Source organism: Musa acuminata, chromosome BXJ1-1 (genome assembly GCF_036884655.1).
Source record: "Musa acuminata AAA Group cultivar baxijiao chromosome BXJ1-1, Cavendish_Baxijiao_AAA, whole genome shotgun sequence".
NCBI lineage: Eukaryota > Viridiplantae > Streptophyta > Magnoliopsida > Zingiberales > Musaceae > Musa > Musa acuminata.
This window is the reverse complement of record NC_088327.1, coordinates 37,481,065-37,619,538: the sequence shown is the minus strand read 5'-3', so window position 1 is coordinate 37,619,538 and position 138,474 is coordinate 37,481,065. Positions and strand designations below refer to the sequence as shown.

The window sequence follows — 138,474 nt, the reverse complement described above, 5'->3', positions numbered from 1 at the left end:
TGGAAAAGATCAGATGTATGCTTTCACAGGCCAAGCTACCCAAACGATTTTGGGATGAGGCTTTGAGGACTGCAGTTGATGTGATCAACTTATCACCATGTACAGCCCTAGATGGTGATGTTGCAGAGCATGTATGGTTAGGGAAAGATGTTTCCTACAGGCATTTGAGAGTGTTTGGTTGTCGTGCATTTGCACATGTTCCAGATAATGAGAGGTCCAAGCTAGATGGTAAGTCTAAAGAATGTATTTTTCTTGGTTACTCACATGATCAGTTTGGTTACAGGCTTTGGGATCCAGAAAAGCAGAAGGTGTTCAGGAGTAGAGATGTGGTCTTCTTTGAGGATCAAACCTTTGAGGATTTGAAGAAGAAGGCACCAGCCAAGACTTCTGTAGAAGGATTAGCAGATTGTGACCCAGTTATTCCTCCAGTATATCAGGGTGATGGGGGAGATGTGCAGGAAAATAGTGTAGAGCCTGATATTGATTTACCTGCAGGACATGTTGAGCAAGAAGAAGTAGGAGAGCAAGTTCCCGCAGAACCTCAATTGAGAAGATCTTCTAGACAACGTCAACCTTCCAGAAGATACTCTACAGATGAGTATGTGATGCTTACTGATGCAGGTGAACCAGAGAGTTACCAGGAAGCAGTTGAGAGTGAGCAGAAAGAGAAGTGGTTAGTTGCTATGCAGGAAGAGATGGATGCTCTTCAGAAGAACCACACTTATGATTTGGTGCTGCTACCAAATGGAATGAAGGCCTTGAAGAACAAGTGGGTTTTTAGGTTGAAGACTCAAGAATATTGTTCTCAACCAAAGTACAAAGTTAGATTGGTTGTGAAAGGCTTTGGTCAAAAGAAAGGTATTGACTTTGAAGAGATATTTTCTCCTGTTGTTAAAATGTCTTCTATTCGTGTTGCTCTTGGTATTGCTGCTAGCCAGGACTTGGAGGTTGAGCAGTTAGATGTGAAGACAGCTTTCCTTCATGGTGATTTGGAGGAGGAAATTTATATGGAGCAACCAGAAGGCTTCAAAGTCAAAGGTAAAGATAATTTTGTCTGCAAGTTGAAGAAGAGCTTGTATGGGCTAAAGCAAGCTCCAAGACAGTGGTACAGAAAGTTTGATTCATTTATGACAGAAAATGGATACAAAAGAACGGCTTCAGATCATTGTGTGTACATCAAATGGTTTGGTGAGAATTTTATTATTCTCTTACTTTATGTTGATGACATACTTATTCTTGGAAAAGATATGTCTAAAATTGACAGGTTGAAGAAGGAACTGAGTGAGTCTTTTGCAATGAAGGACATGGGGCCAGCAAAGCAAATACTAGGCATGCAGATTTCTCGTGACAGGAAAAATAAGAAGATTTGGTTGTCACAGGAGAAATACATCGAGAAGGTATTGGAAAGATTTAGTATGAGCAATGCTAAGCCAGTTGGTTCTCCTCTTGCAGGTCACTTCAAGTTGTGCTCAGAACAGAGTCCGTCAAGTGATGAGGAGAAGGAGAAAATGCAAAAGGTTCCTTATGCTTCAGCAGTTGGAAGTTTAATGTATGCAATGGTATGTACGAGGCCGGACATCGCATATGCAGTGGGTGTTACTAGCAGATTTCTTGCAAATCCAGGCAAAGAGCACTGGGCAACAGTGAAGTGGATTTTTAGATATCTCAGAGGGAGCTCTAAGGTTTGTTTAAGCTTTGGAGGTGGACCACCTGCGTTAACAGGTTACACAGATGCAGATATGGCAAGAGATATAGATACGAGGAAGTCTACTTCAGGTTATGTACTTACTTTTGCAGGGGGAGCAGTGTCATGGCAATCCAGGTTACAAAGGTGTATTGCTCTCTCCACCACTGAAGCAGAATATATTGCTGCTACAGAGGTATGCAAAGAAATGTTATGGATGAAAGAATTCTTACAAGAATTGGGGCTGAAACAGGAAAATTATGTGATGCATTGTGACAGCCAGAGTGCCATCCATTTGTGTAAGAACCCAATGTTTCATTCCAAGTCAAAGCATATAGATGTCAGATACCACTGGATTCGAAATGTATTTGAAGAGAAGCAGTTGCAGCTTCAGAAAATTCATACAGATGACAACGGAGCAGACATGTTGACGAAGACCTTAACAAAAGAAAGACAGGAGATATGCCGACAATTGGTCGGTATGGCTTCACAGTGAGGAGTCATGGGACAGCCTCCCTTATGGGCTGAAGGGGGAGGTTGTTGGGCTGATGGCCCATATTCAGCCCATGTGGGCTTTATCAGCCCACAGCTCACACCCCCTCTTAACCTAACCCTAATTAAGATTAGGGGGGTGTGGTGGCTGCGTTTTAGAGGCAGATTAAAGCTATAAAATGGCAGCAACGAGGCAGATCTTTGTAGCGACGAGATTCCAAAGAGAAGAAGGAGAACAAGGCAGAAGAGGAAGAGAAAGAAAGGGAAGAAGACAAGGACAATGCAGAGAGACTGTTCACAATCATCTAGCAGTGTTCTCATCTCAAGTTAGATCAAATCTACAGTAGGCTCTTGCTGTGATTACTTGGGAGGTTTTAGATATTGTGGGCAGTAACGTGATCCTTGTATCCCAGTTATTCTCTTGTGGTTGTTGCTTGGGTTTTGGGCAAGAGATTGAGATTTGTATATTCATTATTCTCATAGTGGATTATCTCTAGTTTGCCCCGTGGTTTTTACCCTTCACATTGAAGGGGTTTTCCACGTATATCTTGGTGTTCTGTTTGATTGTGTTTCCATTTTATTCCGCTGCGTATTTTGGTCTTCTAGTATTTGTTCCTATACAAAGGTTATTCCTGTTTATATCTCCATCAAGAAAGTCGACAACCAAGAATCGATTAAAAGAACCCCAAGACCAACAAAAATTTTGAACCCGAATCAAAATTTCGACGGATGAAAAACCAAGCGAAACGAAATGAAACAAGAGAAACAAAAAGAAAGGAATGAGATCACCGCAATAAAAATTGAAGGAAAGGACCCTCATAGCTGTGCCCGTTCGTGTTCGTCGGAGAGCAGTTCCGACCTTCGCAGAACGACGAGATCGCCGAGAGCCGAGAGCCAAGAGCGCGCGAGGGGAGAGATAGTTGTGATTGCAACAGAGTGGGCCCTCGAGTTATATAGATGCCACCCAACCCAAGCGTTACATTCTAAAATCGTTCCGTTATATTTACCCAATCTACGTAGCGGATAGTTTGACATCACACCGTTATATACAGCTATCATCTACGTTAAATTTTGTGTACCTTATTCTTTTAAAATTTGTATATTAAAGAAACAAGACGTGGCATTTTTTTTTTGTACGAAGCAATGTTTTTAAACTACTAAAATTATTATTAATATAATGAGATTTGATATTCTTTTATTTGTCACTAAAAAAGAAAATTTTTATTTCGGATTTTCTTTAATTTTTAAATAATATCTATAAACTGATGATATTTTTATTAATACACTAGGTTTTGAGTCTCAAATAATAATATATCTTATTTTTAATTTTTAATTTAATACAATTTTCCTTCACATAAATTATGCATCTAATTAATCCAACAAAGATCAATGAACAATTAGACAAAACTAGAAGTAAATGTTGACCATTCTCAATTTAGATGATAAATAGTTAAATGCTTGAATTATTAAGAAAAATATGACAATTAATCAGTTTTAATCATATTAATTTATTATTGTAATTCTAACCAAAATTCATTGAAATTTCATCTTAAATTGTTGGATAATCAGAGTTAGTTATTATTGTAATTCCTCTCAATATTCAATCTATCTTATCTTTGCGAACACAAATCGATATTATCTTTCTTATGAGTATAATCATAGAGTTAGTTAACTAGCCTCTCTTACCATACCAAGTAGCAAAATAAAATAATAATAATATTTTTAAAAAATAAAGAGGAGGAATTATATTGAAATATGAATTAATAAACTATAGCCATTTACAATTCTATTTATAGAGCCTAAAAAGCATCCCAAATGTCACATTTAACTAATATTATTGTAAGAGACATATCCTTTCATTAAAATATCTTTTATGCGTATCAAGATTATCTTTACATAATTTTAATTTTTAAAATATAATACTAATAAAATTATATTTATTTATAAGATAATATCATTAGAAAAACTTTTTATTTTTTTCTTTTTACCTAGAAAAGAATGACTTCAGGATTATGTAAAAGATTGAGATACTTTTCTCTCCCTTTATCAAAAGAAAATGTAAAAATATCTATAAATCAAATGCGACTATAATGATATATTAAATAATAAAATAATACTTTTAATTAATATCTTAATAAATATAGTATGAATTATTAAAAATATAATAGTACTATCAAAAAATAATCATATAGGTTGTTGTTATTAGATATCAATTTAATTTATCCTTAAGTCATTTTTGCTATTTTTGACACAATTTTGATTAAAATGTGTTATAATTGATAAAAGAGCAAAAAAATTAAATTAAATTTATAAGTTATGAAATCCATAAAGTAGATTAGAAAATATTTATAAAGAGTATAAAAGAGTTTATAAAAGGTAGAACCAAAATATATGAGATACATTATTCTTAAAATAGATTCCACTACTTCATAAATTTATAAAATTATTATAATTTTATTTAGCTAAGGTGATTGAACTCCAAATCAAAAACATTCTACATGAAACCTTTATAAATATTTTGTAGATTGTTTCAGTTTTCAAAACTTTGATAAAAATTTATTATTTTTTTTACCTTTTCATCACATTTTAACTTGATATGTCAAGAGAACTGTGTAGACTTTGCATCACTTAAAAAAAATTTCTATTATTATCTACTTAGAATACTCTTTAAAGGATCCATAATTTGTGAAAGAGATTTTGGGGGAGATAGATATAAGAGTATTATTATTAAATAAAAGTAGAAAAATATCATTTCCAGAATTCTTTATTACAAATGATCATTAAATTAAAACTAGGATGCTTTATAAAGTGATATAATAAGCACTAAAATTAGAATGTCTTATGAAAAGATATAATAAGCCATGTAGTAGTTTTTGTTGTACAAAACTGATTGCAAGCTTCTATGAGTACATTTACTCCCATTAATATATATCTTAAAAAAAAGTTTTGTGATTATTGATATTATTTTATATTACAAATAATATTATTTTTATCATAATATGAACACCTAGAAAAGAGGAAAAGAGATGATCATATGAAACTAACTAGAGCTTATCGAAGTAAGATTTTCTTTTTAGGCAAGATTTTGATTTTCTAAAATAAAATGATTGAAGGTAAAATCCATCAAACAAAATTACATATGTAGTAAAAATCATCTCACCTAAAATGGTATAAAACATGTTATGCGTACTAGTCTAAATGTGGATCGGTATGCGAATTGCTCTTGTTTTAAGTGGTCTAATCTAGATTATATATGAAAACCTTAGAATCACCATATTTCTCATTATGTTGTTGCTATTGGATGGTGCTCACTCATTAGCCATCATTTCTCTCTTTGGTACATACTTTCTTCTTATCATTCTCCTCTTCTTTCTTCATGTCTTTTCTCACTACTTTGTCTCCTCTTCCTCCTCTTTCACTGCTTTATCTTTTTCTTCATCCTCCCTCCTTTGATCCATCTTCTTTCTTCTTTCTCCTTCACTGCTTCCTCTTCTTCCTTCTTCCCAATCCAACACAAATTGATATAGGACAAAAGCATATTATTGAATTCTCTTATATTAACAACTACATAAATACCTTTATGTTCAACATGACCTCTTTTGAGTTTGGCTTCTCAAATGGATTCTCATATTATTAGATACTTCAATCACCATCATTTTGTGTTTGTCCAATGATCTTATATAGTATAAGGTTTATATATTTTATTTTCAAATATAAAATAGTTAAAAATATTAAGAAAGACAAGGTTAAACAACATAATTGTTCCATTTATTTATAGTCATTGCTTGAAATATCGGAAAGAAAATATATTAGAAAAATATATTTTCTATTAGTAACTCATTGCAAAATTACTATCATATTTGGTACATTTAGATGCTTTCTCTATTTAATAACCTTTATTACTTGAGAGGAGTTTTGTCTAAGTGGAATTAGAATACTTTGGGCGATATTAATGACAAAGTTGATATTAATAAGTTAGAGCTTCTAGATGCCATTGCTATTATCTTAAACAAGGATATTATAGAGTTGGGATCCCTTTATAATTACATTCAGACTCTTACTAGGTATGTTAACCTAAAGACTTCGGTCAAGATCAAGTTTAGATAGATTCAGAACGAGGATAGGGATATGAGATTTTATCATAATTTAATTATTGATAGATATAAGTAGAATTTCATTCATAACATTACCATTAGTGTACTTATGAACCTGAGCTTGTCTCTCATAAATTCATCTCCTTTTATTCTCAATTTTATGGTGAGGATATGAATAAGCCCTTTTTAATTTTAATTCTAAATCCCTTTAGCCTAATATGAATAGTATTCTTAATGATCAAGGTTCTGAGTTCATTAGATATTTTAACAAATATAAAATCTGTAAGTTTCTTAGGTCGTTCGACTTTAGTAAAAGTCCTAGGACTGATAGGTATACTTTTAAATTTTATCAATACAACTGACATACTAAAAAAGATTATCTTGTTAAGGCCTTTAATTAATTATATTTTCATGGCTTTTTGTTAGTTGATTAGACTAGAACCTTCTCTGTCTTCATCCCTAAATATTTCATTCCTAGAAAAATTTTATATTTTTCATCCCATTTCTCTAGGTAATGTGGTGTATAATGTTTTGTCTAAGCTTTTAGCTTCTCATATCAAATCTCTCTTGAATAATTTGTTTCGTATTGAGTAATCAGCTTTTCTTTCGAGTAGAAGTATTCATGATAATATTTTGATAGCTTAAGAAGTGGTTCATTCTACGTTTGAAATAAGGGTAAGAGTCCTTTAGTTATGTTTAAAATTGATCTTGAAAAAGAATATGACCATCTTTCTTAGGATGTCATTATTTGCATTTATATTATTTTAAATTATTTTATATAATTTATGTCTTCGATTAAAACTCATATTTCTATTTATATCTTTTCATATCTTATTAATTGTAAGGGATTAAGGTATTTCAAGCGCAATAGGGGTATCGGGGACTAATATCCCTATATCTATACATCATTGTGGCCCAAATCCTTTCTTGCCTATTTCATAAGGCTATTGATGATAAGTTGCTTACCCTATTTAAATTTAAAAATGTATATGTTTCTCTCATATTATATATGTAAATGATATTTTGACATGCTTTAGGGTGAATAAAAGATTTTGTGAAACCATTAAGGATAATCTCAAGGCTTATGAGACTCTTATGAATCAATTCATTAATCTTAGTAAATATGATTTTTTTTTTCTCGTAGCATGAGAGTTGGTAAGAGAAAGTTCCATTTTAAATATCTTAGTACTATAATCATCCCTCATAGAATTCTTAAATCGCCCTTTGATATTATGTTGAAGTCTTAATGGTAAAATTGATTCTTAGAATAGGTCTAAGTTATCCTAGGCTGGTGGGTGTTAGAATCATAATGACACTAAGAGGAGAGGGTGAATTAGTATTATAATAAATTTTAACTGATTTTAAAGGTCCATCAATAAATCCATATTGGAAATGAAATTAACCAAAAATGTGAGTAAGGGTTCTGAGTAAAGTAAATTAGTAAGTAACAATAAATTAAAATCAAGAGAAACAATACAAATCGATTTATAGTGGTTCAATCTTTCCGACTTATATTTTCTCTTGATTTCTCTTTCATCGAGGTCATTGGCTTTCACTACTGATCTTCTTTTCAACAGATGAAAATCAACTATCATTGTTATAGCTTTTATCCTTTTAATAGGCTTATGAGAGAACCTCCACACTCACTCTTTTATAATATCTCTTATCTCCTATAAGTCAGAATCACCTCCTATAACTCAGAATCACCTCTAAACTCAAAAAAAGAGACTCAAATAATATCCAAAGAGAGAGCTACAACTCTTTACCAACTTATAAATTGATGCTCCATCAACCAAACCTTAGTGAGGTATTTATAGGCCCCAAGAGGCTTAAAATATAGAGTTAAAAAATTTAAATCCCCTAAATTTTAGGGCATAGGCGGTACTATCGTTGACACATGGTAGTACTACCGTAATAACTTTTGATATTATAATTTTAGACTTTTGGACAGTACCATTATCATAATTTTTAAATTTTAAGTAATACCACCATCAATATAGGTGGTACCACTACCGGTAGCACTGATAAATAATGTTTGTGCTTATCGGTTGACTTAAGCGGTACCACCACTTGTGCCTAGCAGTACCACTACCCAAGCCAACTTAAGTCCATTGTTTTAGCCTTTTAATAGGCCTAATTTAACCTTAGTCAAAGCCCATTGGCTTTATCAACAAGTTGACATGGTTTTGGCCCAATCCTAACTTAGTTTGACCTAAAAAGATATCAAACAGAACTTTAATAATTCAACAACATATCCTGCACAATTACAAAGCTTTCAACATGTTGTATGCTATTTTGGCAAGTCGTCCAATCTTTTGATACTTTATCTGAAACTCTGGCATGTCGCCCTTTCCATCAGCATATCGCTCAATCCATCGGCATGTCAACTTTTCTACGATATCTGTTATTTTAGCATAATATCTGATTCTTCTAGCAAGATACCCAAACTTATAGCATAAAGTTCAATCATCCAACTCTATGTCTAATTTCCAACATAATACTTTTCTTAGCACAATGTTTGATTCTCCTACTTCGACAATTTGCCCTTGATGGTTCGAGTCCTTGATCAATATATTTCCTATGTCACTTCTCTCAAAAGTATATTAGTTTGTGAACTCATCAATTGATTTTATTATCAAAATATAGAATTGGATCACCCTCATTAATTTTTTTTAAATGTCACCCTTTTTCATGTTTTAAATGTCTTGATACTTAAAAAAGTGTTTCAGAATATTATATTAAGGATTTCTTATAGTAAAAATTTGATAATACTAATGGCTTTATCTAATTTCCTAGGATATTATTACGCTCCCCAAACAAGATGGTGGTTAGGGCATTCATTTGACCACTACTAGTCTTGCTCTTTAAGTGAAAAAGAGTTTCCATAGTGCTGAATTAGGAGTCCAATCTTTAGGTCAAAGTGATTACTGTTAAATGACATTATCTCCCCTTAGAAGCATGTTAATTCTTCTCTTGCTAATTGTTGTTGGAGTCTTTTTCTCTATATTTTCTCTACGAGGGTTTATCTTTCTTCATAAGTGATAGTATTTCTATTGATGTGATATATGATAACTGATTATTTGATGTCCCTCTTTTATTGAATCTAACATTTATAAATATGGATTTTAACTTTAAAAATGTCATAATTTCTAGTTTGATTTAGGGTTTGTCTTTTCAAGTACTAAACCCATTTCGATAATATATTGGAATGATACATATCGGTCTATATTGGTATATTAACACATGGTATGCTGGTGGTGTATACTAGGGGTTTGGCGAGAAAGAAAAAGAGAGAGAAATGGAAGGGCGATGTCGGAATAGAGAAGGAAGGAGAAAGGAAGAAAGAGGGAAGAAGTGGCAAAAGAAGAAGGAAGAAGACGAAAGATGATGAGGAGAAAAAGAATAGTAGTAGTGTACTTGGGAAGCTACAACATTAATAGTACTGGTGAAGCAATAATATCATCGAAGTGACAACAGTAACAACAACGATATCTTACTTAATGGCGAAGTTGTAGCGAGAACAGTGATAAAGTAGCAACAACAAGGCGGTAGCATCTTACACAAGAAGAGGGCTCGCATTTGTGATGGCGAGTTGGTGACCTCTTATGCGACAATGAAGCATGACGATAATAGTGGCAAAGCAGCAATGGCGAGGCGACAACATCTTAAAGGAGAAGAGAGCTCGCATTCGTAAGTCATAATCTCTTTTTTATAACATTAATTTGGATAGGACCTCCACTATATCTTTGATTTTTTATTAAGTTAATTAAATTGCTCAAAATGGGATGGTTTGCATATTGGCCCACATCTGGACAAGTATATATCACCCGTCCTATACCATTTTGGGTGGTACAATAAATGTTGGTTTGGTTAATAATTAATTATGGGATACATGTAAAATACTATCCTTATTTGGGTTAGTGGGAGGACCTTTGGTTACAAGGATTAGTATTCCCTTAGCCTCTATGATGATAGAAAGATATGGAAGGCACAACTATTAACTAAATTTGCTTATAGGTATTTGAGAGGTTGCTCTAGTGACACTGGTTTGAGTGAGGAGTGTTAGGTGAAGCTATAGAAGGTTCTTATCCTCCCTAAAGTTTAATTATTTTGTTGAAAATTACTTCATCATAGGCTTCTTACCATTGGGAGATTAGCTAAGATTGGTATTTGTGATTTTAAACGGCAACGTTTTTGGAACACAAATTGTTGGCATAGCTATTAAGTTTTGGTGTTATCGTAAGACAGCAATATGAGACCAACAAATAAAGATATCAAATGCTGCTCTCGAAGACAATATGAAATTCCACTTAAGCTATTCTTCATAATTCTATTCTTATAAATGTCATCAACAAAAGGTGCAATAAGACTAACTCACTCCTAATTGAAAACGAACATCTACATTTGAAAATATTTTCTAGAAAAATAACAAAATCTTGTTTAATTTTTCTTCAAGAAATTTAAATATTACCTATTTATTTTTAACTTTTAATATAGTCAAGCGGTCAAATATTACCTCCTAATTCAACACGAAATAACCAAATACTATTTACTTTTTCTTTATGAAGATTCAAATATTACCTGATTATTATGAGTTTTCAATATAATCAAGCAATCAAAATCTAATCAATAAATGAAGCCCACTAATCTATAGAGTGTTTTTGTTATTTAGTTGGCACTACTTTTCCTACATGATTGACATAACAAATGAGTACCATGGACTTGAATAATATAATGAATATCCTATGGCCTAGAGGGATACAGCTATATACATTTAAATTTCCTAAGATTTTGTAGTGGCCAAAGCCTCTTGATGTGGTAGCCATGTTTATTTTTGAATAATCTGATCATACTTGTTTGAGGCTAAGGCAGAGAGATAAGAAAATAAAACTTCACAACTTACCTATAAAGGCCATGTTCTTGTGAAAGCTCTAATGTTCTCATATAAATTCACTAACTAACTTATGACCATAAACCATAATGTCATGTTTGCAAAGCACCAGGCATGATTTCACTTGCTATAACTTGGAATGTTATGGTCATAACTTATGCAAAAGCTAAAGGTTTGATAGAAGCATATAAACATCACAAAACATGAATTATCTTTCTGCATACAGAAAGTATATAATCCCAATATGGTTGTAGAGTTAGAATAAATTACCTTTTCTATTACTAGTGGAATAGAGAGAAAGATGGGTTGATCAAGTACAAAAAGGAACTCAAGATGTTGCCCTCACTAGTCTCATTCAAAAGACTTTTAGAGATTTATGATTCACATAAAAAAATAGAAAATTATTTTCGTTTATCTAATACTGTATAGAGTGAGTAGAGTGATACCAAATTTATAGATTCATCAAGAGGATACTCAAAAGCTACATGAACTAAAATCCTAGAAATCAATTTGTACAGTACTTTCTTCTTTTAACAAAGTTCTTCCTAAGCAAAGAACAAATTGAGAATTAGAAACAAAAAGTAAAATTAAAAGTGTCTCACAGGATTTACTCATCATATTGTAATTATATTTAAGCAATAGCACCTAGCAAAAACACAGATTCAAACATGATTCATAATTTCTATCCATACTAATGTACCGAGTCTCGCTCAATACAGTATGCATACTAATAGTATGCTAGGGCATATTGCGAATATGCATAAAATGAGTTAAAATCCCTTTAAAATATCTAAAAAATAAAAAAAGTTAGAATTTGATTTTTAAGACATAAATAATTATAAATTTAGCATAGCTTTAGCAAAAATAATGTAAATTAGAAAATATTGTCATATATCTTTTTCGAGCTTTAAGGAGTAACATTGTGGTATGTTTTAGATCATCCTTCCGTTAATATTGAATAATCTAGTGGCTAAGGGGTATTGCGAAAGGCAAGGTGTTGACTATCACGAAACATTCTCACCTATAGTCAAGCTAAAATCCATCTGAATCCTATTGGCTATTGTAGCATACTATGATTATGAGATTTAGCAGATGGATTTAAAAATTGCATTCCTCAATGACAACATCGAGGAGGAGGTGTATATGATACAACTTTAGGGATTCATGTCCAAGGATTACTCAAATAAGATGGTGTGTAGGTTGGTTAGGTCCATTTATGGACTAAAGCAAGCTTCTTGAAGTTGGAATATAAGATTTGATCAAGTAATCAGATCTCATGACTTCGTGAAGAACGAAGATGAGCCTTATGTATACAAAAAGGTAAGTGGGAGCGCTATCACCTTCTTGATGTTATATGTGGATGACATCCTAATCATTGGAAATGATGTAGGAATGCTATCCATAGTAAAGATTTGGTTATCTAGATACTTCTCCATGAAGGACTTAGGGGAAGCATCCTATATCTTGGGGATTCAGATATATAGAGATAGATCCAAGAGGATGCTTGACTTGTCGTAGTCCAGATACATAGTCACAATTGTCAAAAGGTTTAACATTAAAAAGTAATAAAGTATATCTTTAAGTACTTGAGAAGGACTAATGATCTTTTACTGGTATATGGAGGTATATTGCTGCAGCAAAGGCAACAAAGGAGGGAGTTTGGATGAAGAAGTTCATCACAGATCTAGGAGTCATGCCAAGAAGCGAGGAGCCGATTCCCTTATATTGCGATAATAACGGGGCGATTACTCAAGCAAAGAAACTCAGGTCTCATCAGAAATGTTCTAAGGAGGTTCAAGCTTATTAGAAAGATCATGACCCGAGGAGATATAACAGTGGAAAGGGTTTCATCCGAAGATAATATCACAGATCCACAAACAAAGCCATTGTCTCATATTGTCTTTGAGCGTCACAAAGGTTTGATGGGGATCAGGCACATAGGTGGTTGGCTTTAGGTCAAGTGGGAGATTGCTAGTCATAGGTGTCATACAAGCCAATCATGTGAGTGATGACACTTATGACTTGGCACACAGTCTTTTTGCTTATTATTATTATTTAATATTTTATCACTATATATATATATATATATATATATATATATATATATATATATATATATATATATATATATATATAGTGATGTCTATGGATTTGTACAATGAGAATCGAATTGTGATGAGATCACGATAATAAAATCGATTCATCTTTAAACACAAACCCTAAATAATCCTGATCATATGTTACTCAAGAGGGACATCGAGATAATTAGACAGACTGGTGTGCTGTATACCCGTTTATATGATGAATGTAACTGATCTCATAGCTACTCGTATGAGGACACTAGAGACACAGGACATGTGCTAGTTCACTTATTAATCTGCTTACGGAATGCTGGATAGTTGATGATGCCTTATTGTTAGACAATGATTCAATTGTCCCAATGGTATATCTGATTCTTAGACTTGAGATACTAAGGATGTCTTGTATGAGTACCCCACTCTTTGATACCAGACTTATAGGTCTGAAAGTTTCAAATCTAGCACAACCGGTCATCGAGAGTGGTAGCCAACCGTATGAGAACTATTGAGTATTGATAGAGGATCATTCGATCTTAGTGTCATAAGAGGAATATCTCATGTGTTCTTGCTAAAAAAAATCCCTAGTCAAGGTCATTCAGATTGAGATATAAAGAGTTCTCTAGGAGAATCCGATTAGAGTGAGACTCGAGTAGAAAGCATATGAGTATAATAGCACTATGCTCGGTATATGGTCTCTAGGATATTAGATAGATGAGGGACTATAGGTATATGGTAACTAAGGGCAGATAGATCCAATAGATTGGGTTCCCCTGTATCATTTTGGTACTACGGCGTAGTGGCCTAGCACATCTGTAGTTGATGAGTCGAGTGAATTATTATGGATATAATAATTCACTAAGCTAGAAGGAGTTCTAACAGGTATGACTCATTGGGCCTAGAGGCTCACACACATATGGTAGGCGTTGCGATGAGTAAATGTTTGGATATGAGATATCTGTCGGAGCCCCTATCTTATTGGATATCCAATAAGCCCCTGAATTATTAGATTCTATGAATGAGATCCATTAAGAGCCAATGAGAGATTATTTGATAGAGATTAACTAATCTAAGAGACTTGAGTAGTTGGATGGAGATCCAATACCCAATAGAGTTAGATCCACTAGGGTTAAGTTGATAGGAGACATATATAAATAGGAGGGAACCAATGATTCATAGGCTAGAGCCTCTTTGGGTTGTCATCTCCTATTCTCCTCCTCAAATAGTAGGCTTGGAGATTTGAGGAGCATCGTTGCAACCCTACTATGTGGATCACCACTAGAGATGAGGGCATTTGACTTTATTCATCCTCTTCTATAGATATGTAGGGATTCAAGGATATATTATCTCCCTATGTAACACAATCTTTAATATACACAATTTTAAGTTTCACGGATTTTGCGCACCAATCTTCGCACGATGACGAACACATCTTTAGGAAAATTGGGGATCTTGTTTTCTATTCTTCTGCTACGCATGTGATGTTACCCCAAGATTTCTCCACAGTGGTATTAGAGCCAGGTTGTTCAGGTGAAATATTAGTTTTGAACTTCGTGTGTTGTGTTTTGGAGAAGTTTTTTATGTCAAAATCATTGACACAAAAGCGAGAAAGGGCAGCAACTGTTGTTGCCCTTGCTACCCTCGCAGATGCCAGCACTGCCGTCTACGTGCAATAGGCTTGCTGCCGACGGCCGACAGCCTACGGGGGTCGACAGCCCGCTAGCTCTTCCTACAGTCGCTAGTTGCATATGGGGGCCAACAGCCCATGAACAGAGGCACCGCGGGGGTAGTGGGGCCTGTGGGCGCTGCGCTTGTAGGCAGAATCGCCCGCAGGGGCGATAGGGTCTACAAGGGCGCTTGTCCGGCAAGATAGCACTGCCTGCGGAGGCGGCGCTGCCCGCGGGGGAGCCCACCCGTAGGGGCGGAGCAGCTCGTAAGCACACCGCCCGTAGGCAAGGGCAGCACCCCCACCCCCCGTCGTAGAGAGTCACCGCTAATAGGGCGACCGCAACAGAGGAGAGGGAGAACCGTAGTAGGGTTTTTGGGCAAAAAGATAGTTTTACCTTTGTGAACTTGAGAAATTTCATATTTTGTCCCTTTGTCCAAATTATGAAAATACCCCTCATAATTTAGAAATTTTCCTACTAACCTTGATTTCAAAAAAATATTAATTAATTAAAAGTTTAATTGATTATTATTATTATTGTTATTATTATTATTATTATTATTATTATTATTATTATTATCTAGTAGTTCTACATGATGATCATGTGTATATGTGATGTATGATATGTGGACGAATGATCATGGGCTGTGGGAAGTGTGTAATTGTGATTATTATTATTGGGGCCTGTAAGCCTCCATTTTATTTTTCGTTTATTGTCGGGCCTATGTGCTTATGATTAAGTTGTAATTACACGAGGAGGCATAACAGAAGCATGTAAGTGATAGCGAAACCCATGAGACAAACGATCGTGATGCATGAAGATGCGTCGAGATGCCAACAGAACCGACAAGGACAAGATAGACGATCACAGGGCATGGAGATGCACCACTACACACATAGATCTTGATGTGAGTGATTAAGCCCACTAGCTCGGGCTTGATCACATTAAGCTATGGTCCATGATTTTCTGGTATGATTGCTCATGTGATGTGTGATTACTTGTACACCTACTAACCTACTATATATATATATATATATATATATATATATATATATATATATATATATATATATATATATATATATATATATTGCATGCGATGTAGATATATATTAAGTATGTATATGTGTAACATGTCATATTAGGAGACCAAATCAAAGAAACCCCTCTCTCGATAATATTAAATCGATAAATGTGAAGCAATTAGATTAACCAACGTGACCTTCCATCGTTATAGGTAGGGACGGATTCTTGATGTAGGTTGAATTAGTCGAATCCCTCGAGGCTCACCTATATCATGATTCGCTATCTTACCTATGACATAGAGGTGTCACCGGTGACCTGAGGACATGGTATGCTTAGTCGAGTGAGCTACAAGATTGATACATCCGTCATCACAAACAATAATGATATCATATTTAGCAATAAATGTAGTTGTCTCTTTTTTATTTTTCTTCCTTTCATTCTATTCTCGCTTCCAAAACCTACACTTTTTCTTCATGTGACCTGGCCTATTGTAGTGGATACACTTATATCTCTTCTAGACTTGGATCTTCCTCTATAATCATATGGATTTCTATTATGAGTTCTTTCACTTCTTTCTTATTTTTCAATAATAAGTGCATTATAATAAGATTCTCCTTGTTCTTTCCTTTTGACATCTTCATTTAACAAACTATTTTTAACTATGTCTATAGTTATAGTCTCCTCTGGCATGGAGTTAGAAATTGTCACCATATAGGTTTCTCAACTTTTTGATAAATAGCTAAAAAGTATTAATTCTAGCATATCATCTTCTATATTCATTTTCATAGTAACCAGCTTGTTTGCAATACTCTGAAACGAGCTTATGTGCTCAACAATGTTACTATCATTTTTATATTTTAAATTGATAAGCTTTTGAGGAGAGAAATTTCATTTCTCACTGTCTTTTTCACAAAGAGATTTTCTAATATTTGTCAAATAACATCAGCTTTGGTTTTATCAAAAATATGCTCTTGCAAATTTACATCCATCCATCTTCTAATATAGACAATAGCTTTTCTATGTTGAACCTCTCATTTCTCATCTTCCAATGTAAAATATTTTCTTTAATTTTGATAAGCTTATACAAATCTTTACAATATAGCAAATCTTCCATCATAGACCTCCATGTAGAATAATTTGAAGAGTACAATTTAATCATATTATTTGACTCTTCCATTTTAATCACACAAGAAAAACTAGTACCAAATAACTTGGCTTTGATACCACTTTATTGGGAAAAACTATTAGAGTAGAATAATTATTTTCCCTTTTTGTATATCAAAATGGGTTCCTTACCCAAAACAAATATTAACTAGAGCAGCATAAATAGTAGAACAATGAATCAATCATAAAGTGAGACACTGAATTTTTACGTGAAAAGCCCAATGCGAGAGAAATCACGAGACCGTGGTCCACTTCAAATCTCCACTATCACCAATAATGATAATATGTTTATTATAAGTATTCTCTAAAATAACTAGAGGATCATAATAACATCAAGAATACAGATCTTGGCTCAATAATAGCATATCATCATCATCATATATGAATTTCATCAAAGGAAAGGTTTAAGTCTCACAAAGTGAGTATATAGAAAAGCACCTCGGAGAGGACAAATCGTAGATTGGCACCATTATGATTGTAGAGCTTATTGCAAGGATTCTCTATATAAAATTTGGACCAAAATCGATAAAATTTAGTCATTTGATCGTTTAATAAAAGCCTCAAAACCTAGCTTTCTCTCTCCTCTCTCTTTCTTTTGTTTTCTGCATCGATCTTTTTCCTTTCGCCCACCTCTTATGTCGCGCACAACGCTTTTTTTTTTTTTTTTTTAATAATTGATCAGATTTAGGCTCAATGCTCCTATTGTCCGGTCCAAGACCACCTAGATCTAATAATATTTTAATTATCTAAGTTGGGAGTTGATTCGGAGTAAACCGAGATCCTTCTTCTAAATTGATCCCAAATTAATTTCTATTAACATCGAACAAATTAGACTCCAATTATGCCTAACCTTGTAAAATTACGTTAAGATATTCTCAATAATACTCCTTTCTAATGCTTAAGTTAGTACGTGATTTAGAGGATTCAACTAGCATTATAAGAGAAAATATTATTTAAGATGTGAGATGTTGATTATCTAATATTAAAATTTTGGTCACTTGATACTAGAATATCAACTACCCGAGGATCCAGCGCTGAGATGATGCCAACCATATTAGTATTTCTCTTTCACCATTAAATCACCTCTTCAACTGGTCCGTTTGCAAAGAGAATCACTCTAGAGGTTTCACGTTTAACAGCTATGACAAGCCTTAATGGTAACTAATAGTCAAATAACCTACTAAACTACTACTAATAGCATCAAAATTAAAAGGAGGGCATACTACATACCTGGACATGTCTGCACTATAAACTTGACTCTTACCGGTGATAAAAGGGAAAGGAAAAATTGAGTTAACTTTATCAAATCATATTTCAAACAAGGAAAAATATAAATTTCAACTCCACCGGAACCTAGTCGGTATCAAAGTACATTTTGCTTCTCATGCTTAAGCTCCAAAATAAGCATAAAAAAAGAAAGAAACACGTCAACAAAGTGTTGAATACGATGAAATCAATTGATAGAGTTAATGATCTAATCTATATTTTGAGTAACGGAGGACTAGCTTCGATCATAAAAAGATAATTAAATCAGGAAGAATCAATGTTAGACCAGATTGGAATATGTTAGAAGATTGGAAGTCGAGCCAGAGGATCGATCGACGTATCGATAGAAGGCTTTCTGCCATGAGTTCGAGCATAGGGCCAAGAAGATCGAACATTACGCTAAGGAGATCAAATGTTGCGATAAGGCAACATGCCGATTGGGCAATACGTCGAAGGAGAAGACGATGCGCCGAAGGGTCAGACGAAGCGCTGAATGAACCAATGACATGTCGAACAACATGTGATTAATGCTCTGTAATAAGTCTAGATCGAAGTAGTTTTAGTTTTAATTGGATTAGTTTAGAATATAATTAGGCCTACTCAATTAGGGGCTCATTGGGCTTGAGTTGCAACTATTTTGGGTCAAGTAGAAGGCCCATTCGATCACCCAAGATTATGTGGAACCACCCATGAGTTGGAAAAGTCAATAGCACACTTTTCCATGCTACCAGGCAGTGGTACCACTCAATGTCAAACTGGGAGGCGATGGTACCACATAGTGCAAGCGATGGTGTCGTCTATACCCCAAAAACTCGAGGATTTGAATTTTGGCTCCAAGTTTTGAAGCCATTTGGGGTCTATAAATACCCCACAAATTCCTGCTTGCAATACATACAAAAAGAGAGCAAAAACTCAATGATTCCAATATTTGTAAAACTCTTTTAAGTATAGAGTCCCTCCTCCAAGAGCTTAGTGATAGTCCTAAGGGAGGTGTGTGAGGGAACACTTACAAAAGAGGGGTGTAAAGGTTCTCTACTGAACTTGTGAAAAGAAGAAAGAGTGTAAGGGTAGTTGATTTTTGTCCATTAGAAAGAAGATCGACGGTGAAAAGTTGGTGGCCTCGAGTGAAGCAGAATCGGGAGTGGACGTAGGTCACAATGACTGAACCACTATAAATCGATTTATATTTATGTTTTGTTGTTTACCTTTATTGCAAACTGCTTTACTTCCTCGTTACTTTAGCTGCATACTCGTATGAACGTTTTCAAAGTTAAACACTCCTTGATACGATTTTATCGTACGAAGATTTTCAACTCGACGTAAGTTTTACATACGCACCAATTCATCCCCTGCGCCCTTCTCTTAGTACCGACTTGATCCTAATATAAAGAACAAATATATCTACAATAAATAATGTGCAAGCTTCTTCTCTGACGAGTTAATGCTGAGTTCTAGACCAAATCTATAGGAGCAAGCTAATTGCACGTACCAATGGTGCCAGCATAAGTTCTTGAGAAATCCTAACAAATTGAACATACTGATGACAATTCAGAATTTCATATAAAATGACATTTTATTTAATTATATACTTGTACTACAATTATATACAAGCCAGTATATAATTGTATATAATTAAATATAATTGTAGTACAATTCATATACTTGTATATTTAATTATATACAAGCCAGAATTTTTTGTCACGTCTTCACTTTCACCCCATATGCATAGGACATACAAGGAAACAGCAGTTTAATTGCATAATAGCTCATTATGGATGCCCAACGATAACACAGACTTCTAACAAAGAGCCACTCATGAGCTCAGCCATAGCCTCAAGTATCAGGCACGAATTTTCTACAATAATCCATGGACTAAGTGACACAAACGGATGCAAATTTCTCCAGCCCTTCAGCAATATATTCACATTGCAGGAGAAGATATCCAAGCAACTTCATTATATACTATGCACAATGAGTAACATACTACTAGCCGTCTTTCATTGTCACCTCAGGCACTGAATCCCTTCTGGAGAGAACTCCACTGACCGGCAGGAATGCTAATGCAAGCTTCAGCAGACACCTCAGCCATCATCTCCTTGCTGATACCGGCATTGCAGATGTTTGCTAGAGACCGCATATGTTTCATCCCATACTGAGATAGAGATCCACAGTGTGCTTCAAAAGTCCTCACCTGGAAAGAGAAAAAAAAAAAAGACATCACAGCTTTATAAAATTCAAAGGAACAAAAACCAAAGAATTTCCCACATATTCCATAGGTTATAGGTTATCTAACACAAGTTTCGTTGTTGAAGTTCCTCAAGAACGAAATTGAGTACAACTGGTCTTGCAAATCATGGATCTGTAGATTGTACCTTCATATATTTTTATCCAATAGAACTGGAAATAATACACCTATTTATTCGCCAGTAAATTATAAAGCAGAAGTCTTCACTTAGATAAAAAATTGTGCCATGTCCAACCAAATTGGTACAGACAAGAAAATGCTTGAAAATAGATTCAATTGCATGATGACAAGATCATGTGATCACAGGCCACTGAAACATCAATATGATAGAAAGGTATTGCTACAAAAGCAGCCACAAACCAACTAGGACATGTTTCACAATCCGATCTTGTTATCATGGCAAACATGAGCCAGAAACCAAAATTGGTATTTCAATCTTGATTTGTGACTGCCTTAAATAGCCATAATTACATTCATAATTCATTCTGTTCATCCATAATTACATCCTTAAGGGTCTTTTTTCTTGTATTAAGTCGAAAGGAACATGCTTAAAGGCGCCCATACAGTTACAGTTAGTTTAACATTAATGAGAATCCCCATCAAGATATGATAGTGTTTGGAAATTCCCTGGTTGTTAGCATCCTATGCAACAATGACAGGCCAAGTTGTCTGCCATCAGAGGTGAAGCATAAGATACTACTTGGGAAGGACTCGTAGGCATGCTAACAGAAGACAATTTTGAAATTGTTAAAAATCATGTTGATCAATATACTCACCATCGATTTGAGGCAGGACCAATCATCCACTAAAGGCTGGCCTGCAGGGCGAACAGTTTTCAGCACTTCTGACCCTTGCTTAGAACCGAACAACAACTTCCCGATGAATTCTATACTATTGTCTACATGCAACCGATGTGATATTACTTCGAGAAGTTCCTTCTGAGCGTTACGTTTATGAGAAGAGCCTTCACGTGCCTTTTGATACTTCAATAAGAAAGGTAAAGTGTCAGTCTGAAACAACAGATGAAGCAATTGAAAGAAGTAAAAACACAAAGTTGCACTAGGTAATGCCAGAACCATGTACTGCATTTAGGGATCAGAAAGCATGAGAAGAATGAACAGAACAAGCAAAGCAAACTACATAGTAAGGATGATGCCAACCTTATGCCAGAGTAAGGAAGATGCCAACCTTTAACCGAACATCATGGTTGGCCGAGTCCCTTAGATTATGGTGGTTCGGAGGCCGAATAGGATGGGAATCACAAAAAGTTATGATCAACAAAAGTTGCCTACCTTTTGGGCTTAGTGTGATTGGTCGAGTCCCTCAAGGTTACACTAAGACGTTGATTCGATCTCGATCCCCACTAAAAGTCTACTGAGGACTTCCGTTTCACGTGTTGAGGGTGTCGCGTGACTCGCTAGTAAAATAGTGGGAGTAGATTAAGATAGAAGTCTATATCTTGATTGTTTATTTATCTACAAAATCTACATGTTATTTATTTCTGCTGTATTTTTATTTTCGAAAAAATCTCGCTTTCAAATCCCTTACATGGCATATTTGATGTCAACCGCCTCACTAGTCCAAATTATACGGACTGGCTCCGCAACTTGAGAATTGTTCTCACGATGGAGAAAATCACATACATATTTGATATAGTGATGCCTACGCCCGAGGAAGGGACAAGCGAAGAGACATGAGATATCGCTTTTTAGGAGTATGTCCCCAAATACTTCTGAAGAAAGGGCGAACATAGATAGAATACCCTATGCCTCAATGATAGGATCTATCATGTATGTCATGCTATGTACCAGGCTTGATATAGTGCTTGCTCTGAGTGTCACGAGCAGGTATCAGGCGGATCCAGGCTTGGAGCACTAGAAAACAGTAAAGTATATCCTTAAATACTTGAGAAGGATTAAGGATCTTTTACTGGTATATGGAGATAGTAGCCTCAAGGTTGAAGGCTACACGGACTCGAGTTTCCAATCTGATATCGATGATAGCAAGTTAAATTCGGTATATATGTACACTTTAAATGGAGGAGCAGTGTGCTGGAAGAGTTCCAAACAAGATACTATAACTGACTCGACCACAAAGGTGGAGTACATTGCTGTAGCAAAGGCAGTAAAGGAGGGAGTCTGGATGAAGAAGTTCATCACAGATCTAAGAGTCATGCCTAGCAACGAGGAGTCGATTCCCTTATATTATGACAACAACAGAGCGATTGCTCAAGCGAAAGAACCCAAGTATCATCAGAAGTGTTTTGATGAAGTTCTAACTTATTAAAGAGATCGTGGCCCGAGGAGATATAATAGTGGAAAGAGTTCCATCTGAAGATAACATCACAGATCCATTGATAAAGCCGTCGTCTCATATTGTCTTTGAGCGTCATAGGGGTCTGATGGGGATTATACATACAGATGATTAGTTTTAGGTCAAGTGGGAGATTGCTAGTCATAGGTGCCCTACAAGCCAATAATGTGAGTGATGACACGTGTAACTTGACACACATCTTTTTGCTTATTATTATTATTTGATATTTTATCATTTTATAGTATTTTATATATATATATATATATATATATCCATGGATTTGTGCAATGAGAATTGGATCGTGATGAGGTCACGATAATGAGACCGATTCACATTTAAACACAGACCCTAAATAATCTCGGTCATATGTAACTCGAGAGGGACATCGAGATAATTAGATAGACTGGTGTGCTGTAAACCCGTCCATATGATGGATGTACAGGTTCTCATTGAAGAAGGAGTTTACTGATTAATCCGCTTATGAAATGCTAGATAGTTGATTATGCCTTATAGTTAGTGATTCTGTAGTCCTAGTGGAATATTTGGTCATTCGACTAGACACCAAGGATGTCCTATATTAGTACTTCACTCTTTGATATAAACTTATAGGTTTGGAGGTTCCAGATCTAGCACAGCCGGTCATTGAGAGTGGTATCCAACCTTTCGAGGATTATTGAGTGTCGATAGAGGATCATCCGATCTTGGTGTCATAAGAGGAATATCCAATGACTCGCGGCTAGCTCGATATTGGGCCCAGAGGGTCACACACATATGATAGGCGTTGCGATGAATAGAGGTTCAAATATGAGATATCTGCCGGAGCCACTATTTTATTGGATATCCAATAAACCCTTGAATTATTGAATCCTATAGATGAGATCAAATAAGAGAGATTATTGGATAGAGATCCACTAATCTAAAAGGCTTGGGTAGTTGGATTGGGATCCAATACCCATAGGGCTGGATCCACTAGGGTTAAGTTGATATGGGACAGCTATAAATAGGAGGAAACAAATGATTCATAGGCTAGAGCCTCTTTGGGTTGCCATCTCCTATTCTCCTTTCCCCTTCTCCTCCTCAGATAACAGGCCTAGAGATTTGAGGAGCATCGTTGGAGCCCTACTATGTGGATCACTACTAGAGAGAATGACATTTGACTTCCTTTATCCTCTCCTACAGATCTATAGGGATTTAGGGATATACGATCTCCCTAAGTAACACAATATTTAATGTATACAGTTTTAAGTTTTATTGATTTTGCACAAGAATCTTCGTACGACAATGAACACATCTTTGGAAAATTTTGAGATTTTATTTTTTGTTCTTTCGTTGCGCATGTGATATTGCCTCCCAGATTTCCCCACAATGGTCTAAGAGGACAGGCTGCCTTGCCCGTAGGATGTCCCATCGTGACCCCTCCAATGTTTAAGTTAGAGGGATGAGGGAGGAGAGAGTTAATAGTATTCATAAAAGTGTAGTGTTCACCCGCTTGCCCCTGTTTAGCCTAGGCTTAGTTTTTAGACCTGGGCATATGACAGCACGGACAAGGATTGGTGAGGGTGCCCCCACCCTGATTGTTAGGGGACAATAATGGAGGTGGCTTACTGACATGTTATCTTGAGGTCGACATTAACATTAGGTGATCGGGATGATATTTACTATCTAGCCTTTTAGTCGCTTTGAGTTAGATAAGGAGTGATCCCTCCTTTAGTCATCTGAAAGGGAGGTGTCGGGGAGGCAAACCATGCCATCGATTATTAATGCAGGGGCGTGCCCCTTTCTTCAACTGTGGTGTCAGCAAGGAGTGGGTCTTGCGGGCTTTCTTTGGGAAGTCGAGACAGATAGGGATCACGGGTTGATCCCCTGTCAACAGCTGCAAAGAGTTGATGGGGGCTCCCATACTTTTACTTAGGTGGCCTCCTCAGTTCGGATGGTGGGATGAGTTAGTGGTGCTAGTACTTTCTCTCAAACTTAGTATGCTTATATAATCAATTCAAGTGTATATCACTAGTATCCTCCATATGCTATGGTATTTGAAACTATAAATTTAAATCTTGATAAAATACTAGTATCAATAATCTATTGGTTTGATATGATCATATATTGAGCAGTTCATAGACATGTACCACCTAGTATCATCCAAAAGGATCATATATAAATAATACAGACCAATATTATACCATGTTTAGAACCATGTATTTAGGTAGACATAAGGTCCTACAAAATAATATATGTAAAGATAGGGACTCATATAAAATAATAAAACAAACAATGCTTTAGCTCAAAATTCGTGTCCAGAACTTACCTATCATATTTGGCTCTTTCAGAAAATCTAACTTGTGAACCCACTAGTGTATACTAGAAAGACCAACTTATACAAGATAATGGAATGAACTAGCGAAAAAACTAATTAGTCCACTAGTGTATACTAGAAAGACCAACTTATGTAAGATAATGGAATGAACTAGCGAAAAAACTAATTGGTTCTGAAATCTAAATAAGGCATTTTCACTAGGTGCTCAAACCAAGTAAATCATCTCCAAGGTGGGTAATACCCTACCTTCATAAAAAAAAAAAAAGTCTATCATAGTACTCAACTTAAAGAATTTTCTCCCGAATGGTTTGGAATTTAGGATCACTTGGCTTCCCATAAAGCTGGATGATAGCATTTCTTTTATAACCTTCCATAAACAAATTAAAACAAAGAAGATATATAACAAACAGACCATAAAACCATGAAAAAATAGATTAAAAATTAAAATAATTTATTTCACATAATAAGATGTCAAAACCAACCATTAAATAGATATGGCAAACATATTAGTTTTGCACCATCAAATTCATTTCTAAGTTTACACAAATATATGCATAAATTTTTCTCCAAGTCATTAAGCACACCTGAAATTTAAAAAAAATTAAATAGCCTAATGGTTTAAAAAAATTTTATCTAACAAATTTCTAACACAAGAAATGTAAATTATATAATTAATTGTTCAACATTATATCTTTGAATATGTGATAACAATAATGCTCTTAAGTAGTTACACTACAATATATATTTAGAAACAAACATCAGGAAATATGTAAAGAAATATATGCAAGTACTTGTCTGTGACATTCCCATCTGCTCCACGTTCCTTCAAATACTTTCAGATATCAAAGTAATATCCTCAGCAGGAGAATAAAGATATACACTTGCCAGAATATGGAATGAAAGTCTTGTTAAATGACACAATTCCATTGAATTGGTAACTTTGCCCATTTCTCGAAGGATGGTATAAGTGGCTACAAGGAAGGATTGTAGTTGAGCTCTTTCTATATACAGGACAAAGGCTAGTAACAACACCAATGCATATGTTTACTATAGCATTGAAGGGTCAGATGATGCTACTACCATCACTCTATCCCATGTCTTTGTAACTAAAATGGAAGCTACTGATTTAGGAAGAGCCCTTACTGACCAAGAGCAAACCAAATTTTGTTTAACCATGTCAAATAGTTCATTCACACCATTGTAGTCAATAATTCTTCCAAGATGATGCAATGCAATAGATGACTATTCTGGTTCTGAATGACCAACATTATGTAGAATAAGCCCACCAATAAAGCCTCGTTTCATTATTAGTTTACCGTTAAGGTTATCAATGCTCATTTCACATAATGATGATAACCATTTATCAGTCTACAAATACTATGAAATTTTTGATGCATTACAATAGAAGATCAAGATTATAAAACATAGAGAAGAAACCGTAGGAGAGAGTAATGTTCTCAGGCAACTTAAATAGAAAATCAAGCATAGCAGATGCTACTTGCCAACAAAGAGATATTAAGATGTGAGCTATCCCGGGCATTTTATTATCCAATGCTTGCATGTGCTCAACAGTAATCGATTCAAACACGTAAAAAATAATAGCCTTGGCATTTCTAGCAACATGACATCCCAAAGGAATAGTATTTTTTGTAACATGAAGATGGTTCCTTATTGTTTCTAGATAATGACCACCAACAAAGGTCCGCAAACTGCATGGAAGAGAGTTTAGTTGCATACCAATAGCTTCCAAAATTATTTCTCCAAACTCACCAAACTGTTTTCTTATGTTTGGGAATAACATATGCATGTGAGGAAAAAGTACCTGAAATGATAGTTTAACATCTGACTGATCAGAAGACTCAAATTCTGTGGGAGTGTGTTTTGGTACCTGATGGATATGAATATGCAGATTAAAAATTCTATTACTAAATTATCGGTAAGTGCTAACTCATCCTCAAAAACTGAAAAAACGATGAAATTTGTGAAAGACCAGAGGCAATAAACAAGTGTTCCTTCAAGTATTGCTTTGTATTTCAAGATACTGACATCCATCCTAAAAATCTAGAAAATGAACATGTGCAACTTGAAAATCTAGATATTTTCTGCATCCATGATAAATGTGGAACTAAAGTTCTGTAGATGAAACCAGCACTTTTGATACCAATGGGATATGTCCGTTCATCATTTCCAGATTAATCTTTCAAGAAGTGCCCAGCACCTTGGCAGCCCATGTAACTTTACCATTTCAAGTTGTATGTTGCCTGCTTTCAGTTGGGTGTACAAAATTGTAAGTTGTCCACTAAGATTTGCAGCTGACTGCAGTATAATGTCATTAACATTCTCTGCAGAACAGGATAACTCAGTTGCAGAATGCAGTAGAAAGAGGGGAGACTCTGTAGGAGGATTACAAAGTGGCAAAGCAATGGTTGATTCTGCCTAATCAAAGTTGCCACATCAGATTCAATGTCGACTTGTGATATTTCTAAAGCCTACTGATTATCTTCAAAATAATATGTACAAGGTTTCCAAAGAGCCAAAATTCTCTCAGATTCGAGGTCCAGTTTAGCGGAAGCAGAATTTGTAGAACAGTTATATCTCTTTTACTTTCAAGATAAGCTATTGTCTCCAGATTGACATTACATCTCTTAAGGTCTTCATAAAACACCACTAATCCATTTTTATTCATGAATTTGGATCCAATGATTTTCATCTGATTCATAAGCTCTGAATTGCATCCATATGAAATCGATTATAAAGAATGAGTTGGCATAACATTCTGCAGCCAAGAGTATGGATTCTATTGCAGCTTCATGGCTTTCTGGGGTTGTCATGCTGGGAACACAAATCAGCTGCCAAATGTTCAAATTGGGAAGCCCTATATACCGAATCTTGATAGTTTACAAGTTGTAGATAATCTGCTTGTGAATACAAGTAATCAGCAAAGAAACCAATATTCTGAAAGTTGTTATTTGAAATCTTATTCACCTCTGAAACACCACAACTGAAATTCAATCTGATCCAGTCCCCAGTAAAATAATTTGAAACACTTGTCAGAACAATTTTTGACAGATCTCTAGGAGCAAACTACAGATTAGCATCTTGGAGTACATCTTTCTTGTGGCAGCTTTAGATGCATCAATCTTTCTCTTTGCTTCATCCGGATTACTGGATGTGCTAGAAGCCCCATGAGAACATATCACAAAGTTAGAAGAAACAGCTAAAGACTCTTGATCAGCCACCTTAGGAAATGAACATTTGCAAAGGTCAATATCTGAAGAAATGGCATATGTGGCCCCAAAACAAAAAGGAGTACACTGCAATATAGAAAGACAATGAAGACAGTATATTGTCAGCTAAAAACCAAGTAATGTAACAACCGACAAGGTGCATTTGATAAGATTCTTTTTGTTGCAGGGAAAAAAAAAAACAAAAAATAATTTCTTCTTTTTTGACTCTCACATCTTTTTAAACTGTAGTCTTCACCGATCACTTCATCTCTCTCTTTGCATCTCCAAAAATAAGCATTATAAAGTATAAACTATAAAGATGTTAAAGTTTTTTTAATTTCTCTATGATATTAGCATATGCTGTTACAATAGACCTTGGTGCAATAGATTCACGTCTCCATTCAGATTCCACAAAAGGAAGAATGGCAGGCCTTCGTAATGCAGTACATATAACATTGAATGCAATACAACAGTTCTTCTATTTCTCCAAGTGTATATCATTAGCATCTTCAGAAGTTGTATTCTTTGTTCCAGTAATCACAGGATCACGGAAGGGTTCTAGCATCTCTAAAAGAAATAGAAGCCTATGTTTAAATTCCTACACGGATGGTAAAAGCATCATCTATCTGATTGGAAAGAGTAAGCAAAATTATGCTTGATACTTTAATAGAAGGTCAAACCTTATATTTTGACAGTACATCATCCATATGCTCAGACAAGGCCAGCAAGATATATTTCAAAGCAAGGATTGAAACATCGTACCGTACCGGCATTTCGAGGTTGGCTTGATATGGTTCGGTACGCCTAATTTAGGTGTAATGGAGTTTAAGATAACACAAATATGAGAAAAAAAGAGTTTGAGATAGTTTAACAGAGTATGAGAATGAAATGGAGTGAAATAGGGGAGAAGAATGGTTTAAAAACATGAGAAGGGTTTGAGATAGTTTAAGCGTTCCGCCTGGTAATGGGTGGTCCGCATACCGGTAACCTATCGGACCGGTACGTACCGCCTGTACCGGATGGTACCATTCAAAATTGTATACCTTGCTTCAAAGCAGCATAAGCACGACTAGTAGATTATGGAAACACCCGGTAGGGGCATTATGAACAGAGTCAACCAAACATGAAGCATGAAAATAAGTGCATAATCTATCATACGAAATTTTTTCCTTTTCTTGAATTTTTATTCAGGAGGAAGTGGATAGAATTTGGATAATAACGGAGGCATTGTGATGAAATTCACAGTTTCTTGAGCACACAGATAAAAGATGGATGTCACATACAGGGTTCATGAACTAAAAAGTACTAAATGACAGTAACTAGAACTAAAGGACTTGCATTCACAGGATTTGAAGTGTATATTTTAAGTGTATATTGGTATCTTAGAAACATGTAAAAAATAATCTGCTACCCATTAAGAAATATATAGCTTTCCAAGCCACAACAGTAGTTATATTGGTCCATAAAAGTCCCATAAGAGTTGAGCACAACACTCCAAAGAACTCTGTACAAGGCTGTGTCATAGTTGTATCATCAGAACACTGAAACAGTAGGTTCTTTATTGGCTCTCTAGAAAAAAAGAAAAACTCCAATCCAACAGACAAAAGTTTCAGTTTCACAATAACTGCTATGATGATCAGGATCAAATTCAAGAGATCAGGGTTTTATTCAAGTGTACAAATGACTGATATTGTTGGAATCTTCATAATAAGGTAATAGATGGATCACAAAATAACATCTATGATAGGTCATAGAAAGTTTTTTTTTAGTTCATCAGGATGGACATGTCAGTACAATACATGCTGATCAGCACGGTTTAAACATATGGCTGGAACAAGCCTTGTGCTTGATTGTGTGTTCAGGGACATCCTTGGTATAAAACAAAACTCCATGCTAGTATTATACTAGCATAACATAGTTTGACAATCATCAACCACTGCCATCTGAACAATCATCAAATGGTGAAACTAATTGTCATCTGAACAATCATCATCAAATATTATACCACAGCAGAACAAATTGCCTCTGAACTTCATAGTCTTTGTTATGCTAGGACTATAATGTTCAAATCAAATAACATTTTTCTCAAAATGAGGAGATTATTTCAAGAGAAAATTAGTGATTGATAATTTGACCATCCATAATAAATCACAATGTATTGACCACAAAAAAGGTCAGATCTGCACCAAGATATGACCAAGTACTCATCAAACATAGATAGTTTTAATTGCTTATGTTAGATAATTCACCAAACATTGTTTATATATTTTCATGATGAATAGGTTAATTATGATGAATCATGATTTATATACATCTACCTATTCTAACATTAAATAAATACCAAATTTTGTCACATTAAATAGTGAACATTATACATTGATACATACCCATATCCATCATATCAATATCTTACACTTGTATCCATGACTTCATAACCAACCAACCAACCAAACGAGCATTCATTATAATAAAGAATTAAGCCTTCATAACAGTAATAAAAACAAGAAGAATGATGAAATTACTTGAATAACACCAAGAGGTCCTCCGGAAGTTCAATTGCAAGATCAACATGAAAAAGGGTCGATGCAGTTACAAAAATACAAGTTGTTGACTTAATATGTAGACTTATTATGGAAAAAGATGAAACCTTTGCAGTAATTGTATATATCCATGGTGATAATGGTCCAAAGCATAAATCAATCAATACACATGCTGCTTTTGCCTGAAGATTGAAAAATAAATGCTTACTTAGAAAGCCAAAAAGTAAGTTGTCTATTCATAATTAAACTTGGTATGAAACCAACAAACACGAGATGATAAGAATGAAGACAGATAGCCCGCACAAGCATTAAGAAGATGACGATGACATTATTATTATCTGCAACAACAGATTAATATGAATTGTTGAGACTTTTGATAAGAATACAAATGCATGTAACGTATATCACCCAGATGCATCACTGCTGAACCTGAGAGAGAGCATGCTGGACAGAAGGATGTTTCCACAAAGAAAAACTATCATCAACTTGATTTAGGAGGCTAATTGGAGGAAGACGTGCCATCAAATGAAAGGAAATCAGAATCCATCCAAATTAATTAATATATAAACTAGTAAAATGTGTTAAAAGTTTTAACTTAAAACAGAGACCTTTCACCTGGAAGCAGTGCTTGTATAAGTAGTAATAGGGACCAAAATTTTGAATTACTGTTAGCCAATTTGCAGAACAGGAGAGGCTATCTATTCATTATAAAAGAATGTAAACACTCGACAATTTAGTTACAGAAGCAGACTCCTGGTGGCTAAAAGTTATTCCAATAGGAAAAAAACAGGATACTTAGTTTAAAAAACATTATAGGGTAGGTGATCATTTAGAACATACTTGTGAAGCACATCCAAATAAGACATGAGGACTGCCTTCTTCCGCTGCAGATATATCCAAGACATTCAAATAAGAAGCATCCCAATAATCTTCAGTTCATTTGAATTCTTCCCCAAACAAGCTCAAGTAATCAGTAGGTTGCATGTGCCTCGTTACTTCAGTTTTAACAATTTCATCAAATATTGAAGACAGACCCAACTATTCAAGTACAAAATTGCCAAATCAGGTTGTAAATTGATTTGATAAGAAACCATATCCATTCACATAATATGCATGAAAAAATAATTTAATTAACATTAGTTTCTTCATAAACTTATTGTGGAATCCTCTAAACTAAGAAAGAACACTTTTAAACACGTGGAAAGCCAAAAAGCAAAAGAATTTCTATTAAGTAATATGGAACACATCATCTATAATTATTTCAATGTTTGACACAAAATATTACAGAACAAAATGCAAAGAAGAAACAGAAGAACATCTGTAACTAACAATGTGGAGACTTGTCCTTGTAAATGGCAGTCCAAATCCTTTGAGAAGATGGACCTGCATAGCCATCGTGTCTCTCACAATTCAATTGGAGATTCATATATGTCATTACAGCTGCCAATAAAAAGTTAAAAAAAAAATTAACCATCAAGTTTTAGTTCACAAAGTCAAATAGAGTGGAGTAGTTTACCTCATCATGTTCCAAGGATTGTCAATCTTGATCCAACCAATTTAGAATGATACCACCCGGTACGGGCGATACGTACCGGTCCGACGATATACCGGTATGCGGACCACCCGCTACCGGACAGAACATGCTAGAGTGCTACAATGCTACAGTAAGAGGAAGAAATATTTAAAACCGCTCGGTAATAGTGATACAGTGCTCCAATGGTCAAATTGACCGTTGGAACCCTTTCTTAAGGTATTTAAACCCTTCTTCTCCTTTATTTCACTCCATTACATTCTCATACTCTCTTAAACTATCTCAAACTCTTTTTTTCTCACATTTGTTTTCTCCTAAACTCTACAAAACAACGATTTATGAATTGAATCGAGGCTAATTTAGGAAGATTAAGAGGAAGAACTTTCTAATCAAGAGGTATGTTTACATAAGGATAATCCGTACTAAACTGAAATACGAATCTTGCATAAGATATATTCTTCAAAGCCTGAAAAAGATATATGATACTATTCTTACCTAATTTACATTGATTTTACTAAACTTATGCTATTACTATATTTATTTCTAACGTAAAAATCCTATCCTAACTTTTTTTTTATTTTTAGGTATTTTCGGAGGGTCTTACACCTAAATTAGGTGTACCGCTCGGTACACCCTGACGTACCGCTCGGTATACGGTACTGTACCATACCGAGCCAACCTCGAAATACTAATACGGTACGGTATTGCATACCTTAATCCAACCTATAAAATTTCACCATTAAGAGCCTTATCCACATGCTGTGGTTTCCCGTCCTAACAATTATCATCCACAGAAAGCATACTTGTTGGTTTCTTATATGAGTAACTTACATTATGGACAATGCTAGTTCATGATATATAAGTTACACAGTCCCGATATTTGCATGTTAGTCCATAAAAGAAGTCACTTAAATCAAGGATTGAAATTTTGTACTATACCAAAATTTCAAGACTTATTCGATACGGTATGATACTATATACCGAGTGGTATATTTTGGTATACCACTGTGTGTGTATATATATATATATATATATATGTATATATATATATATATATATGTATATATATATATATATATGTATGTATATATATATATATATATGTATGTATATATATATATATAGGTAAACTGCATAGTTTACCTCTATACGGGGTGACGTGCAGATAAAAAAAAAATTACGACATCTAAAAAACAAAAATATTGCGATGATGCCCGAGGCGACATTGCCCAAGAAGAGAAGAAAAAAAAAAATCTTCGCTTCTCTCCGCCCCACAAGCCGATGCCTCTTCTCCCGTGCACAGATGAGAAGTCGTCGACAGACGAGGAGGAGAGAGGTGACATCCAGGTTTTACCTTTTTTTCCTATTTCTTTCTTCGTCTTCTCCCTCTTCTTTCTTCTCCCTCGATCACCGTCGATAATAACACCTCAATCGATAACGATAATGCCTTAATTGATGGTACCGCTCGATAACGGGCTGTCCGTGTACTGGTCTATTGACGGACCGGTATGTACCGCCCGGTACGAGCAGTATCATTCGGTATTGCAGACCTTGATTTAAAGAACTAATGGGCACTTTAAATGTTAGAATTAGGAACAGAAAACTCTATTTCTCATAATAACTGGAGAGGTCAATATATGTTGCATCAATTTATTGTGACGGACTAGTCTTACCATGAAACAGTTATGATCATGCTTATGAGTACTAACATGTTTTCAACACTGGCTTTTTATGGCCTTAAGCAACTCTCCACCTTTTTCATTCGGGCTTGGGACCGACATTGACGGTGTTAGAAACATTGGTACTCATAACAAGAAATCAAGTAAAGAAACTAATTTTCTTTGAGAAAGATCAAAATTGAAACACCTAGCAGGAATTTAAAAGTGACAATTGTAGATCCGAAAAATAAGTATACTACGGTCTAATTAGACAACAAAGAGGCCTTTGAATCATGGCACTACTCGCTTTTTTAAACCTAACAATGAGAAACATTTTTTGCCAACACATAAAAACATAAGAAAGTTTGTTTTCTCTATGGCTGTGATTTTGGTGAAGGGGGAAATTAAGCATAGCAATCTCTGAACATATCACTAACCTATGACACAATGACTTCCAATGCAGAAAATCCTAGAGAAAATGAAGTTCTCGATTGAGGCATTCACATCAACATAATAACTCTACTAGATTGAACATGTTTCATCTTGTTTACAACTAAGCAAAAATTTATTTACGCCTAACACATACTTATATAAGATAAATTTGTCCATTTAAATTTGTTCCTCCTAACCTTGCCTCATGCCTAACGTTCAAGGTGAGAACATTTTTAATTAACCTAGTCTATTGGTACTCCATTTGTGCTAAGGAAACCCAACTATATAAATATTTATCCTATTTGTTTCATGAAAGATGCAATCTTTATGTAACTTTTATTCAATTTTCAGATCCATATATCAACTGGGTAGCTTGTCCTAATATCTTAATGAGGGAATGCCTTGGAAGATCAAGAGATAGCTCCATTAACAAGTGTACTAAAATAAAAAAAATCAGAAATTAAGAAAATATGGGAAGACTCTTTCAGATAATAATTTATATAAAAGAACACAATTAAATTGATTACACTATCATGGACTTGAGTTAAAGAGACATTGTAATACAAAAAAAATGTTCAAATTTTGTCAAACCATCGAGGAATTAAGTTATATCTTTTTTCTTGTTGTGATCAATTGCAACTTTTATTTCGGCATATCCTAAGAGTTTTGCAAGAATATATAGAATTTTTGAAACTTGAATCATATAATGTAAACTATCCGTCCAACCCATTATTTGCTTACTTTTGTCTAGATTAGTTGACATAAACTAATTAGACATCTTGTTTCTGTAGGATTTCATTCCAATACATACATTTTTAGTTTAGCAACTTAAGATCCAATATACAAAAACCAAAAACTTATAATGAATAACAAATATATGTTCAGGACAAGGATTATAATGAATAATAAATGTATGTTCAGGACAAGGATTGAAATTTCATACAATATCGGAGTTTTGAGATTCGCTCGGTATGATATGGTACTTACTGTATACCGAGAGGTACATTCGATATATATATATATATATATATATATATATATATATATATATATATATATATATATATATATATATATATATATATAACATAAAAAGGGGCGATTGCCTCGTCACCCTTTTTGGTGCGTGGAGAGGGTTTCTTCTCCCACGCGAGCAAAAAAACAAGCGACGTCCCTTTGTTTTACTTATAAATTAACATATGACTTCTAAATTTTTTGCAAAATCAATTCACTTAGTATACCAATAAAATGCATTGAAGTAATTCTTGAAATAATTGAACTCTTCAAAACGATTTGCAATATTTCATTAACAAATTCAGAAGGCTTAACAGAGAGAGAGATGGGGGACCAATTCACTAATTCAAATGAAGGTAAAGTGTGTGTTTAAGCTAAGCTTCTGGTTCGAATGATACATTGCCCCAAGATGTAAACGTTCAGAATCTTACGAGTTCTTCCTGCATTCTTTCATTTTGTTAGTTCATTTTTGACAAACAATATCTAGCATATCAGCTTGGATATATAAATTTGTCCACTTTTGGGAAAAAAAAAGTACACTGGTTGTTCATTCATATACAAATTCTCTCAAACTTTTATCCAAAGTGGGAGGCTTCAAGTCAAACACTAACAAGCACCTAGTAGATGGATCTTTTCTGGATGGCTCCACATCAAGCACGAAATATTCAAACCATTTGAAACACGAGGGTAACAAAAAAAATCTGACCAGTATGAATAACTATTATTCTGGATAACAAGGGTGAGCTAAGCATATGTGCATTAATAAAAAAAATACTAGATGATCTCGTTGGTAATTGATAAGACATTCATTCTCTTGTTCTTCGATGCGTAATTTCACAACATAAAATAGATTTCTAGTTTTACAATTCAAACACCAACAACCACTAATCAAGAGAAAAAGAAGGTTATATATGCACCATCCCCTTCTTGCAAAGGGTACACGCACCGTTGGCCACGAGCTTCTTGTTTGTCTTGATCAGGCTATGGAGTTTCCTGAGGATCATCAATGTCCACCGCATTAGCCTTGTCCATAAGGCCAATGATAGTTTACAAGATGTACATGACGATGGCAAGAGGCACAGAGGTAGAGGTGTTGGAAGGGATGGTAACTTTGGTGATGGAGACTTCAAATGCTTACCCAATATTCATTTTGTTTCTTCATTACATCCAACAAGATCATCAATATATTATTAAAAAAATGATGACTTAAATAATTCAATCGGAATTATCATGTCAAATTCAAACTTGGTACCACATGTGATATTACTGGAATCGCAATAAATAATCACAACCGCTGTTGCTACCTTAATCTCAGTAAACAAATAGGGAAGTTGGAAACAAGAAATACCAACTCAAAGGTCGGTGTTATACTTACAAAAGGAAAATTTCAGATATAGTGCTTGGATGCTGAAACTTGTGGTAAATGACCACAACAGCAGAATTGAAAAAATACTGAAATAGTAGCCATGTCATTAATTGGTGAACATTTATATGAAACATAACAAGCTTGTCTATCAAGCTCATGAACATTGCTACTACTCTTCTACAGCTACAACTGATTCAGCAAGATAAATCCCATAGACTGAAACAATCACAAATCAGAACCTTCAGATTCAATGAAGATCCTGTTAATCGGAAGGACCCGAACTACTCCACTATCACCATAATGAAGCATTTGTGAACTATTGATCTAGTAAGCTAACTTCCAAAATTTAGAACCTGCATTATATCCCATTTGGCACCATTTTTCTAGCCCTATCTTAGGATCAGAAGTGTATCTATGTTGCAGAAGACCTAGTCTATTCATGGAAAGACATGTAAATTTGATATTTTTATTCATTTCACAGGGAAAAACATAATAAACAGAATTACAATGCCTCACCTTTATCAAGCTCATAGATTTATTTGTTTGGTATCTCTTTGCTATTATGAAATATACTGTGGTTTACAATTCTCTTAGGTTGAAATAACTGCTTTCTACAGAAATTATGACGCATCTTACTAAAATCAGAAATGCATTGAAGTAATTCTTGGAATAATTGAACTCTTCAAACAAGTTTGCAATATTTCATTAAAAAATTCAGAAGGCTTAACAAAAAGAGAGAGGGGGGACCAATTCACTAATTCAAATGAAGGTAAAGTATGTGTTTAAGCTGAGCTTCTGGTTTGAATGATACATTGCCCAAAGATGTAAACATTCAGAGTCTTGCAAGTTCTTCCTGCATTCTTTCATTTTGTTAGTTCATTTTTTACAAACAATGTTTAGCATATCATCTTGCATGTTTAAATTTGTCCACTTTTGGGAAAAAAAAGTACTCTGTTTGTTCATTCATGTAACCCAAAATAACTAAAATTGAAAAGCCCTTGCTTTTAACTAAAAGTCTTAGTCACTAAAATTGGTTGCCATGTTGACAAACTACGTAGTTGTCTTGCAGTAAAATTCCACATGTTACCATAAATAAAGTTAATGCCCATAAAAATGAATTAGAACTACTCTTGTAAACAAATTGAAATAAACAAAATACACACCAAAAAATAATATTTTCAATCTCAGCCCGATATCGGTTTCAATAATATATCAGAGTAGTATGGTACTGGTATATAAGATAGTATACCAGCATGTTCCGCCTGGTATACAAACAAGTTGTTAGTCATTTTTTATCATTAACAAATTTGAATGAAAGAGAAAGAGATACTATAATCCAGAGTCCAAACAATAGATTATAGACATCATCAAGGTATTTATTTAGAATGTGATATTTTAGACTAAAAAAAAAACTTGGTAGATCTTTTCAAATTTCAACTATGCTTCTCTTCCGCTAAAATTTGAGCTCTAATACTGCTTTATATTTATAAAATGACCTTTTCAAGTATGCATCTCCCTTCCTCTAAAATGTAATCTCTAACAATGCCTTATATTTGTTAAATGATAACTGTATTTTTTATAATTAATTCTTAATGAAGACACACAAAATGGCAACAATTAACATATTTTAGCCAATTAACAAGTATTCCTAATCACCATATTCTACCTTTTGTAAACTTTATTTCAATTACATCTATTTTTTAAAAAATCAAAATGTTCATTCCTTAAAAGCTAAGTAATGCATTACATCAAAACTAAGGAGGCATGTTAAGAGTATTTTTTCTTTGTTGACTGTATCTTTTAAATTATAAAATATGTTATCATTGATGCAATAGGTGTTTGAGGGCAAGGAAATTGGCAGAGATCCTTGATCGAGTGAACTATGTTTGTTTGAGTTAATGAAGTTCAGGTAGAGGCCCAGTAGGCACTCGTCATGTCCCTTATTAGATAACTATGTTTTGGATCGAATAGATGTAGTCTATAGGAATGCCCTTGAAGATTTTGATTCTGTGATAAACTATTATGGATTTTTAAGATTTGAGGAAAATATATTCTTAGACTAAGACAACTTTTGTGAAATTTTTAATTTTCATAAATTTGTAAACATTTCTCTAACATCTTTATCAACATAAGTAGATTTTTAATTTTTCATGTTTTTATTATGTTAAATCTTATTTAAACATTTTTTAGACTGCTTTCAATTAAATCATATTTTCCTAATTATTTTAAATATTTTATATGTTTTGTTTGTGTTATATGTCTTTGTCAACTTCTTCTTAATTGTTATCAATATTTCTTTCTAAAATTATCTATTATTTTTTCTCATGACAAAGGAAATTTAGTTATACTCCCAATTTGGTGGCAAATTTCATTAAACAGAACAAAATAATTTGGAATTTTACCACAAACAACTGTATTATGTTTAAAAGTCATAAAAAATAATTTATGTACTCCAAATTATTTTCCTTAAAAATTTTTTCATGTTTCGATTTTAGATAGCCATAATTAAAGTAACCAAGGTATATTGATAATAAGGATTGATGTTATTGATGTTCTGCCTGAGTTGGTATGATATATTGACAACAAGGATTGACGTTCTAACAGAGTCAATTTGACAACATCAATCCGATCATTTGCTAGCATTAATTAATATATTGTACATTCCTAAAGATTTCAACTAACAATTTTTGTATTTTTGTGTTATATCACATCATATTGCGTTAGAATTGGTACCAATATTCAATTCATTCATGGAAGTTGGAAAGTACATGAAAAGCAAAAACAACTACATACAAACATAGCATACAAATCCAAGAGGGACAAGCATACGGGTCAACGATTAAGTTTTGATACCATATTACATGAAAAAATAAAAGAAGAAAAACAACATAAAGAATTACAGGGCATGACAATTTGCTTTATAAACAATAGAAGATGTTCATCAAAACTAAGTAGCTAGCTTCCTATTTAGTGATAAAAAAGAATATGATATGAGCCAAAGGTGTCATGATTCAGTTATGCATCTACTTTTATACCCAAATCTAGTGATTCTACAAAGCCTAACCTATGGAGACTAAAAATAAAAGTTTCAAATTACCATATCAAAACGTAACTGATTGAGTGTACCTTCAAAATGTATAGATAAGTACATGTGTTTTAACCTGATTAAGAAGCATCTTTTATTGAGATATCAGTTGAATGCTGCACAAATATGTTCCAATTAACAACTAGCTTTGTATGATACCTTTATAATTTGCTTTGCTAGTCATTTCAATTTGAGTGAGATTTTATTTACACTTAATATTTCACATTGTACATTTACCATCATAGAATTACAAATTAATTATTTTAGAAGTAATAACATGATAAGCAAAAAGGACCATAAAAATTACACAAGGATGTTCTTTGAGTATCGAGTTGAGTAAAGTCAATTTAGCTAAAGCATAGCAAACAATATAAAATGCCACATTATAAAACCTTATTAACTATAGTAATGATTGCATCATAAATGCATAAGAACTTCTTGCTAACAACACATCATAAAAATTTATAGTTCCAATGTTAAGGGCACAAAATTGCAGACTTGACTTCAGCAACATTTCAAGAGCCCATGTAATTCTCTCAATTTGGATAAGTGAACATAAACAAAAACTTCGGATCAGTGAGCATAACTAAAACCTTGATCACAAGCACTACAAAATGCTATTGGAAGTTGAATCTAGACAACATAAGAGCTAATAATCAAAGAAAAGACATTCTACCAAGTGACACTATCCCATAATTCCATATCCACATATTGCAATCGCCATCATCTGAGAAATGACCAAACTGAAACCATCAGCAATTGAGTCCCAAATTTCATCAAGACAAACACACCAACATTAACACCTAAAGGTCGAGGAGAGGTCATAAATCGTTGGAATTCGTCTGTATTAACATCTACTTGATAGCAAATTTTGAAAATAAAAGAGAAACAACCCATATTAAGTGAGTGTCATCTGGTTACTAATCCTTATCAAGCTATGACAAATAACAATCACCAAGAGAGAACTCTAAGATCACAAGAAAGGTAGCTTTGCATTTAATATTCCATTTAAAATCACAAAAATATTTAAAGATGGACATTTGTCTTCATGATTTCTTACTTCTTGAGATTCTCTTCAATTTTTTTAAAAAAAATTTCTGACCTAGTTCCTAGCTCAAAGCACCATTAACATAACCAAAAAAACTGATAGCACCAACACTTGAGAGTAAATAAATCTAAATCACCATTGTTGAAATTGTATGACACCCAATGGTTATAACCAATCATACAGCATTTTAGAAAATGATAGTAGCTACCCATGATATCTTCACTTCTTGTTGTTGTTGGTACAATGAACAATCTGAATCTTGAACGAGGCAAATACACAGAGATGCACAAATTACTAAATATGGCATGTCACGTAAAACTAGATAACTGACATCAATAAAATATTTCCTATATAAGATTAGAGAATGGACTACATAACAGCAGAAAAAAAATATCTCAGATATATTTATTTTCTGAATTTCTATATTCATGACCAAGGTCTGCAATACCGAATTGTACCGCCCGGTACGAACAGTACATACCGGTACGCAGACCGCCCGCTATCGGGCGGTACATTCAAAAAAACCTCGTATCGAACGATACGATATAATATCGAGCGGTAACGGTCGAAATTTCAACCGTTACCGCCCGGCACAAATCGGTAACGGTCGATTTCGATCGTTACCGCACTGTAGCAGTGCTACAGTGCTCCAACGGTCAATTTGACCATTGGAGCCCTTTCTCATTCTATTTAAGCTATTCTTCTCCCCTATTTCATTATACTATCTTAAACTCTCTCTCAAACTTTTTTCTCTCTCCTAAACTCTACAAAACAACGATTTGTGAATTCAATCGAGGCTAATTTTGGAAGATTAAGAGAAAGAGCTTTCTAATCAAGAGGTATGTATTCGCTTTCTTTAATTAGAGAGTAATTAAGATCTTTAACATTATGATTAGTATGTTTCATGCATATTAAATATTGAATAATATTTATGATAGTAAAATAAGTTTAATTAAGTTTTATTAAAGTTATTTAATGCTGTGATTAATCATTTTAATGATGATTTAATCGAAATTTATTCGATTTTATATCAATTAAATGTCTTTAATACCTATTAGGGTATTTGTCATGTTTATAGTGTTGAAAGAGAAGTAATTAGTGAAAAATTAACTATGTTAATCGTATAATTAGTGTAGATAAATAATGATTTTATCATAATTTAAATCATATTGGATTAAAATTACATATTTGAATCATATTGATCCCATTGACCTCCAATTCTACAACGAAGATTCAGAGCCAATGTTAAATTAGGTGGAGGCCCGTCATTCGTTTTGGTGGTAAAATCAACAATCAGGTATATCTACATATGTAATTATTTAATTAATTTAAATTTTAGAGTTTATATTGTAATAAAATAGTCTAACAATTCAAATGATTTTTCTGTAGATATTTCAATCTATAACGGACTGAAATACGAACCTCGAACAAAACTACCTCAAAGCCCGAAAAAGATATGTGATATTATTCTTACCTAATTTACATTGATTTTGCTAAACTTATACTATTACTCTATTTATTTATAACTTGAAAACCCTATCCTAACTTTTTTTTTTTTTTTCAGGTATTTTCGGAGGGTTTAACGGACTAAAATCAGGTGTACCGCTCGGTGCACCTGGCGGTATCGCTCGGTACACCGTACCATACCGTACCGAGCCCAGGTCGAAACACCGGTACGGTACGATATTGCGAACCTTGTTCATGACAACCAAAGCAATAATATACTCCTAAATTCTAGACAACTAGAAATGCATACTTAGAGCAATGAGGAAACTATTTGTTGCCTCATGTTCAAATGTGGGAAAAAAAACAATTTTGAAAAGTGGAGCCAACAACTGAAAGTCCAACAACTAATTGTGCGAAGTCTTTAAGTGACTCATCAACAGCGAAGGTATTATGTTCAGTACCTTTACATGCAAATCCAACAAGGTAGGAAAACCTATATTATTAATATGATAAATTGTTAGTTTTAAAATGATAAAACGATTAGTTAAATATCAGCTACAGAATATATAGTCAGAATAGTGCAAAGTGGAAAACACACAAATAAAGGAGAAAAAACAAAGTCTAAAGGAATCAAAATGTGTCTAAAAATATTATCAATGAATGATATATAATAAAGAGCAGTATCTAAAATGCAATTCCAGAATTTGATAGGTCTTTTTTTTGCTTTCTTACGGAACAGAGAGACTAATAGAAGTCACAATTCTTTGTTAGTAATGAGTAATGACAACTAATTTGTTCGAAAGATTATGGAATGTTATTATTGATGAATAATATAATAAAAGGAGAAAAAACAAAGTCTAAAGGAATCAAAACATGTCTAAAAATATTATTGATGAATGATCTGTAATAGAAGAGCAATATCTAGAATGCAATCCAGAATTTGATAAGATCTCTTTTTTTCTTTCTTACATAACAGAAAGACTAATAGAAGTCACAATTCTTTGTTAGTAATTATAACTAATTTGATAAAAAGATTACAGAATGTTAAGAGGCAGGCCAGAAGTTAGACAAGAAAGAGAATTAATTAGAGCAGTAGACTTTTCAATGATAAAATTTGAGAAACCACCATAGATACTTTCTAGTAAAGGAGTAACCAAAATATTCAACAAAGAAAGGATACTTGAACCTGATTCTCAAATTCCAGTAAATGAAACATCAATGCTCTAAGTCTCTTTGTCCCTGAATGAAAAAAAAAAGCAATGTGCCTTGATCATAACATGAATGAAAGGTAAGCCTCAACATATGACTGAAGCATCACAAATGGCAATCTATGAGAAAATTGTTAGAGGTGAAATATCTTTAAGCATGAAACAATTTGCAAACAACTTAATCTATAATCAGTGACGTTAGGCAAAATCTCATTGTATGAAGCTGAAAATATTGACGGTTATGACTAATAGTAGACATTTGTTATAATATTAACAATTATGGAAAGACCCTTATCGTAAATTTATGGAGGAAAAGGAGAAAAAGAGGAAAAAATATGATGGAACTTAAAAATGGTGTCCATATTCCTTCTTAAAATCCATATGCAGGCTCAACAAAAAAATAACAGATGACTTCTAAATTTTTTACAAAACCAGTTCACTTAGTATATCACTAAAATGCATTGAAGTAATTCTTGGAATAATTAAACTCTTCAAAACAATTTGAAATATTTCATTAAGAAGTTCAGAAAGCACAGAAAAAGAGGGGAGGACCAATTCATTAATTCAAATGAAGGAAAAGTGTGTGTTTAAGTTGAGCTTCTAGTTCGAATGATACATTGTCCAAAGATGTAACATTCAGTCTTGCGAGTTCTTCCAGCTTTCTTTCATTTTGTTAGTTCATTTATGACAAACAATGTCTAGCATATCAGCTTGGAGATTTTATATAAAGTCGTCCACTTTTGGAAAAAAAAAGTAAACTAGTTGTTCATTCATGTTACAAATTCTCTCAAATTTATATTCAAAGTGTGAGGCTTCAAGTCAAACACTAACAAGCATCTAGTAGAAGGATCTTTTATGGATGGCTCCACATCAGGTACGAAATATTCAGACCATTTGAAACGGAGGGGCGAATAACAAAATCTACCCAGTATGAATAATTATTATTCTGGATAATAAGGGTGAGCTAACCATATGCGCATCAATAAAAAAATGCATAATTTCACAACATAAAACTGATTTCTAGTTTTATAATTCAAACACCAACAACCATTAATCAAGAGAAAAAGAAGGTTGTATATGCACCTTCCCCGTGTTGCAAAGGGTGGACGCACCATTGGCCATGAGCTTCACTGCAACTTCTTGTTTGTCTCGATCAAGCTCTGGAGCTTTCTGAGGATCATCAATCTCCACCGCATTAGCCTTATCCATAAGGCCAATGATAGTTTACAAGATATATATGATGATGGCAAGGGGCACAGAGGTGGAGGTGTTGGAAGGGATGGTAACTTTGGTGATGGAAACTTCAAATGCTTACCCAATATTTAATTTGTCTCTCCATTACAACCAACAAGATCATGAATAGATTATTAAAAAAAATGATGACTTAAATAAATCAATCAGAATTATCATGTCAAATTCAAACTTGGTACCACATGTGATATTACTGGAATCGCAATAAATAATCACAACCGCTGCTGCTACCTTAATCTCAGTAAACAAATAGGGAAGTTGGAAACAAGAAATACCAACTCAAAGGTCGGTGTTATACTTACAAAGGCAAATTTCAGATATAGTACTTGGATGCTGAAACTTGTGGTAAATGACCACAATAGCATAATTGAAAAAATACTGAAATAGTAGCCATGTCATTAATTGGTGAACATTTATATGAAACATAGCAAGCTTGTCTATAAAGCTCATGAACATTGCTACCACTCTGCTACAACTACAGCTGATTTAGCAAGATAAATCCAAATCGAAACCTTTAATGAAGATCCTGTTAATCAGAAGGACCCAAACTACTCCACTATCACTATAATGAAGCATTTATGAACTGTTGGTCTAGTAAGCTAACTTCCAAACTTTAGAACTGCATTATATCCCATTTGACACCATTTTTCAAGCCCTATCTTAGGATCAGAAGTGTACCTATGTTGCAGAAGACATAATCTATTCATGGAAAGATATATAAATTTGATATTTTTGTTCATTTCACAGGGAAAAACATAATAAACAGAATTACAATGCCTCACCTTTATCAAGCTCATAGATTTATTTGTTTGGTATCTCTTTACTATTATGGTATATACTATGGTTTGCAGTTCTCTTAGGTTGAGTAACTGCTTTCTACAGAAATTATGACACATCTTACTAAAAACAGAAAATTTTAGGCTTGGATTTCACTCTTGAACTTATCTTTATTTTCGAAAATTTTCAAATTGAAAATTATTCATTTCATGAACAGTTTTTTAAACAATATCTGAGTGGTTGATCAACAGTCTTTTGATTGTCAAACACAATTCTAGTTTTGCAACTCCACAATTTTCTAAATTATTTCACCCTCTAAACAAAATCCTGAGATGCTTTAGTATCTTTGTATATGCAAATAAACATTTAAAAAAACACTATTTCAAGTGAAATGAAGTACTCCGTAGTGAAATAAGATCTCCACCAAATAAAAGTTTTCACGGGTTCTAGAATGGTCCTAAAAGAACATAAAAAATCTGAAGGCTAATGGATATTTTAGGGAACCTTTAGTCACCCAAAAAATAAAGACATAAGAAGTTACATCTTAGATCAAAATTATGCATAGATCTCTTAGTTGTTGAATATGATTATAGTTGTGCAACACCATAAGTTTCCATATTTTCACCCTCTAAGCAAATCCAAAGATGCTTTAATACCTTTGTATCTGTGAATAAAGATTTAGCAAAGACACCATAGCAAGATTTTAAATTCATCATGTGAAAGTACTTTGATCTGGCAATAGAGCTACACAGTTCAATCTTCAAAGTTTCTTAATGGTCCTAAAAGAATATAAAATTCTGAAGTTCAACTTATATCATAGGAAACCTATAGTTAGAAAAGAAAAAAGAAGCATAGGGTCATAGGCAATTACCTCTTATAATGCATAGATCTCACGATTGTCAAACACACTTCTAGATATGCAATGTGATGTCTTCATGTGATAACTAGGCCATATTGAATGTTATAAGAAATCTCAACTCAAAAAAAAATGGAAAAGGAAATCTGAAGTTTGTTATACGGTTCAATCTTCAAAGTTTGTTATGGCAATGTGATATCTTCATGTGATACTTAAGGCCATATTACAAGTGCTTTGTTCTGGCAATAGAGCTATATAGTTCAATCTTATAGTCAGAAACTTATAGTCGGAAACTTATAGTCCTAAAAGAATATAGTCCTAAAAGTTTCTTTATAGTCCAAAGTTTCTTTATAATCCTAAAAGAATATAAAATTCTTAAGTTTAACTTATATCATAGGAAACTTATAGTCGGAAACAAAAAATAGAAACATAAGGCCATAGGCAATTACCTCTTATAATGCATAGATCTCTCAATTGTCAAACACTCTTCTAGGTGTGCAATGTGATGTCTTCATGTGATACCAAAGCCATATTGAATATCATAAGAAATCTGAACTCAAAAAAGAAAAAAAACAATAAGCATCTATCAGTTTGATCTAATTATGCATGATTAGCATACACAACAAAATATATAGTCTGCACAAAAATTCTCAAACAAAAATGAGACAAAGATAGTAACTTACAAAAAAGAAACACAAGAGAAGCAAATTGAAATCACTTTAAACCACATAATTAGATTATAACAATTGGGCAAAAATTATAGACCACATGTTTCATCAATTGGGCAATAATCATATCGATAACTATGAAATGATAAACAATAAATAGGAAACAAAAATCAAACTCGTAGCTGCAATGATAGTCATGTTGTAAATAAGCCTACTAAAATGCTGTAAAAGGCTGTAAGACTTCTAACTTACCTTAGGCGGTTGCGCTCATATTTGAAGATCTCGAATCCATGCGCTTGTATGAAAATGTGCTGCCTCTTTGACACCACGAAACTTCCCATTGCAATGTTCCCAACAACAGATCTTCATGTCAAGCACTAGAGAAGTCTTCCATTTGGAATCTTAATCATTTCCACCTATCCGCCTTTTCATCTTATGAGAACATTAAATTGGGCAAAGGGCAGTTCAGGTTTTGTTATTTTGGGAGTCTCAAAGATATTCCAAAACCTGACTGTCTCATCTGCTGCCGCAGAAGCTACTACACCTCCCAGTGGACTCCCAGCCAAGGAAAGAACCCGGGATGAATGACCGGAAACCTCAGCCACTCTCGTCATGGATGGGTAATTCCACAAGGTGAGTTGATTGTTCGGCGAACCATGGGAGGTCAGTAATTCAGATTTGTTTTTGTCCCATAGCAATGCACAAACTTCAGAGCCAGCATCAATCGAGTTCAAGCAAGCACCATTAACGGTGTTCCAAAACTTAACGCAATGATCATTGCAACCTCCACCAGAAGCCAGCAGGTTGCTCCGAGTTGGGCACCAGTCAACGGCCTTCACAATGGAAGTGTGGCTGCTGATCCTGTGAAGCCATTGGCGTTGACGTGGATGGTCACGTGAGACAAGCATGCAGGCATCCCATATGTGCACTAGTTTGTCCTGCCCTCCACTCGCCAGATACCGCCCTGACAACACGGACCATTTAAGACTACAAACTCCACGCCGATGCCCATTATAGAAACAGATGAACATGTCATCCTTTCTAAAGTCATAATCAACAACAGTGCCATCAAATCTTCCGACTGTCAAGATTGAATTACTTCTCCACGCAAGTGACAACACAGGGGCCTGGTTCTCATCTTCCATCCCATCCACGACATGTCCTGTTGCTGGATCAATCAGGGATAAATCTGAATTGCCAAATGCGACAGCAAGAACTGCACAGTCTGGCGACCAGCGGATGCAAGTGATAGGTCCTCTGTCTTCTTTGGGTTGTAGAAGCTTAGTCGACTCGTTTGCAGCGTCCCAGAGATACACTGCGTCCTCAAGGCCAATCGCCAACACATTATTGCTTCCCCAGTCGAGGAGATTCAAAACATTATCATCCAACAAGCCGTGGATTACCAAAACCCTCTCTGGTTCTTTAGGGATTCGCCTCTGCTGCTTCTTCTGCGGCCGAATGGGCTCGTCAAACTCGGGCAGCTTGCTGGCCGACGCTTCAGGTGCAGTCTTGAAAGCGAGGATACGAGACCTGTTCTTCAAAATGCACTCGTCAAGAAGCTTTTGGTACGCCACGCTCGATGGGGATTCCCTCGAACCATCACGCTGCGGTCTCGAAGGCCCGGTTAGGGCAAAGCGTGCGTAGTCCATGTCCATCGCCGACCGGAACGGGATGAAGCGGTCGTACTCCACACGCCTAGAACGCGAAGAAGACATATTTTCCAATCGAAACCAGAACGAGACTGGCTAGGTGACGAAAAACGATCGAGAAAACCAGAAAGATCGATCTTCCCACAAGAAAGTCGACAACCAAGAATCGATTAAAAGAACCCCAAGACCAACAAAAATTCTGAACCCTAATCAAAATTTCGACGGATGAAGAACCAAGCGAAACGAAACAAGAGAAAAAAGAAAGGAATGAGATCACCGCAATAAAAATCGAAGGGAAGGACCCTCGCAGCTGTGCCCGTTCGTGTTCGTCGGAGAGCAGTTCCGACCTTCGCAGAACGACGAGATCGCCGAGAGTCGAGAGTCGAGAGTCGAGAGCCGAGAGGAGGAGAGCGCGCGACGGGAGAGAAGTTGTTGTGATTGCAACAGAGTGGGCCCTCGGGTTATATAGATGCCACCCAGCCCAAGCGTTACATTCTAAAATCGTTCCGTTATATTTACCCAATCTACGTAGCGGATAGTATGACATCACACCGTTATATACAGTTATCATCTACGTTAAATTTCGTGTACCTTACTCTTTTAGAATTTGTATGTTAAAGAAACAAGACGTGGTATGTTTTTTGTACGAAGCAATGTTTTTAAACTACTAAAATTATTATTAATATAATGAGATTTGATATTCTTTTATTTGTCACTAAAAAAGAAAATTTTTATTTTATGATTTTTTAATTTTTAAATAATATCTATAAACTGATAATATTTTTATTAATACACTAGGTTTTGAGTCTCAAATTATAATATATTTTATTTTTAATTTTTAATTTAGTACAATCTTCATTCACATAAATTATGCATCTAATTAATCCAACAAAAATCAAACAGTGAACAATTAGACAAAACTAGAAGTAAATACTGACCATTCTCAATTTAGATGATAAATAGTTAAATGCTTGAATTATTAAGAAAACATGACAATTAATCAGTTTTAATTATATTAATTTATTATTATTATTCTAACCAAAATTCATTGAAATTTCATCTTAAATTGTTGGAGTAAAACAATGATATACAAATTTTGATGAAGAAACAAATAAGATATTAAAATAATAAAAATAAAAAGATAAAATATAGAAAGAACTTAAAGTCATGTAATCAATGTCTTAATATGAAAAACTCATCTTTACATATCGGATTGATCGAGATTCTAATCTCAATATTTAATCCATCTTATCTTTGCGAACACAAATAGATATTATCTTTCTTACGAGCATAATCATAGAGTTAGTTAACTAGCCTCTCTTAACATACCAAGTAGAAAAACAAAATAATAATAATATTTTTAAAAAATAAAGAGGAGAAATTGTATTGAAATATGAATTAATAAACTATAGCCATTTACAATTCTATTTATAGAGCCTAAAAAACATCCCAAATGTTAACTGATATTGTTGTAGACATGTTAAATCATCCTCATATATATAGTCATGTGCACCTATAAAAATAATTTAACACACATTATCACATATAAAAACACACCAAATAAATATACAAGAGCACAAATATAAGTACACAAAATTCACTGGTAATGATTTTAGAATATATTGAATTAGATAAACATCTTTATGACAAGCAAAGATAAAAACATACAATAAACAAATAACAAATAAAGAAAAATAATACAAAACTTAGTGGCAATGTTCTTGGAACACAAATTATTGGCATAGCTATTAAGTTTTTGTGTTATCGTAAGACAAAGCAATATAGGACCAACAAATAAAGATATCAAATGCTGCTCTCGAAGACAATATGAAATTTCACTTAAGTTATTCTTCATAATTCTATTCTTATAAATGTCATCATGTGCTTATTCATCAAAAGTTGCAATAGGACTAACTCCCTCCTAGTTGAACACGAACATCTATACTTGAAAATATTTTCTAGGAAAATAACAAAATCTTATTTAATTTTTCTTCAAGAAATTTAAATATTACTTATTTATTTTCAACTTTTAACATATTCAAGTGGTCAAATATTACATCCTAATTCAACACGAAATAACCGAATACTATTTACTTTTTATTCATGAAGATTCAAATATTACCTGATTATTATGAGTTTTCAATATAATCAAACAATCAAAATCTAATCAATAAATGAAGCCTACTAATTTGTAGAGTGTTTTTGTTATTTAGCAGGTACTACTCTTCCTACATGATTAATGTAACAAATGAGTACTATGGATTTGAATAATATAATGAATATCCCATGGCCTAGAGGAATACATATATATATGTTTAAACTTCTTAAGATTTTGTAGTAGCTAAAGCCTCTTGATGTGATAGCCATGTTTATTTTTGAATAATCTGATCATACTTGTTTGAGGCTAAGGCGGAGAGATAAGAAAATAAAACTTCACAACTTACCTATAAATGTCTTATTCTTATGAAAGCTCTAATGTTCTCACATAAATTTACTGACTAACTTATGTCCATAAACCATAATGTCATGTCTGCAAAGCAACAGGCATGATTTCACTTGCTATAACTTGGAATGTTATGGCCATAACTTATCCAAAAGCTAAAGGTTTGATAGAAGCATATAAACATCACAAAACATGAATTATCTTTCTGCAAACAGAAAGTATATAATCCCAATATAGTTGTAGAGTTAGAATAAATTACCTTTTTGCTAGTGGAACAGAGAGAAAGATGGGCTGATCAAGTACAAAAAGGAACTCAAGATGTTGCCCTCACTGGTCTCATTCAGAAGACTTTTAGAGATTTATGATTCACATAAAAAAAATAGAAAATCATTTTTGTGTATCATACTGTATAGAGTGAGTAGAGTGATACCAAATTTATAGATTCATCAAGAGGATACTCAAAAGTTACGTGAACTGAAATCCTAGAGATCAATTTGTATAGCACTTTCTTCTTTTAACACAGTTCTTCATAAGGAAAGAACAAATTGAGAATTAGAAACAAAAAGTAAAATTAAAAGTATCTCACAAGATTTACTCATCATATTATGATTATATTTAAGCAATGTCACCTAGCAAAAACACATATTCAAGCATGATTCATAATTTCTATCTGTATCGATGTATCGAGTCTCGCTTAATACAGTATGCATACTAATGGTATGCTAGGACATATTGCCAATATGCCTAAAATGAGTTAAAATCCCTTCAAAAATATCTAAAAAATAAAAAAGAAAGTTAAAATAGAATTTTTAAGATATATATAATATAAATTTTGCATAGCCTTAGCAAAAATAATGTAAATTAGAAAATATTGTCACATATCTTTTTTGAGCTTTGAGGAGTAGCCTTATGGTATATTTTAGATCATCCTTCCGTTAATATTGAATTATCTAGTAGCTAAGGGGTATTGCCAAAGGTAAGGTGTTGACTCTAACGAAACATTCTCACCCGTAGTTGAGCTAAAATTCATCTGAATTCTATTGGCTATTGTAGTATACTATGATTATGAGATTTGACAGATGGATGTTAAAACAACATTTCTTAATTGCAACCTCGAGGAGGAGGTGTATATGATACAGCCTTAGGGATTCATGTCCAAGGATTACCTAAATAAGGTGGTGTGTAGGTTGCCTAGGTCCATTTATGGACTAAAGCAAGCTTCCCAAAGTTGGAGCATAAGGTTTGATCAGGTAATCAGATCTCATGACTTTGTTAAGAATGAAGATGAGCCTTATGTGTATTGGAAGGTAAGTGGAAGCACTATCACCTTCTTGGTGTTATATGTGAATGACATCATGATCATTAGGAATGATGTAAGAATGATATCCACAGTAAAGACTTGGTTATCTAGACACTTCTCCATGAATGACTTAGAGGAAGCATCCTATATCTTGGGGATTCGGATTTATAGAAATAGATCCAAGAGGATGCTTGGTCTATCCTAATCCAGATAAATAGTCACCATTATCAAAAGGTTTGGCATTAAAAATTCCAAGGGAGTTCTTATACTGATAAGATATGAGATATCGCTTTCTAGGAGTATATCCCCAAATACTCTTGAAGAAAGAGCGAACATGGATAGGATACCCTATGTCTCAATGATAGGGTCTATCATGTATGTCATGCTATATACCAAACCTGATATAGCGGTTACTCTGAATGTCACGAGCAGGTATCAGGCGGATCAAGGCTTGGAGCACTAGAAAGCAGTAAAGTGTATCCTTAAGTACTTAAGAAGGACTAAGGATCTTTTACTGGTATATGGAGGTAGTAGCCTTAGGGTTGAAGGCTACATAGACTCAAGTTTCCAATCCATTGTTAATGATAGCAAGTCGAATTCGGGGTATGTGTACTGTTGGGAAATCTTAGGGGCGACATAACATGTGCATCAGAAGAACAAGAAAACAAAATCCTCAATTTCCCAAAAAGATATTTGTTGTCGTGCGAAGATTCATGCGCAAAAATCTACGAAATAAATTACGTATATAATAGATTATGTTACCTAGGGAGATTATATATCACTGTTTCCTTGTAGATCTCTAGAAGAGGGTGAAGGAGGTCAAGCGTCCTCCTTTCTAGCGGTGATTCACATAGTAGGGCTGCGACGACGCTCCTCAAAACTCTAGGCCTGCTCTGAGATGGATAGGGGGAGGGGAATAGGAGAGGAAAGCAAAGGCTCTAGCCTATGAACCATTGAATCCCTCCTATTTATAGAGGTCCCATGTTAAACCCTAATGGATCCTCCCCTATTGGGTATTGGATCTACATCCAACTACCTAAGCCTCTTAGATTAGTGGATCGTTATCCATTAATCTCTTATGGGCTCTTATTAGATCTCATCCATAGGATCCAATAATTCAAGGGCTTATTGGATATCCAATAAGACAGGGGCTTCGGCGGATATCTCATATCCGAACCTCTACTCATCGCAACGCCTACCATATATGTCTGACCCTCTAGGCTTAATATCGAGCTGGCCATGAGTCATACCTATCAGAACTCATTCTGTCTTAGTGAATTATTATCTCTATAATAATTCACTCGACTCATCGACTACGGACGTACTAGGCCACTACACCGTAGTCCCCAAACGATATAGGGGAATCAAATCCATTGGACCTATCTATCCTCAGTTACCGTGTACCTATAGTCCCTCATCCATCTAATATCCCAGAGACCGTATATCGGGCATGGTGCTGTCAGACCCATACGGTTTCTACACAAGTCTCTCTCTAATCGGATTCTCCCAAAGAACTCTTTCTCTATCAATCCGAGTGACCCTAGCTAGGGATTTTTCTGAGCAAGAACACATGGGATATTCCTCTCATGACGTCGAGAGTAGATGATCCTCTATCGACACTCAATAGCCCTCGTAAGATCAACTATCACTCTCAATGACCAACTGTACTAGATCTGGGATATCCAAACCTATAAGTCTGGTATCAAAGAGTGGAGCACTTATACATGACATCCTTGGTGTCTCAAGTCTAAAGACCAAATACACCACTAGAACTACGGAATCGCTGTTTGACAATAAGGCATCATCAATCATCCAACATTCCATAAGCGGATCAATCAGTGAACTCATTATCCAATGAGCACCTGTACTATATCCCTAGTGTCCCCACACGAGCAACTATGAGACCAACTGCATCCATTATATGAATGTGTATACAGCACACTAGTCTGTCCGGTTATCTTGATGTACCTCTTGAGTAACTTATGACCGAGATTATTTAGGATCTATGTTTAAAGGTGAATCAATCTCATTATCGTGATCTCATCACGATCCGATTCCATTGCACAGATCCAAAAACATCACAATATATACATTCATATATGCAACAATTACTATAATAAGCTAAAAGGTTCCGTGTCAAGTCACATGTGCCATCACTCACGTGATTGGCTTATTGGGCACCTATTGTTAGGATCAAGAGCACTAAGAGGGGTGGGGGGTGAATTAGTGCAGCGGAAAAACCAATGCCGGTTTAAAAACTTTCGTATGATAAAACCGTTTCCGATGTAAAGTCATTTTCGGAAACATAACTTGAAAGCGAGTTCATAAAGAAGTGCAGCAAAAGTAATGAGGAAGTAAAGCACATATGGAGGTTTGGAGTAAGGTAAATAGCAAGAATAAATGCAAACCAGAGAGCACGATAATTTTAGAGTGGTTCGGTCAATCTTGACCTACATCCACTTTTGGCTTCCTCTTTTGATGAGGTCACCGACGTCCATTAGAGGCTGGGCAGTGGTACCACCGCTTAACAGGGGCGGTACCATCGCCCAGCCTCGCTCGGAGACTGAGCCCTTGGGCGGTGCCATCACCAACCCAGGTGGTGCCACCGCCGGCCAAGAAATCTGGGTCCGAATGGGCTGATCCATTCGGCCCAATTTGGGTCTGTCAAAGGCCCAGTTGCCCCAAGATTAAGTTAATGGGATCACCTCCCATTTCTAACTTAATCATCATGCTAACTATGATATTTTAAGACATTATACTACAGCTTGCTCTGGTGCGTCAATCGCTTTTTCCGATGAGCTTCCGGCGAACTTCCAACGAACCCTCGGCGATGCTCCGGCGGACTTCTCGAATTTCTTTGGCAAGCTCCTAGACGTCTCGAATTTGTTCTCGCAGAACCTCCGACGACCGTCCGGACTTCCATTGAACTCTCGAACCCCCAACGTGATTATGGTCTTGACTCCGACGTAACTCCTGCTGCATGTCTTACTTTCATCGTAGTTAATCCTGCACACTTATCTCAACATATGGATTAGATAACAAATGATAATTGACTTCATCATCAAAATTCAAGATCCAACAATCTCCCCCTTTTTGATGATGACAATCAATTGATAACGAAGTTAACCTTAACTCCCCCTATCTATTTGTCATACTTGAGATAAGTCATTCTTGAATTCAAAACCTTTAAATTCAAGAGACCTATTGATAAGTTAATATCCTTTAACCTTATCAATACTCCCATCATGATTCCTATCATGATGTATCTCTCTGAAAATGATGTCTAGGCTTGACATCCATTTTCAAGTTTTACATTTCAAATATGAATGATAGTAATCGAAGCAATTCATTATATGGTAAGATATCAACATGTTAAATTGTGATGTAAGTTTTTGATATCTTAACATAATGCAAATATTTCAATTGTTTAGCAATCATAGCATTTCATCACATGGCAAGATATTAACATGTAAAATTACGATACAAATTCTTGATATCTTAACATGATGCAAACATTTCAATTGTTTAGCAATCATAGCATTTCATCACATGGCAAGATATCAACATGTAAAATTACGATGCAAATTCTTGATATCTTAACATGATGCAAACACTTCAAGTGTTTAACATGATGCATATCAATTTGTTCTTGATATCTTAACATGATGCATATATGGCATAGTGTAAATATGGCAATCATAGCATTTTTATCATCAATTTACCATATATTTCAATGCAAGCTTCTTTTGATATCTTAACATAATTCAAATTTAAATATGGCACTCATAGCTATCAATTCAAATATGTCACTCATAGCTATCATCAATTCATATATTTCTCCCCATTTGTCATCAACAAAAAAGAGAATGATATAAATAAATTTTAAACATAAGTGCGGTAATGATTCATGCCATAACATGGTTCATGTCATTTTTCAACAATGAGTGATAGGATACCAATTATACAAACATCTCAAGGAAAACATGACATGGAGATAGCTTTGAATACTTCTTCCTTTTTATTTGTTATTATCTTTTTGCATGAAGGAGGAAGGCTATTTGTGAGTTTACTTCGAATGAAGTTAAAATCGATAAGAGATTAAATCACGCTTCATTTTTATAAGGATCAAGATATGTATGTGAAACAAATCTTTGCAAGTAAAAACAATATCTTCCTTTTTCAAGAAGGAATTTATAAGAATGAATCATTTCATCAAATCCATTTCTCGAAAAAATATTTTTCACACGACAAGTGTATGAGAGATGTATTTGCTAATTGATTCCATATGTCAAAAATCAATTATATGAATCAAACTCGATATGACATATGGTTATGAAAGTTACATTAAGTCCGGAAGAAAATAATGTATCAAGAAAATCTGATTGTTAGGATACCAATTGTTAAGAGAATCCGAAAATAAAATTTAACACTTTCATGCATTCGGACAAGGCAAGGTTTTGTTATAGATTTTTAAACACAATCATGAAGATAAAACATACTCATCAACATGAAATTTTTTGTATCCAAAACACATAATTTCCAACATGTTATTAAGGCATGTAATAGTGTAAAACTCTCATTATAGCAATTGAATGAATCAAGAAAATTTTAAAAATAAATTAAATGAGTTTAAGCATTCAGACACATCAACATTCCTAATTCTCTTTTAATGAAATCAAATTGTCATTCACTTAGAGGTTTTGTAAAAATATCAGCTAGTTGATGTTTAGTATCAATGAACTTTATGATTACATCATTATTAGTGACATGATCTCGTATAAAGTGATGTCTAATATCAATATGTTTTGTTCTTAAGTGTTGAATGTGATTCTTTGTTAAACATATTGCACTTGTGTTATCACATTTAATGAGAATATTTTTAAGATAAACTTTATAATCTTCTAAGGTGTTTTTCATCCATATAACTTGTGCACAGTATGCACTAGCTGCAATATACTCAGCTTCGGTTGTTGATAGTGCAACCGAGTTTTGTTTCTTAGATGACTAGGAAACAAGGGCATGTCCCAAAAATTGACATGTCCATGATGTGTTTTTTCTATCTAGTCTACACCTAGCAAAGTCTGCATCAGCATAAGCAATTAACTCAAAATTCTCAGTTTTTTGATACCATAATCCTAGATTTGTGATACCTTTAAGATATTTAAGTATTCTTTTAACCGCTTTGAGATGAGATATCTTAGGGTTTGATTGAAACCTAGCACAAAGTCCTACACTGAACATGATATCTGGTCTAGTTGCAGTGAGGTAAAGTAAACTTCCTATCATACCCCTATACGTTTTTTGATCGAAGCTTTCTCCACTTTCATCAACTTCTAACTTAGTGGAGGTGCTCATAGGAGTGTTAATAGCTTTTGAGCTATCCATATTAAATCTTTTTAGTAAATCTATAGCATATTTAGTTTGACTAATAAAGATGTCATTACTTAGTTGCTTAATTTGTAAGCCTAAGAAGAATGTTAATTCTCCCATTAAACTTATTTCAAATTCGAGACTCATAGTTTTAGCAAAAGATTCACAAAGAGATTCATTTATAGAACCGAAGATAATATCATCAACATAAATCTGAACAATGAGAAAATTATTTTCAAAGTTCTTGATAAATAATGTAGTATCAACCTTGCCTTTTGTGAAATTATTTTCAATAAAAAAAGAACTAAGTCTCTCATACCAAGCCCTTGGGGCTTGTTTTAAACCATAGAGAGCTTTAGTTAGTTTAAACACATGATTAGGGAGGCTATTATTTTCAAATCCAGGTGGTTGTTCAACATAAACTTCTTCAGAAATAAAGCCATTAAGAAAAGCTCTTTTAACATCCATTTGAAACAATTTGAAATTATTATTACTAGCATAAGCTAGGAGCATCCTTATGGCTTATAATCGAGCCACAGGAGCGAAGGTTTCTTCGTAATTGATACATTCTTCTTGGTTGAAACCTTTGACCACTAATCTAGCCTTGTTTCTAACCACGATACTATATTCATCTTGCTTGTTTCTAAAGACCCATTTAATGCCAATAACTAAATGGTCATTTGACCTAGGAACAAGCTTCCACACCTCATTTCTCTCAAATTGATTTAATTCATCTTGCATTGCGATAATCCATAAATCATCTTTCATGGCTTTGTCAATACATTTTGGTTCAATTTAGGAGAGAAAAGCGATGTTGGCACAAAAATTTTTAAGAGAAGAACATGTTTGAACCCCCTTAGATGTGTCTCCTAGGATTAGCTCCTTAGGATGAGTATCAACATACTTCCAATCCTTGGGTAAGGATGTTTCGGAAGTGGATGCATCAAAGTTGCTAGTTGGAGAAGGGGTTTCATTTAAGTTCAAAGAATCGAAATTAACATCATTACCAAAATCATTTTTCTTGATTTCGTAACTCTCATTAAAAATAACATGAATGGATTCTTCTATAATTAAAGTTATTTTATTGAAGATACAAAAAGCTTTAGAAACCAAAGAATAACTAAGAAAAATTCCTTCATCGGATTTAACATTAAATTTTCCTAAGGCATCTTTTTCATTTAAGATAAAACACTTACACCCAAAAACTTTAAAATATGAAACATTGGGTTTTTTGTTGTTCCACAACTCACAGGGAGTTTTGGTGAGTAAGGGTCTTATTAGAACTCTATTCAAAATATAGCATATAGTATTTACAGCTTTGGCCCAAAAATATTTGGGTAGGCTATGTTCATTCAACATAGCTCTCACCATTTCTTATAAATTTCTATTTTTTCTTTCTACTACTCCATTTTGTTGAGGATTTCTTGGAGTAGAGAAGTTGTGATTATATCAATTAAATTCATAAAATTCTTGAAAATCATGGTTTTGAAATTCACCACCATGATCACTTCTAATTGATGAAATCATAGAACCCTTTTCATTTTGAACAAGTTTACAAAACTTGGTGAAATATCTAAAGCATTCATTTTTGTGTTTTAAGAAATAAGCCCATGTATATATACTATAGTCATCTACAATGACGAAGGTATATTTGCTACCTCCTAGGCTTGATGTAGAGATTGGTCTGAACGAGTCCATATGGATCAACTACAAGGGCCTAGAGGTGCTTATTTGATTCTTAGATTTGAAATTACCCTTAATTTGTTTTCCTAATTGATAAGCATCACACACATTATCTTTGATGAACTTGATACGAGGAATTCCTCTTACAAGTTCTTTGGATGATATTTAAGTGATTAGTTTCATGCTAGCATGACCTAATCTCCTATGCCATAGCCAAGCATCCTCATTCAAAACGGAGAAACACATTTCATTGTAAAGATCATTGATGTCAATGGTGTATACGTTATTTTATTTTAATGCAATCATAGATGTGTTTTTGTGTGGTTTTTTAATGATGCAAGCATTATATTCGAATTTGACAATATATCCTTTATCACATAATTGACTAATGCTCAAGAGGTTATGTTTTAAACCATCAACTAACAAAACATCTTCAATAAAGAAGTTGGATTTGTTACCTATGGTTCCTTTACCAATGATTTTATCCTTGTTGTTGTCTTTGAATGTGACATAGCCTTTGTCTATGCTAGTGAGCTTAGAGAATTGAGATGGATCTCCGATCATATGCCTTGAGAATCCACCATCAAGGTACCATCTCTTGCTCCTAGCTTGTGATGGTGTATGTTTCTACAAGAAATGATGATTTTTAGGTACCCATTTACTTTTGGGTGCCTCAAAAACTGATCTAAATTGTTTATCATATTGCATAGAATTTATCATGGTTCCTTTGGGAACCCAAATCACTTTGTTCGGACTAGTTTTCTTGAATGGACAATGATAAGTTTTATGTCCATGTTTGCAACAAAAGTTGCATATGCTTTGGTGCCGAACATGTAAGATAGGGCCTTTAACAAAGGTGGTTAGACTTGTGGGGAAATCTTGGGGGCGACATCACATATGCAGTGGAAGAACAAGAAAACAAAATCCTCGATTCCCAAAGAGATGTTCATCGTCGTGCGAATATTGGTGCGCAAAATCCGCGAAACTTAAGAAATCATCAGTACTTGTACTTCGGACTTGTACTTCATTAAGTATACATATCCATACCTTGAAAAATCATCAGTAAAGGTAATGAAGTAGGAGTAACTACCAATAGCATGAGTTGACATGGGTCCACATACATCACTATGTATGAGTTCCAACAGCTCAATGGCTCTCTCTCTAGTTCCACTAAATAGAGAGTTGGTCAGTTTTCCATGAAGGCAAGGCTCACAAGTTGCATATGACACATAGTCGAATAGATCTAGATATCCATCATTTAGCAACTTTTGAATCATTCTTTCATGTATGTGACCTAGCCTACAATGCCACAGGTATGCACTATTCATCTCATCTCGTTTCCTCTTGGACACATTTACATTCATGATATGTGGAGTAGTGTCTAACATAAATAAACCATTATGCAATGTTCCTTTCATAATGATCTTATCATCTAATAATATCAAACAACCATTGTTCTCAAAAATTAATTTATATCCACTAACTATCAAACATGAAATGGAGATAATGTTTTTGATAATAGAAGGAACAAAATAACATGCATCTAATGCAATAAAAGCTCCACCAGGCAGATGTAGGGCGACCTCGCCAACAGCTACTACAATAACTTTTGCTCTATTACCCATCTTGAGGTTCATCTCGCCTCTCTCTAGTCTCCTAGGCCTTGCTAGTGTTGGGAAATCATTGGGGGGCGACATCATATGCGTAGCGGAAGAACAAGAAAACAAAAATCCCCGATTCCCAAAAAGATGTTCGTCGTCGTGCGAAGATTGGTGCGCAAAAATCCGCAAAACACAAAACTGCGTATTGAGATTGTGTTACCTAGGGAGATCGTATATCCCTGTTTCCTTGCAGATCCTTAGGAGAGGGTGAAGGAGGTCAAGCGTCCTCCTCTCTAGCGGTGATCCACATAGTAGGGTTGCGACGACGCTCCTCAAAACTCCAGGCCTACTCTGAGGTGGAGAGGGAGAGGAGAATAGGAAAGGCAAGCAAAGACTCTAGCCTATGAGGCTGTGAATCCCTCCTATTTATAGAGATCCCGTGTCAAACCCGAATGGGTCCTTCCCTAGTGGGTATTGGATCTGCATCCAATAAGATAAGGGCTCCGTCGGATATCTCATATCCGAACCTCTACTCATCGCAATGCCTACCATATGTGTGTGACCCTCTAGGCCCAATATCGAGCTGGCCGTAAGTCATACCTGTCAGAACTCCTTCTAACTCAGTGAATTATTATCTCTGTAATAATTCACTCGACTCATCGACTACGGACGTACTAGGCCACTATGCCGTAGTCCCCAGACGATACAGGGGAATCCAATCCATTGGACCTGTCTGTCCTTAGTTACCATGTACCTATAGTCCCTCATCCATCTAATATCCCAGAGACTGTATATCGAGCATGGTGCTGTCAGACCCATACGGTTTCTACTCGAGTCTCGCTCTAATCGGATTCTCCCGGAGAACTCTTTCTCTCTCAACCCGAATGACCCTGGCCAGGGATTTGTCTGAGCAAGAACACATAGGATATTCCTCTCATGACGCCGAGAGTGGATGATCCTCTATTGACACTCAATAGCCCTCGTAAGGTCGACTACCACTCCCAATGACCAGCTGTACTAGATCTGGGGACAGCCAAACCTATAAGTCTGGTATCAAAGAGTAGAGCACTCATACAGGACATCCTTGGTGTCTCAAGTCTAAGGACCAGATACACCACTAGGACTACGGAATCGCTGTCTGACAATAAGGCATCATCAACCATCCAGCATTCCGTAAGCGGATCAATCAGTGAACTCATTCTCCAATGAGCACCTGTACTGTATCCCTAGTGTCCCTACACGAGCAGCTATGAGACCAGCTGCATCCATCATATGGACGGGTATACAGCACACCAGTCTATCCGGTTATCACGATGTCCCTCTCTAGTAACCTATGACCGGGATTATTTAGGATATGTGTTTAAAGGTGAATCGATCTCATTATCGTGATCTCATCACGATCCGATTCCCATTGCACAAATCCAAGGACATCACAATATATATATGCACATATGCAATTGTTATAAAGTGATATACGCCAAAATATAATAAGCAAAAAGATTATGTATCAAGTCACACGTGCCATCACTCACGTGATTGGCTTGCTGGGCACCTATGACTAGCAATCTCCCACTTGACCTAAAGCCAATCACCTATGTGTCTGATCCCCATCAGACTCCTGTGACGCTCAAAGACAATCTGAGACAACGGCTTTGTCAGTGGATCTGCAATGTTATCTTCGGATGGAACTCTTTCCACTACTACATTTTCTCGGGTTACGATCTCTCTTATAAGCTGGAACCTCCTCAGAACACTTCTGATAAGACCCGGGTTCCCTTATTTGAGTAATCACCCCATAGTTGTCGCAATATAAGGAAGTCGACTTGTCGCTATCTGTATCGACTCCCAAATCTGTGATGAACTTCTTCACCCAGACTCCCTCCTTTGCTGCATCCGATGCAGCAATGTACTCCGCCTCTGTGGTCGAGTCAGCAGTGGTATTTTGTTTGGAACTCTTCCAGCACACTGCTCCTCCATTCAAGGTGTACACATACCCTGAATTCGACTTGCTATCATCGACATCAGACTGAAAACTTGAGTCAGTGAAGCCTTCAACCTTAAGGCTATTACCTCCATATACTAGTAAAAGATCCTTAGTCCTTCTCAAGTACTTAAGGATACACTTTACTGCTTTCCAGTGCTCCATCCGCCTGATACTTGCTCGTGACACTCAGAGCATGCGTTATATCAGGCCTAGTACATAGCATGACATACATGATAGACCCTATTGCTGAGGCATAAGGTATCATATTCATGTTTGCCCTTTGGAATTTTCCATGCCAAACCTTTTGACAATGGTTTCTATGTACCTGGACTGGGACAAGCCAAGCATCCTCTTGGATCTATCTCTATAGATTCTAATCCCCAAGATATAGGATGCTTCCCCTAAGTCCTTTATGGAGAAGTGTCTAGATAACCAAGTCTTTACTGTGGATAGCATTCCTACATCATTCCCAATGATGAGGATGTCATCCACATATAACACCAAAAAGGTGATAGCGCTCCCACTTACCTTTCTGTATACACAAGGCTCATCTTCGTTCTTAACGAAGTCATAAGATCTGATTGCCTCATCAAATCTTATGTTCCAACTTCGGGAAGCTTGCTTTAGTCCATAAATGGATCTAAGCAACCTACACACCTTATCTGGGCAGTTCTTGGACACGAATCCCTCAGGTTGCATCATATACACCTCCTCCTCGAGGTTCCCATTGAGGAATGCAGTTTTCACATCCATCTGCCAGATCTCATAATCATAGTGTGCTGCAATAGCCAATAGAATTCTGATGGATTTTAGCATTGCTACGGGTGAGAAGGTTTCGTCGTAGTCAACACTTTGCCTTTGACGATACCCCTTAGCCACTAGCCTTGCTTTATAGGTCTCTACCTTTCCATCTACTCCGATCTTTTTCTTAAAGATCCACTTGCAACCGATGGGTACAATACCTTCGGGCGCATCAACTAGGTTCCAAACCTTATTGGAGTACATAGAATCCATCTCAGAATTCATGGCTTCTTGCCACTTCCCGGAGTCTATACTCATAATAGCCTCCTCGTAGGTCTGAGGATCAATATCCTCAGCATCCTCTCCTCTAATATGTCCCACATATCTCTCAAGAGGATGAGATACTCTATCAGACCTGCATAAAGTTGAAACTTGTGTATTAGGTACCTGAACAGACTCGGGCTGTAGAGTGGTGCTTGAGCTTGGTTCTCTAACTTTGCTCAACTCTATCATTCTCCCACTGTCTCCGCCAAGAATGTGTTCCTTCTCAAGGAACACTGCTCTCTTAGCTACAAAGACCTTTTGGTCCTTGAGATGATAGAAGTAATACCCACAAGTTTCATTGGGGTATCCCACAAATATGCATCGCTCTGTCCTTGATTCTAACTTATCGGGGTTGTGTCTTTTAACGTGGGCTGGGCAGCCCCAAATCTTAACAACCTTAAGATCAGGCTTCTTCCCTTTCCATATCTCATATGGTGTAGACACTACCGACTTAGTTGGAACTCTGTTCAGAAGGTAAGCTACGGTTTCTAGGGCATATCCCCAGAATGAGATGGGTAGGTCAGCGAAACTCATCATGGACCGTACCATATCTAATAATGTACGATTTCTCCTTTCAGAGACACCATTGAGCTGAGGTGTATAAGGAGGTGTCCATTGGGATAATATCCCATGGTCCTTGAGGAACTGAGTAAACTCTGTACTTAAGTACTCACCTCCTCGATCTGATCGAAGAGTTTTGATACTCTTTCCAGTCTGGTTCTCCACCTCATTCTTATACTTTCTGAATTTCTCAAAGGCCTCGGACTTGTACTTCATTAAGTACACATATCCATACCTTGAGAAATCATCAGTAAATGTAATGAAGTAGGAGTAACCTCCAATGGCATGAGTTGACGTGGGTCCACATACATCACTATGTATGAGTTCCAACAACTCAGTGGCTCTCTCTCCAGTTCTACTAAATGGAGATTTGATCAGTTTTCCACGAATGCAAGGCTCACAAGTTGCATATGACACATAGTCGAATGGATCTAGATATCCATCATTTAGCAACTTTTGAATCCTTCTTTCATGGATGTGACCTAGCCTACAATGCCACAGGTATGCACTGTTCAACTCATCTCATTTCCTTTTCGACACATTTACATTCATGATATGTGGAGTAGTGTCTAACATAAATAAACCATTATGCAATGTTCCTTTCGTGATGATCTTATCAACTAATAATATTGAACAACCATTGTTCTCAAAAACAAATTTATATCCACTAACTGTTAAACATGAAATGGAGATAATATTTTTGATAATAGAAGGAACAAAATAACATGCATCTAATGCAATAAAAGCTCCACTAGGCAGATGTAGGGCGACCTCGCCAACAGCTAATACAGCAACTTTTGCTTCATTACCCATCTTGAGGTCCATCTCGCCTCTCTCAAGTCTCCTAGGCCTTGCCAGAACCTGCAACGAATTGCATATATGATAAGCACTACCGGTATCCAATACCCATGTGTTATCATAAGATTATGACAAATGGAGACTGATCATGAATGTACCTGAAGCTTCATCAAGCTTTTGTTTCGCCCTTTCTGCAAGGTACTCTTTGCAGTTTCTCTTCCAGTGCCCATCTTTACCACAGTGGAAGCACTGGCCTTTGTCCTTTGTTGGGTCTTTCTTAGCAACCTTTGCTTTACCTTGTTTGCCCTTGCCCTTTCCCTTTTAAGGGACCTTTCTGCTTTCCTTTTCTTTCTGGTCTCACAAGTGTAGAGAACTGGCTTCTCTTTCTTAATAGTACTCTCTGCCTCCCTCAACATATTGAGGAGCTCGGAGAGTCACCTCAAACTTGTTCATATTAAAATTCATTATGAACTGTGAAAAGGAATCTGGTAGGGACTGAAGCACAATGTCCACACACAAGTTATCCTCTAGGACCATTCCTAGACCTGTGAGTTTCTCTATCCACTCAATCATCTTTAGGACATGGTTCTGAACCGGTGTCCCCTCAGTCATCCTAGCGCAGAAAAGGCTCTTGGATATCTCATATCGTTGAGTCCTTCCCTGTTCCTCAAACAATTTGTGGACATGTAGGAGAATGGATCTGGCATCCATCTTTTCATGTTGTCTCTGTAACTCAGGAGTCATAGAGCCCAACATATAACACTGAGCAAGAGTGGAGTCATCAATGTACTTCACGTAGCGAGCGATCTCATCCTCGCTTGCCCCTTCTTCGGGCGTAGGCATCACTGTATCAAGGACGTACACGATTTTCTCCGCTGTGAGAACAATTCTCAAGTTACGGAGCCAATCCGTATAATTTGGACCAGTGAGGCGGTTGACATCAAGTATGCCACGTAAGGGATTTGAAAGCGACATTTTCTGAAAATAAAGATGTAGCAGAAATGTATAACATGCAGATTTTCAAGAAATAAACTATCAAGATATGGACTTCTATCTTAATATGCTCCCACTATTTTACTAACGAGTCACGCGACACCCTCAGCACGTGAAACGGAAGTCTCCGGCAGACTTCTAGTGGGGATCAAGATCCAATCAGCGTCTTAGTGTAACCTCGAGGGACTCGACTAATCACACTAAGCCTAAAAGGTAGGCAACTCTTGCCGATCACAACTCCTTGTGATTCCCGTCCTGTTCAGCCTCCGAATCACCATGGCCTCGAGGGACTCGACTAACCATGATGCTCGGTTAAGTCAACACCTTCGTTACAAGATGAGTCTGATTTGATGATATACCCTCGAGGGACTCGACCAAGCATACCATGCCCTCAGGTCACCGGTGACATCTCTATATCATAAGCAAGATAGCGAATCGCGATATAGGTGAGTCTCGAGGGACTCGACCAACTCAACCTACACCGGGAATCGGTTCCTACTCATAACGATAGAAGGCCAAGTGGATCAATCTAATTGCCTCACGTTTACCGACTTAATATTATCGAGAAGATGTTTCTAAGATTTGGTCTCCTAATATGACATGTCACACATATACATATTTAATATATATCTACATCGCATGCAAATATATATACTTATCTAGTATGTGTATAATCAATTACACCAGATGATCATGGACCACAACCTAATGTGATTAGGCCCGAGCCAGTAGGCCTAATCACTCACATCAAGATCTATGTGTGCAACGGTGCATCTCCATGCCCTGTGATCGTCCATCTCGTCCTCGTCGGTTCCGTCGACATCTTGATGCATCTTCATGCATCGCGATCGTCCGTCTCGTGGGTCCCGCTATCGCATCCACGCTCCCGCTGCGCCTCCTCATTTGATTACAACTTAATCATAGGCACGCAGGCCCGACAATAAACGAGAAATATAATGCAGGTTCGCAGACCTCAATAATAATAATCACAAATACACACATCACACGGTCCATGATCATCCGTCCACACATCATACATCACATGTATAAATAATCATCATCATGTAGAACTACTAGATAATAATAAAAATAATAATCAACTAAATCTTTTAATTAATTAATATTTTCTGAAATCAGGGATATATAGGGAATTTCTGAATTTATAGGGGTATTTTCGTAATTTGGACAAAAGATAGAAACTGGAATTTCTCAAATTTCGAGGGGTAAAACTGTCTTTTGCCCAGAAAACCCTAATTTCCTACTGCCCTTTGCTGCTGCCGTTGCCGCCGCCGCCACCCTGCTGGCGGCGGCCTGTGCGGCGGGGCGAGGGCGCTGCCGCTGCAGGTGGGCTCCCCTTTCGGGCGCCGCTGCCCTGCGGCGCCTCTGCCCGTGGGCTGCCAGCCCCGCCAGCAGCAAGCCTGCTGCAAGCAGACCGCCGGCCGGCTGCTGCAAGCACAGCGCTTGCGCATGCGCCGGCGCTGTGCTGCTTGGTTGCGGCTGCGGCTGCCGCTGCAAGTGGCTGCAGGCATGCAGATCGAGGGCAGCAACTGTTGCTGCCCTTCCTCGCTTTTGCGTCAACGATTTTGACGTCAAAATTCTTCCTAAACACAATACACGCAGTTCAAAACCAATCATTCGCACGAACAACCTGGCTCTGATACCACTGTTGGGAAATCATTGGGGGGCGACATCATATGCGCAGCGGAAGAACAAGAAAACAAAAATCCCCGATTCCCAAAAAGATGTTCGTCGTCGTGAGAAGATTGGTGCGCAAAAATCCGCAAAACACAAAACTGCGTATTGAGATTGTGTTACCTAGGGAGATCGTATATCCCTGTTTCCTTGCAGATCCTTAGGAGAGGGTGAAGGAGGTCAAGCGTCCTCCACTCTAGCGGTGATCCACACAGCAGGGTTGCGACGACGCTCCTCAAAACTCCAGGCCTACTCTGAGGTGGAGAGGGAGAGGAGAATAGGAAAGGCAAGCAAAGACTCTAGCTTATGAGGCTGTGAATCCCTCCTATTTATAGAGATCCCGTGTCAAACCCTAATGGGTCCTTCCCTAGTGGGTATTGGATCTGCATCCAATAAGATAAGGGCTCCGTCGGATATCTCATATCCGAACCTCTACTCATCGCAATGCCTACCATATGTGTGTGACCCTCTAGGCCCAATATCGAGCTGGCCGTAAGTCATACCTGTCAGAACTCCTTCTAACTCAGTGAATTATTATCTCTGTAATAATTCACTCGACTCATCGACTACGGACGTACTAGGCCACTACGCCGTAGTCCCCAGACGATACAGGGGAATCCAATCCATTGGACCTGTCTGTCCTTAGTTACCATGTACCTATAGTCCCTCATCCATCTAATATCCCAGAGACCGTATATCGAGCATGGTGCTGTCAGACCCATACGGTTTCTACTCGAGTCTCGCTCTAATCGGATTCTCCCGGAGAACTCTTTCTCTCTCAACCCGAATGACCCTGGCCAGGGATTTGTCTGAGCAAGAACACATAGGATATTCCTCTCATGACGCCGAGAGTGGATGATCCTCTATTGACACTCAATAGCCCTCGTAAGGTCGACTACCACTCCCAATGACCAGCTGTACTAGATCTGGGGACAGCCAAACCTATAAGTCTGGTATCAAAGAGTGGAGCACTCATACAGGACATCCTTGGTGTCTCAAGTCTAAGGACCAGATACACCACTAGGACTACGGAATCGCTGTCTGACAAGAAGGCATCATCAACCATCCAGCATTCCGTAAGCGGATCAATCAGTGAACTCATTCTCCAATGAGCACCTGTACTGTATCCCTAGTGTCCCTACACGAGCAGCTATGAGACCAGCTGCATCCATCATATGGACGGGTATACAGCACACCAGTCTATCCGGTTATCACGATATCCTTCTCGAGTAACCTATGACCGGGATTATTTAAGATATGTGTTTAAAGGTGAATCGATCTCATTATTGTGATCTCATCACGATCCGATTCCCATTGCACAAATCCAAGGACATCACAATATATATATGCACATGTGCAATTGTTATAAAGTGATATACGCCAAAATATAATAAGCAAAAAGATTATGTATCAAGTCACACGTGCCATCACTCACGTGATTGGCTTGCTGGGCACCTAAGACTAGCAGCTAGAACCTGCAACGAATTGCATATATGATAAGCACTATCTGTATCCAATACCCATATGTTATCATAAGAGTTTGACAAATGGAAACTGATCATGAATGTACTTGAAGCTTCATCAAGCATTTGTTTCGCCCTTTCTGTAAGGTACTCTTTGCAATTCCTCTTCCAATGCCAATCTTTGCCATAGTGGAAGCACTGGCCTTTGTCCTTTACTGGGTCTTTCTTAGCAACCTTTGCTTTACCTGGTCTGCCCTTGCCCTTTCCCTTCCTAAGGGACCTTTCTGCTTTCCTTTTCTTTCTAGTCTCACTAGTGTAGAGAACTGGCTTCTCTTTCTTAATAGTACTCTCTGCCTCCCTCAACATATTAAGGAGCTCTGGGAGAGTCACCTCAAGCTTGTTCATATTAAAATTCATTATGAACTGTGAAAAGAATCTGGTAGGGACTGAAGCACAATGTCCACACACAAGTTATCCTCTACGACCATTCCTAGACCTGTGAGTTTCTCTATCCACTCAATCATCTTTAGGAACATGGTTTTGAACCGGTGTCCCCTTAGTCATCCTAGCGCGGAAGAGGCTCTTGAATATCTCATATCGCTGAGTCCTTCCCTGTTCCTCAAACAATTTGTGGATATATAGGAGAATGGATCTGGCATCCATCTTTTCATGTTGTCTCTATAATTCAAGAGTCATAGAGCCCAACATATAGCACTGAGCAAAAGTGGAGTCATCAATGTACTTTACGTAGCGAGCGATCTCATCCTCGCTTGCCCCTTCTTCGGGCGTAGGCATCACTGTATCAAGGACATACACAATTCTCTCCGCCGTGAGAACAATTCTCAAGTTATGGAGCCAATCCGTATAATTTGGACCAGTGAGGCGGTTGACATCAAGTATGCCACCTAAGGGATTTGAAAGCGATATTTTCTGAAAACAAAGATGTAGCAGAAATGAATAACATGCAGATTTTGCAAGAAATAAACTATCAAGATATGAACTTCTATCTTAATATGCTCCCACTATTTTACTAACGAGTCACGCGACACCCTTAGCACATGAAACGGAAGTCTCCGGCAGACTTCTAGTGGGGATCAGGATCCGATCAGTGTCTTAGTGTAACCTCGAGGGACTCGACCAATCACACTAAGCCTAAAAGGTAGGCAACTTTTGTCGATCACAACTCCTTGTGATTCCCGTCCTGTTAGCCTCCGAATCACCATGGTCTCGAGGGACTCGACCAACCATGATGCTCGGTTAAGTCGACACCTTCGTTACAAGATGAGTCTGATTTGATGATATACCCTCGAGGGACTCGACCAAGCATACCATGTTCTTAGGTCACCGGTGACATCTCTATGTCGTAAGCAAGATAGCGAATCACGATATAGGTGAGTCTCGAGGGACTCGACCAACTCAACCTACACCGGGAATCAGTTCCTACTTATAACGATGGAAGGCCACGTGGGTCAATCTAATTGTCTCACGTTTACCGACTTAATATTATCGAGAGAGATGTTTCTATGATTTGGTCTCCTAATATGATATGTCACACATATACATATTTAATATATATCTACATCGCATGCAAATATATATACATATCTAGTATGTGTATAAGCAATCACACCAGATGATCATGGACCACAACCTAATGTGATTAGGCCCAAGCCAGTAGGCCTAATCACTCACATCAAGATCTATATGTGCAACGGTGCATCTCCATGCCCTGTGATCGTCCATCTCGTCCCCGTCGGTTCCGTCGACATCTTGATGCATCTTCATGCATCGCGATCTTCCGTCTCGTGAGTCCCGCTATCGCATCCATGCTCCCGCTACGCCTCCTCATATGATTACAACTTAATCATAGGCACACAGGCCCGACAATAAACGGGAAATATAATGGAGGCTCGCAGACCTCAATAATAATAATCACAAGTACACACATCACACGGTCCATGATCATCCGTCCACACATTATACATCACATGTATAAATAATCTTCATCATGTATGACTACTAGATAATGATAAAAATAATAATCAACTAAATCTTTTAATTAATTAGTATTTTATGAAATCAGGGATATATAGGAGATTTCTAAATTTATAGGGGTATTTTCATAATTTGGACAAAAGACAGAAACTGAACTTTCTCAAATTCACAAGGGCAAAACTATCTTTTTGCCCAAAAACCCTAAGCCCCTCTCCCTCTTCGTTGCTGTTGCTGCCACCACCACCCTGCTGGCGGCGGCAGGTGCAACGGGGCCGAGGCACCGCCCTTGCAGGTGGGCGCTCCGTGGGTTGCACTGCCCCCGTAGGCGGGCGCCCCTATGGGCGTCGCCCCTTCCGCAAGCGGTTCTGCCCACGAGGCAACGCCCGCAGGTGGTGCTGCCTCGCCGGGGTTTTGCCCGCGGGAGCAGTGGCCACAGGCGTCGCTGCCCTGCGGCGCATCACCCCACGTGAGTATTGGCCGTAGGCGCCGCTGCCCTACGGTACCTCTGCCCGCTGGCTACCCCGCCGGCCATAAGCCTGCTGCAGGCATAGTGCTTGCGCATGCATCGGTGCTGTGCTGCCTGGCTGCGGTTGCCACTACAGGTGGCTGTAGGCACGCAAATCGAGGGTAGCAACTATTGCTGCCCTTGTTTTTTTTTGCGTCAATGATTTTGACGTCAAAATTCTTCCTAAACACAACACACGCAGTTCAAAACCAATCATTCGCATGAACAACCTAGCTCTGATACCATTGTGGGGAATTCTTGGGGGCGACATCACATGCGCAGCGGAAGAACAAGAAAACAAAATCCTCGATTCCCAAAGAGATGTTCGTCGTCGTGCGAAGATTGGTGCGCAAAATCCGCGAAACTTAAAACTGCGTATAAAGTAGATTGTGTTACCTAGGGAGATCGTATATCCCTGTTTCCTTGCAGATCTTTAGGAGAGGGTGAAGGAGGTCAAGCGTCCTCCTCTCTAGCGGTGATCCACATAGTAGGGCTGCGACGACGCTCCTCAAAACTCTAAGCCTGCTCTGAGGTGGAGAGGGGAAGGAGAATAGGAGAGGCAAGCAAAGGCTTTGGTGAGGACTTCTCATAAACCCGATTCCACTTCTTTTAGGAACGTGACCTTTATTTGTAAGGATCATGTTCAAAGACTTTCTACTAACCTCAAATTTCTTCAAGGTGTCCTTAAGTAGCAAGTTCTCCTTTTTGAGAGTTTCTAGATCATGAAATTTTATACATGGAGCTAAGCTATCATGATATTCAGTTTTTAATTTATCAAAATTACAAGTAAGACTATCATGCTCATTTTTTAGCAATTTATATTTTCTACTAATAGTTTTGCATTCATCAAATAAGTCATGGAAGGCATTTAATAATTCATCAAATGATAAATTTGTATCAATTAAATTTGTTACCTCCTCTCCGATGGCCATTAGGGCATAATGAGCAACTTGCTCGGTGTTGGACTCCTCTTCTTCGGACGCGCTTGAGTCATCCCACGTTGCTTTGAGCGCCTTCGTCTTTGGTGTCCTCTTCTTGGCTTGAGGACAATCACTTTTGTAGTGTCCCGGCTTCTTGCATTCGTAGCAAATAACTTGATCATTTTTTGGTTCAAATTTATTTTTTGTGTCATTTTTAAACTTATTTCTTTTAATAAATTTTTTAAATTTCCTTGTTAGAAGTGCCAAGTCATCGTCATAGTCCTCATCACTTAAGTTTTCTCTCAAGTGGTCTTCTGAAGTTCTAAGTGCCACATCCTTCCTGTTCTTTGGAAGGATGTCTTCTTGCTCTTCATGAGCTTTGCAAGTCATTTCGTAGGTCATTAATGACCCGGATAATTCTTCAAGAGGGAAGTTATTTAAATCTTTAGCCTCTTGAATAGTAGTGACTTTAGGGTCTCAACTCTTTGGAAGGGATCTTAGAATCTTATTTACGAGCTCAAAATCCGAAAAACTTTTGCCGAGTCCTTTTAAACCATTGACGACATCCGTGAAACGGGTGTACATGTCGCCTATAGTCTTGCTCAGTTTCATTCGAAAAAGTTCAAAAGAATGTATCAAAAGATTGATTTTTGACTCTTTCACTCTACTTGTGCCTTCGTGAGTCACTTCGAGTGTATACCAAATATCAAATGCGGTTTCACAAACTGAAACACGATTGAACTCGATTTTATCAAGTGTACAAAATAAGGCATTCATAGCCTTTGCATTAAGAGCAAAAGTCTTCTTCTCTGATTCATTCCAATCGATCATTGGAAAAGAAGACTTTGAAAATCCATTTTCAACAAGATTCTAAAGTTTAAAATCCATGGAAATAAGGAAGATCCTTATTCGGGTTTTTCAATAGGCATAGTCTATCCCATTGAACATGGGTAGACGTGTAATAGAGTGGCCATCTTGGTTTCCGGTATATGCCATCTCTGTTGGGTATTAATCCGATTGAGAGTTAACTTCGCTCTGATACCAATTGTTAGGATCAAGAGCACTAAGAGGGGGGGGGAATTAGTGCAGCGGAAAAACCAATGTCGGTTTAAAAACTTTCGTATGATAAAACTGTTTCCGATGTAAAGTCGTTTTCGGAAACTTAACTTGAAAGAGAGTTTGTAAAGGAGTGCAGCAAAAGTAATGAGGAAGTAAAGCACATATGGAGGTTTGCAGTAAGGTAAATAGTAAGAATAAATGCAAACCAGAGAGCATGGTAATTTTAGAGTAGTTCGGTCAATCTTGACCTACATCCACTTTTGGCTTCCTCCTTTGATGAGGTCACCGACATCCACTAGAGGCCTTCCTTCAATAGGTGAAGGCCAACCACCCTTTTACAGTTTCACTCCTTTTGACGGGCTTAGGAGACAACCCTTACAGATTTTTCACTCCTCTCTTGAATGATCAAAACTTGGAAGAAAAGAGGGAGAAGAACTTTTGGCCTTTACAACACTTTTGAGCTTTAGAATTCACAGAATAAGATCAAGATTTCGATGCCCTTTCATGCATGAAAGGGTGGGGTATATATAGGCCCCAAATAGATTTGAATTTGGAGCTCAAAACTATCCTCTCCCAGATTTTCGGAGTCCTGGCGGTACAATTGCTAGACTGGGTAGTACGATCGCTTGACAGAGCTCGGAGACTGAGCTCTGGCGGTACCACCGCTTGACTTGGGCGGTACCATCGCCCAGCCTCGCTCGGAGACTGAGCCCCTGGGCAGTGCCACTGCCGACCTAAGCGGTGCCACCGTCGGCCAAGAAATCTGGGTCCGAATGGGCTGATCCATTCGGCCCAATTTGGGTCTGTCAAGGGCCCAATTGCCTCAAGATTAAGTTAATGGGATCACCTCATATTTCTAACTTAATTATCATGCTAACTACGATATTTTAAGACATTATACTGTAGCTTGCTCCGGTGCATCAATCACTTCTTCCGGCGAGCTTTCGGCAAACTTCCGACAAACATCTGATGAACCCTCGGCGATGCTCTAGCGGACTTCCGGCAAACTCCTGGACTTGCGACGATCCACTTGGTGAGTTCCGATGAGCTTCTTTGGCAAGATCCTGGACTTCTCGGATTTGTTCTCACAGAACCTTCGACGACCATTCGGACTTCCGTCAAACTCTCGAACCCCCAACGTGATTATAGTCTTGACTCCGACGCAACTCCTGCTGCATGTCTTACTTTCATTGTAGTTAATCCTACACACTTATCTCAATATATGGATTAGATAACAAATGACAATTGACTTCATCATCAAAATCCGAGATCCAACACCTATGACTAACAATCTCCCACTTAAACTAAAGCGAATCACCTATGTGTAGATCCCCATCAGACCCCTGTGACGCTCAAAGACAATTTGAGACAACGGCTTTATTAGTGGATCTACAATATTATCTTCAGATGGAACTCTTTCCACTACTACATCTCCTCAGGTCATGATCTCTCCAATAAGTTAGAACCTCCTTAGAATACTTCTGATGAGACCCAATTTCTCTTATTTGAGTAATCTCCCCGTAGTTATCGTAATATAAGGAATCAGCTCCTTGCTACTTAGCCCGACTCCTAGATCTGTGATGAACTTCTTCATCCAGACTACCTCCTTTGCTGCCTCTACTGCAGCAATATACTCCACCTCTATAGTTGAGTCAACAGTAGTATCTTGCTTGGAACTCTTCCAGCACACTACTCCTCCATTCAAGGTATACACATATCCCAAATTCAACTTGCTATCATCGACATCAGACTGAAAACTCGAGTCTGTGTAGCCTTCAACCTTGAGGCTATTATATCCATATACTAGTAAAAGATCCTTAGTCCTTCTCAAGTACTTAAGGATACACTTTATTGCTTTCCAGTGCTCCAAGCCTAGATCCACCTAATATCTGCTTGTGACACTCAAAGCATATGCTATATCAAGCCTAGTACATAGCATGACATACATGATAGACCCTATTATTGAGGCATAAGGTATCATATTCATGTTCATCCTTTCTTCAGGAGTCTTTGGGGACATACTCCTAGAAAGCGATATCTCATGTCTCATCGGTATGAGACCTCTCTTGGAATTTTTCATGCCAAACATTTTGACAATGGTTTCTATATACTTGAACTGGGACAAGCCAAGCATTCTCTTGGATCTATCTCTATAGATCTGAATCCCCAAGATATAGGATGCTTCCCTTAAATCTTTCATGGAGAAGTGTCTAAATAACTAAGCTTTTACTGTGGATAGCATTCCTACGTCATTCCCAATGATTAGGATGTCATCCATATATAATACCAAAAAGGTGATAGTGCTCTCACTTACCTTCCTGTACACATAAGGCTCATCTTTATTCTTAACGAAGTCATAAGATCTGATTGCCTCATCAAATCTTATGTTCCAACTTCGGGAAGCTTGCTTTAGTCCATAAATAGATCTAAGCAACATGCATACCTTATCTGGGCAGTTCTTGGACATGAATCCCTCGGGTTGTATCAAATACACCTCCTCCTTGAGGTTCCCATTGAGGAATGTGGTTTTCACATCCATCTGTCAGATCTCATAATAATAGTTTGCTGCAACAGCCAATAGAATTTGGATGGATTTTAACATTGTTACGGGTGAGAAAGTTTCATCATAGTCAACACCTTGCCTTTGACGATACCCCTTAGTCACTAGCTTTGCTTTATAGATCTCTACATTTCCATCTACTCCGATCTTTTTCTTAAAGATTTACTTGTAACCGATGGGTATAATACCTTCGGGCGCATCAACTAGGTTTTAAACCTTATTGGAGTATATAGAATCCATCTCAGAATTCATGGCTTCTTGCCACTTCCCGGAGTCTATACTCGTAATAGCCTCTTCATAAGTTTGAGGATCAATATCCTCAACATCCTCTCCTTTAATATGTCTCACATATCTCTCAAGAGGATGAGATACTCTGTTAGACCTACATAAAGTTGGAACTTATGTATTAGGTACCTGAACAGACTTAGGCTGTAGAGTGGTGCTTGAGTTAGGTTCTCCAACCTCGCTCAACTCTATCATCTCTCACTATCTCGGCCAAGAATATGTTCCTTCTCAAGGAACACTACTCTCTTGACTACAAAAACCTTTTGGTCCTCAAGATGATAGAAATAATACCCACAAGTTTCCTTGAGGTATCCCACAAACTTGCATTGCTCCGTCCTTGATTCTAACTTATCGGGGTTGTGTCTTTTAACGTGGGCAGGGTAGCCCCAAATCTTAACAACCTTAAGATCGAGCTTCTTTCCTTTCTATATCTCATATGGTGTAGACACTACCGACTTAGTTGGAACTCTATTCAGAAGGTAAACTGCGGTCTCTAGGGCATATCCCCAGAATGAGATGGGTAGGTCAGCAAAACTCATCATGGACCATATCATGTCTAACAGCATATGATTTTTCCTTTCAGACACACCATTGAGCTGAGGTGTATAAGGAGGTGTCCATTGGGATAATATCTCATGGTTCTTGAGGAACTGAGTAAACTTTGTACTTAAGTACTCACCTCCTCGATCTGATCGAAGAGTCTTGATACTCTTTCCAGTCTGATTCTCCACTTCATTTTATACTCTCTGAATTTATCAAAGGCTTCGGACTTGTATTTTATTAAGTACATATATACATACCTTGAGAAATCATCAGTAAAGGTAATGAAGTAGGAGTAACTACCAATGGCATGAGTTGACATGGGTCCACATACATCACTATGTATGAGTTCCAACAGCTCAGTGGCTCTCTCTCTAGTTCCACTAAATAGAGATTTGGTTGGTTTTCCACGAAGGCAAGGCTAGCAAGTTGTATATGACTCATAATCGAATAGATCTATCATTTAACAACTTTTGAATCCTTCCCTCATGGATGTGACCTAGCCTACAATGCCACAAGTATGCATTATTCACCTCATCTCATTTTCTCTTAGACATACTTACATTCATGATATGTGGAGTAGTGTCTAGCATAAACAAACCTTTATGAAATATTCCTCTCGCCAATCTCCCCTCGGCTTTGCCAGAATCTACAACAAATTGTAAATGTAATAAGCAAAACCAGTATCCAATACCAATGCACTATCACAAAAATATGACAACTGGAGATTGATCATGAATGTACTTGAAGCTTCTCCAAGCTTTTATTTCGCCCTCTCTATAAGGTACTCTTTGCAGTTCCTCTTCCAGTGCTCATCTTTGCCATAGTGGAAGCATTGGTCTTTGAATTTTGCTGAGTCTTTCTTAGCAACCTTTGCTTTACCTGGTCTACCCTTACCCTTGCCATTCTTAAGAGACTTTTTTACTTTCCTTTTCTTTTTGGTCTCACCAATGTAGAGAACTGGCTTCTCTTTCTTAATAGTACTCTCTGCCTCCCTCAACATATTGAGGAGCTCTAGGAGAGTCACCTCAAGCTTGTTCATATTAAAATTTATTATGAACTGTGAAAAGGAATCTGGTAGGGACTGAAGCACAATGTCCACACATAAGTTATCCTCTATGACCATTCCTAGATATGTGAGTTTCTCTATCCACTCAATCATCTTTAGGATATGGTTCTGAACCGGTGTCCCCTTAGTCATCCTAGTGCAGAAGAAGCTCTTGGATATCTCATATCGCTAAGTCCTTCCCTGTTCCTCAAACAATTTACGGGCGTATAGGAGAATGAATATGGCATCAATCTTTTCATGTTGTCTCTATAACTCAGGAGTCATAGAGCCCAACATGTAACACTAAGCAAGAGTGGAGTCATCAATGTACTTCACGTAGCGAGCGATCTCATCCTCGCTTGCCCCTTCCTCGGGCGTAGGCATTACTGTATCAAGGAGGTACGTGATTTTCTCTATTGTGAGAACAATTCTCAAGTTGCGGAGCCAATCCGTATAATTTGGACCAGTAGGCATTACTGTATCAAGGAGCCAATCCGTGATTTAAAAGATGTACCTTGCAACTCTGGTAAGAACTGCTTTCTAGCAAGAGTTTGAAGTCCTTTCTCGCTGATATGTCCAAGCCTCTTATGCCAAAGATCTATACTTTCACCTTTTCGAATTGCATTAATCTCTCCTTTATGTAGCTTAGCTTTCATGATATAAAAAGAGTTAATCTTCTTTCCTTTTGCCACAATTAGAGAACCTTTAGTGAGTTTCCATTTACTTTCACCAAAATAATGTGCAAAGCCCTCATCATCAAGTTAAGACGAATATCTGGAACATGCCTTATATCTTTGAGTATCAATTTGCTTTCAATACTGATCTCCAAGCAAATATCTCCAATACCCATAATCTTAGATGTATCACTGTTTCCCATTCTGACATTACCAAAATCACCAGTAGTGTAAGATCTAAAGAAATCACTATGAGAAGTGACATGAAATGAAGCACCAGAGTCAATTACCCAATTACTATCCTGAGCTACAAGGCTAACACAACCTTCATCACAAACAATAGTGATATTACCTTCAGCAGCAACTGTATTGATCTCTTTCTCATTTTTCTTCATTTCATTCTGTTCTCGCTTCCAAAACCGACACTCTTTCTTCATGTGACCTGGCCTATTACAGTGAAAACATTTGATATCTCTTCTAGACTTGGATCTTCCTCTATAACCATATGGATTTCTGCTATGACTTCTTCCACGTCTTTCTTGTTTTTCAGTAACAAATGCACCAGAAGAAGATTCACCCTGTTCTTTCCTTCTTGCATCTTCATTTAGCAAACTGTCTTTAACCATATCTATGGTTAGAGTCCCCTCTAGCGTGGAGTTACAAATAGTCACCACATACGTTTCCCAACTTTCTGGTAAAGAGCTGAGAAGTAATAATCCCTGCATCTCATCATCTATATTCATTTTCATAGCAACCAACTTGTTTGCAAGACTCTGAAATAGGCTTATGTGCTCAACAATGTTACCACCATCTTTATACTTCAAATTTACAAACCTTCTGAGGAGAGAAATTCTATTTCCCATTGTCTTTTTCGCAAAGAGATTTTCTAACCTTTGCCAAACAACATCAGCTCTGATTTCATCTGAAATATGCTCATGCAAGTTTATATTCATTCATCTTCTAATATAGGCAATAGCTTTTCTATGTTGAACTTCTCATTCTTCATCGTCCATAATAGAAGGTTTATCTTTAACCTTGATAGGCTTATACAAATCTTTGCAATAGAGCAAATCTTCCATCAGACGCCTCCAAGTGGAATAATTTGATGAGTTCAATTTAATCATACCATCTGACTGCTCCATTTCAATCACACAAGAAAACTAGCACCAAACAACCTGATGCTCTGATACCACTTGTTGGGAAGAAACCTGTTAATGCGGAATAATTCTTTTCCCTCTTTGTGTATCAAAATACTAACTTGATATCAAAATGCTAAATCAATCAGCACAGCATAAACAACAGAGCAATAAATCAATCACATAGTGAGACCAAATCTTTTTAACGTGGAAAACCCAATGTGGGAAAAACCACGGGACCGTAATCCACCTCAAACTTCCACTATCAATAATAATGATAACAGGTTTACAGTATGTCTTCTCTATAATAACTAGAGGATCAGAATAACATCAAGAACATAGATCTTGGCTCAAGAATACCATATCTTCATCACCTAGGATGGATCTCCTCAAAAGAGAATTCTAGGTCTCACAGAGTGGATATCATAGGAAAATACCTTAGAGAGGATAAACTGCAGATCAACACCGTTAGGATTGTAGAGCTTACTGCAAGGATTCTTCACATAAAATTTGGGCCGAAACTGACAACGTTTGGCCACCGATCGTCAAGCAGAAAAACTCAGAAACCTTACTTTCTCTCTCTATTTCTCTCTCCTCTTTTTTGTCTGCACGTCGTCGCACGCACGTTGCAATCTGATCTTTTTTTTCCTCACCTTCTCTCTCCTCTTTTTAATTTCTTTGATTTGTTGATTTGGGCTCAATAGGCCCAATTGTCCAAGCACACGTATGGACCGGACCCAACATACATTTAATCACATAAATCAGATTTAACTTCACTTCATGTGTTTCTATTTAAATTTAGATGGTCGGCGACGAAATCGATCAAAAAGGACACACCTCAAAACCGGGATGATGGGCGACGCCATCGAGCAAGCAACCGCCTCGTTCCTTCCTCTTCCTCCATTCGGCATCGGTGACCCACTTCCCAAAGCTAATCTTGAAACAGAAGGAACAGTAAGCGCCATGTTTTGGTCACAGCCGGAGCCGCATGAATCCAGCTAGCAGAACAGATAGAGCGCGTACCATGAGGGGGTTGGGGGACGCAACGGGCAATATATGACGAGAAGGAGCAGCACTTGGCGGCCATGGCGTGTCGCGACTGAGATCCACTGTCTCTGCAGAGGACCCGAGAGATGGAGGCCACATAGGAGGAGGAAGACGCTACCGTCGCCGTCGTCACCGTTGTAGCCATGGGTTTAGCGGCCGAGGGCGGAGTCTGCGTTTTGGGGGGAGTAGGAGGAGGCCCGAATCGGCTCGGTTTGTCGTCGAACGAAGAGGGACGGATGGGTGGGCGTGGATTACGAGGGAACCACACATGACTTGCTGTCGGACGAGACCGCGTTCTTTTCCTCCCTTCTTCCGACTCTCTATCGAAGTGTTAGGGTTCGCTCACTGTGAGCCTCGGACGAAATGGTGAGTCGGATCTCAGCAGAGCGCTCTTCCTATTGGTCAAACCCGTGCACATGCGAAAAGAGTGAGTGATGTATTTTGGGCGCGAACCGAAATCCTCGATTTTGATTTTGAAATTGGTTTCGATTCCATGGAAATTAAAATTAAAATTAAATGATTTTGGAATCGAAATCGAAATCGATGGTTCCAATGTACTGATAAATTTTTATTTTTTAAACAATTATAATATAAAAATTATTATTATTATTATTATTTTTTAAATTTTAAAAAAAATTAGTGCACTTGATGAATATAAACATGTAATGATATAACTAAAAAAAACTTGGATGCAAAATACACCATCATCACCAAAATCTCCCACTTCAGGACATGTGATGCTTTATCCAAGTTTCCCAACAAACTTTTACTACTGATTTTTTTTTTCTAATAGGCAAAGATTAATTACTTGTAGAAAAATCTAAGGGCGACATCATATACGCAGCGGAAGAATAAAAAACAAAAAACCTCAAATTTCTCAAAAAAGTGTTCGTCGTCGTGCGAAGATTGATGTGTAAAAATCCATAAAACTTAAATCCACGTATGAGATAGTTATATTATTAGGAAAAGAGTCGGCACTAAGAGGGAGGATGAATTAGTGTAGTAGTAAAAATTATGTCGGTTCAAAACTTCGTTGCGATTAAATCCGTTTCCGATGAAAAACCATTTCGTAAAGGTATTAACCTTGAAAGCGTACAGAAGAGCGTAGTGGATGTAAAGCAAGTAAAATAGTTTGTAGTAAAGTAAATTGCACAAGAGAAACGCAAACCAGATTTTTATAGTGGTTCGATCGTCGTGACCTACATCCACTTCGCCGATTCCTCTTCCGTCGAGGCCACCGGCATCCATTATCGATTTTGTTTCAATGGACAAAGACCAACTATCCTTTTACACCCCTCTTCTCCTTTTCACATATTTAGGAGATAACCTTTTACAACCCTCTTTTACAAGGTATCCCTCTCACACCTCCATTAGAACTCTCTCTTGTTAGGATCAAGAGCACTAAGAGGGGGGGGTGAATTAGTGCAGCGGAAAACTTTCGATGATTAAAACTGCGTTCGTACGATAAGAGCGATTTCGGTAGAAAAGCTGATTCGTAAATCACTTTAACTTATGATCAAGCAAGATGCAGTTAAAGCGAATCTATAAAGGGAGGTTGCAGTTATGATGGAAATCAGAATGTAAGCGCAAACTGAAATAGGATGTTCGTACGATAAAACTGATTTACGTCTAAATACCGATTCGGAAAATACTGAACTTTAAAACACGATCGTAAATTCGCAGAAGATAGTAAGCTATTGAGGAGGTTTGCAGTAAAGATAATATGCTCAAAGTAAATGCAAACCAGAGAGCACCACGATTTTAGAGTGGCTCGGTCAATCTTGACCTACATCCACTTTCTGGCTTCCTCCACCGACGAGGTCACCGACGTCCACTAGAGGCCTTCCTTCAATAGGCGAAGGGCAACCACCCTTTTACAGTTTCACTCCTTTTGACGGGCTTAGGAGACAACATTTACAGAATTTTCTCTCCTCTCTTGAAAGATCAGAACTTGGAAGAAAAGAGGAAGGAGAACTTTTAACTCATACAACACTTTTGAGCTCTAAAAATCACAGAGTAAGATCAGGATTTCGGTGGTTTTGGTTGCCCTTTCATTGCTAAAAGGGTGGGGTATTTATAGGCTCTAACCCGGTTTGAATTCCGAGCTCAAAATTGTCAATTCCCGGAATTCCGGGGTCTGGCGGTTGCACCGCTTGGCAGAGCTCGAATACTGAGCCTCTGGGCAGTGCCACCTCCTATCAGGGGCGGTTGCACCTCCTGCTAGAGCTCGGAGACCGAGCTCAGGCGGTGCCACCGCCTGACTGGGGCGGTTGCACCGCCTAGCTAGAGCTTGGAGACCGAGCTCAGGCGGTTTCACCTCTGTCAGAGGCGGTTGCATCGCCCAGCAAGAGCTCAGAGACTGAGCCCTGGGCAGTGCCACCGCCGACCCATGCGATGCCACCGCCGACCCAGGCGATGCCACCGCCGACCCAAGCGGTGCCACCTCTGGCCAAGAAATCTGGGTCCGAATGGGTTGATCCATTCGGCCCAATTTGGGTCTGTCAAGGGCCCAATTGCCCCAAGATTAAGTTAATGGGATCACCTTCCATTTCTAACTTAATCATCGTGCTAACTACGAATTTCTTAAGACATTTACTACAACTTGCTTCCGGTGCGTCAATCGCTTCTTCCGGCGAGCTTCCAGCGAACCTCCGACGATGCTCCGACGGACTTCCGGTAAACTCCTGGACTTGCGACGATCCACTTGGCGAGTTCTGACGAGCTTCTTTTGGCAACCTCATGGACTTCTCGGATTTGTTCCCGTAGAACATCCGACGACCGTCCGGACTTCCGTCGAGCTCTCGAACTCCCAACGTGATCATAGTCTTGACTCCGGCGCAACTCCTGCTGCATGTCTTACTTTCATCGTAGTTAATCCTACACACTTGAAATAAAACTTCGATCGAGATAATTAATCCTAAGCAATTAACCAAGTTGTCCGGCATGTCATTGGTCCCTCGACGCTTCGTCCGATTATTCGGCGCATCGTTATCTCCTACGGCCTATTGCCCAATCGGTCAGTTGACTCCGCAACTCTGATATCCTTGGCACAATACCCGCTCTTCTTGGCCCGATGCCCAAGTCCACGGCCCGAAGCCTTTTGTCGATACGTTGACCGATCCATCGGCCCGACGTCCAATCTTCTGACATGTTCCTCCAGCACAGCATGATTTTTCCTACTTTAATTGTCTCATCCTGATCAAAGCATCCTGCGTCACTCAAAACGCAGATTAAAACATAAACACAATTATCAATTGGTTTCATCATCAAAATACGAGATTCAACATCTCTAAGCTTTGGGAGGAGGGAACTCAAATTTATAAGATTTACAACTTTAGAATAACAGGGTTTTGCTTAATATTTCTTACTAATCCATGTAGGAATAGTTGAGGTATTTATAGGCCCCAAATGGATTCAAATTTGGAGCCCAAAATTCAAACCCTCAAAATTTTAGGGTACGGGTGGTACCACCGCTTGCACTAGGCGGTACCACCGCCCCACCGCCTAGAAGACGGAGACTGTGCTATGACGGTTTCACTTGTTTGGTCACTGTTTGGGCCTTTCTCTTGGCCCAACACAGCCCAAACTTGGCCCAACACAGCTCAAACTTGGCCCAACTGTCTTCTAATTGGGTTGGCCCAATTCTAATTCTAATTATATATTAACCACAAATTTTAAGATATTTACTAAGCTAAACAAAGTATGTAAGTCTAGGTTTCTTCCGGCAAGCTTCCAGCGATCTTTCAGCGAACTTCCGACGATCTCTCAGCAATGTTCCAACAGACTCTCGGCAAGCTCCTGGATTTCATGACGATCTTCTTACTGTGTTCCAACGAGCTTATTTGGCAAGCTCCTGGACTTCTCGGTCAATTCTGGTAGAACTTCCGATGAACGTCCAAACTTCCGACGAACTCTCGAACTCCCAACGAAATCGCGTTCTTGTCTCCGAGACTTCATTTTGTTTTATGCTTTACTATCGTAGTTAATCCTGCACACATAAACCATACTTCAATCTAGACAATTATTACTAAGCATGAATCATGTTGTCTGGCATGTCATTGGTCCATCGACGCTTCGTCCGATTCTTTGGCGCATCGTCCTCTCTTGCAGCCTATTGCCCAATCGGCCAGTTGACCTTCGTAACTCCGATATCCTTGGCGCAATATCCGCTCTTCTTGGCCCGATGCCCGAATCCATGGCTCGAAGCCTTCTGTCGATACGTCAACCGATCCTCCGACTTGACGTCCAATCTTTTGACATGTTTTCCTCCGGTCCAACATGATTCTTCCTGCTTTAATTGTCCCATCCTGATCGAAGCATCCTATGTTACTCAAAACGCAGATCAAATCATAAACACTTATTAATTGGTTTCATCATTATAATCCGGGATTTAACAATCTCCCCATTTTTTATGATGACAACCAATTAATAACGGAGTTAACCTTAACTCTCGGAGTTTAAACAAACTCCCCCTATCAATATGACATATTTGAGTTGAACTCTTGGATTCAAAAATTTAAGTAACATGTCATGATAAAATCATGCATAACATCAACATACTTCTCCCCCTTTGTCATCAACAAAATGGAGAAGTTTAATTATCAAGTATTTTAGACATACAAATTTAAGTCATTGCATAATAAACATAATTTCCAGTTTTATCATTACGTAAGCTAGCAATAATTAAAGATGTGCAAGTTTAGCATGTTTGCCTTTTCTGAGATAGCAACTGTTTGCTTCTCTTTAGATTTTAAGCTAGCAATTTTTATGATGTACAAGTTTTACAACATACAGCTAGCATATTGGTTCATCTCCTAACAACATGCATAATCACCAAATCATCATTAATTTTGAAGATGTACAAGATTGTAAATTTTGTAAGTTTGCATTTTTGCTTCTTAAGATAGGCAAGCTAGCAATCTTCGGTGATGTTCAAGATAGCATTTTTTTCTCTTTTGAGAAATGTCATTTTTGCTTCGTTTACAAAGTACAAGCTAGCAAAATTTTATATTATTTTATAATATGCAAGCTAGCGATTTGGCAAGTGTTACTTCTCTTTGAAGTATGAAGGCTAGCAAATTTTTGAAAAATAATGTAAGATAACAAGCTAGCAAGATACAATGTTTTACTTGAAGCAAGCTACATGAAGTACGTTTTCATCTTCTCTTTAGATGTGCAAGCAAGCAAGCAAGTTTTTGTATCTTCTTGACTTGTGCAAGCTAGCTATCTCCCCCCTTTGTCATTGTCAAAAAAAAAAGGAAAGAATATAATTTTTCATATCTTTTTCTCTTTATAACAATTTTCAAATCATGACAAAGGTAAACAACAAAAATGAATGTCAAAATATCATATATCATTTTTAATAAGTTTCTTCTTTTTGTAAATAGAAAGCATGATAGGAAACAATCTTGATTCAAAAAGAAGACTCAAGTTATAATTCAAGAGATTCAAAATGACATAAACGACTTTATCAATCTCTTAGTGAAAAATTGATAAGATAGAGAAAAAGAAATTTTCAAGAAAAATACTTTTCTCTTTTTAGTTGTTTCAATTCATGTGATTTATTTCATAGAAGCATGCATTTTTCATTTATGCCAAATAAAAGCATGCATCAACGTTTAAAACGGAAAGATAAAAAATCATCAAGATCAAAAAGTGTAATACATAATTCCAAAACATATGATTTCAAATCATTACTTCAAGTCCTCATGCATAAAAATCATCAAGTATGATATAAACATTTATTTTTAAAACATTCATCATGATAAGGCATTTTTTAATCAAAATTATTATTTTTTTTTATCATAAAACATGATTATTTTTAAAATCACTAGGAAGGTAAGCATGATCCAATTTTATTTTTGCATTTTCATTAAATATGCAATTAAAAAATATATAATTTTTCTAAACTAATTTAAGAACAACTCATGAAAAGCATTATGTAATTTCGAAATAAATTAATGAAGTTTTATTTGAGTTATTTACCTCATTGTCGAATGCTATTAAGGCGTAGTTTGCCACCTCGCCTTTGTTTTTCTCCTCGTCTTTGGATGAGCTTGATTCATCCAAAGTCGCCTTCTTCTTCTTTTTAAGTTCAATTTTAATTTTCGATTCTTGTTTTAAAAATTTAATGAGGAGTTCAAGTTCACCATCACTTGAGTTTATGCTCGAGCGATCTTCAATTGTTCTAAATCCGAAATCCTTCCTATTCTTTGGAAGGTGGTTCTCAAGTTCTTCACGTGCATTGCATATTATTTCATAGGTCAGCAAAGACCCTATAAGTTTTTCAATTGGTAAATGGTTCAAGTTTTTTTATTCTTGAATAGCCATTACTTTTGAATCCCAACTCTTATTACTAGAACATAAAATTTTGTTTACAAGTTCAAAATCCGAAAAACTTCTACCAAGTGCTTTTAAACCATTGACGACATCCGTAAAACGGGTGTATATGTCTCAAATGGTTTCGCTTGGTTTCATATGAAAAAGTTCAAAATCATGCATCAAAAAGTTGATTTTTGAATCTTTAACTTTGCTAGTACCTTCATGTGTGATTTCAAGAGTATGCCAAATGTCAAAGGCCGTTTCACAAGTAGAAACCCGATTAAATTCGATTTTATTTAAGGCGCAAAATAGAGCATTCATCACTCTAGCATTTAAAGAAAAAGTCTTCTTCTCCAAATTATTCCAATGGTTCATTAGAAGAGAAGACCTTTGAAATCCAATTTCAATAATATTCCATAAATCAAGATTCAAGAAAAGCAAAAAAACTCTCATTCAGAGTTTTCCAATATGTGTAGTCCGTCCCATTGAATAAGGGAGGATGAATGAGAGAGTGACCCTCTTGAAAGTCGAAAAGAGCCATTTCTTTTAGGTGTTAAACCAAATGAGAAATACGAGGCTCTGATACCAATTGTTAGGAACAAGTCGGCACTAAGAGGGGGGGGGCGGGGTGAATTAGTGCAGCGGTGAAAATTACATCGGTTCAAATCTTCATTGCGATTAAATCCGTTTACGTTGAAAATCGATTTCGGAAACTTAACTTGAAAGCGTACGGAAGAGCATAGTGGATATAAAGTAAGTAAAGTGGTTTGTAGTTTAAGTAAATTACTCAAAAAAACACAAACCATATTTTATAGTAGTTCGGTTGTCGTGACCTACATCCACTCCGCCGATTCCTCTTCCGTTGAGACCACAGGCATCCACTATCGATCTTCCTTTAATAGACGAAGATCAATCTCCTTCTTACAGCCCTCTTCTCCTTTTCACTAGTTTAGGAGTCAACCTTTACAAGTACACACACTCCTCTCTAAACTGAATTCTAAGTTTAAGTTAGAGGAGGGATTTCTCAAGTGGTTTCTACGGCGTTTTCTCACTTTAAAACTTTCTATACTTGTATGTTTTATTAACCAGGGATGAAAGGGGTATTTATAGGCCTCAAGTTGATTCAAACTTGGAACCTAATAATATCTCATCCCAGGTTTCCTGGGTATGGGCGGTACCACCGCCAGTGTCAATCTAACACTAACACTACGCTGGGTGGTACCACCGCCCAGTCTAGCGGTACCACCGCCTGACACTAGGCCACTAGGTGGTACCACCGCCCAGACTAGCAGTACCATCGCTTGGCACTGGGCCACTGGGTGGTACCACCGCTTGGCACCGGGCCATTGGGTGGTACCACCGCCTGGCACTGGCGGTACCATCACCTGGCACCCTTCTAGGGGCAGTACCACCGCTTGACACAATCTCGGAGACTATGCCATGACAGTGTCACTCCTTGGGTCACTATTTAGGCCTTTCATTGGGCCCAACACAATTCGTACATGGGCCCAACTGGCCCATAATTGGGTTGGCCCCAATCCAATCCCAATTACGTGCTAACTATAAAATCTAAGATATACTTAAGCTAAACAAGTCCGTAAGTCTTGGTTTCTTCCGGCGAGCTTCCGGCGATCTTCCGACGAACTTTCGACAATCTCTCGATAATGTTCCAGCAGACTCCCGACAAGCTCCTGGACTTCACGATGATCTTCTTGGCGAGTTCCGATGAGCTTCTTTGGCAAGCTCCTGAACTTCTCGGTTGGTTCCCGTAGAACTTCCGATGAACGTCCGAACTTCCTACGAACTCTTGAACTCCCAACAAAATCGTGTTCTTGACTCCGGAACTTCATTTTGTTTTATGCCTTGCTATCGTAGTTAATCCTGCACATGTAAAAATATATTTCGATCTAGACAATTATTACTAAGCATGAATCATATTGTCTGACATGTCATTGATCCATCGATGATTCGTTTGATTCTTCGACGCATCGTCCTCTCTTGCGGCCTATTGCCCAATCGACCAGTTGACCTCCGCAACTCTAATATCCTTGGCACAATTTTCACTCTTCTTAGCCCGATGCCCGAATCTATGGCCCGAAGCCTTTTGTCGATACGTCATCTGATCCTTTGGTTAGACGTCCAATCTTTTGACATGTTCCACCGGCCCAACATGATTCTTCCTGCTTTAATTGTCTCATCCTGATCGAAGCATCCTGCACCACTTAAAATGCATATCAAATCATAAATACTTATCAATTGGTTTCATTATCAAAATCCGAGATTCAACAAAGATGACCACTCGAGCGAAAGCTCTAGTGATGATGACTTTGAACTTCTCACAATAAAGCTTAAAAAATTCTTAAAACAAGAATCAAATAATAAAAATAAACTTAAAAGAAGAAGCTGCAAAAGAAGAAGAAAGTATTCAAGGTAAAAACTTGATGCTTTTCATGAGTTGTTTTTAACTTGATGCTTTTGAAATAACTTGATGCTTTTCACAAGGTAACCAAAACCCCCTTAGTTTATTTTGAAATAACTTGATACTTTTCATGAGTTGTTTTTAAATTAGTTAATAGAAAAATAAAAAAAGGCAAAAAAAATATCATGCTTCTCTTTTTAATGTTTTTGAAAAATTAAAAAAAATTGATCATGACAATTACATCTCTTTATGATAAAGGAATTAAATATTAGATTTAAATCTAATGCTTGTACACCTAATAAGATTAATCCTATGTATGTTTTTAAGAAGCAATAATGCATATCTTGATCATTTCCGTATTGCTTTTTGATTTTGATTGAAGATGCTTTATGTTCAATGAAACCATGCTTGATGATTTAATGATGTAATAATATAATAATGATTTGAAGTATTGATGATTTAAAATCATGCTTAATGAGCTTATATTTCGAAATTATGCATGATGATTTTTATGATTTATGGCTTATTGATCTTTGTCGTAATGAAAGTTGTTTTTTCGGTTTTAAATGATAATGCATATTTTTGTTTGGCATAAAAGATAAAAGCATGCTTGTATGAAATCAAACCACTTAAATTGAAACAAAAAGGAAAGAATATATGTTTCTTGAAAATATCTCTAAAGCTTTTCATTTTTTTTCAACAAGTGATTCTAAGTGATGAATCTATTTTATGAATTAAAAAAAGTGATTTTGATGATAAGTAATGATTTGACCATTTGAATTTGAATGAGTCTTATCTATAACATGATATTGAATTCTAGGAATTGTAACTTGAAACTTTTTGATATATGAATCATGATCTTGACAACTTGAGAATTCTTATGCATGAATCAAGATAATTTATTATTTGTTCTCCTATAATTCTTTTGTTGTTTACTAAAAAGAATATCTTTATCAGAATTCATGACTTAAAATTTCTATTTAAGATCTTTTACTATTTGATCTCCTAAGATTTCTTTTTGATTATTTAAGAGGAGATTTGTCAAAATGAATCATGTCTTTTGGTATTCACATGATCTCTGATATTATCTTTCATAACATGATGTGAAATTCCTTTGTATTTGTGGTTGTAAACCTTATGTTATAAGTAGAGCATTAATGTAAAAAAAAAAAAGGGTACCATTGTATTCTTCCACTCTACTTCTTACTTGTTTACGTTGACAAAGGGGAGAAAGAAAATTGCTAGCATATTAAGAGAACCAAAACTGCTAGTTGGAATGTTAAATTTTGGCAAATTATTAAATCTCCCAAATGCATAAACTCTTCTTATACATTTTTCGGATCATGATCTTGATTTCTTGATTTTTATGACTTGAGTGTTCTTTTTAAATCAAGATCGTTTCCTATCATTCCTTCTATTTACAAAAAAAAAAAATTATCAAAAATGATACATCATCTTTTGGTATTCATGACTTAGATCTTTTATTTTTGATAATTGAAATATTGATATAAATCTATCCTTGTTATTTATCTTTATCATAATTTGAAAATTGATGTAAAGGGAAAAGAATTACAACATTGTATTCTTCCCTTCTATTTGATAATGATAAAGGGGGAACAAAACTTACTAGCTTGCTCATCTCAAAAGAGATGCAAGAAGTGCTATCTTACAAATTTCAAGAGAAGTAATGTTTGCTAAGTTACACATTTCAAGAAGATGCAAAAATAGGCTATCTTGCACATCTCAAAAATGTAAAATTTTGCTAACTTTCATATGTATAAAATTTGCTAGCTTGCATGCTCTAAATTGATGTAAAATTTGCTAGCTTGCATATTTTAATATAATGTAACATTTGCTAAATTTGCTAGCTTACAAATTGCAAGGAAAAAACCTTGCTAGGAAGCAAAACTTTTAGCTTGTACTTTTCAAAAGAGAAGAAAGAACTTGCTATCTTGAACATTACCAAGAATTGCTAGCTTACAATCTCAAGAGAAGCAAAAGTGCTATCTTGCCTATCTCAAAAAGCAAAATTTACAAACTTGCACAACTAAAAATTGTTGCTAGTTTGTACGTTGTAAAACTTACATATCTCTAAAACTTGATAGTTGCACTTCTCCTTTTTGTTGATGACAAAGGGGGAAAAGATATGATAATATGATAATCATACATGGTAGGATGTAATATACTTTGATATTTTGATACCTTGATAATTTGAAACATTTATGATAAAACAATTCTACCCTACGAGTTTTCGATGATTTGAAACATTTATGATGAAACAGCTTCATCGATCATATTTGAAAGTATATACAATTTGTATCATTTTTATTTTCATATTTATATTTTATTTATTTATTTATTTTGATAATAATATTTTTTGTTAGGTGCATACCTCAAAAAGAAGGAATACCAATGAGTTTTTGAATGGTACTTCTTCTTATCAAAATGATTGTATTAGGTTGGCAATTCTGGATTACATATATGAAGAAAGTAAATATTTATTTATTTTCTTAAAACTATTGGAACTACATGATAATTTTTAACTTAAAATTTAATTACACTAAAAGTTATGCATATATTAATAAATATTTATTTTTTTAGATTATGATTATAAAACTTAATATTCAGTTCTCAAATGCAACCACCACTTATGCATTATTAGACATATTTCATCAAGATTATTATTTTATAAGAATTTAAAATATAAGGTAATTATTATTTAAAATATTAAATTATTTTATAATAATTTGAATATAATACAACTCATAGTTATATAAATATTATATGAAATAAAGTATGTATTGTGTACTTACATTTCTACTAAGTTTTGCTTGAGTTCCATTCAATTAATTTTTATAAGAGAAATAAGGTATGGTCTCCAAATCTTACACATCAACTTCATTTTTATTAAAAGTTATATTATAGTGAATATCCATTTTATTACATTAGATGTGATGAACTTAAAGATATTATGAAGACTAACATGAAATAATATGGATAATATTGGCTCATTAGAACGTATAAAGGTATTATAATTTCATTATAAGATCAAGTTATTTTATGGTTTTAAGTGATAAATTTTTTATCAATGAATTATGTTTATTATTCGATCAAATTACTTTATGATTTGATCAATTTAAAAGATTGAACATTTAATCATTAAAGTTATCAAACTCACAAAATATTTTAAATTTCCTAATGATGTCAATTTAGATGATAAATATTTTGAACATAGCATATTCTTGGAATCGAATCGATACTATTTACTTTTATAAAAAAAATAGATTGCTTGTTGTTGTCCTCAAATATTTTATCTTAAAATGTTGCAAAGAAAATCAGATGATGACAAAGAAAAAAAGAGATATGAGAACCATTCCTTTGTAATACAGTTTAAAAATAATAAAATATCAAACCAAAAGATAATTGGGCTAAAAAATCTTATAGTATTTACTCTATATTGTATCAAAATATAATTCTAACTAATTTGTAATGAGAATTTATTTATAAAAAATATAATTATTTTTTAAATATAAAATATATATTTATTATATCATTCATTTAAAAGATTATTATTTAAACAAATGCACATAATTTGTTTTATAGGAAATTATAGGAAATAACAAGGATATCTAATGATGATGAGCATGATGACATATTTGTACTAGATTTAACTTTTTTATCTCAAGATTTTTCTTATCTATATGGAAGCATAATATTATCGAAATATCAGAAATTATATGATCATTTGATAATCCTTTAATTAATAGTCAATAATGTAATAAAATAAGAAATATAATATTCTTATTAAAATATTTATTATATTTAGTTTAGTATTCTTAAGCAATTATTAATTAATTTATGTCTCTATTTATGTCAACATATATGCACAATAATCATGAATAGCATTCTCATATTAGATTCAGATTTGAAACTTCATTTGGTAAAAGAAGATACTAAAAGTTGTTAAATCTATTAAATCGATCAAAACATATAGTAATTTGTTCGAACAATAAAAATATTTTAATGATATAAAATTTATCACTTGAATCTATAGAGTAACTTGATATTCTAATGAAACAATGGTACATTTATACCTTTATACCATCTAATAGGTCAATATCAACCACATTACATCATGTTCGGTTCAAGAGTATCTTTAAGTTCATTGCATCTAATGTAAAAAAATTAATATTTACTATAATATAACTTTTATTATAATAAAGTTTATATGAATAGAAACTTATAGTTTCTTAAATGCTAATATACCAAATATGGGTAAAGTTTAGAGACCACATTCTACTTCTCTTGTAAAAATCCACTGAATGATTCCCTAAGTAAAGCTTAGTAGAAATGTAAGTATGCAATACATGTTTTGTTTCCTATAACATTAATGTAATAATGAGTTGTATTATATTCTAATTTTTAGAAAATAATCTAATATTTTAAATAATAAATTACCTTATATTCTTCATATAATCTTAATGAAAAGTGTTTAATAATGCATAATTGGTGGCTACATTTAAGAACCAAAGATTTAGTTTCACAATCATAATTTGGAAAGAAAAGAATATTTGTTAATATATGCATAATTTTTAGTATAATTAAATTTTAAATGAAAAATTATCCACCAAACTTTTAATAAAAATAAATATACTTACTTTCATCATATACATAATCCAGAATTACTCACCTAATGAAATCATTATTATGAAAAGAATCATCATCCAAAAATCGATTGGCACATCCTCTTTTTGATCTTCAAAAAGGTATATATTGTATGCACCTTATAGAAAAATATTATTATAAAAATAAAAATAAAAATAAAAATATAATTATTAAAATATAAACTATACAAATTATATATATATATCTCCTATTATAATCGATGAAGCCATTGCAATAAAAGTACAAAGGAGATTTATCTTTTGCAAATAGAGATTATTGAATAATACATCTAATATTCTTAAAATAAATTGAAAGATATGACCTCCCATATTTCTTAGAACATCCATTAGTACTGACATACTCGTAGTCACGAATAAATCTACTAATATCTTAGATATAAAAATATCTGACATCGTGCTCATCATCATCACTAGCTTATATCATTGTTATTTTCTTAATTTTCTATAAAAAATTATATGCATTAGTTTAAATAGTAAACTTTCAAGCGAATGATATAATAAAGAAATATTTTATATTTAAAAAATAATTATATTTTTCATATATAAATTCTCATCATAAATTTGTTAAAATTATAGTTTGATACCATACAATGCAAATACTTAAGGTTTTTTTAGCCACATTATCTTTTGGTTATATATTTTATTATTTTAAAATTATACTATAAAAGAATGATTCCCATAGCTCTTTTTTCCTTTGTTATCACCTAATTTTCTTGGTAACATTTTGAAACAAGAAATTTGAGGACAACGACAAGCAATCTTTTTTTTAAAATAAAAGTAAGTATTATCGATTCGATTCCAAGAATATATGACTAATGATCAAGAAATTTACCATCCAAATTTACATCATTGAAAATTTTAAAATATTTTGTTAGTTTGATAAGTTTTTAAATGATTAAATGTTAAATTTTTTAAATCGATCAAATCATAAAGTAATTTGATTGAATAATAAAAATATTTCATTGATATAAAATTTATCACTTAAAACTATAAAATAACTTGATCTTGTAATGAAATAATAGTACCTTTATACCTTCTAAAAGTACGTTATCGTTTATACCTTCTAAAGCCAATATCATCCACGTTACTTTATTTTAGTCTTCAAAATACTTTTATGTTAATCGCATCTAATGTAACAAAATAGATATTAATTATAATATAATTTTTAATTATAATAAACTTGATGCAAATAAGAACTTATTATTTTTGAAATGCTAATATGTCAAATATGGTTAAGGTTTGAAGAACTTACCCTCATTCTCTTAAAAAAATAAACCAAATTGATGCCCAAGCAAAGCTTAATAGAAATGTAAGTACACAATATATGTTTTGTTTCCAATAACATTATTTAAATTATCTTATATTCTTCGTATAATCTTGAGAAAAAGTGTCTAATAATGCATAAGTATTGGTTGCATTTGACAAACAAAGATTAAATTTCACAATCATTATCTAAAAAGAAAAGAATAATTGTTAATATTATGAATAATTCTTGGTATAATTAAATTTTAAGTTAAAAATTATTATTAGTTATTAACTTTTAATAAAAATAGAAATGCTTACTTTCTTCACATACATAATCCAGAATTGCCTACATAATAAAATCATTATGATAAAAAGAATCATCTTCTAAATATCGATTGATACCTCTTTTTGAGCTCCAAAAAAGTATATCTTGTATGCATATAATAGAAAAAAATATTAATATAAAAACTATATATTATTATTAAAATAGAAAACTATACAAATGGTATATACCTCCCAATATGATCGATTAAGCTACCAAAATGGAAATATAAAGGAGATTATTTAATGAAACATATAATATTCTTCAAAGAAATTGAATAATATGACCTCCCAAATTTATTAAAAAATCTACTAGTACTAATATACTCGTAGTCATGAATAAATCTACTAATATAAATGATAATATAATAATTATTGTAAAAATTAATAAATAAGATACTATCAATAACCTTATATTATGTGCAGGTAATTTCATGTTATATAATAATCATTTCACAAATTTTAAGGGCATTAGATAAAAAATATAATTATTAATAATTATATATTTTAAAATCCATAATGATGTTTATAAAATAATTAATAATTTTGAAATATTATGAATATCACATGGTGAAAATGATTAAGTATTAAAAGTTTAAACATTATATTAATTATCATAATAAAATTAAATAACAAAATAAAATTATACAAAAACTAATATTACAAGAATACAATTATACCAAAGTTGTAACATCTTAAAAATGCTGAAAAATATTAAAAATCAATTTAATAGATCGAGTTATATGATAGTCTTATTGATTTTGTTTAAACACAGAGTTATCACAAAAATAATCATATATTTTTTAGCAAATCTTTATGTCTCATGAAACATCAAATGTTGTTGGACATTAATATTCACAATTATTACATATGCTTAAAGAATTATAAGAATATAAATTAATCGATCTAAAGATAATCAAGAATACTAAGTATGGATTACTACAATAAGAAGAACAAATATTACATATGCATAAAGAATTATAAGAATGCAAATTAATCAATCAAAATTTAATAAAAAATATTAGGTTAGGATTACGACGATAACAAGAATTAAACATACATTAGCCAATATCATCCATATTACTTCACAGTTTCTACCCATTTTTTATATTTCTAAGTAAAACATGTTTGTCAAAATTTTCTAGTGGATTAAGCTCTTGAATATTGCAGTGCTAGTAAAGAATATTTAAAATTAATCAAATCACATTATAATGGTGACATGAGTATATCATCAATTAACTTATTATACTATTCAAATTCTAGTATACATTTACCATTTTGTGATGTGCTAAAAAATATACAAAACATGATTTTTATTTTCTATTTCTGAAATAAGATGATGAATTAAATATTCTTAACTAAAGTTATGATTTTTTATATATCATAATGATAGAAAAAAATCTATATATTTGTCATATTTATTTAAAATGAATATGACTATCGTACAACTCGATCTATCAAATTGGTTTCCAATATCTTTTCATCATTTTTAAGATGTTACCACTTTGGTATAATTGTATTCTTTTGATGTTACTTTTTGGATAATTTTATTTTGTTATTTAATTTTATTATGATACTTAATATAATGTGTAAACTTTTAATACTTAATTGTGTTCACCATGTGATATTCATAATGTTAAAAAAATATTAATTATTGTGTAAATATTGTATGGATTTTAAAATCTAATTTTTCTAATGATGTATTTTTTTTTTTCATGTAGTGCCCTTGAAATTCCTGAAACATATATTACTGAAAATGAAATGACCATCCCATGGTATAAGGTTATTGATAGTATCTTACTTTTTAAAAGTTTTTTAATAAGTATTATACTATCATCTATATTAGTAGAGTTATTCATCACTACGGGTATGTTAGTACTAGTAGATTTTTCAATATATCTTAGAGGTCATATTTTTTATTTTATTAAAAAAATATTACATGTATCATCTAATAATCTCTATTCATAAAAGATAAATCTACTTCGTACTACTATTGTGACATTTTCATTGATCATATTTAGAGATATATCCAATTTGAATGATTTTATCTCAATATTTATATTTTATTTATTTATTTTTATACTAATATTTTTTTTGCTAGGTGCATATGAGAATACCTTGCACTAGTTCAAAAAGAAATTATGCCAATCAATTTTTGGAAGATGATTCTTTTCCTCATACGAATTTTATTAGGTGGGCAATTCTGGATTATGTTTGTGAAGAATGTATATATTTCTTTTTTATTAGAACTATCATAACTACATGATAATTTTTAACTTGAAAATGTATTATACTAAAAATTATGTATATCTTAATAATTACTCTTTTTTTTTTCATATTATGATTGTGAAACTAAATATTCAATTCTCAAATGTAGCCACCACTTATACATTATTAGACACCTTTCATCAAAATTATATGTTTGAAGAATATTAGGTAATTTATTATTTAAAATATTAAATTATTTTGTAAGAATTTAAATATAATACAACTCATTGTTATATAAATGTTATCGAAACAAAGCCTATATTGCATACTTGTATTTTTACTAGGCTTTGCTTAGGGATTTGTTCAATCAATTTTTGCAAGAGAAGTAGATTGTGGTCTTCAAACCTTACCTAGTAGATTAGCATTTTAGAAACAGTAAGTTTCTATTTTTATCAACTTTATTATAATTAAAAGTTCTATCACAGTTAATATCAATTTTGTTACATTAGATGTGATGAATTTAAATGTATTTTGAAATAAATAAATTATATTTTTTTATTATGTGTAATTTCTAGCTTTAAAATCAATTTTTTAAATATTACATTAGAGTTTCTTATGACGAGCTCAATAATGATAATTCGATATCATTAATATAATGATTGGATTTTATAGATTGTATATCTATGTAATATTAAAATATTATTTTAGCTTATAATAACTTACTTTATATTATTCTCATTATCGATTTTTAAATTTAGATTAAAAATTTATGATGATAAATTTTACTGATCTTCTCGTTATCTTCTATTTATAGGTTCTACTTCAACTTCTCTATGACCTATATTGGTCTAGGCATGGTAATGCTTAAGAGATGTATATATTCCATGCTTCTGGGAGCATTAATCTTATGGGGATCTTGTGGCCATATTTAGAAACCAAAAGAGGTTAGTGGTACAATGAACACAACAAATTTTCTAATATAAGAAGCCTCTAAGGATACAAAGTAATTTCATACCTTTTACTTTATCTTAATTGAGATTTTCTATTATCCAAAATTTATTATCTCTTTTTAATGTTGATGCAATAGACTTGCATGAAGCCTTCAACTCTAGCTTTTAGATATAAAGTATTCTCAATCGCAAGTATATAATTATATCCAAATAAAGAATCAAATATGATATACTCTCATAGACTTTAGTTTTGCCTAAGTAGTGTGATACTTATGTGCTTGTACATAAAGAGTCGACGTCCTCATAATATCATAAAGTTACCTAAGGATAAGTGCCCATACGACATTGCTACAGAACTATGTGATAACTCAACCTAATACATTACTCCAAATCTCAACATGTGCGATATGGGGGTTCCAATGTTCTAAGATGAATGAAGTTTTGAGGGGCCACTCCGTGAACCCGACTATAATGCACCTCCTCTCTTCTAGTTATTTTCTTGTCGTTGTTGTTGAGTAGTGAAACTTTGATCACTAGTGTTAGTTCAAGTCATTGGTAACTCTGACTCTATTGTGGTGTAGATCGAATTGCACTTTATCTTCGCTGGTTCTAACAAATCTTTCAAGCGAAAGAGAAAACCTTCATATGTAGCATATTATATTGGCTGAATTGAATGGATGTTTATTGAAGCTTCAATGAGCATCATCTCATGAAAGTTAAAGTTTTGAGACATTATCCTTCACATTATTTGTCCATTGATTCCTCTTCTACATAATTGTCACATCCAATTAGGTTCTTATTCCCTCCACTTTTAATTGCCACTCTGTTACGGAATGAAGTAAATAAACTATCTTTAGTAAAACCAATCAACATGAGTGAGGATTTGATAACTATGTGTTACTAAGTACTTTTTGAATGATCTACAAAAATATGCAAAACTCTTTTACTAGATAACTAAGAGAACTTGGGTACTTAGTTTTACCCATGCTCTCAAAAGTTTTGAAGGCCAAGGTTATTTGACTTTTTTAGCCTCCTTAAGCATTATACTTCATACATAAAGTTAGCTAGCAAGTATTTGATATTGAAATCTTTGCTCTTACTTCTGAAACCCTCAAAATGTTACACTCCTTGCATTGAATTAATTATTCAGATTTGCCTTCTCATTACCATTGAACTTGTGAATCAACAAAATTGTTATGTAGTTGTAATTTTACTTATTTATTTATTTATTACTTCAATATATCTTTCATATAGTAAAATCATATAATATATATTTTTTTATTTTTATTTTTACCATTTTTTCCAATTTATGATTATGAATATAGTATATCAAATAGTAATGTAATTTATTTCTATTGTTTAAATGTGTTTTGCAGGCTTATACTTATATTGCAATTTGCATTTAAGATGTTGATTTTCAGTTGTTTAAAATGATTATGACATGTGATTAATTCATATTACACTTTTTGAGAGAAGAGGTATAAGATCAAGATCCCAAAGAAGAGAGGCAAAGGCAGTACTTTATTGAGGAGTTTATTCCTATAAAGTTTATCGGTGCTTTGCATATATGCACTATAGTCCTTCATTTTGTACTCATCCCTCTTATTCTTCCATTAAGAGGGTACCAAATTGTTTCTTATATTGCAATTTGTATTCGGGAAGTTGTTTTTCAGTTGTTTAAAATGATTGTGACGTGAGTTAAATTCATATTACACTTTTTGAGGGAAGGGGTACAAGATCATGATCCCTAAGAAGAGAGGCAAAGGTAGTACTTTATTGAGGAGTTTATTTCTATAAATTTTATTGGTCCTTTGCATATATGCATCATAGTCCTTCATTTTGTACTCATCCCTCTTATTCTTCCATTAAGATGGTACCATATTATTTATCTTATAATCCTTTCTCCAATCATATCATTCTTTACATCATTATCTTATAATGCAGTAAATTGATCCATTGTATCCACTAGCAATCCTATTATTATACTCTTGATAGCTTCATGGTTTAGTTCTTTTGGGGGAGGGTCGTTGGAAGAGTTGATATTTTGTACTATTTTATTTTGTATGGGAATGAGATCATCCATCATGAGTGAAGATTTTAAGATAGGATATCTTTCTAAGATATCCCCATGATTGACTTTCATTGGACACACTTTTAGCATTAACTTAGATAATGTGATTGGTGTATCAGTCTACTTATTGAAAGTTAAATCATTTCCGATTAGTACATCACTTAGGAGATATAGGGTGCTATATAATTCTATTTATAGAGGAATGGATTTCATAGCAAACAACAATTGGAAGCATTTACCATAAAATTATTTTCCCCTATCCATTCTGTTCTTTTTTATTTCAATATTCCTTAATATTCTACATTAATAGTTACAAAAGAAGAAAGTTTCATGGTCTCAATACGTACCTGATCCAATTGCACTTGCAATTCCATTTCTTAGTGAGCCTTTCTTTGTCGTTAGCTTGTTCATAGGAATTATTGTAGATTTTATTTGGTGAAAGTATCGAATAGTCCATACGAAAATATTATGACCTACATTTGCTTGGGGCATCATATGCGAAGAGAGACTATGGGACCTACCTACTGCATTACTTGAATTAAAAGGTGTAAAGTTACCCATATGCTTCCGTGGATATGGTATATTAAATGTTTTACTATTCAATTGCAAATCATGTGCATTATGCTATTTCTTTATTCATACATATGCTCTTTCTTGATTTTCCTATCTATCTATTATTCATATGGAATATTTTGAATGATAATCAACTTATGATAATCTATACTTTTAACTAATTAACGATTCATGTTTTATCTCTAGGTTGACTCCTGTCTAGGTTGACAAAAAAGGACCTCATATAGTTTGTCCCAATCTGAATTTTCCTGAGTTTGGATACTTTGAAACATAATGGTTTTGGCAAAAACTATCAATAGAGATCAACAAATTGGTTGAAAATGATGAACTGATCCTGTTTTCATTGATATCTTCAATCTTGTAATATATAAAATATTTACCTTATGCTCTTTAGTTTTTGGTTAAAGAAAACCATATATTTCAATATGGAAAACTAAAACTACCGAAATTGACATAAATAGCTGAAAAGTGTTGAAAGTGCCAAAATATCTGAAATTGGAGAAACTATAGAAATAAAAATATTTTTGATTCGTTGAAACCAGCACTAAAGTTAAAATGAAGATCATTGGATCAAACGCTAACTCACAATGTCATGATCTTCCTATTTGCATTCTTGATTGTATTTGAAGTTCATATTCTTTCCAATAGATAAAGTTATCGTTTGCATTAGATAGAGTGCTAATTGATGGATTAGCCTACTAATATAATTTGTGGATATTGTGTTTATGATTTATGCTTATGATTTATCTATCATTTCATGATTTATGTTTTTCTTTCCATTGTGAATATTTCTGCATTATGCTGCACTTCTTTGTCATGTGAAGTTTTAATTTTCGCCTTTTTTGCTTAAAGATGTTAGAAAAGTTTGGCTCATGTCCATATCTGAGTTTATACTTCAAATTTTTTGTTGCACTTTTTGTTGTTTGCTCACTGGCTCATTAGAGGTTGGAATACATTTGCAAGGTGGAGAATTTGAGAAGGTTTTGGTGAAATCATCCATCCTTGCAGAATTGCAATGACGAGTTTTGAAAGTCGAGGCTGCATTGAGAAGGAAGAGGAAAATGACATAGGCCATAGGAGGCTCCAACAGTTCGAGAGTTAATGTTGAGAGTATGAGCACTAGATGAGTTCCATGGAAGAGGTTTGGCAGAAGCAAACTTTATAGTTGCAGTCTCGCCTCAGTTGCAAGGAGAAGCCTCGTAAATGATGGTTTTATTGCATTTGTAGATTTATTCAGAGGCATAATATGTTTGTATATCTTTGTAGAGTTACATCGAGTCTGAATGATGAAAACTTAGTATGCAGCTTGCCATTGATAAAAGCAAACGGTTGGCAAAATACAATGGTAAAGAACGTTACTTGAAATATTACATTTATGTACGATGTTCTTATGAGGGGGTTGTACACATTCACCCGTCTAAATTTCAAAATTCTACATAGAACACGTTGATTTTAACAAATGTGTGTAAATCCATAATTAGCTTATATTTTTTGTTTTCTTTGGATATAATCCTCTAATGTGAAAAGTTTTAGATGACCCTTTATATTTTACACATATCATTACTTAGATTCCTTGCAAATATTCTCTTATTGTCATCAAAGTCCCAAGCTATACTATCATTTATATTTGTAGATTTATTCATGACTATGTTTATGTTAGTATAAATAGATTCTCCAATAAATCTAGGAGGTAATATCATTCAATTTATTAGAAAAAATTACATGTATTATCCAATATCTCAATTTGCAAAAGATAAATCTTCTTTGCATTACCGACAGCATCATCAATCATATTTGGAAGTATATACAATTTGTATTGTTTTTATTTTAATATTTAAATTTTATTTATTTATTTTGATAATAATATTTTTTTTGTTAGGTGCATACCTCAAAAAGAAGGAATACCAATGAGTTTTTGAATAGTAATTCTTTTTACAATTAGAAGGTTCCAAATCTTCCTCTAGAGGGCCACAGCTCACCTATTTGCTTGCTGTCTCCTACTCGAGCAAGCTGGGTCAAAAACCTGCACCTCACACCGGGCAGGATCACATTGATAGGTGCCACAATCCCAGGACAAGTACTAAGCTGTATGAAGTTTAGCCTACTGTACCCAAACTATCCCCCGATTACATCACCAAGAAAATGACTTGGACTCATGGAGGTTTACCATGAAACATCTCTACCATAGGATCACACGATCAATAAGATGAATGAGAAACAGAAAGGGTGTCAGTTCAAGTCTTTCCATGGTTCATTCATCACACCAAAAAGAAGTATAATGTCCAAGTTGCAATTAATATCAGTCAAAGAAGGCAAAGGATAATATAAATTATTCTTCCATATCAATAATCAACATGGACTTTGTGTACACTCCAAAGCTACTAAAATTCTGATCCCAATATGCAATCAATGCATGTGTCTTCAGTTATTAGAATCTTTCAGAAGAGACCTGTCTGAATGTGACTAATGGGTGCATGAATGACACAATAATTGATGGTGGGAATCCTGATAGATGGTCGAGTCTAACACGCCACTCTTCCAGAGGTTGCCCAAGTTCAAATGGTCAAGACATGAGGCAACATGCTGAAAGCTGGCAATATCCTGTCCACACTCTGCATCATTTGTTTAATTTTGCCATTGGTTTGATGAGTACTGTTGCTCTTTCAGGGTTTGCACCATAAGAGCCATCCAAAATTTCTGATATTTTTGTGCTTGATGCAACAGGGCCAAGATGGGGTCGTTTCTACATTGGCCCAATTCAATTCTCAGTATGCTTCGGTGCAGTCATTGGCGCCGCTCTGCTGGGTGGACAGAGCATGAAGGTTCGTCTTCTGCAGCTTATCATGCTAGCTTGTTGTTCTGTAAGGTGGAAGAAGTCAATTGAGCTTTGCTGAATTGAGGTTGTGCATTATGCTTGTAGTCCATGCATGACTGCGAGGCCATCAAATAGCTTGTTGTTCCGTAACAAGAACAATCAACTGAGCTCTACTGAATTAAGCGTTTGCGTTGTGTTTGCAATCCATATACTTGACGGCAAGGCCATGAAACTAGCTTCTTGTTCTGTGACCAGAAGAACTCAATCGAGCTTTGCCGATGCCAAGCGCTTGCGTTGTGCTTGCAGTCCATATATTTGATTGAAGGCCATCGAACTAACTTGTTTTTCTGTGACTAGAAGAACTCTTTACTGATGCCAAGCACTTGCATCCTGCTTGCAGTCCATATATTTGATCAAAGGCCTTCAAACTTGATTGCTTTTTCTGTGACTACAAGAACTCAGTCAAACTTTGCTGAATCCAAGCTCTTGCATTTTGTTTGCCATCCATATGCTTGAGTGCAAAGCCATCGAACCAGCTTGTTGTTCTGTGACTAAAAGAACTCGATTAAGCTTTGCTGAATCTGAACTCCTGCATTGTTTTTGCAGTCCATATACTTGATCGCCAGGCCAGATGGCATGATGAAGCTTTATGAATTTGTTGTCATCTTTGGGGCGTTCATGCTGATCCTCGCGCAGATCCCCTCCTTCCACTCCCTCAGGCACATCAACCTCATCTCGCTCATGCTCTGCTTGGCCTACAGTGCGTGTGCCACTGCGGGCTCCATCCATGCAGGTAATCCTCGCCCCTCTCGATCCTTAGTTTGGAGTTCCAACCACACCATAGCTTAAATGCACAGGATCGATCTTCTCCACTCAGTAAACATTTTAACGAACACGTAACATGCACCTTCGACCTGTGACAGGGCACTCGTCTACCGCACCACCGAGAGACTACTCCCTTCCGAGCGACAGCCAAGATCGCGTCTTTGGAGTGTTCAACGCCATTGCTATCGTCGCTACCACCTTCGGCAACGGAATCATTCCGGAGATACAGGTATGTAGGCGATGAGCGTGACGACGGACCGGTGACGCGCCTTCATCTGCTTCATCGTTCTCGCGTGACCTTGCAGGCAACAGCAGCTCCTCCTGTGACGGGGAAGATGTTCAAGGGCCTCTGCCTCTGCTACACGATCGTGGTGATGACGTTCTTCAGCGTGGCGATATCAGGCTACTGGGCGTTCGGCAACCGAGCTCAAGGTTCCATTACCGCCAACTTCATCCTGCAAGACGGCTCCGTTCTGGTCCCCAAGTGGTTCCTCATGATGACCAATGTGTTCGTCCTGCTCCAATTAGCAGCCGTAGGAGTGGTAAGGGCACAAATCCCCAACCTGGCAAGAAACCACCCACCACCACAGAGCATCTGAAGCGGGGATGTTGATTCACGCAGGTATACTTGCAGCCAACCAACGAGGTGCTGGAGGGGCTGTTCGCCGACCCAACGAAGGACCAGTACTCCAGTCGGAACGTCGTGCCGAGGCTCATCTTCCGATCGCTATCGATCGTCATTGCGACTCTCATAGCCGCCATGCTGCCCTTCTTCGGCGACCTCAACGCGGTCATCGGCGCTTTCGGGTTCCTGCCGCTGGATTTCACGGTGCCGTCGGTGTTGTACAACATCACCTTCAAGCCGTCGAGGAGAAGCTTCATCTTTTGGCTGAACGCCGCCATTGCCGCGGTGTTCTCGTTGCTGGCCGTGCTGGGTTCCATTTCGGCGGTGCGGCAGGTGATTCTGGACGCCAAGACATACAAGCTTTTTGCGGATATATGAACCACATTTAACGTGTAACAGTAAATAATTGCCCCTCTCATTATGATTTTAATGACACGCAAATGAAATTAAATTTGATATTTAAAACAATATCTCATTTTGGGCTTTTATGGATTGAAATCCTTCGCCTTTTTTTACCTCATCAGTAGTGTCTTGTTTTTTTATTTATCTCAAAATACACTTGTCATATAGTTTTTATCTAATTTGTATAATATTCTTATTATATCCATTCATAAAAGATTTATGATTTGATCAATTTAAAAGATTGAACATTTAATCATTAAAGTTATCAAACTCACAAAATATTTTAAATTTCCCAATGATGTCAATTTAGATGATAAATATCTTGATCGTAGCATATTCTTGGAATCGAATCGATACTCTTACTTTTATAAAAAAAATAGATTGCTTGTTCTTGTCCTCAAATTTTTTATCTTTAAATTTTGCAACGAAAATCAAATATTTATTTGTAATACAGTTTTAAAATATGAGAACCATTCATTTGTAATATAGTTTTAAAATAATAAAACATCAAACCACAAGATAATGGGGCTAAAAAATCTTATAGTATTTGCTCTATATGGTATCAAACTATAATTCTAACTAATTTGTGATGAGAATTTATTTATGAAAAATATAATTATTTTTTAAATATAAAATATTTCTTTATTATATCATTCATTTAAAAGATTATTATTTATACTAATGCACATAATTTGTTATATAGGAAATTAAGGAAATAACAAGGATATCTGATGATGATGGGTATGATGACGGATTTGTACTAGACCTAACTTTTTAATCTCAAGATTTTTCTTATCTATATGGAAGCATAATATTCTTGAAATATCAGAAATTATATGATCATTTGATAATCCTTTAATGAATAGTCAATAATATAATCAAATAAGAAATATAATATTCTTATTAAAATATTTATTATATTTAGTTTAGTATTCTTAAGCAATTGTTAATTAATTTATGTCTCTATTTATGTCAATATATATGCACAATAATCATGAATAGAATTATCATATTAGATTCAGATTTGAAACTTCATGTGGTAAAAGAAAAGAAGGTACTAAAAGTTTGTTAAATCTATTAAATCAATCAAAACATAGAGTAATTTGTTCGAATAATAAAAATATTTTAATGATATAAAATTTATCACTTGAAATCATAGAGCAACTTGATCTTCTAATGAAATAATAGTATATTTATACTTTTATACTATCTAACGGGCCAATATCAACCACATTACTTCATGTTGGGTTTAAGAATATATTGAAGTTCATCGCATCTAATGTAACAAAATTAATATAACTATAATATAACTTTTTATTATAATAAAGTTTATATAAATAAAAACTTATAGTTTCTTAAATGCTAATATGCCAAATATAGGTAAAGTTTAGAGACCACACTATACTTTTCTTACAAAAATCCACTGAATGATTCCTTAAGTAAAGCTTAGTAGAAATGTAAGTATCCAATACATTCTTTATTTCCTATAATATTTATATAACAATGAGTTGTATTATATTTCAATTCTTATAAAATAATCTAATATTTTAAATAATAAATTACCTTAATTATTCATATAATCTTGATGAAAAATGTCTAATAATGCATAATTGGTGATTGTATTTAAGAACCAAAGATTAAGTTTCACAATCATAATATGGAAAGAAAAGAATATTTGTTAATATATGCATAATTTTTAGTATAATTAAATTTTAAGTGAAAAATTATCCACTAAACTTATAATAAAAATAGAAATACTTACTTTCTTTATATACATAATTCAAAATTACCCATATAATAAAATCAGTATGATGAAAAGAATCATCATCCAAAAACCGATTGGCACATCGTCTTTTTGAGCTCTAACAAGGAATATGTTGTATGTGTTAGGAACAAGTCAACACTAAGATGGGGGGGGGGGCGGGGCGAATTAGTGCAGTGGTAAAAATATCGATTTTGGAAAATATTCGTTCGTTGAAACTCGTTTCAGAAGATGTTAACTTGAAAGCATACGGAAGAGTGTAGTGGATATAAAGTAAGAAAAGAAGGGCAGTTTGCAATAAATGTAAATTGCAAGAAGTAAATACAAACCGAGTTATAGTGGTTCGGTCGTCGTGACCTACATTCACTCCACTGATTCCTCTTCCGTCGAGGCCACCGGCATCTACTAATGGTCTTCCTTCAATAGGCAAAGACCAACTACCTTTTACAACTCTTTCTCCTTTTACCAGGTTTAGGAGATAACCCTTACACCCCCACTTACTCTTCTCTCAAACTATACTAACACTTCGGTCTTTTGAGAGGAGTCCACACAAGATTACAGTTGCGTTTCTTTTCTTTTTCACTCTTAATACTTGTGTTTGTTAACCAGGGATGAGAGGGGTATTTATAGGCCTTAAGTTCAAACTTTGAGCCTAAAAATGTCTTATCCTAGGTTTCCCGGGTCCTAGCGGTACCATTGCATGCAATACTAGCACTAGGTGGTACCACCGCCCAGACTGGTAACACCATCACCTGACAATCTCTCGGAGACTGTGACTAGGTGGTACCACCGCCTGACACAATCTCGAAGACTGTGCCACGATGGTTTCACATGTTTGGTCACTGTTTAGGCTTTTCACTTAGCTCAACATAGCCCAAACTTGGGTCACTGAATGGGCCTTTCTCTTGACCCAAAATAGCCCTACTTTGGGTCAAGTTGGCTCTTAATTGAGTTAATTTAATTATATTCTAAACCGACTCAATTAGACTCTAAACTGACTCGATCTAGATATATTTCATTACAAGCAAATTCTTGTTGTCCGACATGTCATTGGTTCATCCGGCGCTTCATCCGATCTTCTTGGCCCGATGCCCGAATTCATAGCCTAAAGCTTTCTACCGATACGTCGAACATTCCTTCGGCCTGACATCTAATCTTCTGACATGTTTTCTCTGGCCCAACATATGATTCCTCCTGCTTTAATCAATTTATCTTTTCTGATCGACGTTAGCCTTGAATCACTTAAATGTACATTAAATCACAAACACTATCAATTGGTTTCATCATCAAAATCTGAGATTCAACAATCTCCCCTTTTTTATGATGACAACTAATTGATGATTGAGTTTAAACAAACTCCCGGAGTTTAACCAAACTCCCCCTATCAATATGCCATATTGATAGAACTCTTGGATTTAAAAATCCAAGCAACATGTTATCATAAAATTATACATAACATCATCATACTTCTCCCCCCTTTGACATCAACAAAAAGGAGAAGTGCAACTATCAAGTTTTTAAGATATAATGTCAAACGTTGCATTTATCATCATGCAATTTGTAAGCTAAAAAATTTAGCAAGTATTATGTCATATCATGCAAGCTAGCAGATTTTATATCATTTCAAAGTATGCATGATAGCATTCTTGTTGACGTGTACAAGCTAGTGATTCTTGCTTCCTTTTGCAATGTGCAAGTTACAATTTTTGCTTCTTGAGATAGGCAAGATAGCACTTTTGCTTTTGAGATGAGCAAGCTAATAAGTTTTGCCACTCTTTGTGATGTGCAAATTAGCCACCTTTTACTTCTTGAAGTGTGTAAGCTAGCAGATTTTATCTCCCCCTTTGTCATTGTCAAAAAGAAGGGAAGAATACAATTTTGTATTTCTTTTTACCTTTACAAAAAATTTCAAAGCATGACAAAGATAAATAATCATTCTAGAGTATCATTTTAGAAAATGATAATTGTTGACTCTCTCATCATTTCATTAAAAAAAAATCATAGATATGTAATACATCATATGCAATTTTAATCAAGGCAATTTTAATCATAATTCACATCATATGCAATACATCATATACATCATCAAAATAAAATCATAAGTATTGCATGCATCATTCAAAATTATAAATATTTCACATCATGATGGTATCAAAATGTCAAATTACATCCTACCATGCATGATCATAACTTCTCCTCCTTTTGTCATTTTAAACAAGAAAGAAGGGAAGAACATAATGGTGTAAAATATTTCAATCATTACAAGGCATACAAGTCATAAATATAAAGAAATCATGTCATGAAACATAAGACCATTTGAATACCAAAAGACATAATTCATATAGTAAATCTCCTTTTAAATAATCAAAACGAAATCTTGATAGATCAAATGATATAATATATTGATTCATGCATAAGAAATTTTAAGTTATAAATCTCAAAAAATCAAGATATATCTCACTCAAATTCAAATCTTGAAATCAAAATCATTTTCAAGAGATTCATAAAAAGAAAATAATATATATGGATTCATAAATCTTTTATCGAAAAGTCAATAAGATAGAGATGTTTCATTTTAAATTGTTTGTTTCATACAAGCATGCCTATGTCCTTTTTATGCCAAATAAAAAACATGCATCATGGTTTAAGACCGAAAAACAAATTTAATCATCATGTCCAAAAATATGACACATTAAGTATATGGCTTCTTTAGACAAGAGATTTGATTTATCATTTTAATTGCAATGATAATACATTTTTCTTTTTATGTGTTTTATTTTATGTGATTGATTTCCTATAAATATGCTCAAGTTTTTCATATGAAAACCATCCATCTTGTTTAAAACCGAAAAAGCAACTTTCATTGTGACAAAAATCAATATGCCATGAATCACAAAAATCATTATGCATAATTTCGAACTATAAACTTATTAAGCATGATCATTATACATCACTACTTTGGGCATGACATCAAAATATGGTTTCAAGTTTTCAAGATATATCATGCACAATTTCAAACTATAAATTTATTAAGCATGATATCAAATCTCTTAACATTTTCATTAAAACATTAAGTATGGTTTCATTAAACATAAAGCATTTTCAATCAAAATTGAAAAGCAATACGAAAATCAACATGATACACATTATTACTTCTTAAACATAAGATTAATCTTGTTAAGCATCATTTTGTTGTATTTTCACAACACATGCAGTTGTCATGATCATTTTCAAAATTACTAGCATGATCCCAAAAATAATTTTTTATTTTTATTACATCATACAAATTTTAAAAAAAATTCTAAACTAATTTAAAAATAACTCATGAAATGCATTATGTAATTTCGAAATAAAGCAAAGGGGTTTTGGTTATCTCGTTATCAAAAGTTGTTAAGGCGTAGTTTGCCACCTCGCCTTTGTTGGTTTGTTATTCATCTTCGGATGTACTCGATTCATCCCATATTGCCTTGAGCACTCTCTTCTTCTTTGGAAACTTCTTTTTAAGTTTATTTTTATTCTTTGATTCTTGGTTTAAGAATTTTTTAAGCTTCATTGTGAGGAGTTCAAGGTCATCATCATCATCACTTGAGTCATTGTTCAAGTGGTATTCAATTGTTCAAAGTGCCAAATCCTTCCTGTTCTTTGAAAGGTTGTTCTCATATTCATTTTGTGCTATAAAACTTATTTCATAGGTTATTAAAGACCTGATAAGTTCTTCAAGTTAAAAATGGTTTAAATCCTTGGCCTCTTGAATGACCGTTACTTTAGGGTCCCAACTCTTTAGAAGGGATCTTAATATTTTATTAACTAGTTTAAATTTAGAAAAACTTTTATCAAGAGCTTTTAGACTATTGACGACATTCGTAAATAGGTATACAAGTCTCCAATAGTCTCGTTTGGCTTCATCCGAAAAAGTTCAAAATCATGCATCAAAAGGTTTATCTTATAATCATTTACTATATTCGTGCTTTCATGAGTTACTTTTAGTATGTGCCAAATCTCGTGTACAGTTTCGCATAAAGAAACACGATTAAACTCATTTTTGCTCAAAACACAAAATAGAGCATTAATAGCTCTAGCATTTAAAGAAAAATTTTCTTCTCCAAATCATTCCATTCGTTCATTGGAAGAGAAGACCTTTGAAATCTGTTTTTGACTATATTCCATAAATTTAAATCAATAGAAAACAAGAAAACTCTCATTCGAGTTTTCCAATATGTGTAGTCCATCCCATTTAATATGAGAGGACGAATGAGAGACTGACCTTCTTAAAAGTCGAAAAGAGCCATTTCTCTTAGGTGTTAAACCAAATGAGAAATAATGGGGCTCTCATACCAACTGTTAGGAATGAGTCGGCACTAAGAGAGGGGGGGTGGGGTGAATTAGTACAGTAGTAAAAATATCGATTTTGGAAAATATTCATTCGTTAAAAACCGTTTCGGAAGATGTTAACTTGAAAGCATACGAAAGAGTGTAGTGGATATAAAGCAAGTAAAGAAGGACAATTTGTAGTAAATGTAAATTGTAAGAAGTAAATGCAAACCGAGTTATAGTGGTTCGGTCATCGTGACCTACATCCACTCCACTGATTCCTCTTTTGTCGAGGCCACCGGCATCCACTAACGGTCTTACTTCAATAGGTGAAGACCAACCACCTTTTATAGCTCTTTCTCCTTTTACCAAGTTTAGGAGATAACCCTTACACCCCCACTTACTCCTCTCTCAAACTATACTAACATTTAGATCTTTTGAGAGGAGTCTACATAAGATTACAGCAGCATTTCTTTTCTTTTTCACTCTCAATACTTGTGTTTGTTAACTAGGGACGAGAGAGGTATTTATAGGCCTTAAGTTGATTCAAACTTGGAGCTTAAAAATATCTCATCCTGGGTTTCCCGGGTCCTGGCCGTACCACTGCTTGTGCTGGGTGGTACCACCGTCTACAACACTAGCACTAGGCAGTACCATTACCCATATTGATGGTACCACCGCCTGATAGTCTCTCGGAGACTGTGTTTGGGTGGTACCACCACCCAAACTGGCGGTACCACTGTCGGACATAGTCTTAGAGACTGTGCCATGATAGTTTCACCTGTTTGGTCACTGTTTGGGCCTTTCATTTGGTCGAACATAGCCCAAACTTAGGTCACGGAATGACCTTTCTCTTAGCCCAAAATAGCCCTATTTTGGGCCTAGTTGGCCCCTAATTGAGTTAGCTTAATTACTTTCTAAACTAACTCAATCAGACTTTAATTAACTCGATCTAGACATAATCGATTACAAGCGAATTCTTGTTGTCCGATATGTTATTAGTTCATCCGATGCTTCGTCCGATATTCTTGGCCCAATGCCCAAATTCACGGCCCGAAACCTACTGTTGATATGTCAATCATTCCTCCGACCCGACGTCTAATCTTTTGATATGTTTGCTTTGGCTCAACATCTGATTCCTCCTACTTTAATCAATTTACCTTTTCTGATCGACGTTACCCCTACATCACTTAAATGCATATTAAATCACAAACACTATCAATAGTTTAATCATCAAAATCCAAGATTCAAAAGTATGCACCTAATAAAAATATTATTATAAAAATATAATTATTAAAATATAATTATTTTAATAAAAACTATACAAATTATATATACCTTCTAATATAATCGACGAAGCTATCATAGTAGAAGTACAAAGGAGATTTATCTTTTGCAAATAGAGATTATTGAATAATACATCTAATATTCTTAAAATAAATTAAAAAATATGACCACCCATATTTCTTAGAAAATCTATTAGTATTGATATACTCATAGTGATGAATAAATCTACTAATATAAATAGTATAATACTTATTAAACAAAATTTAATAAGTAAGATGCTATCAATAACCTTATACTATGGGTATGTCATTTTATTTTTTGTAATATTCATTTCACAAATTTTAAGGGCACTACATAAAAAAAACAATCATGAATAATCAAATATTTTAAAATTCATAACAATGTTTACAAAATAATTATTGTTTTTTTAGATATTATGAATATCACATGGTGAACATGATTAAGCATTAAAAGTTTAAACATTATATTAAGTATTATAATAAAACTAAATATCAAAATAAATTATATAGAAAGTAATATCAAAATAATATAATTATATAAAAGTGATAATATCTTGTAAATGATCAAATGATATTGGGAACAAATTTGATAGATTGAGTTATATGATAGTCTTATTGATTTTGTTTAAACACAATGTTATCACAAAAATAATCATATATGTTTTAGTAATTCTTTGTCTTATGAAACATCAAATGTTGTCTAACAATAATATTCATAATTATTACATATACATAAAAAAATTATAAGAATACAAATTAATCAATCTAAAAATAATTAAGAATACTAAGTTTGGATTAATATAGTAATAAGAACAAACATTATATACACATAATGAATTATAATAATGCAAATTAATCAATTTAAAGATAATCAAGAATACTATGTTAATATTACTATGATAATAAGAATAAACATTAGTCAATATCATTCATAATACTTCACATATGATTTCTACCCCTTTTTTATATTTCTATGTAAAACATATTTGTTAAAATTTTTCAGTGGATTAGGCTCTTGAATATTGCAATGCTAATAAAAAATATTTGAAAATAATCAAATGTTATCAGGATGGTACCATGAGTATATCATCAATTAACTTGTTATTCTATACAAATTCTAGTTTACATTTATCATTTCATGATGTACTAAAAATACATTAAACATAATTTTTATCTTTTATTTCTCAAATAAGACGTTAAATCAAATATTCTTAACTAAAATTATGATTTTCTATATATTATAATGATAGCAAAAGATCTATTTAGTCGTTAAATGGTTGATACTTTAAAATTTGGATTTGTTTTTATTATTTATCATTTTACTTCCCAAATAAGATAAAAGATGTTAAAAAGCTTTTATCTTCATAAAAAAAAAGTGTTAGCTTACATTTTATACTTAATAATATTTTACTTGAAATCTGATATCTTAGATATAAAAACATCTGACATCATGCTCAACATCATCACTAGCTTATATCATTGTTATTTTCTCAATTTTCTATAAAAAAATATATGCATTAGTTTAAATAGTAAACTTTTAAGTGAATGATATAATAAAGAAATATTTTATATTTAAAAAATAATTATATTTTTCATATATAAATTCTCATTATAAATTTGTTACAATTATAGTTTGATACCATACAAAGCAATATTTTAAGGTTTTTTTAGTCACATTATCTTTTGGTTAGATATTTTATTATTTTCAAATTAAACTATAAAAAAATGATTCTCATAGTTCTTTTTTCCTTTGTTATCATCTAATTTTATTTGTAACATTTTATGACAAGAAATTTGAGTACAATGACAAGCAATCTTTTATTTTTTTAATAAAAGTATGTAGTATCTATTCGATTCCAGGAATATATGATTAATTATCAAGATATTTACCATCCAAATTGACATCATTGAAAATTTTAAAATATTTTGTTAGTTTGATAAGTTTTTAAATGATTAAATGTTAAATTTTTTAAATCGATCAAATTATAAAGTAATTTGATTGAATAATAAAAATATTTCATTGATATAAAATTTATCACTTAAAATCATAAAATAACTTGATCTTGTAATGAAATAATAGTACCATTATACCTTCTAAAAGTACTTTATCGTTTATACCTTCTAAAGCCAATATCATCCACATTACTTCATTTTAGTCTTCAAAATATATTTAAGTTCTTCGCATCTAATGTAACAAAATTGATATTAACTATAATATAATTATAATGAAGTTGATGTGAATAGGAACTTATTATTTTTGAAATACTAATATGTCAAATATGGTTAAGGTTTGAAGACCTTACCCTCCTTTTAAAAAAATCAACCAAATTAATGTCCAAACAAAGCTTAATAGAAATGTAAGCACACAATACATATTTTGTTTCCAATAATATTTATATAAATTATCTTATATTCTTTATAAAATCTTGATAAAAAGTATCTAATAATGCATAAGTATTGGCTACATTTGACAAGCAAAGATTAAATTTCATAATCATAATCTAAAACGAAAAGAATAATTATTAATATTATGAATAATTCTTAGTATTATTAAATTATAAGTTAAAAATTATCATGTAGTTATTAATTTTAATAAAAATAGAAATACTTACTTTCTTCACATAAATAATCGAAAATTGCCTACCTCATAAAATCATTGTGAAGAAAAGAATCATCTTTTATAAGAAAATCGATTGGCACACCCTCTTTTTGAGCTCTAACAAAGTATATCTTGTATGCACATAATTGAAAAATATTAATATAAAATATATAAATATTATTATTAAAATAGAAAATTATACAAATGGTATATGCCTCCCAATATGATCGATTAAGTTACTACAATAGAAATACAAAGGAGATTTATTTTTTCTAAATAGAGATTATTTAATGATACATATAATATTTTTCAAAGAAATTGAATAATATGACCTCCCAAATTTAATAAAAAATCTACTAGTACTAATATACTCGTAGTCGTGAATAAATCTACTTATATAAATGATAATATAATACTTATTGAACAAATTTTAATAAGTAAGATACTACCAATAACCTTATACAATTGAAAGTAATTTCATGTTCTATAATAATCATTTCACAAATTTTAAGGGCACTAAATAAAAAAAATATAATTATTAATAATCATATATTTTAAAATCCATAATGATGTTTATAAAATAATTAATATTTTTTAAACATTATAAATGTCACATGGTGAAAATGATTAAGTATTAAAAGTTTAAAAATTATATTAATTATAATAATAAAATTAAATAAAAAATGAAATCATAAAAAAAGTAATATTACAAGAATATAATTATACCAAAATTGTAACATCTTAAAAATGCTGAAAAAATATTGAAAATCAATTTAATAGATTGAGTTATATGATAATCTTATTGATTTTATTTAAACACAAAGTCATCACAAAAATAATTATATGTTTTTTAGCAAATCTTTATGTCTTATGAAACATCAAATGTTGTTGGATATTAATATTCACAATTATTACATATGCATAATGAATATAAGAATATAAAGTAATCGATCTAAAGATAATCAAGAATACTAAGTGTGGATTACTATAATAATAAGAACAAATATTATATATACATAGAGAATTATAAGAATGCAAATTAATCAATCAAAATATAATCAAGAATATTAAGTTAGGATTACTATGATAACAAGAATATACATTAGCCAATATAATCCATATTACTTCACATAAGGTTTCTACCCATTTTTTATATTTCTAAGTAAAACATGTTTGTCAAAAATTTTAGTGGATTAAGCTCTTGAATATTGCAATGCTAGTAAAGAATATTTAAAATTAATCAAATCACATTATAATGGTGACTTGAGTATATATCATCAATTAACTTATTACACTATTCAGATTCTAGTATACATTTATCATTTTGTGATGTGCTAAAAAATACACAAAACATGATTTTTACTTTTTATTTCTCAAATAAGATGATGAATTAAATATTCTTAACTAAAGTTATGATTTTCTATAGATCACAATGATAGAAAAAGATCTATATAGTTGTCATATTGATTCAAAATGAATATGACTATAGTACAACTCGATCTATCAAATTGGTTCCCAATATCTTTTCATTATTTTTAAGATGTTACCACTTTGGTATAATTGTATTCTTTTCATGTTACTTTTTGGATAATTTTATTTCATTATTTAGTTTTATTATGATACTTAATATAATGTTTAAAAATTTAATGCTTAAATGTGTTCACCATGATATTCATAATGTTTAAAAAAATATTAATTATTGTGTAAATATTGTATGGATTTTAAAATCTATTTTTTCTAATGATTTTTTTTTTCATGCACTGCCCTTGAAATTCCTGAAATATATATTACAAATGACCATGCTATGGTATAAAGTTATTGATAGTATCTTACTTATTAAAAGTTTGTTAATAAGTATTATACTATCATCTATATTAGTAGAGTTATTCATGACTACGAGCATGTCAGTACCAGTAGATTTTCTAGTATGTCTTGAAGGTTATATTTTTTATTTTATTGGAAAAATATTACATGTATCATCTAATAATCTTTATTCGCAAAAGAAAAAATCTTCTTCGTACTACTATTATGACAACTTCATCGATCATATTTGGAGGTATATCCAATTTCTATAGTTTTATCTTAATATTTATATTTTATTTATTTATTTTTATACTAATATCTTTTTTTGGTATGTGCATATGAGACATACCTTGCTGTAGTCAAAAAGAGAGACAACTTCATCGATCATATTTGGAGGTATACCCAATTTCTATAGTTTTATCTTAATATTTATATTTTATTTATTTATTTTTATACTAATATCTTTTTTTGCTATGTGCATTTGAGACATACCTTGCTGTAGTTCATAAAGAGAGTCTGCCAATCAGTTTTTGGAAGATGATTCTTTTCCTCATACTGATTTTATTAGGTGGGCAATTCTGGATTATGTATATAAAGAAAGTCAGTATTTCTTTTTTTACTAGAACTATGATAACTACATGATAATTTTTAACTTAAAAATGTATTATACTAAAAATTATGCATATCTTAATAATTACTTTTTTTTTTTCAGATTATGTTTGTGAAACTTAATCTTTAGTTCTCAAATGCAGCCACCACTTATACATTATTAGACACCTTTCATCAAAATTATATGAAAAATATCAAGTAATTTATTATTTCAAATATTAAATTATTTTGTAAGAATTTAAATATAATACAACTCATTGTTATATAAATGTTATCGAAACAAAGCATATATTGCATACTTGTATTGTTGGGCTGATAGCCCATGTTCAGCCCAATGTGAGCTTTATCAGCCCACAACCCACACCCTCTCTTAACCTAACCCTAGATCAATATAAGAGGGGTGGATGCTGCATTTTAGAGGTAGAAAAAGGCAGCAACATGGGAGAAGGCTGCAGCCACGTGATTCCAAAGAAAAGAAGGAGAATAAGGCAGAAAAACAAGAGAAAGAAAGGGCAGAAGACAAAGACAACGCAGAGAGACTGTTCTCAATCATCTAGCAGTGTTCTAATCTTAGGTTAGATCAAATCTATAGTAGACTCTTGCTGTGATTACTTGGGAAGGTTTTAGATATTGTGGGCAGTGACGTGATCCTTATATCCCAGTTATTCTCTTTTGATTGTTGCTAGGGTTTAGGGCAAGAGATTGAGATTTGTATATTCATTATTCTCATAGTGGATTATCTTTAGTTTGCCCCGTGGTTTTTTACCCTTCACATTGAAGGAGTTTTTCACGTATATCTTGGTGTTCTATTTGATTGTGCTTCTATTTAATTCCGCTGTGTGCTTTGGCCTGCTAGTATTTGTTCATATACAAAGGTTATTCCTCTTTATATCTCCATAAACTAGTATCAGAACGGAGTTTTGGTGATTTAATTTTTGTATTTGAACATGGAGGCCAGTAATGTTTCTCGTATGATTAGTTTGAATGGAAACAATTAGATGATATAGAAACCAAGAATGAAAGATCTCTTGTATTGCAAAGATTTGTATGGACCTTTGTAGGGGGATAGTGCAAAACCTACAACTCTAACGGATAATGAGTGGAAAAGGTTAGATCGAAAAACAATTAGGTTTATTAGACAGTGGCTTAATGATAATGTCTTTCACTATGTTTCTATTGAAATTTCTGCATATTCTCTTTGGAAAAAGTTGGAAAGTCTCTATGAAAGAAAAACAGCTAGCAACAAAGCTTTTTTTATTAGAAAACTTATGAACCTAAAATATAGACAGGGCGCTTCTATTGCTGAGCATTTGAATGAAATGCAGAGTATTACTAACCAGTTATCCTCTATGAAAATGTCTCTTGACGATGAGTTGCAGGCTTTGTTACTTCTTAGTTCATTACCAGAAAGTTGGGAGATACTGGTGGTTTCCCTCAGTAATTCTGTGCTAGATGGTATTATCACTATAAGTCAAGTAACAAGCAGTTTATTGAATGAGGAGTTGAGAATAAAGAGTTCAGCAACATCTCAGAATGATTTACAGGCACTTATCTCAAAGAACAGAGGAAGGTCAAAGTCTAAAAGCAGTTCATGCATGGGTAAAAGTAAGTCAAGATCAAGAAAATATATTGTTTGCTATAACTATGGTGAGAAAGGACATTACAAGAACCAATGTAAGCAACCTAACAAGAGCAAGAAAAAGGGGAAAGAAGTGGAGTCTATAGAGTCAAAAGATAATATCATAACTATAGTGTAGGGTGGTGATTATTTGATTTTGTCTCCTTCTGATGATATTTTTTCTTGTGTGTGTCAGGATCTTAAGTGGGTGATTGACACAGGTGCTTCTTATCATGCTACACCACAGAGGGAGTTTTTTGCCACATACAGGTCTAGAAACTTTAGTGTTGTCAAGATGGACAACTATGAAACAACAGACATCATTGGCATGGGTGATATCCATTTAAAGACCAACCTTAGCTGCAAGTTAGTGCTTAAGGATGTGAGTCATGTGGTTGACTTGAGGCTGAATTTAATTTTAGTTGGAAGGCTAGATGATGAAGTCTATGATAGCATATTTCACAAAGGGCAATGGAAGCTCAGTAAGGGTTCTCTTATTATAGCTAGTGGAAAGAAATGTTATACTTTGTACAGGTTGCAGGCTAAAGATTATGACGAGTAGTTAAATGCTACAGAAAAAGACTTCAGCATAGAGTTGTGGCATAGGCGATTGGGACACATGAACGAGAAGGGACTACAAGCTCTTTCCAAGAGAGAGGTATTACCAGATCTCAGAGGTATACATCTGAACCCTTATATTGATTGTTTGGCTAGTAAATAACATAGAGTTTCATTTACTAGTCCTGCTTTGTCTAAAAAAATGCATGCCTTAGACCATGTTTATACAAATGTATGTGGTCCTTTGAGGACAAAAACTCCTGGTGGATCTGTTCTTGGTATAAGTGGTGCACTTTATTTTGTCACTTTTATAGATGATTTTTCCAAGAAAGTTTGGGCCTATGCTTTGAAAACCAAAGATTAGGTTATTAATGTCTTCAAAGAGTTTCATGCCAGGGTTGAAAGGAAGATAAAAAGGTAATTGAAATGCATAAGATCAGATAATGATGGTGAGTATACATGATTGTTTAATGATTATTGTAGGTCACATGGAATCCAACATGAGATGACAGTTCCTAGTACACCTCAGCATAATGCAATTATAGAGAGGATGAATCATACCATTATGGAAAAGATCAGATGTATGCTTTCACAGGCCAAGCTACCCAAAAGGTTTTGGGATGAGGCTTTGAGGACTGTAGTCGATGTGATCAACTTATCACCATGTACAGCCCTAGATGGTGATGTTGCAAAGCATGTATAGTCAGGGAAAGATGTTTCCTACAAGCATTTAAGAGTGTTTGGTTGTCATGCATTTGCATATATTCTAGACAATGAGAGGTCCAAGCTAGATGGTAAGACTAAAGAATGTATTTTTCTTGGCTACTCACATGATCATTTTGGTTACAGGCTTTAGGATCCAAAAAAACAGAAGGTGTTTAGAAGCAGAGATGTGGTCTTCTTTGAGGATCAAACCTTTGAGGATTTGAAGAAAGGGGCACCGCCCAAGACTTCTACAGAAGGATTAGCAGATTGTGACCCAGTTACTCTTTCAATATATTAGGGTGATGGGAGAGATATGCAGGAAGATGGTGTGGAGCCTGATGTTAATCTACCTGTAAGACATGTTGAATAAGAAGAAGTTGGAGAACAACTTCCCATAGAACCTCAGTTGAGAAGATCTTCTAGACAACGTCAACCTTCCAGAAGATACTCTACAAATGAGTATGTGATGGTTACTGATGCAGGTGAACCAGAAAGTTATCAAGAAGCAGTTGAAAGTGAGTAGAAAAAGAAGTGGTTAGTTGTTATATAAGAAGAGATGAATACTCTTCAGAAGAACCACACTTATGATTTGGTGCTACTACCAAATGGAATGAAGGCCTTGAAGAACAAGTGAGTATTCAGATTAAAGACTCAAGAATATTATTCTCAACCAAAATACAAAGCTAGATTGGTTGTGAAAGGCTTTGATCAAAAGAAATGTATTGACTTTAAAGAGATTTTTTCTCCTGTTGTTAAAATATCTTCTATTCGTGTTGCTCTTGGTATTGCTGCTAGCCAGGACTTAGAGATTGAGCAGTTAGATGTGAAGATAGCTTTCCTTCATGGGGATTTGGAGGAGGAAATTTATATGGAGCAACCAGAAGGCTTTAAAGTCAAAGGTAAAGAGAATTTTATCTGTAAATTAAAGAAGAGCTTGTATGAGTTAAAGCAAGCTCCAAGACCGTGGTACAGAAAGTTTGAATCATTTATGATAGAAAATGGATACAAAAGAATGGCTTCAGATCATTGTGTATATATCAAATGGTTTGGTGAGGATTTTATTATTCTCTTACTTTATGTTGATGACATGCTTATTCTTGGGAAAGATATGTCTAAAATTGACAGGTTGAAGAAGGAACTAAGTGAGTCTTTTGTAATAAAGGACATGGGGCCGGCAAAGCAAATACTAGGCATGTAAATTTCCCGTGACAAGAAAAGCAAGAAGATTTGGTTGTCATAGGAGAAATATATCGAGAAGGTATTGGAAAGATTCAGTATGAGCAATGCAAAACCAGTTGGTTCTCCTCTTGTAGGCCACTTCAAGTTGTGCTCAAAACAGAGTCCGTCAATGAGGAGAAGGAGAAAATGCAAAAGGTTCCTTATGCTTCAGCAGTTGGAAGTTTAATGTATACAATGGTATGTACGAGGCCAAACATCGCATATGCAGTAGGTGTTACTAGCAGATTTCTTGCAAATCCAGGCAAAGAGCACTGGGCAACAGTGAAGTGGATTTTTAAATATCTTAGAGGGAGCTCTAAGGTTTGTTTAAGCTTTGGAGGTGGACCTTGTGTTGACAGGTTACACAGATATAGATATGGTAAGAGATATAGATATAAGGAAGTCCACTTCAGATTATTTACTTACTTTTGCAGGGGGAGCTGTGCCATGGTAATCTAGGTTGCAAAGGTGTATTACTCTATTTACCACAAAAGGAGAATATATTGCTGCTATAGAGGTATGCAAAGAAATGTTATGGATAAAATAATTTTTACAAGAATTGAGGCTGAAACAAAAAAATTATGTGGTATATTGTGATAGCCAAAGTGCCATCCATTTATGTAAAAACCCAATGTTTAATTACAAGTCAAAGCATATAGATGTTAGATATCATTGGATTCGAAATGTATTTGAAGAGAAGCAGTTGCAACTTCAGAAAATTCATACATATGACAACGGAGCAGACATGTTGACAAAAACTTTACCAAAAGAAAGACAGGAGATATGCCGACAGCTAACCAGTTGATTGGCGTGACTTCACATTGAGGAGTCATGGGACAGCCTCCCTTATGGGCTGAAGGGGGAGGTTGTTGGGCTGATAGCCCATGTTTAGCCCAATGTGAGCTTTATCAGCCCACAACCCACGCCCCCTCTTAACCTAACCCTAGATCAATATAAGGGGGGTGGAGGTTGTGTTTTAGAGGCAGAAAAAGGTAGCAACATGGGAGAAGGCTACAGCCACAAGATTCTAAAGAAAAGAAGGAGAATAAGACAGAAAAACAAGAGAAAAAAAGGGAAGAAGATAAGGACAATGCAGAGAGACTGTTCTCAATCATCTAGTAGTGTGTCATCTCATGTTAGATCAAATCTACAGTAGAATCTTGTTGTGATTACTTGGGGAGGTTTTTAATATTGTAGGCAGTGACGTGATCCTTATATCCCAGTTATTCTCTTGTGATTGTTGCTAGGGTTTAGGGCAAGAGATTGAGATTTATATATTCATTATTCTCATAGTGGATTATCTCTAGTTTGCTCCGTGGTTTTTTACCCTTCATATTGAAGGAGTTTTCCACGTATATCTTGGTATTCTATTTGATTGTGCTTCCATTTAATTCCGCTGTGTGTTTTGGCCTACTAGTATTTGTTTATATACAAAGGTTATTCCTCTTTATATTCCCATCATGTATTTCTACTAAGCTTTGCTTGGGGATTTGTTCGATGGATTTTTGCAAGAGAAGTAGATTGTGATCTTCAAACCTTACCTAGCGGATTAGCGTTTCAAAAACATTAAGTTTATATTCATATCAACTTCATTATAATTAAAAGTTATATCAGAGTTAATATCAATTTTGTTACATTAGATGTAATGAACTTAAATGTATTTTGACATAAACAAATTTGATTTTTTTTATTATGTGTAATTTCTAACTTTAACTCAATTTTTAAAATATTACATTAGAGTTTCTTATGACGAGCTCAATAATGATAATTTGATACCATTAATATATTGATTGGATTTTATAGATGGTATATCCACGTAATATTAAAATATTATTTTAGCTTTCAATAATTTACTTTATATTATTCTCCTTATTGATTTTTAAATTTAGATTAAAAATTTATGATGATAAATTTTACTGATCTTCTCGTTATCTTCTATTTACAGGTTCTACTTCAACTTCTCCACAACCAATATTGGTCTAGGTATGATAATACTTAAGAGACGTACATATTTCACGCTTCTGGGAGTATTAATCTTATGGGGATCTTGTGGCCATATTTAAAAACCAACAAAGGCTAGTGGTACAATGAACACATCAAATTTTCTAATATAAGAAGCCTCCAAGAATACAAAGTAATTTCATACCTTTTACCTTATCTTAATTGAGATTTTCTATTATCCAAAATTTATTATCTCTTTTTAATGTTGATACAATAGACTTGCATGAAGTCTTCAACTGTAGCTTTCAGATATAAAGTATTCTCAATCTCAAGTATATAATTATATCCAAATAAAGAATCAAATATGATATACTCTTATAGACTATAGTTTTGCCTAAGTAGTGTGACACTTATGTGCTTGTACATAAAGAGTCGAAGTTCTCATAATATCATAAAGTTACCTAAGGACAAGTGCCCATACGACATTGCTACCGAACTATGTGACGAATCAACCTAATACACTACTCCAGAGCTCATCATGTGCAATCTAGGGGTTCCAATGTTCTAAGATGAACGAAGTTTTGAGGGGCCACTCCGAAGATCAAATTATAATACACCTCCTCTCTCCCAGTTATTCTCTTGTCGTTGTTGTTGATTAGTCAAACTTTGATCACTAGTGTTAGTTCAAATCACTAATAACTCTGACTCTATTGTGGGGTGGATAGAATTACACTTTATCTTCGCTAGTTCTAACAAATCTTTCAAGTGAAGGAGAAAACCTTCACATGTAGCATATTATATTGGTTGAACTGGATGGATGTTTATTGAAGCTTCAATAAGCATCATCTAATGAAAGTTAAAGTTTTGAGACCATGTCCTTCACAATATTTGTCCATTGATTCTTTATCTACATAATTGTCACCTCCAATTAGGTTCCTATTCTCTCCACTTTTAATTGCCACTCTATTATGGAATGAAGCAAATAAACTATCTTTAGGAAAACCAATCACCATAAGTGAGACTTTGATAACTATTATGTGTTGCTAAGTACTTCTTAAATGATCTACAAAAATATGCAAAACTTTTTTTCTAGATAACTAAGATAAGTTGGGTACTTAGTTTTACCCATGCACTCAAAAGTTTAGAAGGCAAAGGTTATTTGATTTTGTCAGCCTCCTTAAGAGTTATACTTCATACATCAAGTTAGCTAGCTAGTATTTGATATTGAAATATTTGTGCTCACTTCTGAAGCCCTCAAAATGTTGCACTCCTTACGTTGAATTAATTATTCAGATTTGCTTTCTCATTGCCATTGAACTTGTAAATCAACACAATTGTTATGTGGTTGTAATTTTACTTATTTATTTATTTGTTACTTCAATATATTTTTCACATAGTAAAATCATAAAATATATCTTTTTTATTTTTATTTTAACCTTTTTTTTATTTATGATTATGATATATAGTATATTAATTTATTTATGACTCTATTTGTGTCAACATATATGCACAATAATCATGAATAACATTCTTATATCAGATTCAGATTTCAAACTTCATGTGATTATAGAATATACTAAAAGTTGTTAAATCTATTAAATCGATCAAAATATAGAGTAATTTGTTCGAACAAAAAAATATTTTAATGATATAAAATTTATCACTTGAAACCATAGAGAAAATTGATCTTCTAATTAAACAATAGTACATTTATACCTTTATACCATCTAATGAGCCAATATCAACCACATTACTTCATGTTGTGTTCAAGAATATATTTAAGTTCAACGCATGTAATGTAAAAATTAATATTAACTATAATATAACTTTTTATTATAATAATGTTTATATGAATAGAAACTTATAGTTTCTTAAATGCTAATATGCCAAATATAGGTAACGTTTAGAGACCACACTCTATTTCTCTTACAAAAATCCACCTAATGATTCCCCAAGTAAAGCTTAGTAGAAATGTAAGTTTACAATATATGCTTTATTTCCTATAACATTTATATAACAATGAGTTGTATTATATTCCAATTCTTATAAAATAATCTAATATTTTAAATAATAAATTACCTTATATTATTCATATAATCTTGATGAAAATTGTCTAATAATGTATAATTGGTGGCTACATTTGAGAACCAAAAATTAAGTTTCACGATTATAATCTGGAAAGAAAAGAATATTTGTTAATATATACATAATTTTTATTATAATTAAATTTTAAGTGAAAAATTATCCACCAAGCTTTTTATAAATATAGAAATACTTACTTTTTTTATATGCATAATCCAAAATTACCCAAATAATAAAATCATTATGATGAAAAGAATCATCATCCAAAAATCGATTGGCACATCCTCTTTTTTAGCTCTAACAAGGTATATATTGTATGCACCTAATAGAAAAATATTATTATAAAAATATAATTATTAAAATATAATTATTAAAATAAAAACTATACAAATTATATATACCTCCAAACATAATCGATGAAGCTATCGGAGCAGAAGTACAAAGGAGATTTATCTTTTGCAAATAGAGATTATTAAATAATACATCTAATATTCTTAAAATAAATTGAAAGATATTATTTCTCATATTTCTTAGAAAATCTATTAGTACTGACATACTCGTAGTCGTGAATAAATCTACTAATATAAATAGTATAATACTTATTAAAAAAACTTTTAATAATAAGATACTATTAATAACTTTATACTGTGGGTAGGTCATTTTATTTTTGATAATATAATTTCACAAATTTTAAGGACACTGCATAAAAAAAAACAATCATGAAGAATCATATATTTTAAAATCCATAACAATATTTACAAAATAATTACTATTTTTTAGACATTATGAATATCACATGATGAACAGTTATACAAAAGTGATAACATCTTATAAATGATCAATAGATATTAGGAACCAATTTGATAAATTGAGTTATATGATAGTGTTATTGATTTTGTTTAAACACAATAATATCACAAAAATAATCATATATTTTTTAGTAATTATTTATGTCTTATGAAACATCAAATGTTGTCTAACAATAATATTCATAATTATTATATATACATAAAAAATTATAAGAATACAAATTAATCAATCTAAAAATAATTAAGAATACTAAGTTTGGATTAATATAGTAATAAGAACAAATATTATATACACATAATGAATTATAATAATAAAAATTAATCAATTTAAAGATAATCAAGAATACTATATTAGTATTATTATGATAATAAGAATAAACATTCATCAATATCATTAATATTACTTCACATATGATTTCTACCCAATTTTTATATTTCTATGTAAAACATGTTTGAAAAATTTTTCAAAGGACTAGGCTCTTAAATATTGTAATGCTAATAAAAAATATTTAAAATTAATCAAATGTTATCAGGATAGTGCCATAAGTATATCATCAATTAACTTGTTATGCTATAAAAATTCTAGTTTACATTTACCATTTTATGATATACTAAAAATACATGAAACATAATTTTTATCTTTTATTTCATCAATAAGACAATAAATCAAATATTCTTAACTAAACTTATGATTTTCTATATATTATAATGATAGCAAAAGATCTATATGGTCGTCAAATGGTTGGGACCTTACAATTTCGATTTGTTTTTATTATTCGTTATTTTACTTCCCAAATAAGATAAAAGATGTTAAAAAGCTTTTATTTTCATAAAAAAAAAGTGTTAGCATAAATTTTATACTTAATAATATTTTATTTGAAATATGATATTTTAGATATAAAAACATCTAACATCATGCTCATCATCATCACTAGCTTATATCGTTGTTATTCCTCAATTTTCAAAAAAAAATTATATGCATTATTTTAAATAGTAAACTTTAATGTAAATGATATAATAAAGAAATATTTTATATTTAAAAAATAATTATATTTTTCATATATAAATTCACATAATAAATTAGTTAAAATTATAGTTTGATACCAACAAAAGCAAATACTTTAAGGTTTTTTTAGCCACATTATCTTTTGGTTAGATATTTTATTATTTTAAAATTATAGTATAAAAGAATGATTCTCAAAGCCTTTTTTTCCAAGCCCTTTTTACCTTTGTTATCACCTAATTTTCTTTGTAACTTTTAAAGATAAAAAATTTGAGGAAAACGACAAACAATCTTTTTTTTTAATAAAATTAAGTAGTATCGATTCGATTCCAAGAATATGCGACTATTGATCAAGATATTTACCATCCAAATTGACATAATTGAAAATTTTAAAATATTTTGTCAGTTTGATAAGTTTTTAAATATTTAAATGTTAAATATTTTAAATCGATCAAATCATAAAGTAATTTGATTGAATAATAGAAATATTTAATTAATATAAAATTTATCACTTAAAACTGTAAAATAACTTGATCTTGTAATGAAATAAGAGTACCTTTATACTGTCTAAAAGTACTTTAACATTTATACCTTCTGAAGCCAATATCATCCATATTACTTCATATTAGTCTTCAGAATACATTTAAGTTTATCACATCTAATATAACAAAATAGATATTAACTATAATATAATTTTTAATTATAATAAAGTTGATGTGAATAGGAACATATTATTTTTGAAATGCTAATATGTCAAATATGGTTAAGGTTTAAAGTCCTTACCTTCATTCTCTTGAAAAAATCAACTAAATTAATGCCCAAGCAAAGCTTAATAGAAATGTAAGTACACAATACATGTTTTGTTTCCAAAAACATTTATATAAATTATCTTATATACTTCATATAATCTTGATAAAAGTGTCTAATAATACATAAGTATTGACTGTATTTGACAAATGAAGATTAAATTTTACAATCATAATCTGAAAAGAAAAGAATAATTGTTAATATTATGAATAATTCTTAGTATAATTAAATTTTAAGTTAAAATTATCATGTAGTTTTTAACTTTTAATAAAAATAGAAATATTTACTTTCTTCACATACAAAATGTTGCAAAGAAAATCAGATGATGATAAAGAAAAAAAAGATATGAGAAACATTTCTTTGTAATGTAATTTTAAAATAATAAAATATCAAACCAAAAGATAATGGGCTAAAAAATCTTATAGTACTTGCTGTATATGGTATCAAACTATAATTCTAACTAATTTGTGATGAGAATTTATTTATGAAAAATATAATTATTTTTTAAATATAAAATATTTATTTATTATATCATTCATTTAAAATATTATTATTTAAACTAATGCACATAATTTGTTATATAGAAAATTAGGGAAATATAGGATATCTGATAATGATAAGCATGATGACAGATTTGTACTAGACCTAACTTTTTATCTCAAGATTTTTCTTATCTATATGGAAGCATAATATTATTAAAGTATTAGAAATTATATGGTCATTTGATAATCCTTTAATTAATAGTCAATAATGTAATCAAATAAGAAATATAGTATTCTTATTAAAATATTTATTATTTTAATTTAGTATTCTTTAGCAATTGTTAATTAATTTATGTCTCTATTTATGTCAACATATATGTACAATAATCATGAATAACATTCTTATATTAGATTCAGATTTGAAACTTCATGTGGTAATAGAAGGTATTAAAAGTTGTTAAATCTTTTAAATCGATCAAAACATAGAGTAATTTGTCCGAACAATAAAAATATTTTAATGATATAAAATTTATCACTTGAAACCATAGTGCAACTTGATCTTCTATTGAAACAATAGTACATTTATACCTTTATACCATCTAATGAGCCAATATCAACCACATTACTACATGTTGGGTTCAAGAATATATTTAAGTTCAACGCATGTAATGTAACAAAATTAATATTAACTATAATATAACTTTTTATTATTATAAAGTTTATATGAATAGAAACTTATAGTTTCTTAAATTCTAATATGCCAAATATAAGTAACGTTTAGAGACCACACTCTATTTCTCTTACAAAAATCCATCGAATGATTCCCCAAGTAAAGCTTAGTAGAAATGTAAGTTTGCAATACATGTTTTATTTCCTATAACATTTATATAACAATGAGTTGTATTATACTCCAATTCTTATAAAGTAATCGAATATTTTAAATAATAAATTACCTTATATTATTCATATAATCTTGATGAAAAGTGTCTAATAATGTATAATTGGTGGCTACATTTGAGAACCAAAAATTAAGTTTCACGATCATAATATGGAAAGAAAAGAATATATGTTAATATATGCATAATTTTTATTATAAATAAATTTTAAGTGAAAAATTATACACCATGCTTTTTATAAAATAGAAATACTTACTTTTTTCATATGCATAATCCAGAATTACCCACATAATAAAATCATTATGATGAAAAGAATCATCATCCAAAAATAGATTGGCACATCCTCTTTTTGAGCTCTAACAAGGTATATATTGTATGCACCTAATCAAAAAATATTATTATAAAAATATAAAAATATAATTATTAAAATAAAAACTATACAAATTATATATACCTCCCAATATAATCGATGAAGCTATCGGAGCAAAAGTACAAAGGAGATTTAGCTTTTGCAAATAGAGATTATTAAATAATACATCTAATATTCTTAAAATAAATTGAAATATATGAATTCCCATATTTCTTAGAAAATCTATTAATACTGACATACTCGTAGTCGTGAATAAATCGACTAAGATAAATAGTATAATACTTATTAAAAAAACTTTAATAAATAAGATACTATTAATAACTTTATATTATGGGTAGGTCATTTTATTTTTTGTAATATACATTTCACAAATTTTAAGGGCACTACATAAAAAAAATAATCATGAATAATCATTTATTTTAAAATCCATAACAATTTTTACAAAATATTTACTATTTTTTTAGACATTATGAATATCACATGGTGAACAATTATACAAAAATGATAACATCTTTTAAATGATCAATAGATATTGGGAACAAATTTGATAAATTGAGTTATATGATAATGTTATTGATTTTGTTTAAACACAATAATATCATAAAAATAATAATATATTTTTTAGTAATTATTTATGTCTTTTGAAACATCAAATGTTGTTTAACAATAATATTCATAATTATTATATATAAATAAAAAATTATAAGAATACAAATTAATCAATCTAAAAATAATTAAGAATACTAAGTTTGGATTAATGTAGTAATAAGAACAAATATTATATACACATAATGAATAATAATAATAATAATTAATCAATTTAAAGATAATCAAGAATACAATGTTAGTATTATTATGATAATAAGAATAAACATTCATCAATATCATTAATATTACTTCACTTATGATTTCTAGCCATTTTTTATATTTCTATGTAAAACATGTTTGTAAAAATTTTTCAATGGACTAGGCTCTTGAATATTGTAATGCTAATAAAAAATATTTAAAATTAATCAAATGTTATCAAGATGGTGCAATAAGTATATCATCAATTAACTTGTTATGCTATACAAATTCTAGTTTACATTTACCATTTTATGATATACTAAAAATACATAAAACATAATTTTTATCTTTTATTTCATAAATAAGACAATAAATCAAATATTCTTAACTAAACTTATGATTTTTTATATTTTATAATGATAGCAAAAGATCTACATGATCGTCAAATGGTTGGGACATTACAATTTGGATTTGTTTTTATTATTTTTTGTTTTACTTCCCAAATAAGATAAAAGTTGTTAAAAAGCTTTTATCTTCGTAAAGAAAAAGTGTTAGCATAAATTTTAAACTTAATAATATTTTACTTGAAATATGATATTTTAGATATAAAAACATCTGACATCGTGCTCATCATCACCACTAGCTTATATCATTGTTATTTTTTTAATATTCTATAAAAAATTATATGCATTATTTTAAATAGTAAACTTTTAAGTAAATGATATAATAAAGAAATATTTTATATTTAAAAAATAATTATGTTTTTCATATATAAATTCACATAATAAATTAGTTAAAATTATAGTTTGATATCAACAAAAGTAAATACTTTAAGGTTTTTTTAGCCACATTTTCGTTTGGTTAGATATTTTATTATTTTAAAATTATACTATAAAAGAATGATTCTCATAGCCCTTTTTTCTTTTGTTATCAACTAATTTTCTTTGTAACTTTTAAAGATAAAAAATTTGAGGAAAACGACAAGCAATATTTTTTTTTAATAAAATTAAGTAGTATCGATTCGATTCCAAGAATATGTGACTAATGATTAAGATATTTACCATCCAGATTGACATCATTGAAAATTTTAAAATATTTTGTCAGTTTGATAAGTTTTTAAATGATTAAATGTTAAATTTTTTAAATTGATCAAATCATAAAGTAATTTGATTGAATAATAGAAATATTTCATTGATATAAAATTTATCACTTAAAACCGTAAAATAACTTGATCTTGTAATGAAATAATAGTACCTTTATACTATCTAAAAGTACTTTATCATTTATAGCTTCTATTGACAATATCATCCATATTACTTCATATTAGTCTTCAAAATACATTTAAGTTTATCGCATCTAATGTAACAAAATTGATATTAACTATAATATAATTTTTAATTATAATAAAGTTGATGTGAATAGGAACATATTATTTTTGAAATGCTAATATGTCAAATATGGTTAAGTTTTAAAGACCTTACCCTCATTCTCTTGAAAAAATCAACCAAATTGATGCCCAAGCAAAGCTTAATAGAAATGTAAGTACACAATACATGTTTTGTTTACAAAAATATTTATATAAATTATCTTATATTCTTCTTATAATCTTAATAAAAAGTGTATAATAATGCATAAGTATTGACTGCATTTGACAAATGAAGATTAAATTTTACAATCATAACCTGAAAAGAAAAGAATAATTGTTAATATTATGAATAATTCTTAGTATAATTAAATTTTAAGTTAAAATTATCATGTAGTTTTTAACTTTTAATAGAAATAGAAATATTTACTTTCTTCACATACATAATCCAAAATTTCTAATCTAATAAAATCATTATGATAAAAAGAATAATCTTCTTAAAACCGATTGACACACCTACTTTATGAGCTCTAACAAGATATATCTTGTATGCACATAATAGAAAATTATTAATAAAAAAATATAAATATTAATATTAAAATTGAAAACTATATAAATGGTATATACCTCACAATATGACAGATTAAGCTACCACAATAGAAATACAAAGGAGATTTATCTTTTCTAAATAGAGATTATTTAATGATACATATAATATTCTTCTAAGATATTGAATAATATGACCTCCCAGATTCATTAAAAAAATCAACTAGTACTAATATACTCATAGTCATAAATAAATCTACTAATATAAATGATAATATAATACTTATTAAATAAATTTTTGCAAAAGAAGTAGATTGCTGTCTTTAAACCTTACTTAGCAAATTAGCATTTCAGAAATAGTAAGTTTCTATTCATATTAACTTTATTATAATTAAAAGTTATATCATAGTGAATATCAATTTTGTTACATTAGATGTGATGAACTTATATGTATTTTGAAATAAAAAATTAGATTTTTTTATTATGTGTAATTTCTAGCTTTAAACTCAATTTTTTAAATATTACATTAGAGTTTCTTATGACGAGCTCAATAATGATAATTCGATATCATTAATATAATGATTGTATTTTATAGATTGTATATCCATGTAATATTAAAATATTATTTTAGCTTACAATAATTTACTTTATATTATTCTCATTATTCATTTTTAAATTTAGATTAAAAATTGATAATGATAAATTTCACTGATCTTCTCATTATCTTCTATTTACATGTTCTACTTCAACTTTTCCACGACCTATATTTGTCTAGGCATGGTAATGTTTAAGAGACATACATGTTCCATGCTTCTAGGGGCATTAATCTTATGAGGATCTTGTGGTAATATTTAGAAACCAAAGGGGGCTAGTGGTACAATGAACACATCAAATTTTCTAATATAAGAAGCCTTTAAGGGTACAAAGTAATTTCATACCTTTTACCTAATCTTAATTGAGATTTTCTATTATCTAAAATTTATTATCTCTTTTTAATGTTGATGCAATAGACTTGCATGAAGTCTTCAACTGTAGCTTTCATATATAATGTATTCTCAATCTCAAGTATATAATTATATCCAAATAAAGAATCAAATAAGATATACTCTCGTAGACTTTAGTTTTGCCTAAGTAGTGTGACACTTATATGCTTGTACATAAAGAGTCGACGTCCTCATAATATCATAAAGTTACCTAAGGACAAGTGCCCATACGACATTGCTACCGAACTATGTGACAAATCAACCTAATACATTACTCCAGAGCTTGTCATGTGCGATCCAAGGGTTCCAATGTTCTAAGATGAATGAAGTTTTGAGGGGCCACTCCGGGGACCAAACTATAATGCACCTTCTCTCTCCCCATTATTTTCTTATTGTTGTTGTTGAGTAGTCAAATTTTGATCACTAGTGTCAGTTCAAGTCACTTGTAACTCTGACTCTATTGAGTGGTGGATCGAATTGCACTTTATCTTCATTAGTTCTAACAAATCTTTCAAGTGAAGGAGAAAACCTTCATATGTAGCATATTATAGTGGCCGAACTAGATGGATATTTATTGAAGATTCAATGAGCATCATCTCATGAAAGTTAAAAGTTTTGAGACCATGTCCTACACAGTATTTGTCCATTGATTCTTCATCTACAAAATTGTCACCTCCAATTAGGTTCCTATTCCCTCCACTTTTAATTGCCACCCTATTATGGAATGAAGCAAATAAACTATCTTTAGTAAAACCAATCATCATAAGTGAGAATTTGATAACTATTATGTATTGCTAAGTACTTAAATGATCTACAAAAATATGCAAAACTCTTTTACTAGATAACTAAGATAAGTTGGGTACTTAGTTTTACCCATGCTCTCAAAAGTTTAGAAAGCCAAGGTTATCTGATTTTGTCAACCTCCTTAAGAGTTATACTTCATACATCAAGTTAGCTAGCTACTATTTAATATTGAGATATTTGCGCTCACTTCTGAAGCCCTCAAAATGTTGCACTCCTTGCGTTGAATTAATTATTCAGATTTGCTTTTTCATTGCCATTGAACTTGTAAATCAACATAATTGTTATGTAGTTGTAATTTTACTTATTTATTTATTTGTTACTTCAATATATTTTTCACATAGTAAAATCATAAAATATATCTTTTTTATTTTTATTTTTATCTTTTTTATTTATGATTATGATATATAGTATATCAAATATTAATGTAATTTATTTCTATTGTTTAAATGTGTTTTGCAGGCTTGTACTTATATTGCGATTTGCATTCACGATATTATTTTTTAGATGTTTAAAATGATTGTGACATGTGTTAAATTCATATTGCACTTTTTGAGGTAAAGGTTACAAGATCATGATCCCAAAGAAGAGAGGCAAAGGCAGTACTTTATTGAAGAGTTTATTCCTATAAAATTTATCGGTCCTTTGCATATATGCACCATAGTCCTTCATTTTGTACTCATCCCTCTTATTCTTCCATTAATATGGTACCATATTGTTATCTTATAATCTTTTCTCCAATCATATCATTCTTTACATCATTATCTTATAATGCAGTAGATTGGTCCATTGTATCCACTAGCAATTCTATTATTGTACTATTGATAGCCGCATGGTTTAATTCTTTTGGGGGAGGGTCGCTGGCAAAGTTGATATTTTGTACTGTTCATATCTAAGTTTTTATTTCAAATTTTTGGCTGCTCTTTTTATTGTTTGCTCATCGGCTCATTGGAGGTTGGAATACATTTACAAGGTGGAGAATCTGAGCAGGTTTTGATGAAATCATCTGTCCTTGCAGAATTGCAATGACGAGTTTTGAATGTCGAGGCTGCATTGAGAAGGAAGAGGAAAATGACATACACCATAGGAGGCTATAGCAGTTCGAGAGTTGATGTCGAGAGTATGAGTAGAAGATGAGTTCCATAGAAGAGGTTTGGTAGAAGCAAACTTTATACTTGCAATATCGCCTCAGTTGCAAGGAAAGCCTCGTAAATGATGGTTTCAATGCATTTGTAGATTTATTCAGAGGAATAATATGTTTGTATATCCTTGTAGAGTTACATCGAGTCTAAATGATGAAAAACTTAGCATACGACTTGCCATTGATAGAAGCAAACAGTTGGCAAAATACAACTGTAAACAACATTACTTGAAATATTACATTTATGTACGATGTTCTTATGAGGGGGTTGTACACATTCACCCGTCTAAATTTTAAAATTCTACATGGAATACTTTGATTTTAACAAATGTGTGTAAATCCATAATTAGCTTAAATTTTAGGTTTTCTTTGGATATAATCCTTTAAAGTGAAAAATTTTAGAGATGACCCTTTATATTTTACACATGTCACTTCTCAGATTCCTTGTATAAAAAAAATTAAATAGCCTAATGGTTTAAAAAAAATTTATCTAACAAATTTCTAACACAAGAAATGTAAATTATATAATTAATTGTTCAACATTATATCTTTGAATATGTGATAACAATAATGCTCTTAAGTAGTTACACTACAATATATATTTAGAAACAAACATCAGGAAATATGTAAAGAAATATATGCAAGTACTTGTCTGTGACATTCCCATCTGCTCCAGGTTCCTTCAAACACTTTCAAATATCAAAGTAATATCCTCAACAGGAGAATAAAGATATACACTTGCCAGAATATGGAATGAAAGTCTTGTTAAATGACACAATTCCATTGAATTGGTAACTTTGCCCAT

At 33.7% G+C, this 138,474-nt stretch overlaps 3 protein-coding genes and 1 long non-coding RNA gene across 8 annotated transcripts; 1 reads left to right on the top strand and 3 right to left on the bottom strand.

Moving 5' to 3' along the window:
• Window positions 1-21,462: 21,462 nt before the first annotated feature.
• Window positions 21,463-43,813, bottom strand: LOC135678461 (uncharacterized). Of its 3 annotated transcripts, XR_010514957.1 has the most exons (5): window positions 36,580-43,813; window positions 31,839-32,036; window positions 30,981-31,180; window positions 27,054-28,545; window positions 21,463-21,587 (listed from the first exon to the last, which is right to left on the bottom strand). It is a non-coding gene; the product is annotated as an uncharacterized LOC135678461 (long non-coding RNA). The 3 variants fall into 3 exon arrangements; XR_010514958.1 differs by lacking the exon at window positions 30,981-31,180 and having other exon boundaries at window positions 36,580-43,811; XR_010514956.1 differs by lacking the exons at window positions 31,839-32,036; window positions 36,580-43,813 and having other exon boundaries at window positions 30,981-31,552.
• Window positions 43,814-44,868: 1,055 nt separating this feature from the next.
• On the bottom strand, window positions 44,869-82,061 carry LOC135678455 (uncharacterized). The gene is made up of 3 exons (XM_065191302.1): window positions 81,686-82,061; window positions 81,500-81,593; window positions 44,869-44,956 (listed from the first exon to the last, which is right to left on the bottom strand). Exons 1-3 carry the CDS (start codon window positions 81,852-81,854, stop codon window positions 44,914-44,916), a joined length of 306 nt encoding a protein of 101 aa, XP_065047374.1. The 5' UTR covers window positions 81,855-82,061; the 3' UTR covers window positions 44,869-44,913.
• On the bottom strand, window positions 44,875-49,400 carry LOC135678447 (cell division cycle 20.2, cofactor of APC complex-like). The gene is made up of 2 exons (XM_065191293.1): window positions 47,591-49,400; window positions 44,875-47,220 (listed from the first exon to the last, which is right to left on the bottom strand). The coding sequence occupies exon 1, from the start codon at window positions 49,051-49,053 to the stop codon at window positions 47,767-47,769; it is 1,287 nt and encodes a 428-aa protein (XP_065047365.1). The 5' UTR covers window positions 49,054-49,400; the 3' UTR covers window positions 44,875-47,220; window positions 47,591-47,766.
• Window positions 82,062-104,961: 22,900 nt separating the features above from the next.
• On the top strand, window positions 104,962-107,235 carry LOC135582694 (GABA transporter 1-like). Of its 3 annotated transcripts, none has more exons than XM_065191274.1 (6): window positions 104,962-105,142; window positions 105,227-105,324; window positions 105,924-106,110; window positions 106,241-106,371; window positions 106,448-106,684; window positions 106,765-107,235. In XM_065191274.1, the coding sequence occupies exons 1-6, from the start codon at window positions 104,977-104,979 to the stop codon at window positions 107,143-107,145; spliced, it is 1,200 nt and encodes a 399-aa protein (XP_065047346.1). In that variant the 5' UTR covers window positions 104,962-104,976; the 3' UTR covers window positions 107,146-107,235. The 3 variants fall into 3 exon arrangements, with proteins under 3 accessions (XP_065047346.1, XP_065047338.1, XP_065047352.1); XM_065191266.1 differs by having other exon boundaries at window positions 104,962-105,151; XM_065191280.1 differs by having other exon boundaries at window positions 105,068-105,095.
• Window positions 107,236-138,474: the final 31,239 nt, after the last annotated feature.

Excerpts from the sequence above, each read along its gene's own strand:
- LOC135678447 (XM_065191293.1), bottom strand. The coding sequence starts at position 49,053 with ATGTCTTCTTCGCGTTCTAGGCGTGTGGAGTACGACCGCTTCATCCCG.
- LOC135678455 (XM_065191302.1), bottom strand. The coding sequence starts at position 81,854 with ATGGCTACAACGGTGACGACGGCGACGGTAGCGTCTTCCTCCTCCTAT. Across the intron at positions 81,594-81,685 it reads CGTCCCCCAACCCCCTCATG|CTTTGGGAAGTGGGTCACCG; the intron begins GTACGCGCTCTA and ends TTTCAAGATTAG. Across the intron at positions 44,957-81,499 it reads CCCATCATCCCGGTTTTGAG|AAAGCTCCAGAGCTTGATCG; the intron begins GTGTGTCCTTTT and ends GATGATCCTCAG.
- LOC135582694 (XM_065191266.1), top strand. The coding sequence starts at position 104,977 with ATGAATGACACAATAATTGATGGTGGGAATCCTGATAGATGGTCGAGT. Across the intron at positions 105,152-105,226 it reads TTTTGCCATTGGTTTGATGA|GGCCAAGATGGGGTCGTTTC; the intron begins GTACTGTTGCTC and ends TTGATGCAACAG. Across the intron at positions 106,111-106,240 it reads TGCGGGCTCCATCCATGCAG|GGCACTCGTCTACCGCACCA; the intron begins GTAATCCTCGCC and ends GACCTGTGACAG.